The 142,671-nt window shown below is 42.3% G+C and overlaps 3 protein-coding genes across 5 annotated transcripts; 2 read left to right on the forward strand and 1 right to left on the reverse strand.

The window, feature by feature from the left end:
* The first annotated feature begins 2,833 nt into the window (after positions 1 to 2,833).
* Positions 2,834 to 31,616, forward strand: MIA3 (MIA SH3 domain ER export factor 3). Its single transcript, XM_074168327.1, has 29 exons — positions 2,834 to 2,991; positions 3,803 to 3,936; positions 9,596 to 9,682; positions 10,693 to 13,657; positions 14,578 to 14,862; positions 17,022 to 17,107; positions 18,316 to 18,447; positions 19,679 to 19,700; positions 21,169 to 21,257; positions 21,412 to 21,489; positions 21,584 to 21,694; positions 22,586 to 22,657; positions 22,872 to 22,976; positions 24,088 to 24,210; positions 24,324 to 24,447; positions 25,613 to 25,668; positions 25,750 to 25,840; positions 25,979 to 26,117; positions 27,777 to 27,878; positions 27,976 to 28,036; positions 28,160 to 28,195; positions 28,287 to 28,354; positions 28,625 to 28,722; positions 28,838 to 28,969; positions 29,113 to 29,181; positions 29,308 to 29,384; positions 29,529 to 29,600; positions 30,219 to 30,375; positions 30,714 to 31,616. The coding sequence occupies exons 1-29, from the start codon at positions 2,841 to 2,843 to the stop codon at positions 31,040 to 31,042; spliced, it is 6,051 nt and encodes a 2,016-aa protein (XP_074024428.1). The 5' UTR covers positions 2,834 to 2,840; the 3' UTR covers positions 31,043 to 31,616.
* Positions 31,617 to 32,305: 689 nt separating this feature from the next.
* On the reverse strand, positions 32,306 to 59,849 carry AIDA (axin interactor, dorsalization associated). Its single transcript, XM_074168328.1, has 10 exons — positions 59,646 to 59,849; positions 56,488 to 56,557; positions 49,676 to 49,729; positions 48,346 to 48,400; positions 43,071 to 43,134; positions 42,544 to 42,650; positions 38,569 to 38,691; positions 36,292 to 36,414; positions 35,722 to 35,839; positions 32,306 to 34,769 (listed from the first exon to the last, which is right to left on the reverse strand). Exons 1-10 carry the CDS (start codon positions 59,753 to 59,755, stop codon positions 34,673 to 34,675), a joined length of 921 nt encoding a protein of 306 aa, XP_074024429.1. The 5' UTR covers positions 59,756 to 59,849; the 3' UTR covers positions 32,306 to 34,672.
* A 171-nt stretch (positions 59,850 to 60,020) lies between these two features.
* BROX (BRO1 domain and CAAX motif containing) lies at positions 60,021 to 79,757 on the forward strand. 3 transcript variants are annotated; one of them, XM_074168035.1, is made up of 13 exons: positions 60,021 to 60,115; positions 62,300 to 62,430; positions 63,209 to 63,315; positions 66,063 to 66,159; positions 67,512 to 67,607; positions 68,273 to 68,345; positions 68,705 to 68,810; positions 69,361 to 69,450; positions 70,674 to 70,759; positions 72,051 to 72,132; positions 73,218 to 73,368; positions 74,659 to 74,818; positions 75,311 to 76,831. In XM_074168035.1, the coding sequence occupies exons 2-13, from the start codon at positions 62,330 to 62,332 to the stop codon at positions 75,395 to 75,397; spliced, it is 1,236 nt and encodes a 411-aa protein (XP_074024136.1). In that variant the 5' UTR covers positions 60,021 to 60,115; positions 62,300 to 62,329; the 3' UTR covers positions 75,398 to 76,831. The 3 variants fall into 3 exon arrangements, with proteins under 3 accessions (XP_074024136.1, XP_074024137.1, XP_074024138.1); XM_074168036.1 differs by lacking the exon at positions 60,021 to 60,115 and adding an exon at positions 60,436 to 60,537 and having other exon boundaries at positions 75,311 to 79,757; XM_074168037.1 differs by lacking the exons at positions 60,021 to 60,115; positions 67,512 to 67,607 and having other exon boundaries at positions 62,330 to 62,430; positions 75,311 to 75,397.
* Positions 79,758 to 142,671: the final 62,914 nt, after the last annotated feature.

The raw sequence follows: 142,671 nt of genomic DNA on the forward strand, positions 1-142,671 counted from the left end.
CAACATTTCTGACCTTTTGTTACAGCCGTACCCTCATTTCACTATCCAGCTTATCCCACTGTCTTTGTTAAAAGTTCTCACATAACCTTAGAAGCACATTACATTTGGCTTGTTATTTTCATCTTTGCTTATTCTTATGTAAACTTAGCCAACTGATCTTGTTAATGGGCATTAGATACTTTAGTGCAGGAGAGATGGGAGGACTGCTTTGTAACTGGAGACACAGAGAAAATGTTTGATTCCTCACGGAAGGCGGCACTGCTTTCACAGCTGAATACACCTGCTCCCAAGATTGGGGTTGAAGACTGAAGGAAATTTTGTCTGAAATACCTAAATTGAACTAAGTGAAATATTTCTCTTTTATGTCAGACATGGGGAAAGGCTGGGTATGTTGATAGGTGGGTGCATTATTCCTATGAAATACTTGAAATGGTAGGGAATGCTGGACAGTTGCAGTGGTAAATTTGTGTATAATTGAGTATCCACTGTGAGCAACTCATTATTGCACAATAAAGGCAATAACTTATGTAAGAAGTATATGATCTTCTTTCTCCTCACATCTCCTTTTCTTGCCCTTGTCTTTATGACCACAGACACCGTTACCTTTTATCTTGGTCTTTTAAGTAAAGATAAGCTTGGTAACCTTGTACTGATGGGAAGTTACTAAACAGCTCTGTCTTCACAAGCAAGCAGACCTAAAGATCAGGCTGGGAATTATGCCGCAAGAAGTGTTAATGTCAAGGGAAAAATTACTTGTCTTTCATTCATACAGTCATCAAAAAACGTGACTTGAATATATTTACTTCTATATTGTAAGTTGTGATTAAATTCACCTCTAAAATATTAAACTGCTCTAGGTGGGGGCTGAAAATAAAATGTGTACGTATTTTTCAGAGGTTATGTAGCAGTAACTAAGCTTAGATCTCAGGCCCTGTGTGATGAAGCTGTGGAAACGAGCGCCTGTAGAGTAAAATCAATAATAATGAGGATATGATAAGAACATGAGCAGTGCCTCTAATGCAATTAGCAGTGGTGATTGCTAACTCCTGTGATGGGAGCTGGCAATAAGTGGAGCAGTAGGATTAACTGCTTTTATCATCGTTGCAGAACAAACCTCACATAGCCGAAGTTAAGAGTGCTTGCAAATACATAATTTAAAAGGCCTCTTAAAAGAGCCCTCAGCTCTCCGAAGTTGCCCTTTGACATGCACAAAAAAGCAGGATCCTTCACCTTGACCATCAGTTTTGCCAAGTGCCTATTCATTTTGGGAGCAGCTTCAGAGTTTGCCCTTTTGAAAGTGATTTCTTTTTTTTTTTTTTTTTGGCCATTTGATAAACCAGTAAGAAGACTCTATTATGTTACCTATGCCTTCTTGGGTGCATCTTTTATTCCCTTTGTCCAGTCAGGGGCTGTGCTAAACAAATCACACGGGCCTGAAAAAGAGGACAGAGAAGAAGTTTTGTTCAATTTTCTCCTGTTCATGACCATTATGACTTCTGCTGTTATTCTACCATTTTAGATCTCTAAAGCAATATAAATGTAATGTATGTGAAGAAGAGCTAATAAAAAAAGTGAAGGCATACAGGTAAGTAGCACATCTTTTGGTTTGCAAACATTCATAGTTAAAACATAGCAGCAAGTGGAAGCTGGAGCTACAGAAGGGCAAAAAGAGGAGTTTTTCAGCAGGTTTGTTTTGGGGTTTTTTTTTCAGCAGTTGGGTGTGCAGCCCTTCATTTGCTTGCGCTTTCCTGCATGGGGCCACGGGTGAGTGAGCTCCTACGCCCCCGTTACCGCAGGTTTAACCTCAAACTCTTGGGAGGTTGCCAGGGCGGATGCCAGACTTGCTCGGTGGTGACCGCTTCTCCAAAGCGGAGATGTGAACTTCTTGGTGGGGTGGGAGGGAGAGCAGCGAGGTGGATGTTTGGATGTGTGGCATCTTCACCCTTGTGTGGGGGGTGCATGGGGGCTATTACACCTTTTTTTGCACAGCAGCCAGACGCAATGGGCCACTCTTGTTACTTCAGTGATCCTCTGTGTGAGAAAACCTCGAGTACTGTGTCCAGCTTTGGAGTCCTCAGCACAAGAAGGACATGGACCTGTTGGAGCAGGCCCAGAGGAGAGCCACAGAGATGCTGCAGAGAGCCACAGAGCCCCTCTGCTGTGAGGACAGGCTGAGAGAGTTGGGGATGTTCAGCCTGGAGAAGAGAAGGCTCCAGGTAGACCTTAGAGCCCCTTCCAGTCCCTAAAGTGGCTCCAGGAAAGCTGGGGAAGGACTCTTAATCAGGGAGGGGAGTCATAGGATGAGGGGGAATGGTTTTAAACTGAAAGAGGGGAGATTTAGATTAGGTATTGGGAAGAAAGTCTTTGCTGTCAGGGTGGTGAGACGCTGGAACAAGTTACCCGGGAAGCTGTGGCTGCCCCATCCCTGGAGGTGTTCAAGGCCAGGCTGGATGGGGCTTTGAGCAGCCTGGCCTGGTGGGAGGTGTCCCTGCCCATGGCAGGGGGTTGGAACTGGATGGTCTTTAAGGTCCCTTCCAACTCAAACCATCCGGTGATTCTAAAACCGCCGTTAATAACCACGGAAAAGGAGCAGGAGCCCCTCTCTGCCGGGAGGGAGACTGAAAAAGAGCTGGACCCTCGCCCAGGGGTTCCGTCTCGGCGGGATCGGGATTGGGATGGGGATTGGGATCGGGATCCGGATGCGGGAGGGAGGGAGGGTCCAGGCGCTGCCCTTCTCCTCCTCCTTCCCCCCCTCCCCGGTCCCTCCCCCGCCACCTCGCCCTCCCGCCGGCGCTGCTGACGTGTCTCCTCCCTCCCCGCCGCCGCCGGCGCCCGCCAACATGGCCGCAGCCCCGCCGCCGGACCCCCGGCTGCTCCTCGCCCTGCTGCTGCTCCTGCCCCCGCCGCCCTCCCTCCTCTGCGCCGCCACCGGCACCGACCTGGGCCGCCGCTTCGCCGAGCGCAAGCGCTGCGCCGACCCCGAGTGCAGCAGTGAGTTGGGGGGTGCGGGGGGTGGCCCTGGGGAGCGGAGCGGTCGGTCGGTCCCTGCCCCGGTGCCCGGTGTGGCCGGGAGGTCGCCCCCCCCCATCTCACCCCCCGGCCCCGAGAAGTCGTTACCGGGAAATTGTTACCGGGAAAAGACGCGACCGTCGCGTGGCTCGCGGGGGCATTTCCCAAAGCTCCCCCTGGCTCCGGCACGGAAATTAGGGAGAATCGGGAAAACGGCAAGGCTGCGCCGACCCGCGGCGTTCCTCGCCTTCTCACCAAGTTTTCTCATCCCCGTATCTCCTTTTTTTTTTTTTTTTCCTTTTTCTTTTTTTTCCTTTTTTTTTCTTTTTTTTTTTTTTTTTTTTTCCTCCGCAAAACCCTTTAGCCACAATCGCGCTCTCTGGGTGGTGTTTATGCGCCGAATAATTTCGGGGCTGGTTCGCCGGGACGCAGATGTCATCTTTCAGCCCGGCTAATTTAATATTAATAATTAGCTTCATAGCGCACTTCTGAAATGTAATTCTCAAGTGCTTTGTCAAATGCTTGTCTTGGTCAGTGCGCTTGCTTTTTTGCCTTTTTTTTTGGTTTTTTTTTTTTTTAATAATCTCTTATTTTTGTTATACTTTAAGCTCTTATCTTTTGACCCAATGTAGAAAATGGGAAACTGGTGCGTGTGGGGAGGTCTTGTTTTTTGCCAGTTCGCAAAGACCCCTTTATTCAACTGCTTCATTATTATAATTTATTATTTTTTTTTATTATTTATTATTATTGTTATTATTTCTAAGGTAATACTTTTCTTGTTTTCTTTGGACAGTGTTAATGTGCCGAGGGAAGGCCAGGCAGGATTTTAAAGGCCCAGACTGTCGCTTTGTGAATTTTAAGAAGGGAGAAGCGGTGTACGTATATTACAAACTAATAGGAAAATCAACCGAGCTCTGGGCTGGAAGTGTAAGTACTGTAAAGCATTTGTTCTTCTTGGGGCTTTCTGTTTGTAGTCTTTTTTCCTTCTTTTTCCCTCGTAGGAGAACACTTTGTGCTTTGAACACAGCTAAATAACATAACGAATGCCATTTTGTCTTGAGACCGGCGTGAAATGGGATGCGGTTAGATCAAACCTACGGCAATAAGTGCCCTGAAAAGTGGGCAACGCTAATGTGTGCTCAAAACTGTTAGAAAAGTGGCTTTGTGTTGAAAAGCTCCCGTTGCAGCACTGTAGGTGGTGGCCCGTGGGCCTGCCCGTGGAAGCCGAGCCTCCCTTCCCCTCTCGGGAGGCTTAAGCCTGCGCTTGCGTTTACCCCTGACGTGGGCTCATCCTGCGCTCCGTAATCCCACTAAACATTGCTCCATGTACGTGTTTTAATCACGTTTCTCTTTCTAATAGTCAGCTTCCACCTGCCCCTTTTTATCTGAGCTGTGTGCAGAGTTGGAGGGGGGAAAAAAGTAGTAAAAGTAAAAAGAATTAAGGTAAATTTGATTTTTTTACAAAGGTCTGTCTCGGCTTTAATAGTGCCTTGTAGTGGCCTTGTCTGAGTCGCTGTCTTCTGCCAATCTGAGAGGGTGCTGTCGTTGGGAAAAGCAGGTCACTGTAATTCTAGTTATTTCATAGAAAACTGCTCTTGGCTTTCATGATAAGCACCTTATTTGTCTGACAGAAACAGAACTGAGATGCCCCGGGAGGAAAAGCGGGTTTTGTGGCCTTCTCTTGAAAATCCTGGCCATCTGGAGGTGGCTTAGACCTTATCCCTGTTGCCCCCTCCCCGTGCTTCCCTTATCTGCCTTTTTGTGTCCAAATGGTTCTCTTCAACCTCCTTTCTCACTCTGGGCTTCTACAAGGGCTAGGCGGTTGCCTGTAACAGTGGTCTGGTGGGCTGCTGGAAGCGGCGTCTGGGTGTTGACTGTGGGACTGGTGGTTTAGTGGAAAGCAGGATGTATCACTTTCTCTAACCTGTTCAGGCGGGGTGTGGACGGCTGGGCTCTCAGCAAGGAGCTGAATCCAATTAGAACAATACAGAAGAGAGCAGAAAACTGCAGCACGCGGTTAAAGAAGAGTTTATAATTGTATCATGCTGGTAATTCCCTTCTGACACGTACTGTACCATAAATAATCCGGTTAATTAGCCGGTACGGGTTTCCAGGGCTGCCAGTACTTGCAATGCGGAGTAGCGATGTGGGGCCAGTTTTGCGTCTTCTAACGAGGTGTAACGCAGGCTGCAAGATCAGACAGCAGGTTTAAGGTAATTGCTGAGTTAATATTCAGTTTAACTATTCACCGATAGGAAGCTCGTGCAACAGTTAGGTGTGTCTCCAAGTTAATAGGATGTTTGCTTTGAGTTTAACAAGGAAAAGCCGAAGTTGGCAGGCCTAAAAGAATTGCAAAGCTCTGTTTTATTTTGAAAGGAATTGTTGTCATTTTGAAAGGAAAACGGAGTAGTTTTTAGTACATACATACATGTAAAATCCTTATCGTATTTTTAAGAAGGAAAAATTCTCGTATGGGAGCAAAATACTTGCTGGTTTATGTAAGAGTTCAGATTTGGGGGGAAGCTTCTCTACAGGTAGTGCCCTGCAGCTCTGATGGAACTGGGTTCTTGGGAAATAAAATTACTCTTCTTTTAACAGCACTTTTTATTCCCCAGCTGATTCATAGAAATAAGTAGATAGTGGTCTTCAAAACTGGAGGAAATTATCCTACCATAAGAATGCAAAACAATAGTCAAAGGACATGGGCAGTTTCCCTCCTATACGTTTTCATTGCCAAAAGAAACAGCGTGGGATAGATTTAAGCTAGATTTAGCTAAATGTAGTTATTAATGGTAATATCGCAACAACTGGGGTGCAAACGCTGAAATGGGGTTGAGACCCCTTGCTGTCGAGCAGGGCACTGGGGTGGCTGGGCCCATCCCTGGTTCGCGGATAGCGCTGGGGTCCCTCATTCGTCGTGACCTCCCGTGCCAGGTTTGGCCGGGGCAACTTGATTTATGCAGCCCACCCGGGCCTGCTCGGTGCAGTCTTGGAGCGAGGCGGGGAGGCGGTTGCTTGCTAATTAAAACCAGGCTGTGTGGTGAGGTCTGCAATCCAACAGATTCCAGTGGAAGGCACGTTACCTTCTGCCGCAGCCCTTTTGGGATCTCGTGGCGTGACTTTGTGTGCGCTGGTGGGTGTCGTTTGATCCCTTGCATCCACCCTACTGCCTTTTTCCATTCCCCAAAGTTTTGGGCGGAAGTGTTTATTAGGGCATAATGGAAACTCTGAAATCAAGGGATAACTGGTATTCTGATCTTCAGATGGGGCAGAGGTGAGGGGAATGCGTCTATGAGAAACTTCAACTGCTGCAACCTGGGGCTTATTTCACACAAGTTGTAAATGCAGGCTCTGATTCTGAAATCAATTTTGAGGAGCCATGAGAAATACAATGGCACTTCTGACCTGAAGGGAGATGATCTGATAAGAAAGAAGCCTTTCACCAAGGCTGAAAAATCTATAGCAGTTGGGTCTGGGCTTTATTTGCCTTTGCTTTTCTAATTCACTCTGCCCTTTTCAAGTCATTGTTGGTTTTTTGGGTTTTTTTTTTGTTTTTTTTTTTGTTTGTTTGTTTTTTTTTGTTTGTTTTTTTTTTCCCTTGCCAGCAAACATGCTGTATTTTAACAAAATAGATCCTTTATTTTGTGATCCCAGTCTTGTATACTTTATTGCTTGCAGAACTCCCATTGAGCTCTGTGAGTATTTTGCACGTGAAAAAATTCTGGAACCCACTTCTATATTCTATAGCTTATATGGCATGCAGTTTACAGCAGAGCTCTCGAAACCTCATTAACAAAGCAAAGCCAAATGCTTGGACAATATTCCGTGAACGTTATTTAATAGTGATTTTGTTATGAATTTCATGAATATGTCAGTTCCAGGAAAATACTTGATTTTTTTTCCCAAAGCTGACAGGTGAGGCACATCTGGTACACGCGATGTCCAGTGCACCGTGTCCAGCTCTAAAACTACTCTCTTCTTCAGCATCCACCTCACGCTGTTCACACCACCCAGTTGTGTGACACAAACTTTCCTCCTGTGCATTTCTCCTGCCCTCTGCCCTCATCTTTAGCAGGCTCCAGAACTACTTCAGATAATTCCAGGAAAAAAAAATGCTGCTTTTTAACAAAACATTTTAGCAAAGACACTTTAAATTATTGCCGCAGGAGATTATTATCTTATGGCAAACAGCTGAACTTTATTCCTTTGATTCAAGGTTGAGAAAACTATTTCTTGCCTCACGTTACAAGAAACAGGCTGCAGATTTTGGCTTTTTTGGGTGGGTGGGTGGTCGTTGGGGTTTTTTGTTCGTTTTTAAATCTTATACATGGGGTAATAAAAAGGAAGACAGGAGGGGTAAATTTAAGGTAAGATAGGAAGACAGAGTATGTCTGGAGGACCCAGAGGATCAGGGAAATTTTAATATTATTTCTGTGTTTTCATAACAATGCCAGTGCTCAGCAAGGGCAGACCAAAACAACTCTTCTCTGAGCCATGTTCTGCAGTTTTAGGTCCCTCTGATGCCTGTGCTTTAGGGATGTGGGCTTTAAGATTAAAAGCATTTGAATGAAGATTTTTTTTCCCATCTGTCCGTTTTCTGTGGCTGAGGTATGCGGTGTGAGGGTCTGGCTTCTTGGTCGGCGGTGCTGGGTGAATCTGCTGCAGCCAGTTGTGACCCGTGGGCAGTGGTGGAGACAGATGCTGTACACCCAGCTTTGGGTTTCATCTCCCCATGGCATTTTAGCTGGGAAGCGAGTGGAAATGAAGGATGCGCTTTTTTCTCCCTTATTTACTTGGCATTCATAATGCCTTTCCTTTGTCACGTCTGTAGAGAATGAAGAATGTTTCCTTTATGTGCACAATGAGGCGTTTTTTCCCCGTACAAGAGAGGACTTGTAGGGAGAGGAGCAGATGAAATTTTGGGCGTGCGGATCCCATATGGCTCATAAACTACATAAGTGGCAAAGTGGGTAGCTGCAGAGGACTTGTATGGTCAGCAGCTTGGGTTACACTAAATGAGTTTTGAACTGTGATGCCTAATTATAATGGTAGTCACGGAGATTAGTCTGTAAGGAGGCTACTTTGAAGTTTTGGCTTTTGTTTTCAGAAAGACTATTTAAAACTGAAATAGAAGTTTGTAGAGATAAAAAGGCCAGTTTAGAATAAAATTGTAGCCTACTGCACAAGGACAAGCTTTTGATTTGACTTGTCTAGATGGATTTCCCATTCGCAATAATTCCCAATGGTATACCTGCATACATTATCTCTTTTCAGTAAGAGAGTATCTCTATGTGTTTACAAAAGGTGGGGAGGTAATAGATTTATTTTTTTATATATATGTATAACTAACGTCAGAGTTCTCAACTATGGAAGGTAAGATTTGAATAAGAAATAGTTAAAAAGAAGCTCTATAATGTATCAGTGTATACATTGCTTGCATAACAACAACAAAAAAGGTATTAGTACATATTATTTACTGGATATGATTTTCCTGGGTTTTTTATGCCATTGTAAATCCAGAAAACTTCAGGTCACGTGATTCTATTTCAGTGCTATCAATGTAATGATATGTATATGTCCCTAATTATTTTGACGTAACTGGCTTCCTTTTTAATTTGATCTCTGAGTGCTCTTCCCGAATAAAGTTTTCAAGAAAACTGGCAACTGTCATCTTCCTTCTATAACAAAACATTGAGGAAACGACCAACACTTCCCCCCCCCCGGATGTTTTGGTTGTCTAGGAACTCTGTACCTTCCTAGGTGTGTCTACCCGGCTGCAATTGCCTGGATTATCTAATCTGTGGAGTGATAGCACGCTATTAATATTGGCTTCTTGACAGCTGCTGTCAGAAGTCTCAAGTGAGAGCATTACTGTGTAGATCTTATCCAGTGAGTGATAAGAGAGATTCTTGTCGTCCACTGTTTGCCTTGGCTTAGCACGTTGACTGGCTTGAAAATAGCCATCTGCAACTGATCTTTACTTGTATTAGTCACTGAAGAGCAACAGTGCGTTTGCAGAGGGGGTATGTTTTCCACACAGGTTTTAAAATAGATTATTACCTCAGGTACAATTTTGCATTTTCCTAAAATCTGCTTTAAGAATTATTATTTTTTTCCTTAAGCTACAAAGTGAGCATATTTCAGGCTATAATATTGTGCGTGGATGCAAATCTCATTAGTCAAAGATCCTTTTCTGGTTACTACTTGAGAAAATCCTTGAAGCGCATGTGGTTCCAGTGAGAGTGCACAATAGCAGTTAAAGCATGTGATCCAGGGTGCTCGGGATTCACTCCCAGCTCTTCTAGGAATTTGTTATAAGTCAGGCTTTAACACATGAACGCTAAAACTTCCCAGCTTCACAAAGGTGGTGTGAAATCTATCTATAAAACCTCAATGAAAACTCTTGCATAAACAAGGCATTGCTAATCCTTTTATTTTACTCACTATGTTAAACTTCATTTGGAAATACTCGAGAGTGAGTTTGATGTGTTTGTTATTAGTGCCTGTAATTAGGATTTTAACATAGTCACATGATTTTGAAAGCTACTTTACTGCTTTTTGTATGCTTGTGTTTGTTTTCTGGCAGGTTGGAAGTGATTTTGGATATTTTCCAAAGGATTTACTTGAAATAAATCATAATTATTCCAGTGAGGAGCTAGAGTTACCAACAGATGTAAGTCTTATTTGTTATTTTTTAATTGGGCTGTTTGCTGTTTCTTACCTCAGCATTCAATAAAATCCCTGAGGAGGAGAATGGGAACATCAGTGATCCTTAGTTACCTTTTGTTACTAAGCAGCTACAGATGTGCAGAGATGCACACACGTGTGAGGGGGTGGAATGGTTGTACAGCTACGTGTGTGGATGGGTGTGTAAGCATCAACCCAAAATGGGGACAGTGATCTTTCTTGTCTTGAATGCTCTAGTTTTCTTTTAACAAAAAATGTTTGGATTGAGCTCAAGAAATGCTGCTGGCTGGCTCGCACATAGGCTGTTTGGTATGTATTCAGAATTCTTTCTTTTCCCAAACTTGAGAAGTTTAAAGTATTATCAGAAACAAACAAAACCTGATACACTGTTAGCCCTTTGATCTAGAACTGGTCCTTCAACCTTTACACACGTAAGTGGCTTTCAGGCACTAATAGCTGGTAACCCCAGAGTTATGTGAGGAAGGCCTGTGTGTGGTTGCAGCTTCAGACCCATATGAAATTTTATTCAGTGGCTTGCACTGATGTTTAATTTATTTTTCAGACATTGTGTGACAGGCAGCTCCTGCTTGGAGGACGTGGTCATTTGAGGCGAGACCAACTGAAAGAGATTTGGACAAACAGGCTTAGTGATGTTTTTCTTCTCCTAGCTGACATTCAGCAATAGACTTAATTCAGGATATATGTGATGAGTAAAGTATAATACTGTCAACTCCATTGCTGACTTCCAGTTTGTTCCTCACTAGGAGGTCTTTGAAGGGGCTAAGCCATAAGCTTTTTATTTAGGTTTTTAAGAGTCCTTGGGAAAAACTTCCACTGGTTTCAAAGAGACTTTTGGTTAAGGATTCAAGGGGTTAATGCTGCAAGATTAATATAATTTACTTTGCTGCTGCATCTCTCTCTAACCAACCAAATGGATTTGGTCTCATCACTGTAATAAAATAAGATTTGTGACTTCATATTTTTTTTTCATTTCAGGAAACAGACTTCGTTTGCTTTGATGGCGGAAGGGATGATTTTGATAATTATAATGTGGATGAACTTTTGAAGTCATTACAAGAGACGATAGCAAATGAAGGGGAAACTGAGTTGAGTGATCCAGGGACAAAAAGAGCGGAAGGAATTGAAAGGGATGTAGAGATTGAAAAGGTCGATACGGTAAAGTCCCTTGATGCTTTGGAGACAGACAGTATCGAGCCAGGCAAAGCAGAAGACAAGGAAGCCCTCACCACAATGGAGGAAGTCGACAGTTCTCTTACGGAAGGAACTGAAAATACTGGGGGAGACCCCGGTGTCAATAGTCACGAAGAAAACTCTCAGGGAGATCAAATTGCACATGAGCACTTGAAGGGAATGCTACATGGGAAACTACAAGGGCTAGAAAGTGAAAATACCAAAAACACTAGTATTCCTCAGGGTGAAACCAGTCAACTTGACAAAGAGAATGAAGAAGTCAATGCCTATACGCTTTTAAACAGAGAGCTCTCTGTGAACTTGAAAACAAAATTTGGCTCAACTGCTGATGCTGTTGTATCAGATGATGAAGTGACTCGCCTTGTTACATCACTGGAAGATGATTTTAATGAAGATTTGAGCATTAATGCTCATGATGCAGAGGAGGAGCCAGACTTTGCAGATCAATCTGAAGAAATCCCTTTGCTGTCTTTTACAGCGGGGGAAGAAATTGCATCCCCAGCAGATTTAGAAGATGATGAAAACGATGACATTGAGTCACAAAATCATGAACCTGATGAAGATGCAAAGGGTGCTACAGAGCTAAATAACCAAAGACACAATGAGGAAGAACCTGGTTCAGATGCATTAATTCTTAAGGATGCCTTCAGTAAGAGCGAGAAGTTGGGTGACAGTGTTAGTGTGGACAGGTCCGAATCTAAGCAAACAAAAGAGAAACAGGATGAGGTGATGCTAATTAGTAAAAGAGAAGCACCAGCATCAACTCAACCTGAAGATCTCTCCAAAGAACTCCTTAGAAAGGAACCTGCAAGTACAGGTGATCCAGGTTCAAAAGAAAAAATAAACAAAACCGAGCAGTTTGAAGAGCAGCTCACAGTTGATGGAACTGAGCCACATACTGAAGAGCTAAAGAGTACAGCTGTGCCTGATCCACGTGTTTTGTCTAGTCCAGGAGATGATCTAGAGTCCAAATCACTTGTTAAAAGCAAGCAAGATGCTTTAAAACCACCTGTTGGTGATACCAGTAGAAGCCCAGAAAGAGTGCCGCTTGCTCAAATAGAGAAAGATGAGAAAAAGTTTGAGGATGACATCTTGGAAGAGGTCTTGGAAAGTGATTTAAAGCACAGAAATCTATGGGAGAAAACAAAGGAGAAAGTAAGAGCTGAGAACAAGCCTTTTGTTGATGTTCCAGCCAAACCAGTGGAAGAGGTAAAAAATGCATCTCAAAGTGACTTAGGAGATACTGACATCTTGAAAGAGAAACTGGAGCATGGAATGCCCACTGTGGAGAAAGAACTTAAAAGATATGAAGAAGATTTGAAACAAACAGGGGACACCGGTCATGAAAATCAAAAAACCACCTCTGTTAAAGAACCTGAAATAAAAGGGAGAAACATGAAAGAAACCCCTGCAGGGGAGAGCGACCCAAGCCATAGAGGAGCTGTTGAGCAACCTAGGCCATGGGAAAATGAGACTGAGTATTCAGAGGCAGACGTGAAAGAAAAGCTTTCAAGAAATCTTGGCAAGATGACAGTATTTGAAGAAAGCATTGAGAAAAGCTCCCCTGAAGAAAAATCAAAAAGCAGTACACAGAATACTAATACAGATAATCTTACTCAGCGAGGAACTGCTCCTACTGAGGATGCAGATTCAGACGGAAATCCTGGCACAAATTTAGCTAAAGAAAGAACACTAAGACCAGAATTGCAGTCTGAAGAGCCAGATGATGAAGACAGCCCTGACCTGAAACAAGTGGAGGAAGAGCTGCTGGAAGATGAGAACGCTGCAAGTGCAAAGCTGTCGCAAGCAAAGGCTGCAAATGTACAGGGTGATACACTAAATGTTAAAAGTACAAACCCAGGATTAGAAGTACCAAGCGAAGCTGTTTTGGCAACTGCAAATCCTACTTACAAAACAGGAGAGGAAACAAACTTGTTTTCTAAGGAGGCTAGAAGACCAGTCAGCATGCAAGATGCGAGCAAGACTGGGAACAAAGAGGTGGATGTACCAGTGAGTGAAGATGCTAAATTCGATGAGATGGAACACGTCATGGAAGAGGATGATGAGGAGTCTTCTGAAGCTGAGGAACCAGCTGTGGAAGAGGAACCAGCTGTGGAAGAACATAATTTCCAATCTCCTGACACAGAAGATGACAATGACTTTAACCAAAGGAAAGATCATGTCCCAGAGGGCATTTCAGAGAAAGATTCAAAGGAGCTGCAAAATTTAGAGCATACAAGATACGACCACCAGCAATCTGCACATCTCCCCAGCCCTGCTGACAGCTTAGTGGCCACAAATGACACTGTAACAGACTTCAGTGAGTCTGTGAAGCGGCTCACAATAATGAGAGATTTTCTTGATGAAAAGCGTGTAATACGGCTACAAAAGTACCTTGGGCTTCAACACGTGGTTAGGATAGAAGCCATGTTTCACGACATGAAAGTAGAGATGGAGCTTGCTCGGAAGGCAAGCCATAATAATGAAGACATAGAAAAAGCCTTGGACCAGATACTTGAGTTTTCAGAATCGAGCATTATGGATGTGGTGGGAAAAGTTCTGGATTCCAGAGTGGCAGAAAATAAAGAGGAAGTGGTGAAAGAGATGGATTTGTATGATGAGGAGAGCGCACTGATGGATGATATTCAAGAATTAATATATTCTTTAAGGAGTAAATATTCATCTGCTAGTGAGAGTGTCCCACTTGCATCTATTCTGGAACAGGTAGAAGATGAGCTGCATGTTCAAGGTAGGATGTTAAACCATTTAATAAATAGATGAAAGGGAAGTAAAACCCTATCCCAGACAACAATATATGTAACCTAGAGGAGCTTTAAGAAGAGGGTGAGGGAGCAGAATTGAAAGACGCCCTGTGGAATCCACTGGGATTTTGCTTATTTTTAATGCATACTTTTGGCATTGTGATGGGTGTCCCAGGGGCAAGTCCTGAGAGAAAATGTTGAGCTTAGCATGTCTATTTCTATAGGCCAGGTTCTGTGCAAGAAGGTGGGATTTGTGCATGGATGTGACAAGAAGGAGCCATTCAGGTCATGTCTATACCTCCCCCTCTCTCCCACATACACTAATGTGCTGAATTTTCTAGAGGGTTTAGAGCAGTCTTTTTTCCTGAACTACCTAGCACCTAATTATGAGAGATCCAGTGATTAATGCGAAGTTCAGGCACTAAATCCATCCGCCTAAAATCTCAGGTGTCCCCAGCATATTATTTTTGCCCATGTCCATAAAAGAGTGCGTAAGGAGAAATACGAAACAAACAGCTCCTTTGACGGGAAGAACCAGCGGTAGAGCTGCTGCAAACTTGCTGGTTTTTTAATTAATGTGCAAGGTGGTAAGACATGGTCTTAGCAAGGCTTCTGTCACAGTGGTGCATGTTAAGTATGTGATTTCTGATGAAGTCATGAACACTGAAAATAGTTCACCTCGCAATATTTCATTGCGAGGTCAGTGCTTGATACCTTGCATAAATTCCATAGAAACTTTTAATTAGGTGTTACTGAAAGTTGATTGAGAATTTACAGGAAGCAAATACACAAGCTGAAGTGTTTAAAAGTGTCAAGAAAGCTTTGTCAAATGCAGTATTTCACTGGAGACAGCTATGGGTAAGAAATACACAGTAGCTCAGTGCTTAATTGTCCCTGTCTGTCACAGATGGTGCAGAAGAGGCTGAATATGAGAGAGTTCCCATGAGAAACCCAAATGCCATTGATGAGAGCAACCAGAAATTTCAGCAGCTCGAAGAGGAGAGGCCAGAACAGCCTGTTGAGAAAGAGGAGGAGAGGGCTGTTAATATTCCACCTGAGCATGAGGAGGCCAACTTGCCGGATAATAGAGAAGCCGAAGAAGGGTATGACAGTGAAAGAGGATTGCTGCTGGAAGATACTTCCTTTGGGTCAGTTGATTCAGGACAGAGCGCCAGGGAAGATGTTGCTGCAGGTAACCTTTTGGAATTGGATTATTTTTTTCTTTTGCTCTTAAAGAGGAGCACAGTGAAATGGTTTTTAGGCAAATACCAGGGGTTTTTATTAATATTTTCATTGTACATTGCTGTAATCCTAATGGTTTTCACTAATCCCTAACAGTCCCTCTAGTGGCAGATTGCCTTGCTACCACTCATCTCAGCAGAGTTTTGCTACTGCCTTTTTGCACTAAAGAAATAAGAAAAATTCTCCTGTAAGTGTCATAGTTGGAGCTCTGTGCTCGGGCTGGTGGACTGTGTCTCAGGATGGTAGTGGCTAAAGAGCAGAAATCACTGGAAATGTACCATCAGCCCAGCTTTTCTCCTCCTTGCAGGGGGATTGACAGTCTAACCTAAGGCTATTGAATCATGTGTGCTATCTATCTTGCTCTTCTTAACCAGTGACTCTGGGCTATGTTATTTTCCAAGAAAGGTGGAGTGTAGCTTCCCTCACGCAGTTCAGTAATTTCTGGCTAAGGTGTGTGTTGGAGTAGGAAAAATGTTTGCCTTTGTTCCGCTGAGGCCTTTTCCTCTGGAGAAAATGTGTTGACTGGGATCCCATTAGCCTCATCTTCCCCATCTCTGTTTTGCTTTAAACTACCTTTGACTCCACTCTTGATGCTAAGCTCAGCTTTGCTGTTCTGCATTCACCTCTGATTATGCTTAATAAAACAGGTTTCACTGAGCATTTAGACAAAATTCAGGCACATCTTGCTTAGCTTTCGTACGCTACTGAGGTACTGTCCCATCCCTGTAGCTAAGCACTTTTGGGCAGCTTCTAAGTATGGCAGGAAACTTTAGGTTGAATGCAAAAAGATACCTAATGAATTTTAAATAGCCGGTGGATTACTTACGTGGCTAAGCTGTCAGATGTTCAGTTGTATTTTAGACCATCTTCCATTCCTTCCTTAGCAGTGGATAAATGCTGTTTGCCAGGCATTCCTATGAGGACTGCTGGAAGTGCTGGGAAAAAACTGCAGATGCTTGTAGAACTGCTGGTCAGAGAAGCTGTTCCGCAATGTAACATCGGGGTGGACAGGTGGTTATTTGGATTTGCTAACCTGGATGCGTGGCAACAGTAGCAGTGAGAGGAGGAGGCAGGGTTCAGATGAGCATAGGAGTAAAAAGTGGTTGTCGTTTATATGGTGGCATTTATAGGCCAAATATAATTTTCTGATTATTTTTCTTTGCAAGGAAATATGGCTATTCCTAAATTTTATTTTTTTTTTAAATGAAATAATTACTGGTAAAACACAAACGAGTATTTAACAGAGATCAGTATTTAACAGAGATGTTACTCTGTTGCCGTATGCTCTGCTCTGGTATGGATACAATCGCCTCAGCACACTTGTGGTCTTCTGGGGTCCTTAAACAAAGACAGATCTTTCTCTAGCAATTAAGAAAGATTATACTGTACTAACAGTGCTGTAAACTTATTAGAAGACGTCGATTTATTGATTGGGAATTGAAGAGCGTGTGCTTCTTTGTTGCTGTTGCCTTGCTGCTGAAGGAGTTGCATGTGCTCTGTCTGAGGCAGGCTTGGCTCAGTGACCTTGTCTGTGTCCCTCTCTGCACTGCCTTTCCTAAAGCAGCACATGGAATACTGCTGTCCTTTCTAAGGACTTTTGCCTCTTTCTTCAATGCTCTGGAGAACTGGGGGCCGTCATTTGAAATCTTGCAGTGACAGGACAAGGGGTAATGGCTTTAAACTAAAAGTGGGCAGATTTAGATTAAGTATTAGGAAGAAATTCTTCACTGCGAGGGTGGTGAGACACTGGAACAGGTTGCCCAGAGAAGCTGTGGCTGCCCCATCCCTGGAGGTGTTCAAGGCCAGGCTGGATGGGCCTTTGAGCAACCTGGTCTGGTGGGAGGTGTCCCCGGCCGTGGCTGGGGGATGGAACTAGATGATCTTTAAGGTCCTTTCCAACCCGAACCATTCGATGATTCTCTACCGCAGAAGCCGCGGGGACGGGGGGTGGCAGAAGCGGGTTCCCCGCTGCGGTCCCCCCCTCCCGCCCCCCCGTCAGCAGGCCCCGCTGGCGACGGTCGAGGCTGGCGACGGTCGAGGCGGGCGACGGCTGAGACGGGCGCAGGCCGCTCGGCGGGGTAACCCCTCTTTTCCTCTCTCTCCCTCCAGGCCCCGGGGAGGGCACCGGGCGGCCGGAGGCAGACGCCGCCTCACGGGGAGCCCTGGGCCAAGCGGCCCGGCAGCTGTTGCGTCTGGTGAGTGGCGGAGATGGCGGCGGCGGCGCGGGCCGATGACGCAGGCGGGCGCGCGGGGCGGTGCGACGGGCGGGGTGGTGGCGGGGGGGGGGTGTCACTGCGGGCTGACGTGTGCCTGGAAGTTGGCTCGCGCCGCCATGGACCCCGCGGGCGTCGGCGCGCGCTTGGCGCAGCCCCCGGCGCGGCGGCTGCTGCAGGTGCGCGAGGCGAGGGGAGGGGAAGGGGAGCGGGAGCGGGAGGGTGGGGCCGGCGGCCGCCGGGAGCCGTTAACGGCCGGCGGCCCTGACAAGCGGCTGAGGGGCCCCGGCGCCCCAAGAGACCCTCACTTCTCCTGAGACGGACGTGACTCCGTGTCCCTGAGGGGATTCGCCCCGCTGCTGTCGCCGAAGGGCTGTTTTTCTTCACCCCCCGCCCTGCCCAGCGATGTGGGGCAGTCCTGTGGGAGCGGCGGCGGCGGCGGTGTCTGCCGGCCTCAGCACCGGCAGGGATGGCTGCCCGGCCTCTTGCCGCCCCCCGGGAAGAGGGGGCCTGCGGAAACGCCAGCTCGCCCCGAGGTTGGGCTTTGCAGGGGGAAGCGTGTGCCCGCATTTTAATCTCACGCGGCTGCCAGCTGGGGCCTGGGAGAAGGCAGCAGTTTCTGTGTGGCTCCTCCAGCTTATATTCCAAGCACCATGTCTGTATCGGCCCTGTGATTTGTACCAGGTATTTGCACCTTCTTTCAGGCAATTAATGCTATCTGGCCTCCAGAGAGACGTATGAGGAGACACATATGACCCTGTGACCAGGGTGACAGCGGGGAAGAGATCTGAGCCATTTTTACTGGATTGTTACAAAAGTCCAGATGTATAGCTGGTCTGAGATTTTTTTTGCTATATTTTTTCCATCCTTATAGCTTTATTTGGAAACAAATTAAATAACGTAGTGCTGTGTAATGCAGAATGCGTGTATCAGCTTATTTTCGTGCAGCTGTTCTTTGCCAGCAGGTTGTTACTGTCAGGTGGCTTCCCGATACTCAGACTTTTGAGTTGAAATGCAAGCGTTGAGCTGCTTTGTGGTTTCTCTTTATTTTCGGTTTTCAGTTCACAGGAAAACTGCAAGAAAGCTCTAGATGGTTCTCTGGTTTTACGAGAGGCATTTGGCAGACTCTTTATTTTGCCCGAGTATTTAATGAAAACATATTCATAGTTGTCGATGTTGTCGGTTTTCAGTTGGTTGCTATGCTGCCTGAGGAAATTCGTCCTGGACCTGATTTCCATGGACTTCCATGGGAGCCTATTATTATCACTGCCTTAGTGGGAATTGCCACGCTTGCTGTCGTTTTCTGGAGAACTTGCCTTTCAGTGAGTACACTTCATGCTTGTAAGCCTGCTGATATTTCACTTACTGCGCGGTCTTTTGTACGGTTAAACTGTTTCAGCATTACCTGGGTCAAAGCAATAGGTAGTCTTTAATGTTTTTACTTCTAGAGCATTAATGTGAACTAAATGCTGGGCTTAATAGCTACAGTAAGTTGTAATTTTCTTCAAGCTAAGAAGCTTTTCCTTTAAGCCATTCATTGAAGACTTTTTAGTAAGGGTAGGCAAAATAAGGGAGTATGATGTAAATCAAGAAGGCCGAGGAAAGGGTCAGCATATATTTGAAATGAGAAGCCTTCCATGTACTTGCGCTTGTTGCTGACTGTCTCCAAAACAAGCAGTAAATCCCTTCTGCCCCTGTCATATTGCCCAGCTGCTTGTAGGTGCCGTATTTAGGAACCTAAGCACCTGATAATAATTCTCACTGGAGAGCCCCTTCCCCACTCTGCTTCTCACTCTACATTTTCCCCCTGTTTTTTACATAGATGATTTTCTGTGCATGCAAAATACCACCACTAGCTCTCAAGTATAGCCATGCATCTCCTTAGGAACTGATAGATGAAAATCAGAGAGGACAGTTTGTTTTATAGCTGTCCGGTTCAGTGATGATATGTTCTGGAAGTCTGTGGAATACTTTATCTTTGCTTGGCAAAAATGAATTAATACTAAATATTATCTGTGACAACACTAATAGGGTTTAGTTTTTTATTGTTTAGTTTAGATATTGAATATACTAGGTCAGTTTCAAATGCAAAATAGTGTTAATATAACAGCATAAGAAGAAAGCTTCTGAAATTCTTTAACGGTGTTAATTTCAAAATGAGCAACTGTCATATAAATATACAAGGATCAGAACTGGAATACAAGTGGGTTTTATGTTTGAAAGTTCATTACTGTTGTTTGATACAAAATGGCTTCATTTTTGTTGCTGCAAATTGGATGTGGGCAGTTACTGCTATCCTTTTAGTGACTGGGTAAACAGACGTTTACTAAGGCTCTAGGACAGGGCATTAGCCCAGAAGCTTTTATTAGAAAACAGCTTAAGCTTGTTTGTAGTGTTATTCAACACTCTGGTTGGCAGTGTTAGATGTGTTTTCCATGTACTTCTTCAATCAGCATATAAGTGGTGACTTTTTTCTATAGGGAGAATTAATAACATTTTTCACTTGGTGCTGTTTATGGCTAATTCTTTTTTTTTTATTTTTTTTTTCTGTAGGTGAAGAGTAGAATATATCAAGGTAAGTTTCTCTGTGGTTTTCAGTGTACTTGATGCTTAGGCATGTAAAAGTTTTGGAGGTTGTTTCAGAGGACCAACTATTCATCTGCACTCCTTTTGAAGGAGAATGTTAATTGTGGGGTTATAGTGTAAGCTAAGCCAGTAAATGATACTTACTTGAATCTGAGCACTTCAGTTTTGCTTTTGATAATGCTTTGATTAGGAGAAAAAAATGCAACTCGCACCTGCAAATTAAAGGCCAAGGAAAAGCTCCACCTTGTTCAACATAAATGTAATACTGCAATTTCATCATATATAATTAATGCAGAATTAATGAGCTGATATAAATCCCTTAAATTTGTAAAGTGATTTCTATACTGCAAAACAATTACTGTTATCAGAGGGGGGAAAACATTGGTGGTAGTGGTGTAGAAATTACTTAGCAGCCTGCCCCAAAAAATCTGTGACCCAAACAATGATCTAATCCTCTTTTTTTTTTTTTTTTCCCAAAATATTCCAGGGATTCCTGCACCCGTTCTGCTGAGAACTGTCTTGTACCTCAGCAGTTGGTTTCTGGCTCTCCCCTGCCCGGAGCAGGAAGGGCTCTCTGGCCTAGAAGGCCTGGTGTGGGAGTGGAGGGAGGAGTAGCAGTTGCCACTTCGTCCTGTGGCTTGCAGTTGGGACAACCAGTGCTTCCTGTTTGTCCTGCAGGATTTGCTGTGTGGCAAATGGGGCTTGAGGTGTTCAAATACAGGGGTGGTTTAGGATTTGAAAAAGAACAACAATTGGATGTTCTTTAAATTAAATTGCAATCATAATTTAAGTATGTTAATGATTTTTTTTGTTAAATCTTAAGGGTTGGTTGGCAACTTGTTTAGTTTGAGAAACAAATGCATACCTAAAGAACTGTTGCTGGGTCACAGTCCTTTTGAGGCAGTGAAAGAAAGCAGTTCCTTGAGGCTTACTGATGCTGTCTGCTCACTGACAGCCGCTTTGCTGTTCCCAGTAGGTCTTTCAGAGTTTTCATCCTTTTATCTTTGCTAAACAAATGTTCGGTTTCAATACAGCAGGAAGAGGTGCTTGTTAGGGAAGGTGTTACATCTCCCTGAGGGTCACAGCAGCAATCTGAGACTGCTCTGACCTCCTCACTCCCTATTCTTCCCTTGAACATACCTCCTCTGTGTGTAGCCAGGACTTCACTCTGCTCTGTGTTCTCTGACCAGCGCCAGTGAAGTAGATGCAAGAGCTCTGTGCTTTGTGTTGGTGTTCAATGCTTTAGTGTTTTCAATCCTAACTTTAAATGAAAGTGGAGATGCTTAGAGTCCTGCAGAAAGGGCTGGCTGCTGGGGAACTGATAGTGTCCTGATTTATGCTTTTGTCCTTACTTGAAAATGTGCCCAAAAGTGATAGTAACAATAGCTCTGATTTTATTTTATTTTTTCCCCCAGGATACAAAGTACAATTACTGTAAACTTTCTTTTTCTTCCTAGTGACTGAAAAGCAACTTGCTGAAAAGATTAAAAACCTTCTGCAAGAAAAAACAGAAATCTTAGAGAAGATTTCAGAATATGATCAAAAGGTATTGTTCTAGGTTCTTGTCCTTTGCTTCCTAATTTTCTGCTACCAGTTTAATGACACAGTCAGTGCAACAGCTAATATCTTTTTATTTTCTGTTCTTACCAAATAATACGTTGGCAGTTTCCTCAGTTCTGTTTGGTTGTTTCATTGCTTAGATAAAGGAAGCAAAGGAATCCGTGAAAGTGGCCCAAGAACAAAAAGACATTCTCTCCGATGAAACTGCAGGGCTTAAAGTAAGAAACAGTAGTTAACTGTCTCTGTACTGAAAGCAAACCAATCAGTAAAATATAGATGGTCTTTTACTTTCTTTTTTTTATTTTTTTTTAGGACACTCTCAAAGGACTGGAAGAAGAAAATCGTCAGCTAGATAACAAAGTAAAAAATCTGCACACAATGCTGGAAACGGAGAGAAAAAAGAATGAGAAGAAACAGAACAAAGTAAGAGCAATCAGCCTTATGTCTTATATTGTCCTTAACTTAATATGCCCTAAAAGCTTAAAAGCTGGTCACAATCTAATGTGTGAACAGAGGGAGACAGGTAGAGCAAACAAGATGAACTATCTCAAATAAAGAGAACTGAAATGAAATTTCAGGTTCATCCCAAGCTCAAGGGGTTGAATCTATTGATTGTATGTTTTTTTAATAAGATCTTGATGAACTTGTGTGGTTATGTGCTTTCACACACAAATGGGTATGTTCAAGTCATGGGCTAGTCTAATACTTCCTAGGCAGAGCTAGGAACTTGCTTAATGCTCAGGGCTGAAGGTTTTGGTTGATAAGAGATGTTTTCTCTTATCAAAACATCAAAACTTAAAACTGGAAGCATCTAGTTCTATAGTAAGCATGAAAATCTCTAAGCTGCCCCTCATTCTTTTTGTCCAGAAGGGTTTTTTTTGTTGTTTTTTTTTCAGTTTATTTTCTCACCCCTCCTTTTTTTTTTTTTTCCCCTCTAAGCCTGATTTTCTGTAATAATGATAAGCTCTGACAAGTTCTTTGGTCTTGTTTTGATCAAAGGTTGTTGCTAATGACAGCAGCACGTGGTACTTTCACTTTAGACTGTGCAGGTGTACAGGGAAGTTTTCCAACCCTGGACAGGCAGAGTTCAGAGGGGGAAGTTGATTCTAATATGTTGTGTATTACTGTTCCTTGCCTTGCTGATAAGGCACTGCTGTGTTGCTGCTAATCGAATGGCTGCTCTAAGTGGAAATTTGTTGGTGTTTTGACGTTTGTTTCATGCCTCCAAAATATACAGGTAACATAATTACACACTTGGGCTAAGACATGTACCAGGCTAATGCGAAATCATCACTTAACGTTTTTCTTATATAGATCTCTGAAACACAGAAGTCCTTGGAGAAACTTCAAGAGGCTATGAGTGTGCATTCTGTAGAGCTTTCAGAGGTAAAGCATTTTCTACACCCTCCTAACAGCCACAGGTACAGGTTCTTGTACTGGCCAAATTTGTTTCTAGGATGTAATCAAAAATGCTAACTTGGCAGATTCCAAGTTGTTTGTGCATATATACCTTTTTCTTTCCAGTTACCATGTAATATGTAGCTCTTGCTCCATTACAGTTTGACTTTATCTTTTTTGTTCCTTTTTGTTTCATATGTAGGTGCAGATAGCCCTTAATGAAGCTAAATTAAGTGAAGAAAAGGTGAAGTCTGAGCTTCATCATGTGCAGGAAGAGAACGCTAGGCTGAAAAAGAGCAAGGAACAAGTAAGTTACGCTCAGGCCAGGCAACTTTTGTTTCTCTTTTGAATGAAATATTGAGGCTTTACTCCTAGCTTTCTTGAGTATAACTTCAGCATGTCTCTATTTTCTTAATGCGTCAGAATTCAGTATTTCATATTATCAAGATAAAATTTAAACCCTTGTGCCTACCTGCACAGGTTTTTTGTGCAGGTGAGCCACATGTCTTCAGTATGAAAGCTTTGCCAGTTGGAGTGATTCAGTTTTTAGCAGCAGCTTCACAGAAAGCCTGTGCTGATGTGGTGGTCACTTCATGATCAGGAGATCGCTACTTGGACTCAGGACTGAAGGGAGGGTGTAGCAAGGCGAGGTCAGTCTCATCTCCCAAGTAAAGGCGATAGGACAAGAGGAAATGGCCTCAAGTAGCGCCAGGAGAGGTATAGATTGGATATTAGGAAAAAATTCTTCACAGAAGGGGTTATCAAATATTGGAACAGGCTGGCCAGGGAAGTGGTGGAGTCACCATCCCTGGAGGTATTTAAAAGTCGGGCACACGTGGTGCTGAGGGACATGGGGTAGTGGTAACTTGGCATTGTTAGGTTGATGGTTGGGCTTGATGATCTTAAAAGTTCCTTCCAACCTGAACAATTCTATGATTCTAAGTAATGGTAAAGAATTGCCAAAAAGCAGTTCTGAAGCTAAGCTAAATGGGGAGGACCTTTAGCCCTGAAATGTCACGGTAGTTCTTTTATAGATAATTCTAAATATATGGAGAAAGAAAACAGATCTGAAGGATATGCCCTTTTAAGGAATGCGGTTTGATTACCTGTGGACTGCAACTAATTCCTCATGTTTTGAAGTGTGTGAGCAGTTTGGTTCTGATGTTGGGATATTAGCTGGGAAAACGTCAAATTTGTAAAATCACCTAATAATGTAAATTGGGGAAAGATTCCCAGCATCTGGTTCTACCAATGATGAGTTCTACTGTAGCAATGAGTGTGATAACTGTGAAGTTCAACCTTTATCTGTGATCTGTGGTGATCAGTTATCACCAGCTGGCAGTGAAATAGACTTTAATTACATATACCCTGTACTAAAAATAAAACAAGTAATCATCTTGCCTTGGTGGTTCATACAGCTGCTAAAAGAAGCTGAAGGTTGGAGTGAGAGACATAGTGAGCTCAGTGAGCAGATCAGACTGTATCAGAAATCTCACAAGGACATAGAAGAAGCACTTGCCTACAAGGAAAATGAAATCGAAGTAGGTTCTTTGTAACAAGCTTGATTTAAATATTACACATTATAAAATACTTTGAAGTACTTTACAAAATGCAGAGCTGTTCTCCTTCAGTGAGCCTTTGATTTTGTTACTAGGTTTTAACTAACTGCATTATGCAGCTGAAGCAGCTGGACATGGATTCCGTGTCTGAGGCCAAAAAGGATGGTGAGGGGCCTGAGTGGGGCATGGGAGAGGAGCTGGCCAATGGAGAGGTGCCAGGTACAGTATCCCGGCTGGTGGCCTAGCAGCTAAAGCTTGTGGGGGGGTATGGTCATGGCATCTCTCACGGGGAACAAGGGGAATCTGTGCCTGTAGCTGCCTGTGGGGTATGAGACTGCCAGCTTGAATTCTCAAACAAAAATATCTCCTAATTAAGTGAAGGGAGATGTGGTTAAAAAGGCCAGTAATTGCTTTTGGATTACCTTTGAGGTATATCATAAGTGTAATGATAGTTTTAAGGATTACGTATATAGGTTAGTAATTAAGAACATTGTGAAAGATGAGAATCTTGGCTTTGTTGTTACGCTACATTTATTTTTAATATTAATTTTTTTAATGAGTATTGTGCTTACCTCGAGATAGGTAACTGATTTAGGTAATCACATCTTTTAAATCTGAAAGACTGAAACAGATGTTTTCGAAACTACTCAGGAAGATGGTTATTCCTGGTGTTGCACTTGTATTTGCTGCATCTCTGGTTTTGAAGACCTTTTTTTCTTTTTTTCTTTTTTTCTTTTTTTCTTTTTTCCTTTTTCCTTTTTCCTTTTTTTCTTTTTTCTTTTTTCTTTTTTCTTTTTTCTTTTTTCTTTTTTCTTTTTTCTTTTTTTCTTTTTTTCTTTTTTTCTTTTTTCTTTTTTCTTTTTTTCTTTTTTTCTTTTTTTCTTTTTTTCTTTTTTTCTTTTTTTCTTTTTTTCTTTTTTTCTTTTTTTCTTTTTTTCTTTTTTTCTTTTTTTCTTTTTTTCTTTTTTTCTTTTTTTCTTTTTTTCTTTTTTTCTTTTTTTCTTTTTTTCTTTTTTTCTTTTTTTTTTCTTTTTTTCTTTTTTTGTAGGCTCGAAATTCCCATTTTTTGCTTTTCAGATACTATGTCCAGTCACATTAGTATCAGTGTGGTGGCTACAAGAAGTCACAAAAAATTAATCTTCTCGGTGCCTTTTGAAATAAGTTAATAGTTTTGTTGTGCTGGTCATGGAATTGCTATTGTGCTTTGTTCCCCGTATCCCGCTCTTTTTCCTCTTTTTAAAGACTTTTTTTTTTCTTATGTTTTTCAATCACATAAGGAGACTTATCCTAGATTAAAGTGTAGGGAGTGTTATTTTTAACAGCTGTAGAGCCCAGAGAATTTGGGTTAAGAAACAAGTAAAACCGATGTATTTTTCTCTTCTAGATAATGAGAGTGAGAAGATGAAGACTCAGATTAAGCAGATGATGGATGTCTCCAGGGTATGCTGCACAAGATATTTCATAAATGCAGCCACATTACTGCTATGCCTAAGATTGTAAACTTTCTGCTCCTCTTTTCAGGTAAAAACTATGTTATCCATAGTTGAAGAAGACAGAAATCTTCTGCAGTCCAAACTGAGCGATGAAGTAACAGCAAGACATGAGCTGGAAGGTAGGCTTAGCAAAAGAATTGCTTAGGAAGAACTGCTGTTTGTGGCTTAAAGACAAACGGAGGGTTTAAATAGCATAATGGTTTAAATAGCATTGCAACTTCCTTCAACTTCCTCACCTACCTTTGGCTCTTCAACAGAGCAAATAAAAAAATTGGAACATGACTCATGTTCGCTCCAGTCAGCCAAAGCTCAGCTGGAAAATGAATGCAAGACACTGCAGCAGAAAGTGGAGATTCTCGGTGAACTTTACCAGCAGAAGGAGATGGCGCTCCAAAAGTAAGCCTTTTGTTACTCTTCCACAACAGCATATTGTATCGCAGGTACTATCCAAATGCTCTTGGCTCAGAAGGATCAAATAACATGAAATTGTATTTGGAATTAAAAGTGATGACTACTCTTCCAGTAGGTTTGAAGCTAGTACCCCTTTTTTCACTTTTTCCATCATTCCAGAGATTCTCAAAAGACTGTCACTTTGCATATGCAATATTCCCTTCTGCTGCTGAAAAGAACAAACAACAAACCACTTTTGGAGAGGGAAGATGGGTGGCTTGGTCTGCCTTTGTCATATTGCTGTGGTTGTTTTGTCACGTTGTCCAGAAACGTTAAGAAGAATATAGTGGCCATTAAGATTTGTTTCAGTTATTCTGACCTCAGTTCAGTCAGTCTAATTCTCATAATGTAGAAATTTAGTATTTTAGCATTGTGAGCTTTTCTGCATTCTCAAAGGGCTAATTTAAGGCTGAGTTCTTGGTGACAGCTGAGATGAATGATTTGCGAGCTGTGAAGTAGTTGTGTATCTGTGTTCATTCCTCATTTATTTACTTACTGAAATGTTTGTAATACCGTCTCAATTTTGTGGGGAAAATTGAGAGTTAGATTCAGGAACGTTTTCAGCTAAATTCTGTAGGAAAAGTGAAACTGTGGTGCAGTTGAAAGCTCTGAGATTGAAGTGTGTAGGCTGGGGGAAGCAGAGGACTGGAAGAAGGGAAGGGGAGTGAGACTGCCTGACCTCCTAACTTCAGGATCTGGGTGTAGGAAACATATCACGGAGAGGTGAAGGACAGCCCAACTTTCAAGGAAAACTTCCTCTTGACCTCTTGGAAAGATTTCTATTCCTTCCAAAAGTTGTAGGAAGCTACACTGCCTGTTACTACTACTTGATTAGAATGAAGGACTTCCTGCAATTTTTTTTCTGGAAAGCCATTTCCACACTTAACCAAGAAAATAGCTGATATTGACCTGGCTGTTAGCAATAGTTAACTTACTACTAGTTTAATGGGCCAGTTTCGTGGGATAGCTCTTCTGAGTTAGGAACACATTATGGGCATATTAAATACGTCCAGAAAAATGTCAGAAATGAAAAAATTAGTGAACCAGGAGACTGTGTAAATTGGTCATGTAATAAATTGGTATGGAGAATACTTAGAAAAAAGCTGCACAGTTTCCACACAGTTGATGACTGTTGAACGTGTTTGTCGCCTGGGCCCTTAATTCCCTCTTTTCACTAGTCATTTCTCCATTTCCCTGGTTAGATGTCAGGTCTTAATAGTTCCTTGTTTGTACCATGGTAAATCTGGATTAGCATCTGTGGAATTAGTAGGTAAAGTTCAGGATCTGAAGAGATGAACTGTCTGCAATTGTTAGATTGTGATAAATCTTTCCTTTCGATTCTGCAGAACTTTCCAGTCAACTCTGTGTCCTTAGTTGTCAGGTTTTGTACACAAAGGGGTTTTGTCTGTTGGTTTCAAAAGACAGTATTTCTGTCTCTTTGAAAAGATAAAAATCTCCCTATATTCTCTTTCTGTATTCTCATGCATTACTATAGATTCTGATAATCACTATTGTTAGCAGGGGAGTACCTTGATTTTCAATTGTAGTAGATACAGGACGGTGGAATATATGATGCTTTTTTTTTTTTTTTCCTCCTCTATGCAGAAAACTAACCCAGGAGGAGTATGAGCGTCAGGAGAAGGAGCAGAAATTGTCTGCTGCAGATGAAAAAGCTGTGCTGGCCATCGAGGAAGTAAAAGTTTACAAGTAATTTCAGTTTCTGAAGACTTGTTTTCCTTTATTTCAGCTATTAAAGAAAATTAATTTAAACCTCTCTCCTTCCCCTCTTTCTCCTTTTGTACAGGCAAAGGATCCAAGATATGGAAGAAGAATTGCTAAAAACAGAGAGATCTTACAAAAACCAGGTAAACTTCTTGTATGCTGGTTGTTGTGTCACCTTTTACTGCATCTTTCCAATGCTCTATAGTGAGTTATTTGAAATACTCGTAGTTGGACAAAATAAACTAAAATGCTTCTTTGCTTTTCAGATTGCTGCTCATGAGAAAAAGGCACACGACAACTGGGTAAGAACGTTCTTCCTTTTCTGACACAAGGAGTTTGTATTTGACTTCAGGTTGGTGCAGTTAATGCAGTTGGCAAAATTTTCCCTAACAGCTCATTGCCCGCTCTGCCGAGAGAGCTCTGGCTGAAGAGAAAAGAGAAGCAGCCAACCTGAGGCAGAAGTAAGTACAGACCAGACCACTTTTATTGCTCTTTGAACATGCTGCGTGTTGCTTGGGAGAGCAGGAGCTCAAGCGGTGCAAGGTGTCGGTTGTACTGAGTGTGTATTTGAGTTACTAATTTTAAACTACTATTAAAATTCTTTGATGGTTAAAATAAGATTTCTTGGTGAAAGCTGGAACATTTTACAATGCATTTGCCTTGTTATGTTATAACAAATATAACTCATGTATTATTTGAATAAAAAAACCCCCTTTATTTCTTAAAATTAGATTAATAGAAGTAAACCAAAAAATCGTCATGCTTCAAAGACCATTAATTGTAAAGCCAACTCCAGGCAGACCCGATCGCCAAGTCCCACCACGACGAGGTAAATGCTGCTGTTTCTCCCAAAACTTTGGTCTTTGAGTCAGTATATCCTAAAAAAATAAGGCTAGGATAAATTGTAGAAAAGTAAATCCAGTGTTTTTTCTTCTTTGGTGTAGGGCCCTTAAGCAGAGATGGCTCTTTTGGCCCATCACCTGTGAGCGGAGGAAATCCTTCACCCACACAGATGATAGAAGTTCCTGCCCGGCCCCTTTCTGCTCCTCGAAGGGAAGGCCCCAGAGGTGAATTTGGTAAGCAGGGAAGCTTCCCTTCTGTCATAACTATCCTGTGCTACAAAGCCAGGAATGCTAAGGTCTGATCTCGGTGCTAGGGATAGTGTTAGGCATTGATACACATGTTGATTGGGATCTCTGTGGTTCTTGTTTCCCTTCAGGTACAGTGGTGGATGGGCCCCCTGCTCCACGAAGGCCACCGGAGTTGCCTGGAAGGATGTCTGTTCCTGGTAAGTTATGGGCCTGCAACCAACTGCAACTAATTCAGCTATGCTTTCACTTCAGAAATGTTGTTTAAAAACCATGTTCCTTACCTCAAGCACGGTAAGACATAACACTTTTTGCTCTCTTTACAGATCTCGGGCCTGCTGTTGCGTCCCTGATCGGCAGCGGGCCGAGAACCTCCTCCCCTTCCACAGCAATGGATGGAGTGGTAAGTAGAAACCCCCCCGAGCCTTCAGGAAGCGTTTCTAATACATGATTCACTGTACTTCCTGCTGCTTCTTTAACTGTATCATGTTCTGTCTTGTTTATATCCTGTCACTATCCTTATTTGCTGTTCAAAAAACAAAAAAAGCAACCCTCTCCCAAAGAGTCTGAGGCCCCCTGTGTAACTACTGATTCACCCTCACCTGTTGAACCAGCTACAGTGAGTATTCAGAGGCTGAACATGGTGTTACTCTGCTTCCATGGAGAGGAATAACAGGCTTGGTGTTCTGAACTGCTAAATAACAACACGCTCTGCGAAACTAACCACGGGCTTGTACCTCTGTCTCAAAGGGTTTCTCTAACGATGAACAGGTGCTGTCTGCTTTTTATGGAATTGAGGAAATGAGGTTTTTCTTGTTAAGGACTGCAGGCAATCACTTTGGAGTGACTACTACAGTAATTCTAAGCAGGTGACTTACCTGTGATATTTAAACACAGTTCCAAGGTGCCAAAGGGGTGTCCACTGAGGACATTTCAAAAGGGATTGGACTTTTCTCTAGTTCACCTTTAGCTAAAGAAAACGTGTTGTCTCAGAAGGCACACTGAGCACTCACTCCTGGGTAGTGCAGGAAGTGTTCTGTGTGAAGGGACAGTGACGCTGCAGTAACTTGCCCTATTTTCTACATGGTTAATGTGTTTTGGGGTGTTTTTTTTTCTTTTCTTCCCTCCCTTTCTCCTGCCTCTTGGCCTTTGGGCGAGTGGTTGTGGTGTTCAGCAGCATCAGTGCTTCTCTGCTGCAGTGAGTACCACGCTGAAGTACTTACCTCATCCTGCACAGGGTAATGCTGGTCCCAAAGGCCCGCCATCCTTCCCTGGGACGCCTATCATGACCTCCCCAGTGATGGGACCTCCACCTCCGCCGCCTGTTCGCTACGGACCGCCGCCAGCTCCTCTGAGGGGGCACTTTGGGCCTCGACCTCTCCCTGTGCCCTTAGGTACAGTTGCGTTGCCGCGCGCTGGAGCGTAGCTCTTCCCATGGTGCTCATGGGAATCCTGCTGCAGAGCGGAGATGTGTCAGCCATCGGCACTCACTTCCCCGGGCCTGTCGGGAAGCTGGGACAGGTGGGCTGTTCCAAGGCTCCCTAGTGCCACGGGTTTTTTTCCTTGTTTAGTCGAAAATGGAAACCAGCAGCCACAAAGCAGTAGAATGTAGCTTGTGGCCTGTGAGGTCTGCATGTGGCACTGACCCACCTCAAGGAGGAAGAATTCGGGAGCTTCACCATTTTGGTTAAAGCAAAATGTCATTTAACTCAGTGTTTTCCTTTCCTTCCAGTTCGTGGTGCTCCCTTGCCTCCTCCGGCTCCGAGAGACTTCCTGCCTGGCCCACCCTTAGGAATGAGAGACCTTCCTCCTGGCCCGCTGCCGCCTCCAGACCCGCGAGGCTATGGCCGCGGCCACCCTCCTTTCCCACCCCTAGGGCCTCCTGGCCCAAGGGATTATCCTCCAGGCCCACGGCTACCCCCGCCCGGTTCAAGAGACTATACGCCTTCTCCTAACAGAGACTTGCCCCCATCGGGACCTAGAGACTACCCGGCAGGTCCCCCACCGCCCCCCCCGGCGGGCCCAAAGGACTACACACAGCCCCCGGCGCAGAAGCCCTAACTGCAGCCTCTGGTCAGCAGCTCAGCGGAACGGACTCCAGCGCACTTCCTGCAGTCAGGATTTTAGGAAATGGTTCTCTATTTGAAGCCATTTGTCTCATTTCAGTATATTTCAGCTTTTGCGGGATTAATTTTTATCTGATTGCTACAGACATCTTATGTGCATTTATGATCACCTTAAACTCATCCATCCTCTTGGGCTGCAAGAACCTTTTTGTGATGGACTTGAACCTACTCTAAACGTGCAATAGAAAGGAAGTACCTGTGTGGCTAGTTTTAATTAAATGTAGCCTCTGTAACCAGTTGGTGAATGAACTAATTTCGTGAAAAATGTAAATCAAATCATTTCCTGTGGAAATAATTTTTAAGTAAAATGCTATTCTACCTGCCTTCTCCATCACATCATTAAGCTGCAGTTATTGTAGGCCCGGGGTTTACATGAGGACTGTGAGGTGTTCTTTTTTTTTTTTTTTTTTATTTTAAAACAGATGTCTGGTCAGAGATCAGAAGCACAAATGACACTGTATTCAAAGGAGAGTTATAATAAAAAGCAAAATTCCTTTTGCTAAACCCTGAAGGCTTTGTTTCAGTGCCATTTTTTGTTCAGGACGGACGTGGGTTCAGAGGGTGCTACGGCTGTGACAGAGTTCAGGAACTGAATTAAAGCTGAACAACTGCTGCTGCTGCTGCGAGACTAACAACCATGTTGCCCTCCCACTGAACTAGGCCGGTGTGGTATGGACTCGCTTCACCTGATCAGAACAAGAGGGATACAGCCCTCCTCACCTGAGGAACCTTCCTGGGCACTCATGGTTAGTTTGGAACCCCAGGTGAGGGCTGCAGGAGTCCAGAACCGAAGATGTTTCATAATGGCTTTCTGCTTTCAGGACGGGCTTGCAGCGTTAAGCAAGGTTTGAGAGCTGAGGTTTCATCTTACTCCGTATTTAAGACCAATTCTGCTTCTTTGGCAGAGTAGAGCTGTATTTTTTATAGTCTTTTTCACTTACATTAAAAAGAAAAAAAAAGTTTTCCATAAAGCAGAGTGGGTTTGCATAAACCACATGGACCTGTATTGCTTTGGATCAGTTTGCAGGCACAGAACTGCTTTAAAAACACAGCCCGAGTGTAGGTGTTAAGGATGAGTATGCAGTATCTGGCGCAGCAGGGCATGCACTTATCTACACGCTAACGTTCTTCAAAAGTGCTCTGTACAAAAGTAAGCCTTAAGGAGGAAAAAAAGGAAGAGAAAACAACTAATAATAATAAAAAACCCTCCTGGAAGGCCATTAGAGCTTTACTGCTGGAGTACAAGCAGCCATTAAAGGTGCCATCTAGGCGTTACACTCTTACAGTACAAGTATTAAGCTGTAGATTTAAGGTGAAAGACGAGACAGAACATCACTAAGGCATAAAACAATACAGGAGCTTGTGCTGGGGGCAGCAGTCCTGGCAGCCAAAGACAGTTCACAGAAAAAAACGCAAAGGACAGAAGTAACTTTAAAAATGGTATTTCACACTCTACAGACGTTAATTCACAATTAGTTAAATACAAAGCTCTACTTGTGTATTTAACAAAAGAAAATACTTCCAAGTTGACACTGCATATAACTGGAGTTACACAGACATCTACAAGCCGGGGACACGTCAAGGTAAGCAGCTGGAACCACGGGCTGGATTTGCGTAGTGGCTTAATGACACATTGATAAACATCTGCGGTGGGAGTCTCTCCTTCCCCACCACCGAGCTTTATGTCTCCTCCCTTGCCCACCCCAGGGAGCCTTAGCCACCTAAAGCAGGGTGCAGCGGCCCTGTGGGAGCAGCAGGAGCCACCCCAGGGGACGCAGAGCCACGGTGGAGCTGGGACAGAGCCATCCCTCACCAAGCGAGTCTCAGGAGGCGAGACAGAGCCCTGAGCCAGGCAGGGAGCATGGGCAGGTACCAGCTACTGCCCCAGCCCAGCTGCACCTGCAGCCATCCACTGATGCCTCGCTCCAGCCTTTTGCAGAGGTGAGAGGAGGAGTTTTATTTACTTTTTAAGAACACATGTATCCCCCTTTTGTCAGGTACCCAGAATGCTGCATTCGGAGGTACTTTGTAACTTGTAGGGGATATCTTTTCAGGGCTTGATATTAAATGTATCACCATTGGGGTATTGTAAAGACCCGTAAACAGGAAAATTCAATTGCACTTACTTTTTTCACCCCCTCCAACCAGTAGTGGAATTTGAGGAAGTGTTGCTGACCTTTTGTCATAACACCTAAATAATGTCAGCCCCAGTTATACCAGAAAAGAGGGGAGGCAAGAAGATTAGGACATTCAAAAATAGCTTTTTATCCCAAAACAAACAAACATCACAAGGAAAAGTAACTTCCCATTAAAGCATAATATAGCATCTTGGGGTTACATGACAAAGAAGAATTGGTGACGTGTCTGCACCCGGATGGTTTAAAATAAACGTACTATTTGTCACTATTTTGGGAGCTGGGTCTTCCGTGAGCGTAGCAGAGTATTTAGGCACTAGTTAGAGATGCAAGAAGTATATCAAACCTTAAAGTACTGTATTAAATATCCACGCAAATATAGGACAGATTTGACTGGGTTCTACTTCTGTCCCTTTATTAGGTCACAAAGTGAATGCAAGTGTGTCAAAATAAGCCAATGTCCTGCAGCTTATTACACACCAAAAATATAGAAAATAAATGATAATCCTATCTACTTACACAAAAAGGTAATTTTTTTAGAGTAAGTTTCCAGACTCGCACAAAATACGCAGAAAACTGCATACAACCAGTTTCCATAAGAACAGCAGTTTCATGTAAGAAGTGGGTCAACCTGCTACTCAGATCAGCTTCACCTAAAGCTCTGGAACATTGACACTTGGACACTGAGGGGCCTGTCCTGCTGTCACTGAAACGGTGACACAAAGCTCTGGAGAAAGCGCCCCTCTGTCCCTCACCCGCCTCTGCAAATCACTCTGCGACAATAGAGAGAAAAATTAGCTCTATTAGGGAGCGTACTGTATCCAAAACTGGGTAGGAGTGGATCAGGGGAGGCTGATAAAATTCTGTTCAGTGTTCTCATCTGCAGTTGTCCTTCTCCTGCCCCACCAAAGCAGAACACCTGACTAAAGAGCTCTCCTGCGGCCACCCCACTGTCCCCACCACCCTCCTCTCCCTCACTTTAAATCACTTGCAGTACCTCAAGGCTCCTTCCCGCCCCACCTCCTCTGCCGCCCACCCGCTACAGAGGACTGGGAAATGCAGGTGAGAGGAACTCCAGCAGCACAGCGTCTGACCAGTGAGTAGGCTGCCACGTCTTTATTGCTACAGGTTTGGCAAAGGGGCACTCTCCATCCTTGGGTGGAGCTGGAGGCAAAAGGATAACGCTTAAGAGAAAAAGTGATGAACAGCAAAATTAGGAAAAGCAGTCAATGAATCTCAGGGCTCTCGGAAAAACCTGGATCGGGAAGGTACTGAAAGCAGTCTCGCCGTGGAAGGGTAGGCTGGGCTCTGACCCCCAAGTAGCGCTGTGCAGCCTGCGATGGTCCCCTCTGACCCGTCTCCTGCCCCGCCGAGGCCACTACACACAGCTATCGGGACAGCGGTTCAGTTCTCAGGAGTCACAACTGGGGTCAGTCCTTGTGCAATGTCTGATGGAGGTGAAGGTAGAGTGGTTTCTTGGTCAACAGTTGCAGTTTCTTCCTTTTAAAATCAGTGGGTTTTTTGTACCTGGAACCACAAGAAAGTAAGTTAATCCAAAGGCTAATGGCTGGGCAGGAAGGTGAAAGCGTACTAGAAAGCTTGGCCTGTACACATCTTATTACCCTCATCTTTTAAATACACCTGACAAGACTTACTGGAAGCAACAACAGTGAGCAGGTTTTACAGGAAGAAACTCAAACCGATATTTTCTCTGGATTATTATTTTAACAAAAGACGGATTTCAATTTTTAAATGAATGTAAGGTTTTTGTAAGGAGAATTCCCAGTATAATACTCAGGATGGCAGGAGACGCAGTATCAGTGAGTACCTCGGCAGTTCTCCCGCCAGCACAGACAAAGCACTTCCCACAGACACCCAGAATTGTAAGGTGCACCCTCTTGCTGAAAAAAAAAACAAAAAAAAAACCAACCAAACCCTCGAGAACCTCACTCAGGCCCTTCAGGCACACAGCGAGGTCAGGATGCGCATCGTGACGGGCTAATCACTTCTTTGCATGCTTAGAACAGGGCAAAACACACAACCATCCAACAATGCTTTGAAATACTCACAAAATTCAATTGCAAATCAGCATCCCACGGCTCAAATCAGGTTTCCTTTACGTAAGTTCGGTGCCAAAAGATTGTGTGAGCTGATTTTTTTTTTTTCCTTAAATATAGCTGATCTGACACTCAAGCTCAAAATTAAAATCTCCCATACAGAATTTATTAACTTCATACAAAATTTAGTTACAAACACCAGCATTTTATTTGGAAATAGCCTAGTTTTTGAGAAGGGACTCTAGCCATTTTATTTGCCTAAAAGCATTTTATCTTCCCTTCTTTACTAAAAATAGAATATTCCTCATGGAAGTCAATCTAACGAGTCCAAGGAACCTTCCTCGATGCAACAAGCCACATATTGTAACTGAAGTCTCCTTCAGTTCCTCTGCCATTGGCATCTGTTATTGCAAGTCACTTACAGTTCTATAACAATTGCCCCAGGTTTAATTTCATCCATCTCCATGAAAGCGAAGCACTTGGTGCTCGTAAACCTCTTCTTAGGCTTGTAGTGTTTGAATTCAAAGAAAATAGCTGCACCTAGAGTGGAAAATGGTTTAATAGAAAAGTTAGCAATTGCGGCCAATAATTATCTGAAAACGTATCTGCCATCAAGATGCTCTACATACATTGGAGGGAATTATCCCCATCACTTCTGTTAATGACTCAAAAGCTATACTGTGCTCTTTACCATGCCCACCACACTCACAGGAGCTTGTACTCCTCACTCAATCGCTCACAGCCAGGTGACAGCTTGTCCAGTGACCGAGAAGGTGACAAGGCAGCTCAGCACCCGTGTAGTAGAGCCGAGTGCTGCATTTTTATCTCTTTTCGTTCCTCCCTTGTCTGTGAGCCATCACAACGACCGATTGGAAAGAGAGAGGATGCAAAGGTCTATTTTTATCCCCATCTGCAGCAGTGGATCAGGAGCAGCCTGGTGTCCACACCCTCAGAGCCCGCGGAGCCCACTCCGGGTCTCTGACACCACGTACCTTTTGTTAGTTTTTCAATGTGTTTCTGAATCTCGATGTCCACATTAAAATGGACATACGTGTCCTCCTTCCTCAAAGCCACCGGAGTGTCCTGCACAGGAGTCAGATCTATCCCATTCAAATCTGCAGGGAAGAAACAGCATGAGAATGGTAGGAGCTTCTCGGACTTTAAGGTCCTGCTTTAAGAGTTTTATGAATCATCTCTAATACTGCAACAAAAAGGAAATGCAACCTGGATTTTCCCCCTAAACTTAAAAAAAAAAAAAAAAAAAAAAAAAAAAAAAAAAAAAAAAAGGCAACCGTGCCCCTTCAGAGTCAGGGAATTTTTTTCTTTGTGATTGCAACATGAAAGCAAGTAAAGTTCCAACAATATTTAAGGTGAAAATTTGGAATTATCCTTCTTTTTACTTTTAAGAGCTTATTTCTTTCTGCTGCCAGCAAAGGATTCCATTCCCTCTGCAACCAATGTTGCATCAGGAACAAACCTCTCTTCAAACCTGCAGAAGAGCAGCCTGGTATAAAACCAAGGAAAATGGCTACTAAGGGTCTTCAGATTCCTAATAGGGACAAAATGACTTTTCAGAGTTACTTTTCTACACAAAAATCTCGAGAAATAAAGTAGAAAAAGTCACCATTAGCAGACTAGGTGACAGTACTCCCTCCCTCCTTTTTGGTCTTATTTTCTACACCTTTACTTGGCAGCCACTATTTATAGGAGCTTGCAAATAGAGAGCCACATGGTAACAGAAAGACTTGTGGGGAAAGTAAATCTAGCAACGTACAGTCTCCCCTGGCTCCAGAAAGGAACTAAGACCTCGCTCGGAAGGCAAACAAAAGCTTTAACAATATGTAATAAGTTAAGACAGACAAACATTTTGGTGGCAAGGAACAACCGATGTTTGCTTTACAAGGTCTGATAACTTCCAGAATCTGATGTCAGAACCCTGTTAGGGCTGGCATTTTCCTGTTGGCCCAGAGAAACTCGGCATGAAAGAGTGAAACCTGATTAAACCCACAGCCAGCCAGCCCCACCACTGACAGCACCCGTTCCTCAGCTTTCCGGCATACGAGAGGCAAAGAAAGATCCACAAATGGCTAGAGCAGTGGAGCCCAAAGAATAGTTATATGATCTAAAAACAATGATGCAAACCCAAGACGACACCATAAACAAAGAAACCCTGCTCCCACCCCAACCAGGGGAATTCCTCCAAGGTCCAGAGAGAAGTGGAAGGTTTCACCGCCGAAAAAAATCATCACAGGAAGCGCGATAAGCTAAAGCTTTCTGTCTATGTATTTTGGCAGGTAACACTTGAGAACATCACCGGGATTGAAGTGACATTCAATACCATGACCCTTACTTCTGCCAAAGCACCTTCTGGGGGAGGCAGCACCCGATCACACATCACACATCTAACACGTATTTTATCCCCGTGTTTGGTATCCAATAGCACATCTAGAGAGGACACACACAAGGTCGCTATCACAACTGAAAGTAACTACAGGCTGTTGGCTCAGCTACAAATTTTTGTATGATAAACCGGAAAAATCATATACCTCAAAAGACGGTAAAGATAAGCAGAAGTCCTGAGGGCAGATTAAGGGTAAGCAATTCTGACCACAGGGGCCTCCTGCTAAGAAATGCAAAATGGGGAAGAGGCAGATGCTCCCACTAGGAAGAGTCTGAATACGAAAAATCTCAGATTCAACCAAAAGACATCAACCATGTTGTCATCAGAAACAGTAAGAAGTCCTCATGTTGCCTATCTCAGACTGACAGAGAGAGGTTCTTCCAGATTCATGGAGGCTCTCAGAGGGGCAGGCTGATAGCCCCCCAGGCTTTAGCTGAAATATTTCACTGCCAAGGTTAAAACACATTTCATATTTTATTTCACTTGCAAGCTTTGCTTCCCAGCTTCATACCCATTCCTCCAAACCTTAAGCCTTGGTAAGATCTTTGTTTTACTAAAAAATGAGTTTAATAACAGGGCAAGAATGGGGTCAGCGGGCTGTGGTTCACCGTCTCCAGAAAGCCCAGAGACCAATATGTGTTCGGGAGTAGGAGCAGCCCAAACAGATCCATAGTTCAGTGATTCACCTCCCATTCTCTCTCAAATACAGAATTTTCCCACCCTTGATTAAAGCAGAAGCTCTAAGTCCACAACAGAAAATGCAAGTACCAACAAGTATTTTTCCCATCAGGTTGAAAAATCAATAGCGCTTTCAGAAAATGCACTCTCTCCAAACTAGAAATCAGTGTCCAGGAACAGAAATCCTTACCCTTCACACTGACTGTGATGTAAGGATCAATGCACTGCCCAGCATCTTTCAGACCAATTTTCTCTATGTTGATGGTGAGTAATGTCATCCCGGGTTCAGATGGCAATCTGGGTAATAAAGTACCTGGAAAGAGGAAAGCATATGATTAACCCTTTGTGTCATCTTACAGCAGAGGCCTCGCTTATCACATCACCTCTGTTTTCCTTAGGGGGGTTCAAAGCCCAAGAATTCATATCCCAATAGCACGCACACGACATCATTTGCCAGACTTCAAAGCCCACACCAAAAAACCCCAGGACTGCCTCAAATCAAATGAATTAATAAAAAACTCTAATGCCATAAGAATAGAGAGGAGCTTTGTTTAAAGTGTTCTTTCTTGCTCTCCTGCAGAATAACTCATTCATGGAACTCACTTTCTATCATTTTTAAGGATTAAATTTGGGAGGCTGGATCCAGTCTGCAGTTGCAGGAAGTTCAGACGCTTAATCAGGAGTCCCACCCCATTGAACATGACTTGGCTTCAAGCTGAACATTTAGACTGAGAGAATAAGGATGAAAACAGCATTGTTGCAAATCCCACTGGACGTAAAGGAACCAAAAGAGAGATTCTTAATGATCTAAGTTCTGTTTGCCTTTACTTAAAGTAAGAAACCACCAATCAAACCAATAGTATTTGCATTCCCCAAGTTCCCTTCTGCCTTAAGGAAGGAGTTCTCAGCTCTGCATCATGAACGTTTAACATCAAAACTTTGCGGTCAGCAAAAATGAATCCTCACAGTGCTGAGGAAGACAGTGCAGCTGGCAAGAAACCCAAACTCTCCAAACTCACTGAAAGCCACGAGACTCATCAACAACAGAGTAGGTTTCTTCATGCTGATTTTAGCAAAAACCCACAGGCTTCAAGCTTCTCTCCAGTGTTAGATGAATAAGCACCAAGACAGAAAATGCTTAGACTGATGAGCAATTTTGATTTAAAAGTTTTTGTTTTTTAATTAAAAAAAAAGTTATCCCAAGGCTTGAGATCTAAACAAAGTAATAGTTTCCTTTGGCAAGTGCAATACAGGTTTTCCTTGACATGTTTTCCCCCTCTTGATCTGCTCGAGGAGCCAAAGAACCAGGGAGGTTTTGTCCTATTAGAGAGACTGGCTCTGCAAGAGGGGACCATGATTCTGCTCGGAGAATTAGAGTCACAGCTTCAGTGAGATTGCATGAGTACTCCCACACCCAGTCCCTCTCTAAGGATCACCAGCAGGACTGGAATTCACATCTATGATATAGTACATTACATTACGCCCTGCCTTGGCTGCTGGCAGACTCAGGACCTCCAAGGGATCACATCTGCCAACACTTCACAACATACCACAGCAGAATTCCACGCACCATTCTGAGGTAACAGGACAGGCTTCTGACTATAGTATGTTAAATGTTAAAAAAGCAAACTTCTTAGAGAGTACCCACTTCTGCAGAACAGCACACACGCTCTGGTTCATCTTGCTGTCTCTCTTGAACAAACGTTCAAAGACAGAGCTCTTATTTCAGTCTAAATGAGGGCAGAAGCAAACCTTTGCTCTGCCATCTTTCAGTTGTTTCCTAGAAGCAGTATGTCCCCCAAGAGCAACTGTAACCTTCAGTTGTCCTATCCATCACCCAAAAGAATTAAGTGATGGGATATTTGACAGAAAAATCACCAGAAAGATGCACCAGACTGGCATTTATTACAAATAGTGGCTTAAGAACAATTATTCTGTTCTTGTAAAATGCTTTCCAGAATGTGTGAAATTGCAGAGTTGCAATGAACAGAAAAGTCACTTCCAGCAGGTAAGAAAACTGCATGAGAGATGGTGTCCAAGGAACAGGGTCTCCTTTCTGCCTGGGAGCCACAACCACCCAAGCAGGTCTTTCACTGAACTTCTGTAGCCAGAACCTCTCTATGTTACAGCTTTACTAGGGCTGGCATTGTGCTGCCGCTCTGCCAGCACAGCTCGGGGCCATCAGCCTTCATTCAAAGAAAGGGGGAAAAGTGACAAGTCTCCTGCTGGGTTCACAAATGGAAAGGGTTCGTAGAAGAATCCATTCCGAGCACAGCACTGGAATAAAGAAGCATATGACCAGAAGAAAGGCAGGAAAGCTTTGATGTCAGAGGCAGCGAGCGTTGATCAGTTCAGCTCCATACAGCACAGAAGTCTAACTACAGAAGCACTCTTTGTGTAGGATTTCCTATAAAATGTCTTTACTAGCACAGTAGGACATACGGAGAGCTATGTAAGGCATATCACCAAATACAACCGTCCCTTTCCCTAGTACTGAAAGCAAACAAAGATCAACACATAGATGCCTAATACTATGACTGTTACCAAAAATTGTATTTCAATGGTTGGAACTAAGAGCTGAATGAAGAACATCAGAGCTACATGAATATGATCAAAGAAATAAGCGTATATACCAAAAGGTTATCATACCTTCATTGGCTCCTGGGTTAGATGAATGGTGCAATATGATAACGACGAAGCCATGCATGGAGAAGACAAGACCATGGTCAGTTAAACAATACAGTTATGCACTATGGATTAAAGGCATATAGAAGAAAAGAGTGCAACACAGTTGTATCAATTCAATATGGAAAGTCCTTACAAGGCTCACCCCAGAAGGCTGCAAACTGCTTTTGTTTAAGCCTCATCACCCAGAGAAAGACCAACCTCCAATCAGGTATGAAACACGGCATTAATTTGTATTCAATGGGGAAGCAAGATCTGTGTTCAAGCAGTACAAAACCACATCAGTTAGGCGTTTAGATTATTACAGCTATTGCCAAGCTTACTTTAATGCAAAAAAAAAAAAATCAGAAAAGTCAGATATGCAGTTTATTAAGTAGATGACAATGTAAAATATCAGTAAATTCAGGAGTTGCTCTCACCTCCTCTTAAAAGCATAGTCTTACTGAGGAATAATTGTGTAAGAAAGTATATGGCCCAACCCCCTCTTCTCTCCAGTTTAGCTACCCTTCTTCTTTGAAAATGATTTAACTGTAAACTCAATTTGTCTACCATCACCTTAGACTCTTTCTTAAGCACACACACAGCTTCTACGTCCGCTATATGCACACAGCTCCAATGGTTTACACAGAGGTAACTGCTGGCACTACGGCAATGCTCACAGCTTTACTGATTCACCACCAACCCAAGAGCTACTCAAAGTCTCTCTGCTGTGCTTCTCCAGGCATAAGTAATGCAACACCCCAGCTCTTCCGACCATAATTCCAGTACTTGTTTCCCTACTTGTTATCTCCTTCCTGAAATACGAAGTTTGCCAATCTGCTCTGAAACTAAAAACCCATTGCTTCTGAAAAGAAACTACACCAGAAACCAAAAGAACCTCTGTTAGAACATCCTACCTCTTTACCCAGTAAATTGTCAAAAGCTGAAGTTACAGGAAGACCTTCTCTGAAATCTGTAGGGATATCCAGTTCTACAAGTGCTTTCACACGGACAAGGACTTAAGCTATTGAAACCAAAGCTACCCCCTCTTTATCCCATCAGAGCTTGTTTTTAGTCTAAGCCAGTGTCTCACCAGCTGATGCAACACAAAAATAACCAGCAACAACTTCTCATATCTCTAGCAGGAGGTGATGCTCCCTGCAGGAGAAACATTGCCACAATTCACATTTGAAACAGTTCACATGGTAAAGAAAGTGCATGGAATGAAACTACTGAGTTTGAACAAGGAATAAAGGCTAATTATTTGAGATAGATGGTACTACCCTTACAAGTTATCCATAAAACCATTTTGCAATAAGCTAGTTTGCTGAGAAAAAAAATCCACTGGCCACTTTTGTGGTTCTCCAGTACAGCATTAGAGCTCACATTAGCCTGTTGCTCCTCAGCCAAACTTTTCCAATCACAGGTGGAGAAAGGGACTCCTCAGAGACAGAACTTACACATGCTACATAGGCTGGCACAGCAAAGCTACTGCCCCTACCTGGAACTCTAGCAGGAAACGAGTCTGGAGACCCTGCTCCAGCTCCTCCTTCCTCATCATCTTCCTCAAACTCCAAGTGTTCCTCTTCTCCGGGTGCTAAAATCTTCCTGTAAAACATGAGAAAGAAGAACGAGACCAAAGATCATTCATCATCTGGCTTTCAACTCACAAATCAGCATCTGAGCATACAGCAGAGGCAACATGCTTTAATGTCATTTCGTACTTCTTAACAGCCACCTGTACTATAGGCTCTGACAGAGATTACAGGAGCTCAAGTCTGATGGAAAGCAGAGTCTAAAACCAAAAGACAATACTGAGAATTTCAGAGAGATGTAGGGATGTACCAAGTCCTGATCTTACCAAAAGCATGCGATTGATTTTAGTGGTATCTAGACAAACAAAATTCAAAAGTTCTTTTGTTAACAAGTTTACCCACAGCAGGACGGGAGGTAGGTGACTATAGAAATTCTAGTGTTTCAGATATACGCAAGGTCCCAGGCTACGCTCCCTTCCCAGCTCTCTCTTACCTGAGCGGGACAGGCTGAACATCAAAGGGGAACTCCTTATTGTAAGTGAGGATATTCTTTAAGACTGCAGAGAGGGGAAAAAAATAAGAATCCATATCCATAAACATGCATTAATTCTACTACTTTTGCACAGCTATGTCCATTCTCACAGCATCTTCACACATACACATAAAATATTCAAAAAAGAATCAGATCATACAAAAAACCCCACCCCCTTCTCTCATATTTTAAACACCAGGACAGTCCTGATCAGAGCTGCATCACCATAACGTTCAGACAAACGCAACTCCGGTACATAATCACCACCACGCTTAGGGATGATAAAGACGGCAACAACCACAAGCATCATGAGAAAAAGCAACAGGTCCCAGGGTGATGGTAGCAATGGTGGCTGCTGAAAGAAGGGTGCTGCTGTCACTACTACCAGCTCTGAACAGACTGAACTCTCCAGAACTGACACACTTCAGCACACATGTTGGCTGCACCTTCAGCCAGCCACCGTGGGAGTCCAAGCATGCTGGGAAAACACAGCTTAGTTGATATTTCCTACTTCTTCATGCATGCGTTCCGGGTTTTTTTTTGGTGGTGGTGGGAGTTGTTTGTTTGCTTTTTGTTTTCTTTTTCTGCCCTCAGATGTCTGGGCAGACTGGCAAAATTCAGCAGAGATACAGTGGAACATCTGACCATCAAGCCCCAGAGACACTGACTATACTTTCCAGCATTCAACAGAGAATGGCTTTGCCATTTGTATCGGAAACTTACTCAAGTTTTAGTAATCACAACTTTAGCTGTTATTTCCAAAAGCATTGACAAGTAAAAGCAAAACTTCCACAAGCATGTGAAAGAAATAAGCATTTCATGATGGCTAAAGGGCCTAAAAATTTCCAAGAGAAGGCCTGCAGGGAGAGGCACTCTCCTACCAGGCAATGAGTATCCCAGACCGGGCAGGGGGAGAGGAGGTAGAAAAACAGAGTCCTCTCACTGAGCCCCACTTTGCAATAAGCCCTCTCAGAACACAGGAAATTTCCCCTCAGGACCACTGAATGAGAACAAAACTGTTTCTAAATGATGGTAAGATTACACAAATACCCAGAGGTACTTAAATACCAGTTATGTTTAAGGAACCACTGCCAGGCCCCTCTGCAGGCTACGATTCAGTCAGTGTAGGAAAGCTTCCCTGTCTGTCCTCATATCCACATCACTCAGCGTGGGCTCCATCATTAACTTACCAGACACCATCTGAATGCTACAATGAATAAATAATCCCCCAGGGAAACTATACAGAACCCCAGAAGTCTTTCCAGTCTTTGCTCATTCTGATTTTTTTTCTGATTTCCGTACCACCACCTGAGAGGTTAGGTACTGCCTGACTCCAGCTGGACACAATATATAAATATATAGAAAGCTTCGAGCTGCCTTCAGTCAGAGATGTGACAGTCAAAACTGCTGCCAAGTCTCTCTCTCTCCAAAGACTCCTGCTCCAAGGGATCAGTAAAGCAGATTTCAACATGGTGGTAAAGAATCACAGCCACTTCCCAACAGAAAAGCAGCTGATTAATAGCAGACAGTCACCTCCCAGCGCAGCTGAGGTTCAGGAAAAGAAGGGGATTTTTATCCCACTCAGACTTCCCCAGGTCTTAGAGTCTCCCATCATACTGGGGACAGAAAGTGAAACTGCCCCAGGCAGAAAAATCTCAGCAAAGCGAGATCTCTTACAGATCACAGGCGCGTTATACAGAAGCAACAGCAGTTACAGCGGCTCTCCTCCCATCTCCCAAAAGCTGGTAAGCACTAGATTCCTCTCTCTTCCCAGTAACCAATTTCTCTCGCTACATGAATGAACACCCCCTGAAAAAAAACCTTAGCAATACATTTCAGTCATCACTAGAGGGCACAAAATACTCCATCGATATGAGCACAGGAAAGAGGCAAAGGGTTTCACAGCACCTGAAATCCTGAGCCTGCCTGGAGGCAGAGCCACAGCCAGGCACAGGGGCGCTGGTACCAGACCCGTCTGCGGAGTACACTGGGAACACCACCCAGAATCTCTTGCCTTTTGCCAGAGAAAGCTGTAGATCAAGTTCTTTTAAAAGGCCTTCAAACTCTGTCTCATCACCGACAACAAATAATTTTGCAAAGTTGTAATGTGCCGATTTACTAAAGCGCTCCTTTAAACACCATTAGGATAAGATCTACAGTGCTCAGCCTGGTGAAATACTTATTCAAAGTCACTAAGAAAAAGCAAAGTAATAAAACATCCTTTACGCAACATCCTTTGAGGAAAAGGAAAATCCTCTTTACATCTATCATAAGCGCAAGTTGCAGTTGATTTAATTAAAAACAACCAGATCACAGAAAAAACCCACGAGGTTACAATGAACAGGAATCTTCCTTGCAATACTGCATAAAACACCCACACCTTAAGAGGCTGGTTTGGGCCTTTTTGGTTTTAGTTTTGTTTTTAAAAACACACATCGCCTCTGGGAGAGAGAGCACTTCCCCTCTGTAACACGGCTGCTAAGAACACAACTCACAGAAAGCTCTCCATGTGTGTAACTAATGGGCAGATCCCAGCATCGCGGGCTCCACTTATATTGCTTTCCAACAGAAATCTTTTTAAAACACTGTTCTGTAGGCTTTCATGCAGAAACTGCCTTTTCTTTTGTGACATTGGACAATATCACATTGGTTTTATCAGCAGTTGGCTGCCTCTTGAAAGAAAGACATTAACAACACGAACCGAAAGACCAGTACACACTGGCCCAAATACCACTGTCCATTTAGATTTTTATGGACAGCCATGACACCTGTACCAATCTATTTATTTTTTAAATAGATAACATGAAATAAGTCAGATACCAGGCTCCCCAGAACAACCCAGTATCTACTTCTCTTATAATACATATACACTGAGTTTGAAACTAAGTCGCTTGGTGCCTAGAATCATCACAGCCCGACACAGACACACGGGACGTTCCAGCCTACCCTTTTTTAATGTCTATTGTAACACTGGAATAAGCTTCTACAAGAAACGGATCTGTGATATCCAGTGTGTTAGCAATGATTTCACACAGTGTAGTCTCAAAAGAACTATTTGTATGTACGGACCCTCCTGTAGCATTATTCTAGCACAAAAGATTCAGGGGCAAATCCTATAAACAAACAAAACCAGCCAACTGCTTTGCTTTCCAGGCAGTGTGAACTGCAAGCATAAGTAGGAAAAGTTAGAACTTGACAACACAAGATGAAAAAAAAAAACAGTTTCAATCTAAAGGCCCTGGTTGCTATAACAACACCCAAACCAAATTGCTCAGCCACTCTGACAGCTTCAGGCACAAAAGTAATTAAAACAAGCCAAATTGTGTGAATAGCCGTTTTCGTTCCACCCTAACAGAATGGCTTGACCTAACAAAGGAATCACTTATTTGCATTCCCAGCCCAGATTTTTTTAGCTTTTTCTGGTGGAACACAAGAGAAAATTGACAACACAAATTAAAACACTTCACGGTGCATTTTATGAAATGGCTGGTGTTGGCCTGATTGAGATTTACTCTATTCAAGATATACTTATAAGCCACAAAACGAAGACACAATTCAGAGAGGAGGCCAGAACAACCCAAGTCAGACAGCAGCATTAAGAACATCAATGTTCAATTGTTGATGCATCCATCCTCCTCCCAGGAAAACAACTCAGTGTCTTTGAAAACCGATGGCCACACACCCTTCCTCAGTTTTAATATACTTGCTTGTTGTATGGAGTGTGGGCTCAACATGCTTCACACTGTTGAACAGGTTTTTTGACAGCTTAAAAAATTATAAAATCAGTTCTCTGATGGAAGGCAAGATAAACAACAGGACTGTTGCACCAGAATTGAAATTTTGGCTTTTACGAAAAGGAAGCATTTCAAGGATAGCTTTACGCCTGTTGGCAGAACGTAAATTCTGACTGAACCCTTCAATAGTCACTTCCTTTGATTTGTAGAACAGTTTAATCAATCAAAACATGACTCCTCTCCCTCTTGCACCATTCAGTCACTCACAGCATTTGCACAATGGAGTTTAAAATCCACAGTCATTAAGTGATTACAACATTCTAAATACTTTGTGAACAGCCAGCAGGAGTATCTATACAAAATACTCCCAAACCAGAGCATGCAGAGGCCAGACGTGCAATATGCGGGTTGAGAAAGACTTAATATTTCCAACAGGCAGTTAAACCCTGTCCTGAATTACAGTCTTCCCAGCAGTCTTGAAATGTACCTTCACTTTTGATTTTCAGGGAACAGTTGAAAAGCATTTGGACTCTATGTTTTGGTAGAAGCACTAGGAACCTCAGTTCAACACCCTGCTCCTTAACAAGCTTCCCTGTGCAAGCCTGTGCCAGTTACTTAGAGAACAGGAGCACAGAATTGCTCAGTTTACTCACAAAGTGGAGACACTCACCTGCCCATCACACTTACCCCCAACATCCCCCCCAGTGATACAATTGTGACAGGAGCAAAATAAAACCGGCTTTTGCCAGCATGAAAGAAGCTCTTCCACATCTCCTGTTCCCCAAGAATAGCAGAAAGGTTAGCATTCAGGATAACATTGGTTAGATGTGGAAGCTCTGATCCTAAGGATGCTTTAAGAATAAGGCAGCCAGTGTTACAGGAAGGAAAATGCAGCAGATAAATAGGTACTTCCTACATGAAGAAGTTATTTCTGGATTGACACACCAAGAACTGACCCAGGATCAGTTGGGAAAAAACAACATCACACAAAACCCTTCAAAGACTGACTCATATCCTCACTTTGACTCTTAACTTCGTTAGTTTGGTAGCATTACGGCCGTAGGTGACAGATGATTGGCTACCATCAGCACAAGTTAAATATTTTCAGAAGAAAAAATAAATTTCACACTGCAAGGAGGAAGACTACAAAGCACTGAAATTCAGTTCAAATAAGAAATGTGCGGTTAAATTTTCCAGCTGATTATATACTGTACTACTGATAGCTTAAATTACTATTTTGTGCAAAAATTAGCAGCACTTGTTTGAGAATAGAGACAAATACATTACTTGAAACATTAGGGTTACTATATTTTGGAGTTACCTGCATTAGATTCTTTAATACACATCAAGTTTTGTCTACGTGGTAACAGATATTTGGAAGAGCCACCTAAAGCCAGCATTACTGTCAAACCACACTGTGGTCAGTGAGTATTTACGCTGCTGTCATATTTTCCACTGTAACGATAAACGTCACTCACTTAAAATACAAAGATACTACTTACTTGGTTCCAACTTCTTCAGATCCTCAAGCTTAAATTCATCCTGTGATTGGGTGGACTAGGACATTACAAAGAAAGAATTAGAATTTAGTGTGCATCTTCCCCTCAGACAGAGCTACCTTATCTTAGAGCAAGCACACAAGGTGCTTCCTTTGTTCACGCGTACCAGGTATTGTGTCGTGGCACCCCTGGCATCTCTTAAGAGTACCCATCATTTTCAACATTTCTTTAAGGCTCAAGGTTTTTTTTTTTTTTCTTGATTTTGCCCAAGTGTCCACAGGGACCTTCTGCAAGACTACAGAAGGACAGCAAAGCAGCTATCCCCATACTGTTACAGGAATGGGAAAAGACGACCACACTCACTAACTGCTTAAATCTCTGCTAAGAAACCATAACAGAACTGCAGCAAGTAAAATGCTCCCCAAAGTGAAGTGGACGAGAAGTTCTAGTACCCTCACACGAGGTTATAAAATCCTTGAGTTACTGCTGAGGAACCAACAGCGGTTGGCTGTTCTTGCAGGACATCATTTCTTCACTTTGGCAGGTTATGACATTGCTGCACCTCCTGCTGTTGCTCTGAGCCTGACCTGACCCACGAAGCTGTCCTACAACATGCCTGCCCTCACCACAAAGTCACGGGGACTCAGAATAAGTGCAATGCTGTTCAAATGCCCCAGGTTAAGTCAAAATAGAAAGACAGGTAGAGATAACCAAGTAATTCTTCAAAGGCTGCACCGCCTTGAGACTGGCCAGCCTCCTCCTCACTAGTCCAGCTCCATCATGCTGCCTAAATTGTTGCTGTATCCCAGCCTCTCAGACAAGTGAAGGCAGCACCACAGAGCTGCTGCACCTTTCAGTCCAGAAAAATGCCCAAAGAGTAGCTTCTAAATCATTATTTTCACATATTTGCCTGCAGCACCACCAGTTTTCATGACTGCTAAGTCACTTTTATTCTACACATACATTCTTCCTCGTGCTCTGATACAATTTGTGAAGTGGCTGAATTAGTGCAAGGATCACTCTGGGGATGTTTTCACCCTCGTACACAGGTTAGCAAGACAAAGTAATTGGTTCTGAAGGAGGAAAATGAGGCAAAGAAGCACAGGCACAAAACCTGCGGTTAAATTCCTGTACAAACCCCAATCACATGCTCCTATAAGCACTCTAAAGGTTTTTAAGACCGCCACCTGGGCCATCATGTCTAAGTGTTCAAGGATTTGTTCACTCTGTTGTCAGAAGTTTTGGCTATGTCTGAAGACACTAACCTAGCTTTAAAAAGCTCTATAGTTACCTATTACAAAAGCATGAAGTCACATTGGAAAGAAAAGTGTACCTGTAAAGCTGCACTTCTCAGTTCCAAGCATGTTGCAATTTTAGCTATGGTTTTCTGAAAAAAAAAGAAAAAGAATTACTTAATGTAATAGTGAAACTGTATTCTTCCATGTTCACATTTTTTTAAAATATAAGTACAAACAAATGCTTTTTCTTGCAAAGATTTCAGATCTATTATTCAGTACCAGATCATTCAGCATCAAAAGTTTTTTTTACACACATGCAAGATTTTCTGAAAGTGCAATAGATGAAACAGACATCTGCCTCTTAAATCCCCTCCCACAGCTCATTGCCACAGACGGGGGTCATCCACTCACCAGAAACTGTAATAATGCCTACTACAAATCATAAATTGTTTATGAACCCAACTGCTCTGAAGTCGTAAGTGAGAACAAGGGGAAAAAAAAAGCACCCAAACCAACCAGCGTATTCCCTTCAGAGAACTTGAACACTTTGTTCTAATTAGCCCTTTTAGGCATCATGCCCCCAGTTCCCCTATTGGGTTTACATTCTCAGCAGACCAAGGCAGCCCTCCTCAGAAATTACAGAAGCCCACTATCTCAGCACTGAAAAAACACGCTCTGCTTTTGTGGGTTTTGGTGGGAGAGGAAGCATAAAGGCGGATTATTTTTCTAACTTTCTATTTTTGTAATTTTAAAGATATTGAAACTGAGTGAAGCATGAAGTAGATTCTTTGATTCAAACTTGTCAGCTACCTAAAATATCCCTGAGCAGAACTGTGAAGTAATTTCTCGTTCTCATTTAAAAACGTAGAAGAGAAAGAAGGGCTTCAAACTAGCCCATTGCTAGCAGTCTTCCTATGAAGACAGTGCTTTTATGTCTCACAAAATAAGAAGCTCCAGCAACAGTCACATTTGTTTCTGTTACTACCAGCTGAAGGGAAGAGTTAAAGACTTCCATAACTGACATCAAGTGGACATAACTGCACAGTGATATTTCACCTTGCCTGACCATCACGAGTTTGTTCATGAACTAAAAGGTTTTAGTAAAGAAAAACTAAGGCTATCTGCAGAGATAATGGCCAAATATAATTCAAAATGCTCTGTGGAACATTTATAGGGCAAAGAAAAACAGCAGCAATAATGCTACAAAGAAAAGCAGTTTATTTTCAAAGTAAGTTTTCCCCCCAGAAGGAAGATTAAAGTTGAAGTATGCACCTGTAACTCATTCTCTCCTTCTAAATCAGGCAGTATAAAACCAGCTCCCTCCCAGGCTGGATGCAAGGGGAGGAAAAGACTTCCTAGAGCACAACTCCAGCATCAAAGAACTTCAAGAATATGGGCATCTGGCAAGTTATGTGGTATCAGTCGAAAGTCAAAGCTTCCCTTTAAAGGAGGGTTACATTTTAGGGCTCCAGGAGGCTTGTGGAAGCAGGTAAGAACTAGGCATGGTCTCACAGCCACATTCCCCAGCCATCTGCCCTGGCTCTCCTGCACAGGGATGTCACACCTCCTCACCCAGCTCCTGGGCCACTACTAGCTTCAGTAGGCTGGGCCAAAAGCTAAGTGGCTCCAGTTTCAGTTCACCTTACGCCCTACAAAGTTGAAAGAGTTCAGGAGCTGAATCATAAGCAGATCAGACATCGATACCTTAAAGGCAGAGCCAACAGCTGGCATGTGTGAAAGCCTCAAAGACCTGATTATCATCTGCCACCACAGGCTCAAAGCCATTTCTCCCCAAGTGGTACCTCCTCTTGTCTTAAAGACTCTGTTACAACATGGCATTAGCCCAGGCTTTACATCCTCATAGTTTATATTGCTGTCCATTGTATAGAGGACTTATAAAAAATTTAATTATCTTAAGCACCTTCCAGGAAAGCAGCAAGTGATGCATATTAGCAGAGGACACATGTTGTTTTCTCCTCTGCTCCGGGTGCAGCATGGGCAGCGGTGCACTGCTTGGGAATTTTGGTATAGAGCAATGTGACCGTATGCTTGCATGGAACATGGCAGGGTAAAAACATTACACCTCCATTTCTGTGGAGGTTCATTTTGTAGTCTAGGTTCAGTTCACAAATTTCTGCATCCCTGAAATAAATTCTGCTACATAACAGATCCATAGCTGGATTTCCAACATAGCTTGGAAAAACACAGATTTTTGAATAAGAAAGGGATACGTACAGTCCTGGATTAATTTTGACACTTTCAGATCCACACTCCATAATGGGGTGTTGTGGATTTATGTGTACCTTCAGGCTGGATGGAAGGACACCAGGTAGTGCTGCAGAAAGAGATTCTCGGTCCCCAGGGTAAGAATGCACTACATACATCTAATCAGCTGCAGTGTAACAAAAGGAATTCCTTTTTATATTTGAGAACATCTGGAAAGATACATTTGCAAAGGTAGGATCTTAAAAGAGGAAGGTGTGAAGTAATGGGTAAAAGAAAGGAATCCAGAGGTTCCTCAGGGACGGGAGGGGAAATCTCTGAGGTTTGACTGCAGCTCTAACATTTGCAAAAAACCCAGCTGTTCCACTGGTTTGGGTGTTGACTGCTGAGAAAAGAGCATGCCCATTCTGCGTTAGATCAAACCTCCTCCAACCGCCCCACAGAAAGAGGGCTACAAGTTTGCAGGGTGCCAGCACACAGTCTCTGTGCCCCACCACAGAAACAGAACACCTAAACAGATTTTCACATGGATTTTCCCCTCCCGGTCTCACACGCAGAGCATTAAGCCCACACTGTAAACGAGGTCTGAAGAAGCGCTGCTCAACCCCTCTCTCCTTTGTCAACTCACCATCAGGCTCAGCAACACCCACGTTCCCGTGCAGATTCCTAACTGTGGATTCTTAAAACTGCCTGAACTAGGTAGCTCCTAACAGGACACACAGCTATACAAAATGTGCCTCCTCTGGCTCCTGGGGGCTGAAGGGCAATAATGGTTCTAGAAACAGATTAATTGAAGAGAGTTTGGGAGTCTTAAAATAGTAAAGAATAGGTTTTATATGGAATCTATTGAAATATGGCAAGCTCCCAGCAGGCATTATTCATAACTATTTTTTTAAGGGACCACACCCAACCCAAAAGTTAAAAATGCAGCTAAACACTGCTATCATTTTCAGCTGCAACTATCCCATGCAAAGGCTCCTTTTTGCAGCAGGGAAAAAACATTCTGCATCTCATGAGAAAGGCTGAAGCCATAATTAACTTTGCTAGTTTAAAATAGTTAAGATTCAGTTTTATGTAAACTCGTGATTAGACAGGGAAAAAGTCAGTTGATCTCATAGTCAAGGTTTCTTCAGTGCAGTGGTGTGAGTAATGACTGTGCTAACTGTAATGCAGTCAAAGATGTTTGCATAAATACAGAGCCAGAGCAGAGTTTGGCTTTACAGAGAGGTCCAGGCTGTTGGGAGACCAGTAGTTTAATGAATCATGCGAAGGCTGTTCAACAGCGCTCTTATTTCAGCAAGTTACCATCGCATAAAAAAAGCGCATGATTTTCTAATACTGACAAAAACTCAGCCTAGCACAAAAACAGTTACACGAGAAGCAACAACTGCGGTTAGAAGAGGGCTTTAAAGGTCAAATTTATTGCACAGAGAACTGGGTGAGAGTAACTATAGCCGGAGGCAAGCTGACAACCATGGCCAAGCCTAACTGAAACAATCCATGTAGCAAAACACAGCTGTTGATCATGAATGAAGGTGGGATTTTTTAGAGAATGAAGGTAAAATAAGGAACAGAAGGATGCAGACGTTAAGACTGAGGTAAACCCACCAGTAACTGTACCTGTTCACATTCCACACAGGCAGCTTCCAGTGATGAAATTGTTGCACCCCTGTTGTTTCAGGGTGACTAGATTTAAACACAATGATTTGTTGTTTACGGTATCTATCTGCAGAGAAATTCTTCAACAAATCACAATCACTAATGAAGATTCCAGCACTGTCAATTATCCAAGTCAAGACAGAGCCTTCCCTAAGGACTAAAACTCTAGAATTATGTCTAGCAGTAGATGTACAACCCCCCCAGAAGCTGAAAATCCAGGAACAAAGAGCAAGTTCTGGAGACTAGTCTGTTCTGTCAAGTAGCTCACAGTGTTTCAAAACAGACTCTTCAGATCAAGAGCAAAAAGGCAAGATATGAATATTTAGAAGTCTGAATTCTTACCATAAACAATACATTTGTTATAAGATAAATGATAACTGGCTTACAGTATGCCTAGGAAAGAAACTGGTGGTATCTGTCAAGCGTTGTTAGATTAACACATTGTATGATTATATTAGCAAGTAACATACCATCAATTACGGTGTGGCCATATCTGCACTGTAACACCACCTGTGATGCATGAAATAAACCCAAACATGGTAAAAGTTTATACAGAGAGATGGGGCTGAGGATCTGAACCTAGCCTTGTCCTTTCCCTGTAGCTCTAAAGCCAGTAGTCTTCCCTTGGTACACCGGAGTCGCTGCTGAAATCCATCTTCCCCACCAAGTACGTAACAGTGATAACCTCACAGTAATTCTCAGCAGTACGTATGGTCCCTTGGAAAACAGCTACCTGTAAATCTACACAAAGACCGGACAGAGGCTAGATAAAGCAACTGGAAATCACAATTAGCTTCACAGCCTTGCCTTCTCCAATTCTGTGCACAGCCTTGGCCAGTAGTATCAGATAAGCAAACCCTGAAGTTTACACACTCTACATTCAGAAGAATAAAGAGATGGCTCTTATATGACATACAGAACCATAGAAAGACACGTTATTGGGGAAAAAGACTTTCTGGAACCAGGAGGAAATAGCATGCTGGTGGACACATTGGCAGGAACTTTGCTGAGCAGAAGTAGCTTGCTATGTGGATTTTTTTTGAAGGGTGGCGAGAGGGGATACACTACTATTTAATGAAACTGCTTGAAAACCCAAAAGCATGCTGAACTCTACTCCTACACAACAAGTGAATGATACTAGCGATGATAGTAATTGGTCACTATCACTAGATTATACTGAGCTCCTGCAGAAATAGGGAAGACCGGAACAGCGAGGAGCTCAACATCAGACCAAAAGATTTTGCTGTATAGAGCTTTAAGTGCTTCTTTCAAAGCAATAGCAAGACACTTATTTCTGTTGTGACTAGCATTCCTTATGGTAGAGGAGGAAAAGAGAATGTTCTCTCACCAAAATGTTGGGGAATTCAGCTGCGTATGTGGCTAATGAAACAGGCAGCACCATTTGATAACCAGGCTCAAAGTTTCAGTGCATCATCCCCTTATTGATCCACCAAAAAAAGCAAGTGATAGAAATGTCAACCTCTTTTGTAAATTATATCAGCTTTAGAAACAGGTACCACTCAGCAAGGATTCAAAACAGCCACTCCTCGGTTTTTCTTTCTAGAAGACTGTGGCCTTAAGACAATCACAGTCGTGCATCTAACATCTGAGGTCAGCTATTTCTGCTTCCTGAGCCCCCCAGGCCCTTCCTCATGGCTGACCTCACTCACTTCCACAAGCTGGTCCAAGGTCCTTTACACAAGTTTCAGGGAACATCTGGAAGCAAAGCCCTGTGTGGTTCTGGTTCCCATACTCACAGGAGATGATGCCTCCAGAAGGGAGATTAACAGCTTTGCCTTCATGAAGTGACGATATCTTCAAAAGTACCCACAGAGGGGAAACAAGTAGTAAAAATGACTATATAAAATGAATGATGGAGAAAGCTAGCAGTAAGGGACAGAGAGCAGAAGCAATCAAAGAATAAACAACTGTCCAACATTAACAAAGCTCCCAAGCCTTCAGTTCAGGATAGGTGGACCAAATCCTTCTCCAAGATTATGACTCAATTTAAGATAATTATGAGCCTTATCTTCTTTGCAGAAGGTAAAGAGAACATGGAAGGGCTGCTCTTTGCTTTTCCCTATCGGTACACGTCAAGGAAACAGTTGCTTACCTCTGTCAGATTCTATGTAAAGGTACATTTCTTTGTAACGAGTTTCTTTAAACATATGAAGTTCAACTTCTGTAGCCATGACCTGTTTTTAGGACCAACACATCCAAACACAGAACCCATTACTCTAGCACCCTATTACCACAGGTGAGACTCTGGGCTAGCAAAGGTCAATTTTCAGGCAACACCATTGCTCAAACAAGTGATCTTATAACTCGGAAACCCAGAAATACAGAGGTTCTCTAATTTGATATTCCTAGGAAAAACATGCCTTTATATAAGACATGAAAATTTAGCAGGGCCTCATATCTCAAAAAAAATTGTTTTGCTGAAAATGCTTGAGTGTACAAGACCTCAGCTAGCATTTTCCTCTTAAATCCTGTCACAGAACGTCATTAATAAGATGCTGAGACAAGAAACAGCATTTTCAACTGAGGGGAGGGAGGAAGGAGTAAAGTAATTTCAATATTTTAAAAGATTATAAACAAATAACATTGTAAGAGACTACTAGGGAGTATTCTGCCAGGAACCTTCCCAGTCAGGTGTTCCATGTTTAGCTAACATCCTCCTCACACACCGTCCACGTCTGCAGTTCAAGGCATTTTGTATTCAGACTTCACAATGTAAGTTCTGCTAATGTTGTATAAGCAAGTTATCAAAAGGTCACGCCAAAAAAAACCCACCCAGGTTATGAAGGACTCTGGCCAGCACGCATGAAATTCAGTATTACACAGCAGAGCATCTGTCACATTTAATGACAGTGACTGTTTTAGCCATGCTGGGCTCTGTTTCTGTGCATATCTTAAGGGAGGAAAAAGGGTCTCGCATAAGGCTCTGGCCTGCGAAATAAAAAAAAATAATAGACATCAACATCTACGAATCGAGCTCCTTGACTGAGGAAACAGCAATACTCACCTTTTGATCTTCTGTGAATTCCGAGTTGTTATGCTGAGACTGTGCCTCTTTTTGTAGATGCCTTGCTAATCTGGATGAGGGGAAAGAAAATTGTGGAGTGGGAACACAACACAAACACACCCACACCCCTGTCTCCAGAAAACACGCCAGCCAAAAGGTCTGTGAGGCTGCTGCTCCAAATAGTTTTTGTTTTGTTTTAACAAAGATTTCTATAACCATGGTAGGCCATACTTAAAAAAAACCCCAGAAGACGGATAAAGTATGCAACTACATTAGGCAGGAAAGACTACATATATCAGGAAGGGAGAACAGGTAAGAAGGTCCTTCTAGCCAACAGCCCCTTTTCTAAGCACTGACCTTTTTTCCTCTCCCCATCCCCTTATTTTATAACAACAAACCATACCCCCTGTGAAGACCCACTGTGGCCCAAACCCACGTGTGTTCCACGGGGCAAGTTTGAGGCAAGTTGTGTTGCCTAGAGGCATAGGAACAGACACCCCAGGTGATGACCACTGGCTCTCCTGGGGCTGGAAGCCAGGTGCAGGGTGGCCTGGCCCAGGCTGGCTGGAGTCTATCAGCTCACATTTGTGCCTGTCAGCATCACACAGGGAGCAGAGACCCCTGTCCCATGTCACCAGGGAGACAGGAGCACCAAGGGGTTGAGAAAGCAGCAGTAAGCAAACAGCTGCAGAAAGTGAAAGGAAGCTGGAGAGGGAAGCTATGGGAAGAGTTACGGTTTCCGTCCAGGGAGGAAGGAGAACATTAAACAAGCAAAACCTCTGGGCAATTGTTGCCATTCCCTGTAAATAATTAAAAAAAAAAAGCATAGGGGGAGGGGGGACGGGGGGGTTGAGGGGAAACCCAGGGACAGCAGCAGTACTCAGGGCATCACAATACACGTCTGTCTGGAACCTCACAAGTTTGCATTGTTAAAGGGACTCAGCTTCTCACCACCACTGCAGTGCCCATTACCCTGTTTTCTCTGGAGGGGGGTTAAAAGATACACACCAAGATGCATACACCAAAACAGATTACTGTCAAAGCTTGCATCAGAAACAAAAATCAGAACTCAATTATTTCTTTGGTTTTCCTAAAAACAAGCTCTCTTAAGAAGACACAAGGATTGAGGCCTCCATAGCTTTTAACTACACAACCAAAGAGGACACGGTAACTGCACAACATGGTGGCGTTGTCCCCCTTCGTAAATGGGGGAAAGATGGTGGCTGAGAAAAGACAAACAGCACAAACACGCCTGAACCCAAATGTACACTCCTTCCCCGCTGCCCCACCAATATGATACACAGGATATATAGAAAAGGCATTTAAAAGTAATGATTTAAGAAAAAAAATCCACAAAAAAAACCCCCTACTCTATACACTGAAATCCTTATTAATTTTCCTGCTCTATCTACAAGAAGCAGATACGCATACTGAAAAGGGTCTGCTCCTCCCTAGGAAATACCTCCCTGTATTCCTTTGATCTTCTCTCCCCTTTCTTCTCCCTCCTGGAACCACAGATTTCATCTACTGATGACAACTGTATTCCGTAGAAACTCACTGATAAGGCTGGCAAGAGCAGCTTACAATCCTACCCAAGAGGAGCTTTCTTACAAAGAGAGGTATCACACTGTGTCAAAGTCAGAATAAAGCAAGAGGGTGAAGATCACCTCAGTTCTCCTCAGACACAGGTGATTTTGGGAGGAAGGGAACAAAATTTATACTTCGACTCTCAAACTGGACCATCTGCGAATGTTTAGTGACCTTACTCCTCAATGAAGTGAGCCCAGAATGAGAAGCCTGAAGACTTTTCATTCTGAAGAAGTGAATTACATGAAACTGGCTGCTGAGGCTTCCAAGACAGTTTAAAGCATTAGGATCCTACTGGACTCCTCGTAGATGTCCACATAAGGGCAGTTATTAAAAATACCTTCTTTTACTTTCTGATGATTGTTTTTTTCTTCTGAGATACAGGTCTGGAAAAGAACTTCTCATCCCTGTGCCAAGGCTCGTAGTAACAGCTTGCTCTGCTCTAAAGACCATCAGCAAACTGCAAATAACTGAACTGGCATCATCCTGTCTGGTGAGTGAATGAAATGATGCGATTATAGCATCTCATGACTACGCCGAATGCGGCCAGCAGTCTAGTAACTCTGGCAACTGAACTGGTAGCCAGTGTGGTTACAGCCCATAACTCGAATAGTCCTGAAAAGTGCTAGAAGATCTCCCGGAGAGCATCTCTTCAGCTGACTTTCTCTTGGGGAACAAGCGCAAACCATCTGGACTTCTTCCAGAAAACGTACCCTAAGAAACTTAGCCTGCAACACTCGGAACACAGGGAAGCAGCTTTCATCTTCACGGTAGCCAGAGCACTAGGGGAGAGCATTTGACTAAAGCTACCAGGCGTGTTTCTAAGGATACCGTCAACAGTGTCAATACTTGACTGATACCAAGGGATCGTTGGATGGTGCGGTCCCACCCAGTGCAAGCCAATCTGACTGGGGCTGTGCCAGCAGCTGCCCTCCCACCATCGGCTTCCCCACTCTTTTCAGGGGGGAAACACAAGTGTGCGATGGACCAGTTTTCACCCCAATGGGTTATTGGGGTTTTTTTTCGGGGGGGTGGGGGTGGTAAGGCAGCCCATTTGCCTCAGCCGAGTCCCCCCCTTCCCCAAAGGACAGGGCAATGGGATGGGGGTACCCCGGGTGCCTACCGCCGTGGGACTCCACCAGCCAACCGCCTCGACGGCCCACCCGGGGGGGGTGGAGGGGCCCCACGGCCGCCACCCTCGCAGAAGGAGGGGCCGGCTGCCGCCTCACCCCCCGGCCGAACACCCGCCACCCACCGGCGGTCTCCGCGGGGCGGCTCCCGGCGGGTTCGGGCGGCGACCCTCCCCACCCGCCCCACCGCGCCCCTCCTCGCCTGAGGGGACGCCCCGACCCACGGCCCCGCGCTTTATGCGACGGCGGGGGGGGAGACCCACCGGCGGGGCCTGAGGGGTGAGGGGGGCCGCGGCCTAGGCCCGGCGGGCCCCCCCCGCCTTGCCCTGCCCCGCCCTGGTGCCGCTGCCCCCCTCATCCCCCAGCCCTCCGCCCGGGGCTCCGTGGCCGTGCCGGGGCCCGGCGGGTCAGCTTCGGGAGCCGCCCGCCCCCGCAACTCACATCTGGTACTCGTCGATCGCCTCCACCAGTTGCCCCCAGGAGTCGAAGTCGGTGCCTTTCCTGAAGCTGGCGCCCCAGCGCTGCAGGAGGCTCCGGGCCGCCTCCGACATAGCCCCAGCACTAGGGCACCATGCTCACCCCGGGCCGGGGCACCGCGCCGGGCAGCAGCCGCCGCCGCCTCCCGCCAGCGCCAGCCCCGCGCCCGCCGCCGGCCCGGCCCAGCCCAGCCCAGCCGCCGCCGCGACAACCAAACGCGGCCAGCGCCTCCCGCCAGCGCCGCCCAGCGAGGTAGGCTGCGCCGGCCGCGCCCGCCCGCGCCATCGCTACCGAGGCGGCGACGGGGGGAGAGCTGCCGCTTCCGCCTCGGCAGGTGTCATGGCGGCGGTCACGTGGCTCCTGAGCGAGCGCCCGCCCTCCCAGCTGGGTCTCTGCGGCGGCACCCCCCCTCCCGCTCCGCTCCCGGCCCTGCCGCTGCGGGAGGCCTCCCCCCGCCGCTCCGGGTAAGCAGCGGCGCCCCTGTGTAGGTCACCCGTCCCGGAGGGCCGGTGCCGCCGCCATCCCCACCCGCCTCTGTTTGTGGCTCTACTGGGGGAGGGCTGCGGGGCCTGGCCGTGCCTCCGCCGGCTGTCCCGGTCGCAGCCGAGGGGCTGAGGGCGGGATAACGGCGAAGTGGGGGGGCAGGGGAGGCGACGGACGGGATCGATGCGGTCGGCTCGCCGTACCGCGCGGGTCGATGTCATCGTCTCTCCGCTGGCGCTGTCTGCGGCGGCAGGCCGGAAGTGGCGGCGTACGGGCGGCGGTTACCGGGAGGGTCCCTGCGCCTGTGAGGGCCGTCTGGGCCGCGCTCGCTGGCGTCGGCGGGGCTGGGGGAGCCGGGCGGGCGGCACGGCAGGTACCGCTGGGAAAGGGGTCGCACACCGGGGCGGGCGTCGGTCGGTGTGTGCCGCTGGTGGCGCGGGGGGTTTCGGTGAGGCAGGGGCTCGGGCCTGAGGCGGCCGGCGGCGGACAGGGTCCCGGCGAGCTCTGTCGGGTGCAGGGGTAAAGGTGGTCTGGACACGGAAGATCTCTTGTTAAGCACCTGTCGCCTGGCTTGGGTGCGACTGAGGCCTGTGACAGCTCCTCTCCGCTGTGCAGGTGGGTGGCGGTGTCGTGATATGTGCTGACACGATAGGCCTGCAGGGTCAGAGAGACCTGGACGGTGGCAGGGGTCTCTGCTTGGCACGTATCCCTTTTTTTTTTTTTCTTTTTCTTTTTTTTTTTTTTTTTCAGCAAATAGAATCATAGAATCACTATGGCTGGAAAGGGACCTTTAAGATCAAGTCCAACTGTTGACCTGGCACTGCCAAGTTAACACTAACCCATGTCCCTCAGCACCACGTCTACCCATCTTTTAAATCCCTCCAGGGATGGCGACGCAACCACTTCCCTGGGCATCCTGTTCCAATGTTTGATAACCCTTTCTGTGAAGAAATTTTTCCTCATAATCCAATCTAAACCTCCCCTGATGTGACTTGAGGCTGTTTCCTCTTGTCCCATCATCTCTTACTTGGGACAGTCACTTCCCGTTTGCCACACTGTTCCTGATACGGGCCAGGATGCTGACCAACACCCACAGTTCCTTTTCTGCCGGGCAGCTTTTCAGTCACTCTTCCCCCAGCCTGGAGGATTCATGGGGTTGTTGTGGCCCAAGTGCAGGACCCGGTAATTTGCAAAGCTGCAAAGTGTTTTATGATGATGATCTTAAGAGATTCAAAAAGGATTGTGATGGAGGTCTTGGGGGGTCTCTAGTCTGATGTCCTGCTTGAGCAGGGTCAGCTCTGAGGTCAGACCATGTGGCTCTGGGCTTTATCCAGTGAGATCTTAAAAGCCTTTGAGGATGGAGACAGCACGAGCTCTTTGGGCAACTTATTCCTCAGTTCCACCATCCTCACGGTGAAGAGGTTTCTCGTTTTATCCTATACAGGCCTCCCTTTGTTTCAGTGTGTGCCCATTATGTTGCATCCTCCTACCGCTGTTGAAAGGTCATTGGGATGCTTATGTTATATGTGTTTGCTGAAATTGAGGTAAAAGGAAAATGGTGGTCTGTTTTACCTGTAGTCTGCCAAACTTCCAGGTCTGTTACATATGTCTAAATACGGCCATGTTTTCAGCAAGGGTTACGATGTAATTGCAGTTTCATCTATATTGATGGTGCCGCAATAAAAGCTACTTATAGATTGGGCAGACACCATATAATGACCTCAGTGAATTGAGATATACCTGTAAATTACACGGGAAATATTCAGACTTATGCAGGCGGTAACAAATTGGGGGGGGGGGGATGAGTAGGAAAGTATGCACTAATACAGAGCAAAGTAGGTTATAGCTTTTTATCCCACTTAATATAGTTGCCTTAGAAAGCATATGTATTTCTGGAGGTTGAAATTCTCAAATCAAGTACACGGGTGATGAAGACAAGGCATACGGAAGCTTAGTGTTTCAAATGGAAGAAAAGAAGTCTAATTTCTTCTGTGTAATTATATACAGCTTTGCAAATTAATTTCTTTCCTAATTGTTTGCATTTGGAATATATTTTTGTGAGCTGAGGAGCATGGTATATATGGCATCTCAGTTGTACCTGTTCCTTCAGCTGTTCTTTTCTTTCCACACTTTAGATTTGGTGGAAACAACACTACAGAAAGAAAATGACCCACTGGTTTCATCGCAACCCTTTGAAGGCCACAGCTCCCGTTTCATTTAATTATTATGGGGTAGCTACCACTCCAGCTGCAGCAAAGGTTTGCAAGTAAGCGTACTTGTGATTGACTTCACTCTGTCTCTCGCACTTTGGAGGACATCCTTAAAAGTAATGGTTACTCTTCAATTTTTGTTCTGAAGATGACTAGAAACATGTAGGCTGGGAGACAATAAGACACTGATGACACTGAACATTTAGTTACAAAGAGTGAATTATCCAGTTTTCAAGTCTCTGAGTGTATAGCACGGCCTATTATAATGCAGAGGCAAAAGGCTAAACATTTCATTGTCTTTCTGATGACTGTGCATTCTTGTGCAAGAGACTATTTGAAGTAATTTCCATAAGTGAATAAGGCATGAATGTTCTATGGTAGATAAGAATATAATGAAAAGAGATATGAGCTTATTTTGCAGATCTATACTTATCTCTTCATATGCTCGTCCCATTCTAATATTGAAGACTGTTCCTGCTTAGTACTTCCTATCCCTGCCCCTGCACCCAGCCTCTTGGGAGATAAAGGCATAGTTATTTTAGTTTGCGTTAGAACAATAAATTGATAATGAGTACTGATTATCCGTTGCTGTCTGTCCAAAATGGATTATACTTTAAACTAAAGAGTCAATCATATGTATCCAGAGAGAAAGGAAGATTTTTCTGTATTTGTTGGAATAAGTACCATTCCTTAGCTTCAGATAGCTAAGTGCTTAGCTTCATTTGCTTAGTCAAAAGGGTGGTGGCATACATGGGTGGGTACTTTCTTAATAGTACATTTTTGGGTAGAATTTCTTAAGTTTATTTTTCTTTTTTTTTTCCCCTCTCTATACAGTGATTTGAGGTTATCTCGAACACGGCTGTTGGAGCTGTTTACAGACTCGAGTTGTAATCCAGAAATGATGAAGAATGCAACTGACTTGTACTTCTCACTCTTGCAAGGTAGGAACATTTGTTAGCAATACTGCTAATACATCAAGAGGTATATAATTTGAGTTTTAACGACGCTTCTCAGAATGCGTATTGTGCCAGTCTTCTGTAAAGAAGCTTTGCACTTCTCGGGAAGGAGAGTATCTTCACAAAATCACAGAATCTTCTTGGTTGGAAAGGACCTTTGAGATCATCGAGTCCAACCACAAAAAAAACCAAACCAAAACAAAACAAAAAAAACCCCAACAACAACAACAAAAAAACCCACCACCACCCAAACAAACAGACACAACCCAACAATCTCAGGCATTAGAGCATGCCCTGAGGTGCCATGTCTACACGTTCCTTAAATACCTCCAGGGATGGCGACTCCACCACCTCCCTGGGCAGGCTGTTCCAGTGCCTCACCACTCTCTCAGTAAAGTAATTCTTCCTAATATCTAATCTAATCCTCCGCTGCCGCAACTTTAGACCATTTCCTCTGGTCCTGTCATTATTCACTTGGGAGAAGAGGCCTACACCCACCTCTCTACAGCCTCCTTTTAGGTAGTTGTAGAGGGCAATGAGGTCCCCCCTCAGCCTCCTGTTCTCCAAACTAAGCATGTCCAGTTCCCTCAGCCTCTCCTCATATGACTTGTTCTCTAGAACCCTCACCAGCTTGGTGGCTCTCCTCTGGACACGCTTCAGCAGCTCAATGTCCTTCCTGTAGTGAGGGGCCCAGAACTGAACACACAGTCAGTGTCACATGGTCATAGAAAGAGATCAAGTTGGTTAAGCAGGACCTCCCTTTCATAAACCCATGCTGGCTGGCCCTGATCCCTCGGCTGCCCTGCACTTGCCGTGAGAGCTCACTCAAGATGATCCTTTCCATGATCTTTCCCGGTACCAAGGTCAGGCTAACAGGCCTATAGTTTCCCAGATCCTCCTTCCGTCCCTTCTTGTAGATGGGCGTCACATTGGCCACCCTCCAGTCATCTGGTACCTCTCCTGTTGACCAGGATTGTTGATAGATAATGGAGAGAGGCTTGGTGAGCTCTCCCGCCAGCTCTCTGAGTACCCTTGGGTGAATCCCATCCAGCCCCATAGACTTATGCGTGTCCAGGTGCATAAGCAAATCATTAACTACTCCCTCCTGGATTACAGGGGGGGTTGTTCTGCTCTCCATCCTTATCTTCCAGCCCAGGAGGCTGAACACCCTGGGGGTAGTTGGTCTGACTATTGAAGATGGAGGCAAAGAAGGCATTAAGTATCTCAGTCTTCTCCTCGTCCTTAGTTGCACTGTTTCCCCCCGCATGCAGTAGGGGATGGAGATTCTCCCTGACTCTCTTTTTGTTGACGTATTTACAGAAACTTTTTTTGTTGTCCCTTATATTAATGGCCATCTTCATGGGTTCTGTGCTTGATACCAGTCATGGGTACTCGCCAGGCCCTTTCTATAGGTTCCAGTGTTCTTTGTGACCCTGCCAGTACTAGGTGTTGGCAGTCCTGGCCTCTTGCTTTTTACCTCATTCTGCTTCCTGCTCAAGGAGAAAATGTTGATTTGTTGCTTCGATTGTGGTGAATTGCTCCTTAAGTATAAATTGAGTCTATTAATTAGTTGATAGAAATTGTTCTTTGGTGTAAACTTCTGGTTTGTCTAATGCTAGATAATAGACTTGTGGCAAGTTTACACTTCGGCTCCTTATCTTAGGTGTATATATAGGTGCTCATTAGAATAGTATCTACATTTTCAGTAGATGGTCACCTATGATGAGGCCTTCACTTGAAACCTTCCTCCTGCCAATATTTTGATAACTCTCTCTTAGCAGTCAGGTGCTCAGACAAGTTTCTTAGGACTGAGTTTTCAGGAATCATCTGATTCATGGAAACTCTGATCTTTCAGTCTGTCGGAAGTGAAGCAGCTCAAGTTGATTTAGTTCCCTCAGTGCCTGGAATGCTAAAGCAGCATTCTAGGTAAGATAACAGTCCCTGTTGCTGCAGACAAGATTTGGAGAGTTTCTTCAGGAAAACATCATGCTCAGTCTCTAAAATCTTCTGCAAGTGAAAGGAACAAGCATTTTCTTTCTTTATAAACATGTGACAGCACCTAGAGCTGTAGCCGCAATAGCTGCTGTTGCAAATCTTGACATCTTGAAGTCTGTAAGACTTGATCAGACCATGGTCTGTATTACTCCTCCCCTAAAAATTCCTTGGGGCTGCATATGCCAGGATTTGAACATCCCATCATGAGCTTCATTGCTGCTTTCTGGGCTGTGGGACATAAAGAACCAATTTCCTATAGCCCTGGAGGCAAAAGAGATGAGGACTAGGTGAGTCTGTCCTTACAAGCCTTTTTTCCTCTTCCTGTTGACCAGGCAGCTGTTCCTGGAATTTCCTAATCCCTGGTGGCAGAGACAGTCACTCACTCACCTTGAGCAGCCTCAGCCATCCTATTCCTGGGTCAGTCCAGCTCCCATTAATCACCCTATGGGAGACGCAGACCTCTGCAGGGTTTTCCTTCAGCAGTCAAGACTTACAGGGCTGAGTTGGTAACCTGCTGGGCAAGGAGTTTCTTGTAGGAGCCAGTTTGGTTTTTTGCACATCTTGTTCTCAAGATATTGAGGAATAAAAGCCTCAGGAAGCAACACAGGTTTTTGAGTGGTACAAGAAGAAACGTTCTGTTATCTGTATCTGTATTCTCCTTGATTCCCATTCCTTCATTACTTGTTTCTGTTTGTTCCTTTGAGATTGCCTATCGGTGTGTTTTTTTTATTCTATAGGTTTTATCCTTTCACTGGATGACTCTTCCCAAGAATGCAAGTTGAGATATATTCAGAATTTTAAGTGGACAGACACATTACAAGGACAAGTTCCAAGGTACATATGCTTTTATGATTACAGGGTATGCAGCTGTTTTCTTCTGGTCTGTTATGTATGTGCACGTGTGCCAACACAGGTGTGAAGGAAAACTTAGAAGTGTAGCAAAATTTTGAATGCAAAGTAGTTTCCAAAACCTTGTCGCTCTGTGTTTTTGGTAATTGCTGTATTGTATTAGGTGTTCTGAGGCATGTATTGCCTTTATGTAAAGGCGTGACAATTCATGATAATGGTAGAAGGATCTATTGTGCTTTAGTCGATCTACAGACTTTATCTACAATTGGGTAGAGCAGTACAAAGAAGAACCTTGAGGGTATTGGTGAATTAAATATGGTAACATGGATTAGTACAGTTCAAAACTTTTTCATTTGGCACTATTGCCTGTCCAGTATCTTCTGAGTTTTTTGAAGTACAGATGTTGGTGAAGATCTGATTTTGTTCTTGTCCTCTGAAGCTCCTAGTACATGTACTCCTGGTACAAACAAACAAAGCTGCTGTTTTAAGAAGGAATATAGATCTGTGACCTTCTGGATTACTCAGTTGTCTCTCACTATTGTAGGTAATTGTGTTGTATAACCACGCTTACAGATTTGTTAGACTTTATCTAGAAGTGCTTGGCTTCCTCAAAGCTTTTATTCCCTTTGGAAGACAATCTGTTGATTAGGGCTCTCTTCTAATTTTCTCATGGTCATACACACTTGTACTTGTGCCAGCATTATCCTTCCCACTCCTCCATCTTTCCCACTCCTCCACCTTTCTTTTTAAAGTTTACTCGTTCCTAAGCGATACTGAACTTATGATTGCAAGTTTGCTCTTTTCAAAGACCATGTTTTTAGCTTCTGAAATTTCCTGCTATTTGCACATGCTGTTTGAGTGCAGTTACATAAATACTTGCAATAACATTCATTTGAGAGAGATGTAATAGACTCTGACTTATTAACTTAGCAGCTACAACTTTAAAGTAGACATTCCAGAGCAAGGCTTTCCACAAAATGTGCAATTTAAAAAAAAAAAAAAAAAAAAAGGAAAAATGTCAGCCACACCCAAAGCTAAACAAATCTCAAGTTACTGTTTTAAAATAAAAGTTCCCAAGTGGGAAGGGTAGGCATCTGAATGTGGGAAATTATAATTATGAGCTCTTAAAGGAAATAAGTAAAAATTGAAGTCTCTTTTAGGCAGTTCAGCAAGTAGGAGGTTCTGAATTGGAAATTGTTGACTTCTTAAATGAAAAATATTTTATAGAGATAAATGTCAACTTATGCTATGTGAACTATCAGCAGAGAGAGTGCTTGTCAGAACAAAATGGAAAGCATTAAATTGTTTGGGGGGGGGGTTTGTCTGTCTTTCTTTAGTGCCCAGCAGGATGCAGTGTTTGAACTGGTTTCCATGGGATTTAATGTAGCTCTGTGGTACACAAAATATGCATCAAGACTCGCTGGAAAAGAGGAGTAAGTGTTTTTCTTTTCTTAGTAATTCCATTGCAGCAATATTCCACCAAAAAGTGTAGCAGGTTCTGAGTGTTGCCTGCTGTAGTGCCTGTCCAGCTGAGCCAGTGGGAGTTCAGGGAGGCAGTTGGCCTTCGTTCATGTGTGGTGATGTCCAAGTGTACTTCAATCCCTTCTTACCTCCATGAGCAAAGTGTACTAGTTCCGTGGGACTGTGGTATAGAGAAAGTGTCGGTTGTGAATAAACCCTTCATCAGTCCTGCTCTGAATGGCCAGGTACAAAACTGAGATTCTCAAAATCACAGCTCTGCTGACTTGTAGCCCTACAGATTTCTAAAGCTTTGGCTTTTAACACTGAAGTTACCTTTTGCCTGAAAGTCATTACAATGTCTTACGTTTCTTTTCTTCAAGTGAGTTCTATTTAATTATTTAATGATTGGACACTGTAAGAAACTTGTTTACCACGAGGGTAGCACAGCAATGGGACAGGTTACTTGGGCAGATAGTGGACTCTCCGTTCTTGAAGGAATAAAGATTTATCTAAACAAAGCCATAGCTGACCTGATCTATTGTTGTTGGTAGTCCTGCTCCAAGGCAGGAGGTGGGACTAAATGACACCTAGAGGTCCTTTCTAACTAAAATGTCATTGATTCGTTCTATATCCTTAGCATAACAGAAGATGAAGCAAAAGACGTTCACAGAAGCCTGAAGATAGCAGCTGGGATTTTTAAACACTTGAAGGTAGAAAAAACAGCCTTTGCTGTCTGTTCTTTAAGTTTTCTCCAACTACTTGACTTTTTGTCTTAGAAAAGCCTTTGCTTTTCTGTTGAGGTTACAGAGTAAACAAATCCCTCAGACTATGTGAATGATACAGAAAGAAGGGTGTTAGTATGCTGTGCTACAACTTAATCCCTGCTACTCTTCCCTAATGGCAGTGAAAAAGTAATTAGTTTGTCTCCCCAGTAGCAGATGCAGCAGTGCAGGCAGCCCTAGTGGGACCTTCACCCAGTGTCCCATGCATTTAGGAATAAGGGACTTGCTTTGTGTTGGCAGCAGTGGTATTGAGCCTAAACTAACTTTGAGACTTGCTTTGTACTTAGGAAAGTCACATTCCAAAATTGATTACACCTGTAGAAAAGGGAAGAGATTTAGAAGCTCGACTTATAGATTTGTACATCATACAGTGCCAAGCTGAAGCTCAAGAAGGTACCTTCAAACCTGTGTTTGTTGGGGGTGGGAAATGACAGTCTCTGTGGGTTACTTATGTCTCGTGAAGTCTGCGTGGCACCAATGCCATTTGTTTTCTTCTGAAGTACTGTGGCTTAGGGGGGGTGGGTTGCTGTTAAAGAAACTTAAGCTACAATTATAGGAGGAAAATGCCAAAAATCAGTCTGATATTATAAATGTAACCACTTTGGAAGAACTTGTGTGTGACATTTTCCCCGCTCTTCTTTTTTCCTTTCATGTAGTTCTCTTCACCACCATGCTTGCCTAACATAAATTCTCAGTTCCTTTACTTTAAAATATTTGCAGCTTCTGTTTACTAGCTAGTCTTCCAACTAACCTTCCTTCAGCTTTTCTATTAATTTGGAATAATTCTGTCCAAGAAACAATCTGTCTTTATTCTGCAGTTTGCTTGACTGCACAATACTTGTTTTCTGCTCATGTAGGGCTTTTAAAATGCTAAATGCCTCTGCTGGTTTGATGTGACATTTTCAATTAAACTTTAATACTGTGGTGTGGAATTTTTTTTCAGTGACAATTGCTCGGGCTATTGAGCTGAAACACAATCCAGGCCTAATAGCTGCTCTTGCTTATGAAACAGCTAACTTCTACCAAAAAGCTGGTAAGTGTCTTGTTTTGTATCCTTAGTGACCTGGCTTATGCATTCTTGCCAGCAGACGTACTTCACCCACCCATCAATTGCGATATTAATGCTGTTTCTCAGTGGATATACTTTGTATATTTAGCACATTTAAGGCTTCAGTTATCAGCATAACAGATGTATTTTGCTAAGGCTTTTTGTTTTAGTGGGAATCTTTTTCTGTAGTTAATGGTAGGAAATGTGAGTGAAGACAGAAGGCAGAGTAATGTCTTGAGAATATGCAATAGCAGCAAACAAATGGCTTGATGTAAACGGAGTGTGTTTCACCTGCCTTTGGGCAGCAGGTTACGATGCAACCCATAAAGTGTGTAGCAGGTTAATTCTGTACATCCTTCCAGATGAGTAAGCTGATCTGTAGCTTACCGAGGAAAGTGGGAAAAGTGCAAAATATGGGAATCAGTATCATAGAATCACATAATGGTTTGGGTTGGAAGGGACCTTAAAGATCACACAGTTCCCATTCCCTGCCATGAGCAGGGACACCTCCCACTAGACCAGGTTGCTCAAAGCTCCATCCAGCCTGGTCTTGAACACCTCCAGGGATGGGGCATCCACAGCTTCTCTGGGCAACTTGTTCCAGTGTCTCACCACCCTCACAGTAAAGAATTTCTTCCTGAGATGTCATCTAAATCTCCCCTCTTTCAGTTTAAAATGGTTCCCTCTTGTCCTTTCACTCCACTCCCTGATTGAGAGTCCCCCCCCATTTCTCCTGTAGCCCCTTTAGGTATTGGAAGGGGCTCTAAGGTCTTCCTGGAGCCTTCTCTTCTCCAGGCTGAACAACCCCAACTCTCTCAGCCTGTCCTCACAGCAGAGGGGCTCCAGCCCTCAGGTAAGAGATTAAATATTGTAACATAGGTAGGCTTTTATAGGTCACTACTTAAAATTAAACTAGGAACAGGCTTTGAAATGCTGCCTAAAAATACTTAGAAGAATTAGCCTTCTAAACTTAGTGGGCAGCAGTTTCAGAGATTCTCAGGACAATTGCATCATAGCTCAGTAAACAGCATATTTTTGTTTTTTCTCAGTTTCTCTGTGTCTTTGCAGGAGTAATTTATGTCTCTTGTTTCTGGCTACTTTAGCATTAAGATCTATTGCTAAGTTTAAGAACTCTGCTCTTTGGGGGTGTGTGGGATTATTTTTTTTATGAAATGTCTTAAAGAGTAACTTTACATATGTCTCCATAGATCAAACATTATCCAGTTTGGATCCAACCTATGCAGGTAAATGGAGGAAGTACTTAAACTTGAAGACCTGTTTCTATATGGCCTACGTAAGTACTTTGGTTGGCAGCAGTCACAGTTTTTAGTGCTCTCTAAGGTCTGGGTAGGGAACGTGGGCTAAGTGTTGCCTTGACATGCTTTCCATGCTCTGAAGTGGTTGCGCAGTGTCAGTGACATTTGAAGTGGTTTGCTTGAGCCCAGTGAAGTTACTGCAGCGTGGAATTTATTGTAATCACGTATTGTTAAGTGAAGGAATTCAGGTTGAGCATAGTACTTGTCTTCCATTCTCTGCATCACAGTCTGATTCTAGGCATAATTCAGAGCTGATAATCTTTCTGGAGGCCCTGAATTAAACTGCATCAAGCAATGTTAGGTACCGTTCCACGTGCTGTTCCTTCTTGCATGACTTGCCTCTTAGCAAGAGCAGTGGCACTCTTGGGATCATCAGCTGCTCAATTTGCTCTTTATTTCTGGTATCTGCCACAGCCTGTCATCTGGCTCTTTCATGCTGTAAAAAAAGGCCCAAGCTAAGCAGTTAACACAATTGTCTTTCTCTTATGTTAAACCTGTAGCTAAAAGCTGCTTGCCTTATGAGCAATGTGCGAGGTTAGAGAGGGTCAGAGATGGAGTACCTTTTTGAAAAAAAAAAATTGTGTAATAGGGGCAATGGTAGATTTAGGTAACACTGGCTATACTGTGAGAACAGATGTTAAAGGAAGGTATGCAAGGTAGACATTAGTTTGTGGGATTGTTCCATTCCATTTAGTATTTAAACTCAACAACTCCTGATAACAGGAAAGAGGCAATTCAGTTCTCACTGGAATATAGTACTATCTTCAAGCATAAGGAATTCCTGTGAAGGAATGGGACTTTGTGGGGTGGAAAAGTTATTTGGACTATGGCAAGATACCTCAAGCAGCAGAACACCTCATCTCTTCTGGAATCAGTGATGTTTGTTGCAGATTTGGCTTTTGAGTATTCAGGTAGTTTTAGTTTTTAGAGTCTTTGTTTTGTAAACTTCACTGGAGTACATCCTCTTTCAGTAAGAAAGAGAGGTTTGAACTAGACTGTATACCAGTGCTTTTGGTAAAACAGCCTCCATGAAGCTCCAAGCTAATCTTGGCTACACCTGGGACAGCTCACCTCATACCTGCCTGAGGGTGTTTATGTTGAACTGCACTGTTCAGCAAATGCTGCTTTGCCTTGCGTTCCCAAATCCTCAGCTGTCTGCGGGGAGCGGCAGCCTGGAAGAGATGCAGCTGCCATGTAAGGAAGAGCAGAAGTGAATTGGTGCAGGAAGTGCCCAGTGTTGTTGGTAATGATTTTCTCCTCTCCCATTAGGCATACTGTTACCATGGTCAGACTCTACTGGCGAGCGATAAGTGTGGGGAAGCAATCAGATCTCTGCAGGAGTCGGAAAAATGTAAGTGTGATTCAGACTGGATGACAGGGTCTGATGATGACATGACTGGTTTATTTTGCTATATCGTGTTTATTTGGCCCTCAAAGACTTAAGATTTCATCTGTCACCTGATGAAAATCTAGCACGCTTTTGAATAGATACAGTATTTTTTTTTTTTTTTTGTCTTACCAAAGACTGTCTTTCATAACGGTGCTGCATAAAATTTCATCTTCACTTCTCAGCCTGTTAAAGATTGGTTTTGAACTTACTGCAACACAGTGTAAAAATCAATTGGCTGGTCACCATGTTTTCTGGTCTGTATGTTAAGTTACTGCAGCCTTTTCTGCTTTGGAGGATGCTCTGTCTTACATTAAATAGTAAATCTAGACCATGATTGTTTGTTTGTTTGTTTGTTTGTTTTTAAACAGATTTCAGTAACTTATTTCCTTTCTATTCATTGAAAGGTAGATTAAGAGAAGTTTGCAGTAGTTCGGGGTCATCTGCCCATCCTTCTCTCTTCAAAGCTATTGCTATCCCAATGCCTGCACTGCATAACTTTACCACAATATATAAAAAAAGCTCAAATCATCAAATTGGAAACTTTTAATATTAATTTTAAAAATAAATAAAAAGAATTTATGAAGAACAAACTGAATTGGATTACTTGCAGTGAAACACACTGTGTTTTTTACTGTGCCTGCTGTTCAGAGAAGAATGCTTCTTTTCCCACTCCATATTGAGTGGTGTTTATTTTTGAGCATCAACTGTGCACGGACACCTTCATGCCCTCTCTTTTTCCCTCCCACGTGGCATAGTTCTTGGCCTTATTGTTGCTTTTTGCCCCACACTTAAGAATGCTTTCCTGCATCTTCCCGCCCAAAAAGCTGTCTCTTTTTTTTTTTTTTTTTTTTTAATGTTCCTAGTCACTTTTTGGATGTAGTAAATCTTGGCTGGAAGTGCTGCTGTTGAGCTAGTTTATTTTTGTTTCTAAGAAGCAAGAAGCCTGAATGGATTCTGGTATCTCCTAACACTGAAGCACTGTAGATCAGAACTGTGATTTAATAGAGTCACATAAATGATTTTTATTACATTTCTTTCTTGCAAAGTTTTTGCCAAAGCTGAAGCATTGTGCAAAGAATATGGAGAAACCAAAGGGCCCGGGACCACTGCCAAACCTTCTGGACATCTCTTCTTTAGGAAATTAGGAAGTTTGATTAAGAACACACTAGAAAAATGCCAAAGAGAGAATGGATTCATGTAAGTAATTCGTGGCTGGTACATTACTCTATATGAACTGTTAGTACCTCATTTGCCTTCAAGATGGGATGGTAAATTTTACTCTCCAGTTCTTAAGTTCCTTTAGGACATGGCACATAACTTAAAGATACATTTGCAATTCTGTAATTTTCTCTGAGCAGATTTGCTATGGGTCTGTGCTATCACCCTCTCTGTGTTCTGTGCCAGTTCAGACGTCCCAGAGAGGTGAAGCAGTTTTCTTCCTTCATTCCTCAGCCACTGTGTTTCTTTTCCTTCTGCACAAGAAAAAGTCCTGTAGAGGTTGCTGCGTTGCTCTGATGTCCTCTTCCCAGCTGCTGGCATCTAGGAGACAGAAGAAGACAGAGGGGAAGTGGAGAAGACTCGTACTGATTCTGTCTTGGGGAGCTAGCAGGGAAGTCAAGAGACAGTCATGCCTTCAGTGAAGAATATGTTTAGGGTGCCAGGAGCTTTACCAGCCCTAAGTATCGTTAATATTGTGAATAGGGCTTTCTGTTAGTTAATGCCCTTTCCAAAAAGAGTTTGGAAGCAGTTTAAAATAGCAAGATTAGTTTGGCTTTAGAATTCTTTTGCTCATTTCTTTTTCCCCTCCCCTTCTCTTATGATTTAGTATTCCGTAATAGGTTTGTTATTTCCCTTTTTATGATATTTAAAGACCTGCATAATAGGGGCATTGTCTAAACAATCAGGATTGTCAAGTACATCAAGCTGAACTGCAAATAGGAGAAGTTCTCTGCTTTGGTTCTAATAACCATTGCCATCGCTTATGACAGCAGCATACAGGAGATTGCAACAGATCCATGTCCCTCTAGAAACAAACTTTGAAAGAGAAACCAGATAACCAGTGACTGTTCTGGGAGATGTGCCCACCACAAAGCTCTGCTGCAGCACAGAAAGGAAGGCAGTGCATGTCAGGATTTGTCAGTTTTCAGTGTTTTAAATCCTCGTTGGGATTTTGAAGGCCTTTTGGACAAAAGGTGCTCTTCTGACTGAAGCGCTGGCAATAATGTTTCTCAAGTTAGAAAAAACCCACCTAGCTATTAGGGGATGGACAATCACAAGAATGAAAGCAATTCCTTCTTGGTAATCTTGCTCTGTAACAGAGTTACTATTTTGCTAACAGAATGCATGTTGGATGGTGCCTTAATGAAATGGAAGTGAGCAGCAATGATTGCCACTGCAAAAACCCAGATTGTTTTTCTTTAGAATTGCAAACAAGACTTGCAGAGATAGATTTAAAACACAGTGCACTATCGCTGTATTCTCTTACAGCTATTTTCAGAAGGTGCCAGCAGAGGCTCCCCAGCTGGAACTGAAAGCAAACTATGGCTTAGTAGAGCCTGTTCCTTTTGAATTTCCTGCCTTGAACGCACATTGGACTCCTGAAACACTTGCGGCATTTGATCTCACCAAGAGACCAAAAGATGACACTGTAAGATAATCTTACGTACTGTTCTTTCCCGTTAACTTTATTCTGTGTATAACACAGGCTTACTTTTTGTCTCTTCTGTGAAGTTCCCCAACTCAGTGCAGGGTGTAGACACAAGGCTACCACCCGAGCTTACGTTTCCGCTGTACCAGGGGGCAAGGCAGTTCACCTCTCTGCCCCTCTGTCGGCATTTGGAAATTAGGAGTCATTTTTAACTAAGTCCTGAACAGGAGGAAATTCTTTACTGTATATAAGATGCTGAAATGTTACAGAAATGAATGCTACAGATTCTTTTTAGAAAAGGATTCATTTAAGGATGCTGAAATAGGGAATGTTTGGCTTTTCCCCCTTGCTTGAGGCTTGCTCAAAGCCTTCAGCCTTGAAAAGAGAGGGGACTATTAGATTAGAATATGTAAAGTTAGCCTTGCATAAATACTGTGCAGACAGAGTGGTTTCTACTTGTGGTATTTAGTTCGGTTTTTTTCTTGTTTGCAGGCTAAACCAAAACCAGATGAAGAAGTAAAACCTCTGAAGGAACCTGATATAAAGCCTCAAAAAGACACTGGATGCCAGATTTCTTAAGTGCCATAAGTGCTTTTGAGTTCACTTCAAAACTGTATTAATTGGACTCTGGGGCTTTAGTTCTGATCTCCCTTTTTCTGATACTTCTTTTTTAATTTAGAAGACTAATTTAATTCACTTTTGTTATTATGTGTCTGTCTTGCTTGAGAATGTGGTGGATTTCTAGGAGTTTATTTATATCTGACTAATTTTTGGTTTTAGTGGGATATCATAGAATGAGTGGGCTTAAATGTTCCTATTGTGCCTCTGGAGAGTTTCTTTTTGTGGGTTTAGTTTCTACCCACAAATAGCAAAGGAAGTATCATGATTATAACACTTGAGGGTTTTTCCATTAAATTATATGCTATATAATGTCAAATTCAGCAAACAAAAGTTTGCATAAATGGTTATATTTATTCAGGTTTTGTCATTCAGGGTTAACACCCTGTTACATTCCAATTCACTTAACTGTAGTTAGGGAAGAAAATCTGGGTTTGGTTTGTAACACCCCCGTGGTATTTCACAGGACTTTCACAGAACTTGGAAAACCTTAAGTTCTGCGTAGCTGGAGCACAATTTATATTCTTCTGAAATGATTAGTCTCTGTCCTTTCCTCTATAGATCAGGTTTCTTGTATCAGAATTTGTAGGAAGGTACTTTAGCTTGTTGGTCCTTAAATTAAAATCCTTTAGTATCAAAGTGCATGTGAAGGTGATGCAGCAAATAGTATGAAAGTGTTCAAAAGTAATACATAATGGGGTTGTTCATTCAAAGTATTTGAATCTTGATAGATTTGGTAAGTTTGAAAGCTGCAAATAGTTAAAATCTCCTGGCACTAGAAAAGCTCCACTTGAATTCCTAAAGCTGTCATGGAGTTGTAATTGTACAGTAGAATTGTACTGAAGATGTGGTGTTTCTATCTGGTAGTGTCTCTAAGATGCTGTTAGGAGAACAGGGAGGAAAGAGGAGCTGAAGAGCTGGTGGCACAACTGGAAACCCAAGTGCTACACTTCTTTTATTCCATATGTAAACAGTGCTATTTCTCAGCTTTTGCAGTATTGCACTGACATCAACTCCTCATGAAGAGAACTTGCCAAAAGCCAAGCCCAGTCAAGACTGAGAAAGAAAGTATTTTGTAGAACTTGCTTCTTCCATTTTCCTACTGTTGAAAGTGTGGTAACATCTTTAGTGCTGAGCACAGCAAAACACCTGTGTCAACAAAAACAGCTTTCTGATTTTTTGCAAATGCAAAAAAATATGATGCATGCGTTGAAGTGAGGGCCTTGCAGTCTCTGAGTACCAGTTGCTGCACATCACGTTACCTGAGAAGGAAACTGAACGGCCTGAAAACGTTCCCGATTCAACAAAACACGATGGCGTATGCAGTTATTACGACGTGTACTGTAAGCACTCTCCTCACTTTGTACTGTTTGGATCGGTTCATCTTCCGCTCCGGTATGATTCGGTGCTTCTGTTTGAAATCTTTCATGGGACTTAAGTAACTTGGCTTAGAGGGCAGGTCCGTGGCTCCTTGAAGGAGCTAATAGGAATTAATAGGAAACTCCAGATTTCCTGAGTTACCAGACCAAACTACAGAATTCCTTGCTGCAAAAAGCAAAGAGGCTCTTAGTGCTGGCTGTTGGGCATGAATCAAATGCAGAACTCATTGATGGATTTTTCTCTCAGCAGGTTCTGCACACAAAAATAAGTGTAAAATCAGCTGAATTGCTTTTGAAGACATTTCTGTTCTGCAAGGGTTTAGGTGGGTAGAGGATAATGAGGAGCAAGAAGAATTTCTATCCAAAATTGGTCCATTTCTTCTGATGCTGCACAGGGGCCTGGGGTATGTTTTATGAAGAGTTACTCAGATCTGTCCATAACTTGCTCAGCTGAATTTTTAGACTTTTTGCATTGTTAAAGGACCACCTTAAGTTTTGCCAGAATGGAGCGTGGAGCGGCTTTGCTTATACAGATTTTCATTCTAAAAACTTACTGCAGCTGTAGTCATCTACATTTGCTTAGCCTGCCCCCTTTAAGGACCAAGATGCAGTTAACTCAGTTTCATAATCATGATTTTTTTAGTTACCCATTGTTTTTCAGATGCCTGTCTGTGTTAATCCATACACATCTCAACCTAATTGATTTTTTTTCTGTGCAGACTAGATTCCCCTTTCCCTCCTCCCCTCGTTTTCCCTCCCACTGTGGCACAGACTCAGCCTCATTTGCTAATGCCGGTGTGGGTCCTGGGACTCATTTCCAGTGAGGCTTTGGTCTGTGGTATACTTCAATATATGAATATCTTAAAATAAAACAAACAGATCATGACTAAATCATTCCCAAACAACTTCTTAGGAAAGATTATTTTATGGTCTAGCAATTCTTAATTCTTTGGACGCTTTCTTGAACCAAGTAGTTTGTTTGAATCAAGTTGACTGTAAATAGTTTGAGGTATAACCAAGAGGATTGTGTCAGATTATGGCGTTACTTAAGCCTAGCTGTGTAACCTCTTATGCCATAGCTGGTTCAGTAAATATGATGTAGTAGTTTAAAATTAGAGTAATAGAACAAACTAATTCACTTAACATGTATTGCTTTTCAAGATAAACTTTGTTTACTTGTAGCTAAAATCCTATGGCAAACTTCGGATAGTTTTGCCCAAACCCAAGAAATTAGAGACTGTTTAGTTTGCAGAGCGTAGAGAGCTGTGAGTCAACAAACAGGGTTTTTCGGGTTTTGTTGGCTAGTAGCAAGAATTACTGTAAATAGTATGTAGACTAACTGTCCAATATGTTTAAGAATATGGGTTAATTGACGGGGACTTTGAGTTAATCTGGATACTTAGCAGCCACATTCTATCTGTTATGATTCCCTTTAGTAATTTTTAAGAATGAGGTATTTTGAATGGTGACTTTTTAATACTCTAATGCTGCAAGAGCCTGTTTTTGTGATCTCGCTCTGGTTTGAGAGGCTCTCATGGCTAAACCTGCAAATCTTGTTGGTGTAAATAGTCTTTAAAAATTTGTGCCCAGTCCGAACTAGGACAAAACTGCAGCTGAATAAAACATGGAGTGCTGGGCCCTCTACTTTGTGCTTTTAAAATTGCAGTGATTGTGTTTAATCTACTATGAAACAAACCATTAAGCTCTTTGTAAGATTTCTATTTAAATACCTTTCTCCATGTATTTAAATACACTTCCTCCTTGTTTCAAGCTCCCGGGTTTGCAGTAGTTACTCTCCATCCTGCGTGTGACACTCCTAGAACCGAGGGACTAAGTTTGACCCTTGGGTGCTGGTGTCTGCCTCCCGCTGGATTGGGTAGAGGAGTTCTGCCCGTCAGCCTAAGGGAGGACATTTGGTCACTTAAGTGTTCAGCATGGATATCTGGTGCATCTGTGACGATGTTAGCAGTTCATACTGTAAGCAAGAAAACAGATCCCTGTATCTGTGTAGGATATAGCTAACTTTGCACTTTAGAAATGCCCAATTTTGCAATTTCGGTACAATACAATATAGTTGTAAATATTCCTTCCTGTCATTTTAATTTTGTTGCACTGATTTCAGTACTGCGCTACTGGTAAGATTTTTATGGGAAACACTACTAAAATGTATTTTTAATTGTCTGTGTATAAAACAAACTCATGAAGCATATCTCTACCTTTAGTGCTGGGGGAACCTGAGAGGAGACAGTGTTTCATCTGCCTTCCATGTCAATTCAGAGAAATGAAAAGTTTCTGTCTGTTGGCTGAGGGATGACACATTTCATCCCATCCCTACGTCTAGTATCTAAACTGAAGTTTCAGTATTAACAGATACCCTGTTCATGCCTATTAATTATTCCTTTAAAAAAAAATATCTGTCTCTAAAGATCATTGCCAAATTATCTTAGCTCCATAAGCTGGTTGTTTTTTTTTTTTTTTTTCTCTTTTATGTTTTTTTTTTCTGCTGACTAGCCCAGTTGAGTGAGGAATAAAGCTCAGCGAGTATGACTGGCATGGAAAAGCCCCTGCAGCGGGTATCTGTCTCCAGATTTTGAGTGCAGTATAAAGGCCTTTCCACAAGGACCGTTGGTTTCGCTCAGATCTGTCCCCACTGGTGATCTCAAGTCTAACAAATGTCCCCTGGTAACTGAGGGTGTGCTTGAAGGGCTTTTTATGTAGGAAGGCCCACCTCCTTTGGTGTTGGTGCCGTCGTGGATTAAAATCTTCTTGAAGCCATCCTGTACTTTGAATAATCAAACTTCAGTGGAAGCAGCTCTGATAAGATTGCCCGAGCAGCCTTATTTTGTAAAGACGGTCACCATGCCATCTTAAGCTTCATAGTTTGAAAATTTGTATGTAACCACGAGTTTCAGAATACCATTTAAAATAAACAACTTCAATGTATCAGGTTTTGTTTCATTATTTAAAATTTTAAGTATAGTAGCAAGAAGAAGGGTCTATCTTGAATATTCTCCAGTTGAATGCAAATGTAATAATTCTAGAGAATACTTTATCCTTTCAGTATGCCCAAAGGAGGACTGAAATGAGCAAGAGAGTTATGTGAGCTGGGTGCATGTGGAAGTAGTAGCTACAGTGAAGCACTTCAAATCATGGGGCATTGAAGAGAGAAGGTGGAATCTCCAAACTTCTGTTTAAAAAAAAAAAAAAAGGTAATTGGGCATGATTTCATATGGCTATACACAATCCTAGTGCTTGCAAAGGTCTGTGACATTTAGGGTATTCTGTATGCTACATACATGGAGGTGTTATTGCGGGACGGCAGACCGCTGCCCACTTCTGGTTGCCAGCAGGGGGCAAGTAGATCTGTGGGAAACCTGTTTTTTTCATTTTCAGAGGCCTGGTCGGCTCTGTCAGTTTTTAGTGTAAATCCACACTAATGCCCTTCAGCCTCTCAGACCTTAGCACAGTTTCTAGAAGAAAAAAAACAGTCTCTTTTGGACTCTGATGTTTATTTGCTTCTGAAAGAAATCTTTTTCCTTCAACAAGGTACATTGAAAAAACATACAGAAAAGGTGTTTTCATTCATGCATAGTGTGACTTCAGTAAAAGTATCTAGAATTGATTCTGTAATATTTTTTATCCTTCCTAGTGATTTAAAGGTTTTCAATTTCTATGTATTCCTTAGAGAATAAGAATTTTTTTGCTGTCTAGAACTATCTTCTGCTTAATTTTGATAATATCAAATAACGTTATAAGAATATGAAAACTGGACCATTTTGAGTGTAGCATTAGGAATTTGACAATGTCCTGGATGTCAACTTTAAGACAAACCTTCCTCTCCAGTTTCGAAACTAAAATTTTTGTATTTTACAGGTTTTTTTTTGCTCTGACATCAGATTAATCCATTCAGCCAGGGAGGCAGCCAAGCAGGTAGTTACATTCGGAGACTGTTCCCAGAATAGTTGTTGCCAACTCCTGTTTCGCGATCACAATTTCCTTGTCCCGCCCCCATCCCGGTTTCTTCTGTCCAGCCAACTGCTCCCCATCATCAAGGTTTCCGCTGAGGTTATCGGGGATGTCTCAGAACTCTGTCTTCGTATCTCCAATCTTTCTGTCTGTCTGTCCCAAAGAATGACTTGTCTTCGGTTTACAGGGTCAGTTTTGATAGCCCTGAGATGTAAGATTGCATTTGCTCTGCGGAATTGCCATAAAATCTTATGGTCACGTACCTTCTCCCCTGTGATACCCGGATCCTCTTCTCTGCTGGCAGTACTTCCCCAGTTTTTGCCCTCAGCAAGTTAGTCAACACCTTCCCCCCCAAAAAAATAAAACACAGTGCATTAACAACAGCACTCTTGAATTTGTAAAACAATCCCACAGCACTGTAGTGGAGTTATGGCCACTAAGGGTCAGCAGAGCATCTATTTTCCTGCAGTTTTGTGGTTTCTGGTCAACAGCATGAAGTCAGTACAGGCAGCAGGCCTTCTAGATGGCTGCATAACACAAGCAGTACACACGTAGCAGGGGTATTGCAGCTTCAAAATGGGAAGAGGGGTAACAAGTTACGTCTTTTACATCAGGTTACACCAAAAAGGACATCTTTGTAATTACGTGGTGACGTTCAGGAGCCTGTCATGCCCTGTGACCAGGTGAGCAGCTTTTACCCTTCCCATTCTCTCCCATCCCACAGGGCTGGGGATGGGGCGAGCAGCTGCATGGAGTGTAGCTGCCAGCAGGGCTAAACCACAACAGTCCTCTGTAAATCACAACAGAAATGCCCCACAGATGCAGCATCCCAATGATGGGATACAGTCAGCATCCACGGAGTGCCTGCAGGTGAGGAGTGCAGCAGCAAACAGGAAGATCAGCCATGGATGTTTAGAAGAAGTCACAAGTATGACAGCAAATCTCCCTGCAGCAAAATATCAGTATTAAAAATTGAGAAAGTCAAAAATATAAAAGATGTGGTATTTACCAAGACAGCCACGTGAGTCTTCCAATCGCCACGTTAGATACGACACAACTGGAGTTAACGCGAACCTTCTGTCTGGAGACCTCAGGTACAGAGTCAGGAATTCTCGTGAGAAAACATGCGGGTTTGCCCTTTTTGTCTGGTTTGGTTTGACAAAATGGTAAATGGGATACAGGTGATGTCTCTCCAAAACGTGTATCTTCCCAAATTCAGATCCCCGTATAGCTGTTGCATTTGGTATTTATCCTAGCAAAATCTGCTGGTCATGCTGTGATTATTTAAAGCGAAGAATGTATCAGCCAGATTTATGGCCAGGGTAAGGAGATCAATTAAAACAGGCCACAGGCTTTCTTCTTTGTGAACCCACAGATCATTTCATATTGCAGGCTGAATGGTACAGGCCAGTATTTAGGTCAGCTTCATGGATGAGCTTGACTGTATGTTTAAAAGTAAAGCTTTCTTCTTGTTTCTGCTCTATAGTCCACATTTTCCTGGAGGCTGTATCTCAGGGTTTGGGCAGTTTGAATTGAATGAATTGCAACTACTTCATTTCTTAGTAGCTTGAGGTTTCTTTTCTTTTTTTTTGGGTTTTTTTTTTTGTTTTTTTGTTTTTTTTTGTTATTCGATTGATTAGTTTACTTTAAGGATGGATTAACTGGAATGCAATCACTATTGGAGCAACCAAGCTAGTACTCTGCTGTTTTTTTCTCCTCCTTTTAATACTTGATGGCATTGTCTCAAGGGATTATCATCAAGATTTAAAACACTTAAGGGTTTTGGGGGTTTTTTTGGTCAGATGATACAAACAATGAAATAATTCAGACTAGCTTGCCTGGTATCAGTCTATTGATCTTTTCCAAAGGACACATTTTACAATACCCAGAAAGGAGCTCTCTTTGCTTTTCAATATCTAGAAACAGCTTTAGTGAGAGCGAAAGAGGAATTTGAAAATAATAATAGCAAAACCTGGTTATCACGCAGGTAGGTAACAACCAGGGTGCAGTATGTTTGGTATGTTGTGAACTTTGTGCTACTGACACAGTTAGACCAGTGTGGCAGAAAGCACTCGCAGAAGAATCAGAATAGGATGATTCTCATTAAGGATGGACCGTTTTGTCTGGCTTCTTGCCCCAAGAGAGAGCAATTAATTCTAATCGGTCGTAGTGGTTTTGAATCCTTTCACTAATAGAGTTCTCTTCACTTCACATGGATCATGCTGTCTGTGTTTCAAGTTCCTCTCCTGTCCTAGCAACAAACTATCCTTTTGCCTTTCATGATCTTTGCCTGTTACTGTGGCCCCCTTTTCCCTCTGTAGACTAAACACCACCCTCCCTTTGCATCTTTCTGCCTTAGTCTCGGTTCCCGAGATATTTAGTCATTCTTGTTGCTGTCCTCTGGACTTTCTCTAATTTGTCCACATGCTTTTCAAATGTTGTCATGTCCGAAACAGAACAGAAGCCTCCAGCTGGGGCTCACCAAGACAGAGCAGTGCGTATCTGCTACCTAAGCAGCTGTTTCCCGTCTTGTCTAAGTGCAGAACCCTGGAATTATTTCCTTACATCCTGGGTTGTTTTTTTTTTTTGGAATATTTCTCTTATAGACATTCTTTTGAATTCTATTCTTGTTTTCCACGCTACTCTCAGTTGCTTGCAAAAACATATTTCCAGATATATCCATTGCATCAACCCATTCACTAACGAAAATACTGTCCCTCCATGCTGACAGTGAAATATTGATAACTAATCCATATCTACTCTTTCTCAGAAAAGCAGCTTTTCTAAGAAAAATCAGACCCATGGCTGACCTTTTTTATTTGAAGCAACACAAAGCTACTTGCTGCCATTCCATCCTCTCACATTAAATATGCTTTTTGCTGCCAGTGATTTTTTTAAATAAACATCAACTCTTCATATATAGTAGTGTGGCAGATGCTTAAATTAGTATTTATTACTGTATGATGTATTAATTATAAATGAAAATTATTACATTGCAGTTAAACATCAAAAAGCAACTTAAAACAGTGAAATTAGTTATGCAAAAAAGTCTGAATAGCTATATAGGATCTCAGTTCAGTTTTCTGTCCTTATGTAGCACGAGAGCTTTGAATTACAGGGTCATGCACTGTTTTTTCCAGAGGACTTTATGCACAGGAAAGTTACTCATTCAGGAGAGTATGGTCTATTTTCAGTGTATTTCATCTCTCTGTGCAGTGTCCCCTCTTTCATTTGCCGTGCAGCATCGAAATGTAGTACAGAATGGGGGCTTTTCCCTCTGGGTTCTTGACGAGTGGCGTTAGATAAGTACCTAAACGCTCTGCAAACGTAATTCTTTACCATACCAAGACAAGACTCAAGATTGTCAGCAGCCAACTGACGGCGAGTATCCAGCTAGAAACGTCACGGGACATTTCGCATGTTAAGCTGTGGATAGTGTTCCCCTTGTGCACATCTGTAGTGAGGATGAATGGTCATCGCTCCTGCCAAAGGATGGAAACCAGAGCCCAGCAAGCATGATTCACACGGGGATGGTGTGGGAGCTGCAGGGCAGAGGCTGCCGTGGTGTCTGACTCGGTCACCGTTCAGCTGTCCTTGTCATAAAACCAGCTTTTCTTCCTTTGCACCCCTCAGTCTTCTGTTTCATTCATATCTTCCAAGCTCTCCGTAACCATGTCCTACACACAACAGCTTTCCTTGCCCTACAATCCCGACCCGCTCCAAAGTCCCCTCTCTCCAGCTGATAAGGAGGAGTGAGTCACAGGGGGAAAATGATAGATGATCACAGTATATACCGGCCCTTTTCCATTATTCAGCATAAGTAGCAGTTTTAAAGAAAAAATGTAATGAAGAAACCTCCAAAGCATGTGTCCTAATGTTGAACTCTGCCACACAGCGTTCTTGTAACTAAGTTCACTTTGAAGTAGTCTTTTCAAAAAGTCTAAGCGTGCTGGAAAAAAAAGTCATTCTGTGGATTGCCTTATGTCCCTTCCACACATGGATCTTCTCTCCAGCTTGTATATTCAGTTCCTGGGCAAATGTTCAGAGGGAAAGCAACAGCTGAACCAGTGACCGTCTCCGTCAAATCTCAACTCTGAAACGCTCTAGTTCCTCTGTGATTTACAGCAGTGAAGCAAACAAAGAACTATTTTAACAGGGACTAAAGAAAAAACATTGTTTTACTCCTCAATCTATCCCACTCCTACCAGTCTGATGCCAATAATAGATGCCCAGAGCCTGGTGATTCTGCCCTTCTACTCCACTCTGGTGAGACCCCACCTGGAGCACTGCTTCCAGCTCTGGGACCCCCAACATCAGAAGAACATGGACCTGTTGGAGAGAGGCCAGAGGAGGCCATGGAGATGCTGCGAGGGCTGGAGCCCCTCTGCTGTGAAGACAGGCTGAGAGAATTGGGGGTGTTCAGCCTGGAGAAGAGAAGGCTCCGGGGAGACCTTAGAGCCTCTTCCAGTCTGTAAAGGGGCTCCAGGAAAGCTGGGGAGGGAAGCCATAGGATGAGGGGGAATGGTTTTAAACTGAAAGAGGGGAGATTTAGATGACATCTCAGGAAGAAATTTTTTGCTGTGAGGGTGGTGAGGCACTGGAACAAGTTGCCCAGAGAAGCTGTGGCTGCCCCATCCCTGGAGGTGTTCAAGGCCAGGCTGGATAGGGCTTTGAGCAACCTGGTCTAGTGGGAGGTGTCCCTGCCCAGGGCAGGGGGGTTGGAACTGGATGGTCTTTAAGGTCCCTTCCAACCTGAACCATTCCATGATTCTGTGAAATGCTATTCATCTTTCTCTGTAACTGTCTAAATTCTGCTTTTTTGTGACAGTTTCATGGTAGTTGAGAAAAAGCATGTCCAAAATTTGGTTTTGCATGGGCCCATGTGGTTTCTGACTGGCTAAACCGAATAAACAAAATTCTCCAGTCTCTGGGTTGTTAGTTGACAGTGCAAATCAGTGCTGCTCTGTTGCAAAGTGCTAACTATTTTTCCTTTTTAAAAAGAAAAAAAAGGTTAGGCTGATTGCAATGGTTTAGAGCATGAGGAATTTTTTACAAGAGTAATATTCCCCTCCCAAAAGCTGTTTTCTTTCTCAACTAGTGAACCCCAAATTTCAGAAATACAATCACTGAGAGCGGACATTTCATTCATCTACATGCAAATCACTGCTACAAACTCTGCGTGAGTCTCACAGGGGAGACTGGAAGCGACACAACCTCCAAGCAGAACCAGGAGCTCAGTCCGTTTCTGCATAATGAGTGTTGTAAGTGACTGAAAGCTGTGAATTTGCCATGGCTTTCTCACAGGCTGTCAAGTGTCTCATTTCCTTGGCATCTCTGTTTCTTCCTAATTTCAGAATTGGAGAGTTGGATTCTTCACCTTTCAACTCCTGCTGAATAAATCCGTGCTTAGCATCGATAAACGTACCAGCTAAGACGGCACGCTCCTCAGGGCTGTCTGCACTGCTGGATCAAATATTGAAACTCACATTATTTCCATTATACAGGACTGTTGTTTTATGATAATTCTGCTGCATTTTAAGTCCCAGGATTCGATTAACGTAATGCTGTGGTCAAAGCAGTTGGAATTTGGTCCCATTAGTCATTCTCTCATCTCTTTTCTTCATTTGTTTTTGGGGTTTTTTTATTCTGAATTGTCTTCAAAATCATATGCCTGCTGGAGAGACTGCTTATAGCTATGCCGTTCCTTTTTCACATTCTGAATTACGTCATTAAGTGAGGGCTCTGATTTTTTTCTTTCAGCTAGTGCCACTGTCAATAGTGCTGTCATGCGTGTAGCACGATAAACTTTTGGGAAGAAACAAACATTTCCATAATTTTTGATGTTTCACTGCAAGGCAGAAGATGCCCATGCTGTCCTTTTGCTGGTAGAGCTGCTCTTCCTGGCTTTCTCCTGATTTCCTAAGTAAGCAAAGCCCACCAGAGGAGGCTTGTGACCAGCCGTTTCTGTCAGGTGATGCACACCGGTGGCTCCATTCCCACCCTGCTCAGGTGCCAGCAGGTTGCCCCTCTTGGTTGTTGCTTGTTCCTACCTGATGATAGCCGTGTTGGCAAGTTGAGGGTAAAGGTGAGGTCTGGAGGGAATCTTTGGGTGTACAGGACCAGCTGTGAACCTGCTCAGTTGGGTTGCACTTGTTGGAAAATCAAATGGAGTTGTTTGCTTTGCCTCTTTGTGGAAAGCAACCAAAAGGAGCTTTTTCTCTTTCTGTGGCATCGTTTTCTCATATTTTGTCACCCAAGAGCAATCAGGACTACATGCTAACTGCTGCTGATAATTGAAGAAGCCCATGGGGCCACAGCCCAACGGCTTCTGTCACCCCAGGGCTTGAGGGTGCAGTGTAGTGTCATTTCCAGCACTTTTCCCCTCTGCTGAAAGACAGATATTTTCTAGTTGTTGACCAAAAAACAGAAAGAAAAAGAAATTCTGGATCCCAGTCTGTCCTTGCTAAACATTTAAAACATCTCTTCTGTAGAAGAGCTAACTGCTCTTTCATCAAACCTGCAAAGAGTGGTTCTATCGTGATAAGTCTACACTAAATGCTTTGACAAAAACCATGCATGCTCCGAAATGAAATCTTATTTACTGTGGTGTTATTAAAGCATTATAAACAGACAAACTCAGAAGGGCTGGCAGGATGTGGGCGGGTGAATCAATGAGCTTTGATGCTCATGTCAGTCAATGCTAATTCCTATCCTTTGAAGGAAGCGTGATAAACACAGCTGCCAGAAGTGGGATCTGAAATTGCTCTAATTAAATTAAATTTTCACTGGAATGAAAGCAGCTGAGTACCTTGCTTTGTCTCCTTTTTAGATGGACTAATTCAGAAAATAATGACTTTCCAATTCTTTCATGACCAGGTAGGGAGGGTAAGATTTGTTAAATATATATAAGGATCTGAGTATGCACGAAACTGTTGTATGAAATTCTGTGTTCATACTCCTTTTATTGTATTAGCTACTCAGGATTTGTATCTTAATTTAGAATCTGAGATCTTCAAGGGGGAATTATCTGTACTGTCCACTAAACACTTTCTTCATAGAAATATGGGGAGATTTTATAGGTCCCTCATTTGTCTCAAGTAAGTTTTTGCGTTAATAGTAAAAGACAGACAAGGGTGTTTCAATGGTTATGAACTATTTAACTGCTGATCATGGACTATGGATGAGAATAAGAAGTCATTGTAAAGAAAGACCTCAAGGGAGAAAAGATAAGAAACTGAAGACAGATGATCTCTGGATAATCCCTCATTTGTTGTCTCCTCCTTGTTTCAAAAAACACTTCCCTCCTTATTGTAGATGGCTTGAAAGATCTGTCACTCCAAGCTTTTCTATTTGACTCTGCAAGTAAAATTTTGATTGGGTTCTGATCTGGATGGCTGCTCCTTTTTGGGAGAGCTGAAAACAAAGCAGGGTGATAGGTTATTATTTCAGTACTTTTTTTTTTTTTTCCCTTGTCTGCTATTTTCTGAAGCAATCTGACTAGTTACAGAGAACAGCGTAGCCAGAAGCAGATAACTGAGATATATATGTTTGATTTGTGCTATTGATTTTAAAGAGACATCTGTGTCAGAATTTAATGCCATAAAATAAGAATATGAATAGATACATCTCTAAATTTTATATAGAGATGTATTTTATCAATTTACAAAAATACCTTCTGTCAGTGTCATCTATCAATTTCCAAAATGTGTTAATAATGGCAAATTGATCTGATGAGAAATTCCTTCAGTTACAGCCTCTCTTCCACGCGTGAGCACTAGATGGCACTGAAAGACAGGAGCTGCGGCTGGGAAAACAGGTACTTAAATTTCTCGAGGTTGGTGTATTTCAGTGGAGGATCACTGAAGCACAAATTATATCCTGCAGGTATATTTTGTGGAAAAAAAAAAGGGGGGGGAAGGTTTTTGAGGATGTAATTATTTATATATGATATTAGAATGATCTTAGATATTAGATATTAGAATATCTGATTATATTAGACCATATTAATATATGATATTATCAGAATATGATATTAAGCGACCAGGCCTGGTGGCAAGGTCCCTCTGCAGCCGGAGGGGATTGAGCTTTTCCTGTTCCACTTGCTCACGCTGCTTCGCAGAAATCTCCTCTAAAATTCATATTCTCTCTCCCATTCACAGGCGTGCTCCTTGGGAGCAGCTCTAGTGCCAGACTCGACAGAGCTAAAAATATCAAGCCCCACAGCATTTCATGCTCTGATCCTACCTTGACCAAGCACAAACTCTTGGGCTGATAGAGGAGATGCCGCTGGCATTTAGGCAGAGGTCTGAGTCAGAAGTCAAGATTTTAATGAGCTGTTAATAAAAACCATGTTGAGTGAGCGCAGGGGAAGAACACCGAGGGAGGGAGTGGGTGTCTCTGCAAACTCTGACTCTCACCCCTGCCCGACCCTGGGGTGTTCCATGTCCTTCAGAGAGACTTTTAGAGATACTTACCTTCCCAGTGGGATGAGAGCGTAACAGCCTGTCGAGTGTAAGGGATCACTGCAGGTTATCCAGTGTTTTATTCTGGTTTTAAAAATTACAAAGGTGTACTTTTATTTCCACTGCAAAAGCAAGCACCCACAGGTCAGGAAACGCTGCGTCTCTGAGCAACAGCGAAGCTGTATTTCAGCCCGTTCTGTGCACTAAACGAGGCAGAGGCCCTTCGGGACAAAGTGGTATGCGACCACGCAATTAAAAACTAAAACATATGCACAAGATGGCACAGTTATGGCTGTAGCAAGCTTTTACTAGCATTTCAGCATGGGGTCTACCCATTCTTTTCTAAGTATAGTTTTATATTCAATACTAACTTTTTAATTTTTTAAAGGTGAAGGATGGTCCGTTGTGTAGGTGGAGATGCTGTTGGGGGCCAGAGAAGGGATCTGGGATGAAGCCGTGCTGGGGCCACAGTGGCCCGTGCCATGCCCCAGGTGGTCCTGGCTGCTGGAGCCGCAGGTGAGGCTGAGGAAGGAGCCCGGGCCCCTCATCCCACTCCCCTCCTTGCCGCTCTCGCTGGCCTTTCCGCCATCTTTCCATGTGCCTGGGACCCACTGCCACCACCTCCCACCTCACCTCACAGGGCAGCTGCTCTGAGAGACAGGTTTGGTTTATTTAGTTAACTTCTCCAAGGAAAAAAAAAAAAAAAAAAATTGCTAGTGGCATTATGCTTGCTTGCTTTTCCTTATTGTAATGTTCTTAGGCTGAAGAAAATCATTTTGACCCTAGACAGGACTTTCCCTCTGCCTAGATCTGCTTTTAAAACTGTAATAGGCTGTCGTTCTTTGGAAAGTTTTAAGAAAACCTCCATCCGTAGCACCGACCCCACCTAACCCGACAGGCTCTGGGAGCTGGGGCACCGGGGGAGGACGGGGCCGGCGCCTGGGCCAAGCCCGCACCGCCCCGTGGCCGCGCCACACTCAAGATGGCGAAGGGCCGACGCCGGGCCGGGCGCCGCGCTCAAGATGGCGCCTCTCCCCCTCACCACCTCCTCCCTTCCCTTCCCCGCCCTCCCGGTGGTGACTTCCGGAGGGAGAGGGCGTCCGTCCCATGGTAACTGCGCCACGGTGGAGACGCCGCCGCCGCGGGGGCTGCTCGCTTCCTGACGCCACAACAACGGGCAGCCGCCTCCGGGGCTCCGCTGCCGGCAGCCGCCAGGTACGCGCCGCCGGGCGGGCCAGCGGCTTTCCCCCGCCCGCCTCCGGTCGTGAGGTGAGAGGAGCCCGCCGGGTGAGGGCGGGCGGGCCCCGCGGGGCGGTCTCTATGCGCCGCCGCCGCCGCTGAGGTGTGCGGCCCCCGCGGCGGGAGGGCGGTCCCGGCGGCCGCAGCCGGCTCCGGCGGGTACCGGGGCCCCTCAGCGCGGCGCCGGGCGGCAGGCAGCTCGCCCGCCCTCCCGCCTGCCTCTCCTCCGCCGGGCTCGCCGCTGGGACCGGCTCCCCTCCGCCTCAGGGCTTGGGGGCCCCACCCGGGCCCCCCACCCCGGCCCCGTGAGGGAGGCGGCTCCCCGCAGCCTGCGCCCTGGAGTAGGTCGGGCTGGCGGCTCGGGAGAGGCGACGGTGGCCATCCCCGCTCCGGCGGCGGCTGTGGCGGGGAGGGTGAACCTCTGGCCTGGGTGTAGGGCTGCTGAAGGGGGGGGGGGCCGCCGGCGATGGGGCGGCCCCCGGTGTCCTCACCCGCGATGCCCTTACCCCCGACACCGGCGTCCCCTCCGCGGGGCAGGGGGAGCTCCCCTCGGGGCCGAGGTGTGCGGGCAGTGGTGGGTGCCCTCTCAGCCGGCTATGTCCTAGTGTCCTGTGAGCCTTGTTTTAAAACGTTGTGTAAAAATGAATTATTTTTATGTGCGCTTCTGAGTTTTTGTGTTTATTTTAGTGGGAGCTGGGACTTCTTTTTTCTTTTTTTTTTTTAAAAAAGGTGTTAAGGCACCTAACTTTTCGTGTTCGTTATGGACTGAAACGCGACCAGCCTTCTGTGTGCCTTTGGTCTTTGTTCAGAAATAGGCTGCTTGTGGCTGCCTGGCTGGTTTGTTAGGAGCAAAGGCTCTGAGAACATAAGGTCTACAGGCAGCGGTTTATAAAAGGTGCTCATCTGGCAGCCTTGGTCTTGGGGAATTAAGGTGTGATAACTCCCGACCCCTGCTTGCGCAGCTAGTGTCCTGATGAGCTGCTTCAGCGTTGCTTCCAGTGGTGGTGGCAGACGCTGGAGATGTATTGGAGAGGCCGTTCAGGCAGAGGGCTGTCCAGAGATACGCACATCACAAGTTGCCTCTTCAGTTTCTAGATCCAGCGCAAGTAACCGGTTAGTGTGTTATCAGTGGTGGCATCTGCAGCCATTGCAACCGGTTATCACTGTTCACTACAGAACAGGTTATCTCCCACATGAAGAGCAGCTCACCCAGTGCGCTTTCTCCATCTTTCTCCTAGCAGAGGAGGAGATGTTAGAAGTTTAGTCGAAAACATTTCTGTGAAGAAGACGATAGGATACTCTGCCTGCTTTTTCAGTCTCTGGATAAGATTGAAAAATACCATTTTGCTTGATGGTTCACGTATGTCAGCAAACAAAAGTTAGGTTTTTTCAGTAGAGGAATGAAAAGCTGTAGTTCCTCAAAGTGTGTCTGTAGCATGTGTGTATTTTGAATGAACAAAAACTGCCTGGTCAGAATTGCAAGTAGCTTATTAGAGAATGTCTGGCTTAAACAAACCTGTGCAATTGTAACAAACGCTTAGGATAAGGCATCCAAATTGTCAGTGGGCTTATAAATGTGCTCAGGTTTAAAACTAGTGGAATTGCAGGGGAATAAAGGCACAAGAAAGCAGTTGGGGCAGCTAGGGACTGGGAAGAAGGTGGGATTACTTAACTGGGCAAAGGGACGAGAGCGTGAAGCAACAGCCTGCAGTGATGGAGGTGGAGGAGATCCAGTGTGAAACAGCCAAGGAGTGGGGAGGTGTGTAGTAGGAAAATATAAATACTTAAAAACATCAGCATTCATAGATTGTTGTGGCAAATACTTAAGTTTGTAAGCACTGTATTGTTGACTCTTAACAAATAATAATGGTTATAAGCATTTACAGTATGTTACAATGTTTATAACATTCACAAGCTGTATTTATTTTACATATATTTACTCTCAATGTAAAATAAAAAGACTTGTACTTCTTCAATTTTTCAGTAGCTTCCAGAAACTGCAACTAGTACTGGGATGCTGCTGTGCTGATTGCTAAATATACAAGCAAACTGAGATGCAAATTAAAGAGCCAAACAAACATCCAGGGGCTTTTTTTGCTTAAGTAATTATCTTTTAAGTGTTAAGCTGAAAGTAACAAAACACAACAGCTTTTGACATTGGTATTCTATTTAGGAATAGAATGGTTGAACTATACCATGATTGTAATACAAGATATTTTGGAAGTCATTAAAAAGAAAGGAAAATCAAGTTCTGCAGAAAGATTTATTTCCTCCTTTACAGCAAAGTGAGTAATATCCTGTAGTAATATAATAGCCTGGTTTGAGGACACAGTTGTTTTGAGATTAGAAGCTTAAATGTGTCCGTCAGTTAAAAGCAGATGGATGATGAAATCATCCTGATACTAGAGTGGAGCAAAATCTGGAAGACTGAGTTAGGATTTGAGTCTTCGTAGTGTAACTCAAGAGGATTGGGGTGGGTTTCATGCCCCCCCCCCCCTTTCAGGTGTCATTGTCTATATGTACGGAATAAAATGCAAGGATTGGATTTTCCATTTTTTTAACCTGCTTTTGAACTCATTGTAGTGGAGTTAAGGTTGTTTGCTGATTGTTTAATGCGATAAATGAGGATGGAGTGGTGAATTTGGCTTTGTGGAGCCTGGGAGAGAGCAGTTTTGGTGGCTGGGCTTCCCCGTGTATAGAGCAGTACCTTTGCTTCAGGTTGATTGCCTTCTTTTGCTCAGACATCTGAGACACAGGACTTCAGGACGAAGCATGCTCTCTATTTTTCAGCAGGCAGGCTTACAGCATTGCTGAGAAAGTTGGGTTTTTCCCTTCAAATGATTTTTTTCTTAGTCCTTCTTTCCAAATCTGCTACCATTGCAGATTCCTGACTCTCCTGGAGAATGCCACATGCAGTTATTTTTGACTGATCAGAGAATTTCTGTAGCAGGACTAAAAGACACTGATGGGGGAGAGCGGTCCCGAGGGGTCTCAAAGAAAGAGATGGAATTCAGATTAGTAGCCTCCAAAAAAAATCTTGCCATAGAAGAGGTGAAAAATAAGACTATAAAAGAACAAAGGTAAAAAGAACATGTGAAAACACTTAGTTCTCATAATGTTACCCTTTCCCATGAGGAGGCTTTTTGAATGGCTTTCAGAGTAATGTGTCTCATATGTCGACCGTGGATTTGAGCTTTGCTTTTCCTCTAAGCCTTTAACAGAGATGATTGATTTATTAGCTTTGATAGAAGTATAGAATTACTTTCAAACTTTGAAATACATAATAAGCACCTCGGATAATTAGCAAGCCTACAACTATCTCTCTTTAAAGTGATCAATGGCATTAATTTGGTTTGGTAACCATGGCTATTTTCTTGTTCAACGGCCAGATGGTATTTCTGAGTTTAGTGTGACTTCCTGTGAGCAGTTTTTACAAAGTCAGCTGGGTTTTGGTGTGAAGCGCAGCAAAAATTAAACACTACGGGGAGGTGTGAAAATGTTCTTATATTAAAAAAAAAAAAAAAAAGAAAGCTGGTTGCTTTTCTGCTCTAAGAAAGGAGGTTGCTTTCACTTTGGTGTGAGAGTAGACTGTAGCCTCTAAATCATATGTTCAGTGAGACTGTAATGCTACAATAGTCAAAACTTGTAACTGTTGCTTGTTTGACACTGAAGTTTTTAATACAAATAATTATTAACAGATCAATGTTTTGTTGTAAATGAAATACTTTCTAACTCTACTGTAAAAAATGAGCCCCCTGTTACAGTAACTTACGCTTTTAAGGGGATCTCTTCTTGAGGGGTGATGCACTAATGCTGCTGTTGCATGTGTTTTGACAATAATGGAACAGCCACGTGAAATTTTCATCTGAATTCTGATTTTTGAGGCTTGAAGTAGTCAAAGTGTGAATTTTATCTGTCATGTACTTTTTGGAACACCAAATCCAACAAGTCAGGAGTTTTTGAGAAATGTTCTGGGCATCAAAGAGCCCAGTCCAGCTGAGTTGGTGAAAGCTAGAATAACAGAGAAGTTTCCTTGGGTGGGAAGCCCTGAGCTGTGTATGAAGCAATTGCATAAAGGTGAAGGGTGGTTGGGTTTTTGTTTTGTTGTTTTTTTAAGCTGACCTTTACTCTCTGCTTATTAATAGCAGTTTAAATTGGTCTGCAGGAGATTCTCCAGCATGCAATATTAACAGAAATAAATCTGGCTGGGAGAGTTATGGGGAAGGAGAACTGGTGCCGAACGGTGAACCGGCAATGAAAAGATCTAAAAGTGGAAGCAATCGGGCCAGGTGAGTGTGGCAGAGAAGAGCAGAGACCTTGCGAGAATAAAGTTTTCTGGGGAGGGAAGGCGGCATTGGGGAGAGACAGAGGGAGGAACTAGTTGGTGTACAGGCAGGAAAGTGACTCTTGAAATTAAGTAGAAATACATCTGAAAGGGGCGACAGGCACCAGAAGGAGAACTGGTGATTGTAAGGTGCGTGGTCTCGGAGTGTGTGGATGGAGATGAGAACAGGGGCATGTGGAGCCCATCCCTGTGAGGGGAAACCTAAGTGTTGATGTGGGCAACTGAAGGACTTGTGGTACGGAGTGTGTACAGGTACACACTCCGTACCACAGTTCGAGGAGCTGTACAGGTATCCTTGAGAGGGACACAGCAAGGTGCCATGCTAGGTGCGCTCCATGGTGCAGAGCCCAGAGAGGTGGTCCCAGCGTGCTCACTGTACGGAAGCTGGGAATGAAACGCTCTTTTTGCCCTCCCTATTATTCCCCCTCTCATCTTTATCCTCTGTGGAAGAGGTGAAAAACTTGCTTTCTAGCGGATTGGTGTAGTCAACCTGTGACTGGAAATAATGTTAGCTTTCTACATTTGAGTCTCTGAAGAAGGGTCTTGCTGTGCATCTTGATCTATAGCATTGTTGTTTTTGTAGGAAACAGGCAAACGCAGCATGATAAAATCATTCTTGTGCTGTCTATAGTACAACATAACTCTTGTGCTGTGTAGCACAAATTAATAAAAATTACTAAATTAAGCCATAACTATTAGCAGATGGATACTGTGTTTATTTATATAGTCTCTCACAGCTAATGAACTTGACACATAGATAAAATGGGAAGGAGATAGCTCTGGCTTTACTGGGAGGAAATGTTTCCCTTGTCATCTGAAAACACTTAGGTTCCTGGGTGAAGCGTGCATGCTCAGCAATAGTGCTTTCTTCTGCAGAGCCACGGCCTTTAGAAATTAAACTATTGTTGTTCCTGGATTGTCAAGAATCTCTTTATCTTCTGTCTTTATATAACCCAGGTTGGTCAAGAGCTGCAAACAGCCTTGTAGGCATCCTGGTATTTCTCTCTGCTATTGCCATCCTTGCATGCGATAAGACATGCCTGCTGGAGCTGTACCAAGGAGTAAATCTCCAAGGCAGTAGGGTTTATCACCGCAGCTAATACTGTGCTTGTGGCTTGCCCTTCAAAGGTATAGCATCGGCTGTTTTGCTGGGTGTTTGAAGAGAGTATGGATGAGCATTGTTTCAGGTTTGAATCTTTTAAGTACAGCAGCAGCATCTTCCTGTGACTTGTTCCTGCCTGATCAATGAGTGTGCTTTAAAAATACTTTAGATATAAAATTACTAACTTAAGAAATTGATTCTTTCAATGCGCATCTCCTTAAAGCTTCTTTACCAATGTCATATTTAATTGTATGTGTAACAAGAATTTTTCTATGTTTTAGCTTAGGGAAGACACATTTGGCACTGATATGTGCTCAGGCTGCCTCTTGTGAAGTGCTTGTCTGTGATTAAATACTTATACACAGGACGGAGCATCAGCAGTGAGGTTTGAGAAAGCACATTTTGTAAATAAAAAATCCATTCTACCTGGAATGTGAGTGGAATGATACAGCTCAGATTACGCTTGTGCTTCGGGGTAGTGCTGGAATTAAAGCTGGGGTTTTCAGGGTTTGTTTGGGGTTTTTAGCAAGACCTTATCTGTGGTCTTCCAAGTTTTGGATTTTCCTATTAATTGTAAGACATGGTGAGTGCTTGATACCTATAGACTTGGACTGAAGATGCTTCTGGACTTGATGTGAACTTAAAGGACTTTCTTAACCATTTTCTCCCCTTTCTGTTTTCTGAAAGTAATTGCTATGCTCAGCAATACAGCTGGTAGGATCCATTCTGAAATATTTAATATTAAACACCTTTGTTGGGCAGCAGTTCTTGCAGTTGCATTAAAAACTGGGTGATGTAGGAGTGTCTTTGGGTGGGAGAAGGAAGAGGGGGATTTTGAGAACTAAGTCATTAATTAAAGATTGCTGCAGTTACAATGTTTTGGTCTTAGAAAATTACAGAGTACTATGCCACATAGTTTGAATATGTAAGTAAGTTAAAATATTTTCTTTAATACGTATGCTGTTCAAAATAATTATATAAAGCTGAAGGGAATTTTTGCCTCTTGGAATAAACTTTACCCTAGTCTGAAACATATGTTCTCACTTATTGTTGATAGCTTCTTTAATACCATAAAAAACTGCAGCAGGTATTGCAAGAATTCAGTAACTTAATCTTAACCCTTTGAAGTTAAATCATGTGAAATGTGCGTCATGCTGATACCTTTATAAAAACATAATAGAATTAAAACCAAAATCATTACTAAAATGAAAAATAAGATCCTTAATATAGTTTAGAACTCACTTCTGTGACAATTCTGAACAATCCTAGAATTTTTTTGGGCCTGAATTAGTCATCATGTATTTTCTTTGACAGTGAAACTTTATGAAATGAAAAAGCAAGATTTGTATCAAGGGTTATCGAGTATAGTATTTGTAAATGTATCACTGTGTAATACTGTTTATACATTAAGACAGCTGAAGAAAGTGGTGTTATGGTTGACTGAACTCTAACTGGATTTTTTATGTGTAACTGCTTAACTGTTGCATCAGTAAACTGTTTTTCTCTGCTTGATCTGCTTGCAAGCAAAGCCCTTTTAAGATCCGCTGCAAACGCAGTACTTTGGCAACTTGTTCTCTGTTAAAAAATGGTAGAGATGGTTATTAGTGGGAAAACAATTACTTGCTTTGTAAGTGGTGCTGTTGAGTTATGACTAAGTATATTGATTTGCCTGGCCAACACAAACTCCAGACAGATTTTATTCTTTTTTTTTTTTTTCCTGTGGCCTTTCCACGAGAGGGTCACATGGCTGTTATTGCCTTAGATATAGTTGAGTACTACAAACCAAGTGCTTTCTGGGGAAATTGAGAGGTTTTTAAATTACATTTTTGCAAATAGATTTTGATCACTGATGTGAGATGGTGGGTGGACTGGGAGGAGCTTGTCTCTCTTCTTCTTAGCTTTTCAAAATCCGTTACTTTGCAAAGCTCTTTAACTTCTCTTTGTCACGGCCTTACCAATAACATATACAATAAACAAGTTATTGACTTTCAGAAATATATGAATTTCTAATCTTTTTATACTATGTAGGCAGGAGAAACTAGCATCTGTTTTCTTGTGCCAAACATATTTTTGGCATCTTTTAAATTGGCATCTTTTCCTCTAACCCCCAGTGGTGATTTGAATATACTCTTCAGAGTTCCTTGCTGCATTTAGAACCTGGGCTGCTAAATCTGTAAAACCCCCAAACTGAAGCTGTAATAATGGGATTATGAGACATTGAGGCTTCTTCCTACTTTTGAGGTCCAAGAGTAATTAACAGAGCTCCTCCTTGTCTACCCTACCTTCCAGTATTGCCCTCTCTGGTGGTTATAGCCTTAGTGTCAGAGGTTCCAAGTTCAAAGTTAGTAAACTGGTAATAGTAGGTCTGAATGATATCCCAAAATTGCTGTACTGCTTTGCTCTTCAAGGCTTAATGCCAACTCTTTTGTCAGCCCTGCTAAGAGGATGTTCTCTGGTATCTTGTTTGCCCTTGCTGGAAACTTATATTCATGTTTTTGTTACGAATTTTCTCCATTGTATTACAGCTCTAAGCAGGGTGACTGGGGCAGAGCAGAAAACATAAATAGAGTAAGCAAAAAGACTGAACAAAGTAGTTCTTAATAAGATGTAGCTCTCTCTTACGTGTGAGCTGCTTCTGGGTAGTCTTCTGTGATTTACTGTTTAGTGTAATCAAATATGAGCAAAAACAAGCACTCGTGGTTATTGCATGAAGAAGGGCAGGTGGTGGGAACTGATGCAGCAATTCTGTTCCACTGCGTAAACTTTTCTTTCTCACAGTTACCTTCACTCAGTGAATTTGGACTTGTACAGACTAGCTTCCTGAGAGTCTCTCTGTAGTTAACAGTATCAAGTAGTTTTAGTTATAGACATGGCTGCCACGTGCAGCAGCTGTGTTCTCACTGTGGGTAATAGGTTGGGATGACAACAGTTTTGGGAAATAAGAATCAGAATGTCCTATGACAGCGTGTGAGCCCCGTGATGGGATCTCGCTTTCTGTTTCTGTGTCCATGGCCCGAGACTATCCAATTTGCTCAGCCAGCAGAAAGCCACTGGCTCGGGTTAGCTTTCTGGTTATCAAGCTGAATGAGCTTAGCACGTGGTCAGATGGACACCAGGACAATTGGTGCAGCTCAACCAGAACAGGAGGCAAGAGACCTCATTTAGCACTAACGAGGTATTTGGTGATCAGTTAAAGTTTTAAGTTACAGATGGAAATGATCTGTTTTCCCAGTTTGTCAAACTCGACCATTGATAACTTGAATGTGAGATGCTCCTGGTTGTTTGGTAAATGAGGGTACAAACAACCAGTAAGAGAGCTGAGTGCTGAAAATATTTTAGGAATCAATTGGTTGCAACCTTTTTGGAAAAGGTTGGATAAACCCTTAAAATTTCTGATTTCATACTTTAATGAAAGTATGTATTTCTCTCTCTAAATTTTCTTAAGAGTACATATTGCCTGAGAGGTCTCGCACTGAGAAAAAGCTACCTTAAACAGTTTTAGAATTAAGATTAAAAGGTAGATATGGTTAAACTGTAGAAATGCATGACACAAAGGCGTTCCACTGTATGACGTGTATAAATAAGCTGTTTACATTAGTGTGTTCGTGTCTCCAGAGAGGTTTTTCTCCAGGGCTGGTTCTTCCTCTGTATCTGTTCAGGCACGAGTGATACTAAGAGCATCCTCTTATGTTTACTACAATTAAGATAGTTCACTTCTAGCATAGTTTATATGATGATAAGAAGAATAAGAAGTTGGCCTGCAACTGAGTAAAGAACTGTAACATGATGCTGAGAAAACTGTATGTTTAGTGCACTTGTTGCTTCAGATTTATCTTTATTGCAGGATAAGCTGCAATTATACCTGACCCCAGAAACAGAAGTGTAGGAACTTTCCTTAGATGAGGAAAAGAATGCTCACAAAAGTGCTAATTTGAAAAACAGGTGAAATTCAAGCAAGGTTACTTTACTTCACCTGATTCCTTGTCTCAGAACCATTGTCAGTTTCCATGTAGACAGATAAGGCTCTTTAAAGAGGGAGAGAAGCCAGGCCAGTACCTGTATCTAAGAGGGGCAGGTGGAAAAGCACCGCTAGAGAACCAGACACCACTTGCAAAAACATTGCAACAGACATGAACTGTTTGGTAAGCGCTTCAAGGAAAAAGTACAAAGGTGTTAAATAATCATGAATTTGGATTTTCTCAAAATTCACAAGCAGTATACCCAGTCTTGTTTGGGAGGAACAAATATGTTCTTAGTTTAATGAGCTATTCCAATGATTTTGTCTCTATGAAAAGCAAGGAAGTGTTTATCTAAGTACCGTAAAGTTGGTGAAAATCCTTAAATAGTTTCATGGATCACTGTCAGACCAGAGGATGTCTAGACTGAGTGGTCTCTGCAGGGTTCTGCCACTAATTTCAACTTAAGTGAAACGTTAAGGCTATACAATATTAGCAGCAGATGGTCCCAGGCTAGGAATTGCTGCAAGTGTGTTGGAAAATGTGGTCAGGGTTCAGAATGACTTGAAGAAAGCAGAGAAGCATCTGGGGAATAATACGCCTTTTGGATAAGGACAAGACTCAAGATCCTCCATTTATTGATCATCTCTGTACAGATAGGGGAGTAGAATGAGGTTTATGCAGAGGATGTGGGAATGTTGCAGTTAAACTGGATGTAGTTCTGTTAAGATGGGTGTTGCAGACAAGTCAGATGGGCTGTGATACGTCAGCAGGATAACTTTCCATCAGTCGTGTCAGAGTCCTTCCTTCTAGGCTTAGGCATTTCACCTCAGGAAAAGCTCGAGTACTTTGAGAGAGTGTAGAGGAAAGTAAAGAGAACAAAGTCTTGAAATAGTAATTGTTTTACTCACAGATTTAGATTTGTTTCCCTCAAACAACAAGAGACTACAGGGAGAAGGAAGAGTTGTCTTCAGGTGAGAGATAAAGAAGAAGAGAGGAGAGCGTTTTTCGCTCGAGCCACTCTGACAACAGACTCGTTGGTAATGGGCTTAAACTGCAACAAAGATGGCGTAAGTGGACACTAGAAAAAAAATTATGACCCACTGGAACAGTTTGCTTGGGAAGGCTGTGGTATGTGCATTTTTAGAGGACCCTGTAAGGCATAGATTAACTATGTCTAGACTGTGCTTTTCTCCTCCAGTGCTGAGAGGGTGTGTTAGCTGATTTATTGAGCGCCTTTCCAACCATTATTTTATAGTATTAGAAAATCCTAGAAGGGTTTCTAGAAAGCAGGGGCACACAAATTAAAAAGGTATCAATGTGTTTAATAGCATTGGGCCCATGTTAATCACTTTTTCATTTTGTGCTAATGGGTCTTACTATCAAAATCGCACATCTGTACTCCCTCATTTCCACTCCCTGCTCTTCAAAGAGAAATAATATTGCATTGGGGGAGAGGAGGGAAATACTTTTAGAAATCTTCTGGCTCACTTCCATTTCATGACTGTAAATATCTTCCAGTTGATACACTAAGTGTATACCGGTGGCTACAAACTTCCAGAATCATCTTTCTTCCCTGGCTTCATATAAAATTGCTTTGGGCACAAGGGAGAAATTAGAATCTTCAAACCTTATGGTAAGCTTGATATCAGATTCTGAGATTTCAGACTGCTTTGCTCATTACTCTGAGTTAGAATTAAGATATAAAATAAAACATTCCCTCATTAGCAGATACCAGCTTTATCTTGCATGCCCTTTTTCCCAAAACTGGCAATTAAAATGTGTGAATAAGAGGCAGTGTAGTCTGGTAGCAGGAACTTGGGCCTGGAAGACAGAACTGTCAGCATCTTAATCTTAGATATGGTGTTGAATTATGATTTGCTGAAGGGCATGTTTAATTCCTGGCCCTGTTTTCCACACACAGAACGTAATGCTTTAAGGATTATTTTTTGTCTGTAGCTACAGAGATGAAAACTCTCCAACACATACCTCTTTCTGCATTAAAAATTGGTGTGCAAGCTGAAGGCTTTCATTCATGGATTCTCAGGTTGTGTTTGACTTCTGCTACAGTATCTTCAGGTTAAAGAACAATCATTTAAAACTTTGGTAGGTTGAAAATCCCTATCACAGTAGAATTTACTGTGGTGTTTTCCCTATTCTTTGGATATGGAAAATGCAGCCTTTTGTTTTCTTCCTTTGCTTTATTTCTTCCCTACTGCTGTTGAAGATGGCTCCTTTCTCAAAGACGTCAGGTGTGTGGTATAGTTGTTTGGCTCCATTTATGGTTTATAAGGGTAGAGAAAGCTTGCAGAATTTAAATTTTATTGGCATCCCAGTTCTGTTTACTACCTAGCTTTTCTTAGTTAGGAGGCTGCAGCAGTATAAACTAACTTGACTTTTAGCATTGTTATAGCAATACTATAGCAATTCTATGGATTTCTCTTTTAATTTAAATTCCTTAAGAGGCTGGGGGCCACACTGGTATGATGTCATTCTGTTAGACAGACCTGCAGTGTTGAAGAGCGAGAGGGTGTGGGGGGTCTTTAGGGCAATGAAATACCTTTTTTTTTAAAACTGGTAGCATCAGACTGAAATCCCTGCAGGCTTCTTTCTGCAGGTGTGGGTTTTAAGCTAGGCCTCCACTGACGTTTACATTTAAATTTATTATTACAGTATCACCCTACAGCGTTTATAGTTCCTTCAGTGAATTCTTTGTGAAAGAACTGGCATAATTTTCTAAAAGGTTATTTTGAATTCTGGTTTCCACAGCACAAGTTGCCATGGATATGTCAGGTTCTTAATATTTGTTTACAGAGGAATGAGGTAGAGAAGGTTCATGCTAGCTATTTTCAAATGAATGTTCTGTGTCCAAATGATGCTGTTCTTACTGGGAGTTAACTGGCCAGTGAACGTAAATTGTACTGTCTGCTTTGAAAATGGATTAAGTTCACTTTGGAATGAGTTGATGCAGAAACGTTCATGTGTATATCTTTACTTTGCTCTGCCTTGTCAGTTGTTCAGGTTCCTTTTTTTCCTTCTGCAGTAAAATAAGCCTGCTGATTTTGTGTGCCATGCAGTGTTCTGGAGTCCTGTCCATCAGCATTTAAATAGGCAGACAATGTACATACATTATTCCAGTGCCCAGGAACTGAGGGAAGCAGCATTGCCACTGCAAAACCTGCTATATTTTGTGCACCTTCGTGGAGCAAAGAAGGTCCTGGACTTCTTGTGATCTGGGAGAATGGGGATGGTGAATTTTGTCTGGCTAAGAGCTAGCATAATGAGGAAACTAAACCATAAATCTCCTGCCTGCATAAATCAATGGCACAGGAGAGACTACTTACATACTACAACGCACACTTCAAGTACGTTTCTGGTCAGTTCTCTGCCTTCTAAACCATCTGTCTGCTTTGCTCCTTCCTAACGATTCATTTACTTTTCTCCCCTTCCAAAATAAAGATCACAAAGATCAATGTGTATGTTACTGCTTGACTCTTGATGCAGAAATATGGACTGCTGATTTTCAAGCCCATGCAAACTACCTGCACAGCACACCAGACTCTGCTGTTAAGTCACCACTAGAAAAGGTGTGCAATAAAAACAGAAGTCAAACATTAACTAGCTCCTTTCCCTGGTCACACCGGAAGAGGCAGGGGCAGGCGTGTTTGAAAGCTGAAGAAAATGAACTCTGGCTTTGTTACAGGGAAGAAACAAAAAGAGTAAATACTGCTTGTCTCTCATTCTAAGCCATGCAGCCATTAAGGACAAGGCAGACAACTGCTGCAGAACACATGGTTAGTTTTTGGTCAAATAAGCCAGAAGAGAAGCTAAAAGTCAAGAGGCAACATAGTGGAAAAGAGTGAAAAGGTGAGTGTCCTCATGTGGAAAGTGAAGAAAAACACCTGGTGAAGAAGCAGCTCTGTAAAGGATAGGTGACCACTTCTAACAGTGCAAAAGAAACAATCAGCAGCAGTTTTCTTGGTAAAATTGAGCCTTGTCTACATGCTGAGATAAACTTAATTCTGGAACTGCACACCCACAATGGCTCTATCCCCTTCCACTTCATAACCAAAGGCGGATTTCTTGAGCAGGGGAGAAGCCTGGGCATGATCTTCTATCTGCAGATCTTCTGTCTGCAGCAGTCGGTTCCCATACTAGCCCTGCTGTCAGCCGTGTTTTAAAGTTCTCTCACACGTAAAGCTTATTAAAGGTATTTTGACAAAGTGTGATAGCCTTATACCTTTGTGTGTTTCACAAACCTGAAATGTCTCTACAAAAGATTGTTTTGTGTACTTTAAAATGTGTAAATAAAATACCCTCAAGTGTGCTAATTTTAGTGCAGTATGTCTGAGCTGAGTTTCCAGACAGAGGTAACGAGATGTTCTGTGGGTTTGGTATCCATAGCAATAGCCAGAGAGGTGTCTTTGTGAAGCGATAGGTACAGAGGTAGAAGTGTTATAAACTGTGCCTGTGTAATAGAAGAGCTGTTTTCATTGCTTTAGAGATGTAGCGCAGAATATCTCAAGTGATTCATGCAAGACAAATACAAAAAGACAAATACCAATACCACTTAGCAACCACCCCCATTAAACATCTTCATTTTCCATTTGGAATCTGAAAGCCACATTCTGTGCTTTCTGCCCCCGTTTGGAGATACAGTTTGGTTGGGTCCTTCCTCGTAGCCAACCATCCAGTCACGAGTGTGTGCCAGGGAGGGAACCTTTGTCTTGCAGAACAGCGGGGCAAGCTGCAGTCTAGTGTTCTTTGACATAAGTTCAACTTTTTTGGGAAGAAGGTGGGCATGGGTTTGAAGAGTCTAGTATCGTGTGTCTAGCATTAAATGAAGTTGTGAGAATAGTCACTGGAATCACTGGGAAACACAGATTTCTAGCTTTGGGTTTTGAGGCTTGATACACAGTATGGCTCCCCTCGCTGGCTCCGTTATAGCCCATATACCACAAATGTGCAAATGCAGCAGGATGTTATAAAATGACAGTGTTTGGGGATGAATGTCTTTTGTAGTCTATGCTTATTTTATTATATAAGGTGGTGTCTCAATAACACCAAACTGTGTCTCTGCTGGTAATCACTAGTGACTAAAGGCTCTTGGCTTAGTCTGCTTTTATGGCAGTTCAAGCCTACTTTCCAAGTAAATTTCTAGGTAAAAGCCACCTCATATTTTTTTCTAATCATCCCATATGTCTATTTTCCATGCTTGGAAATTGTGCTGTAGGCAGAAAGGCCACTTGGGCTGGCAACAGGGGGAGAAAACCCAAAGTGCTATATACATCTGTTGGATTACCTCATTTTCCATCAGTCCTGACCCAACAGCTTCCAATGCTGACGATACCAGCCAGCAAGATCCTGAATATTCACAGAACAATCTCTGTGAAATGGTTTTGGGTTAACCCTTAATGCACAGTGAGAAAATGTGTCAGATACAGATTGTCAGGGTTAAAAAAAAAAAAAAAAAAGAAGCAGCTAACTCAGAATATTGTTCTCTTATTCCAAAAGGGGTGACTGCTCCTGGGAGTGTGTGGGTACAAAGGAAGTTGAGCAGCCACCTTGTTCTTAAGCTATACTTGCTTCCATATTACTGCTTTGGAACAGCTCATGTGGTGATGTGGTACGTTTTGAACTAGGTCATCAAGTAGATGAGGCATTAGAGTGAGAACGCTCAGTCTGTGGTAGAGTGTTCGGTTCTGCTTCACTGGGGAAGACTTAATATTTATCCATTTTTTCCTCAGAGTGTGTTCACGTGAAAGATTGCCTATCTCATGTGAGAAATTGAAGCTTTTTCTGTGAGCCATAAAAATCAGTCTTAGAATTCTGAATTTATGGGACCTAATTGTTCAGTATTGTTTTTTTTCTCTGAAATTGGCTTTTGATGTGATTATTCTCCTTTGAGAGAGGAGTAAATATGTATTGCTGTTTAGTAGACTTGCTTTTGAGAAGTTGTTTGTAAGCCATAGGTTAGGCTTAAAATTAGAAGTTCCCCTTGTGTGCAGATGGGACGTGAGAGTCTCCCGAGAGCTCCTGGTTTGCGCTTATGTGCTGCTTCCTGTAAACGTAGTCGATCGCAGGAACTTCTCTCCAGCCATGTTGTTGCAGAGATTTGTTGTTCTTGATCTCTGAAGGTATCGCGTGTTTGATCCACATGCTTTTTACTAATCTTCTGTGCCGACTGCCTGAGATAAATTAAGATAGGTGTGCTCAGCTTAAAAAATGAAGGCATTCTGGTATCTATTTAAAATTTCAGAAGAGGACCTCTTTGCTGGCTAGAGCTGTGTATGTGACTGTTCTGTAAGGCTGCCAGCTTTTGAGAAAATTCATGCTGAGAAATGGTATTTTTATAGCTCGTTTCTTGAAGGGTGTGGTTGAATTTATACTGCTCGGTCTTTTCTCTTACATAGTTATTTCTCTTACGCAGGTTAACGTTATGTCTTGATTTCTGCTTCAAAGTGGTGAAGAACAGGTGTGGGGATTTATAAATGAAATAGGAATAAGAAATTATTCTTAACATACTTTTTCATTCAGATTTAAGTAGCTAAACTATTTAATCATGTTGGCTGTTGCTTTTAGAGATAGTTTAGCTGAAACCTGGAGCAAGAATTCTTTGCTTCTGGTGCTCTTGGTGTGATGTCCGTCATCTGTAAACCTCAAAGTCGTGACCGAGGCAGAGACCTAAGGTCTTGGATGTCTTTTATGTTCTGGTTATTTTTGTGAAACGTTAGTGTAGTAGTCTAAAGTATCCCTTTTTGCTGTATTATTCTCTTCTCCTTTTGGGATTCACAGAAAAGCATTTATCAGCTATTTAGTACTAGAATTTTATCTTCTAATTTCTGTAAAAGGAATCTCTTAAATACACAGAAGTAACTGAATTACTTGTATGTGAATTACTTGTATGCCTGTGATGTTTGGGGAAACTCTCAAATAAGCATATAAAAGGTTACTCTTGTTAATGTATTGTGTGCTAGAAAGAAGGGTCTTTTACACAGGGAGAGTCCTCCATACTTTGGAAAGCATGGCAAGAACCTCAGTGTTCGTAAGTAAACTTCACACGTTCCAGTCAAGTAGCAATGTGTGTAGAATGGATGTTATATAAAGCCTACTTGCTGGGTGATCAATGATCTATAACCTTTAATTCCTTGCGATATATCAGGTTTTACATGTTTTAGGGAATAAACAATTGATTTTTAAACGACTGAATCCCAGCCTTGCTTTTTTGGGTTGGCATTTGTGCACGAGGTATCGCCTCTCGAACAGGTTATTTGCTCCATTTCATACATGCCTGGCTCGATAGTGTGGATGTACGTTTTTGGGATGAACACCAGGGATATCCTCAGTCTGTCCAGCTCTGGAAGCTCACAGAGGGTTGGCTCTCCTGTCCTGGGAACAGTTGGTACACCCAGACCCTGCCAGTCTTGCAGACAGAAACTTGACTTTTGAGTTACAATAGTCTTGAAGAGAATACTGTGAAGTGCAAGTATGCATTGTTAGAGTACTGTATGTTTTATAATGACTGATATTTAGCAAAAGACTCTGGCTTGCCTCAGTCCTACATAGCTGATGTTAAACTTTTATTTCTTTTCCCTGATATTTTAGACTTTTTAGCAGCTGTCACTAATGGTGTGGTTGAAGAGTTTGAATGCTGACTGGAAACAGGTGGTGCATGCTCCAAATATCTTGAGATACAGATGATGGTCAACAATGTTGTCACTGAAAATGTAGATATTTGTGTAAGCCTGTGCTGATTTTGTTTTAGCAGAACTTTGATATTCTTCGCTGTGGACAAGTAAGTACAAAGCGTTCTAAAATGAATTTAGGGGCGAAATGTTGCTGAAACATCAATTCATTGTAGATTGCTAAGCCTGTACAAAACCAGCATTGAATTTGCTGGCTTAATTGTAGCGGGTATGGATTAAACCGGCAGCAGAAAGTCAAGACTCAAAGCTGAAAGACAGCTTTGTATGAAGCATTTCATTCAGAATTCTACCATTCCCACCCAGAATATTCCTGCATTTGCTGAATGTGGCGTGTGTATTAACTGGGAGATACTTCTCTAACACACTAAAAGCTTTTACCAGCAGACACTTTGGGAAGGCTTAAACTTCAGGCAGGATCTGTTATTTTGTGTCTTATTTGGGTAGTAGAAACATCCAGTTTGCTGTAGCTTATCCTGTAGCGTGGCATTATTTTTGGGTCTTAAATCTGTTTGCAAATTGAACCTTTTAAATTTGGCAGCAAAAAGCGCATAGTTTCGGGTACACTGTAACCAAAGACTTTAGAGAAGAAAGAATCAAATTGAGGCAATTAATTGGGCCTCCTTAATTAAATTTGTGGCTGAAACTCTTATAATTAAATTTTTTTACAGTATTATCCCTATCTCTGTACAATGTTGTACTGCTGAGCTAGTCAGTTGGGTAAATGGGGGTTGATTCAGACCTTTCTCTTACGCGAAGTCCCTAGACCATTGAGCGAGCTAAAATAAATGCAGACATTTGGTTTTCATTAGTGTTGTAACTGAAACAAAAACATTTTAATGACTGATCCCAGAGTATTTTGAAGTTTGTGCAACTTTGCTGGGAAGGTATTTAAACTGTAGTATCAGTTGCAAGTTGGCCATAGGCCAGGTTTTCGAAGCTGTTTCAAAGCAAGATGTTGGGTTTGCAGAGTGTTACGAAACAAGAAAACGTTGAGAGGGATGAAGCAGTGGAAGGTGGTTACGGTAAAATTTGCACTGGTGAAATGAAATTGTCTGCTAAAAGGAGCCAGTGGCAGTACTCATGCTGTACTACAGTTTGCTGCTTTGTTAAAGAGCTCTTTCAGTTTCTTGAGAAGAGATACAATTTTGAACTTTAATGCCTATATGAGTAAAGAATCAACTACCCAGGGAATCAGTGTGCTTTTTAGATGGATTTTTAGTATCTCAAACTTGCACAAAATGGGATCCTGCTTCTAAGGGAAAGAAGTTATATGTTTCTTACAAGACCTAATTTTAAAAATGCTTTTTGGGGAAAATTGGGGAAATTGGGGAAAATATTTGAGTTGGTCTTGGGAGAAGATAGTGAAATCTGATAAAAAACTAGCATGTGGACTTGGTCTTTGACAAATAAAATATTAATCCGTAGCTTTATGTTTATGGGAGGAGCTAGAGACTGTTGAAGTGCTGTAAGATGAGGATTGCTTATTCTGTATCGTGCTGTAGCCACAATAACGTTTCATGGGAAACCTACTGAAGTTGTTGAAACATTCTGGGTGATCAAGGGTCAGTCAGGGAGCCAGGGACTGGACATCCAGGGCTTCACCGTGTCCAAACGGAATTCTTGTGGTTACTGCTTGGCCTGGGGACACAGAGTGCCAATAGTGGTGTTTACCAGAGTAATCTTGGGTTTTGTTGTTTGCTTTTTTTTTTTTTTCCCCCGTATAGATGATTTGGGGTTAAGTGGCAATTAGAAAAAGAGAAAAAAAATGAATACTGCTGAGCTGGAATTACTGAATTGTCTGTCTGAACAGGTGTGGATTTCAATGAGTTCATCTGCACAGCGTAACCTTAGTGAAGTGATTTAGCTGTGATTGACAAAAACAAAGTGTTCCTACAGAAATCCATCTGTCATGAGCAAGAAGCAGCAATCTGAAAGTGGCTGGAAGTCTGGGTAGCTCCTCAGAGTTTCATCCCTGTTTTGCAATTGGTATGATTATACTTCATTTTATATACTCACCTTTTAGGAATAATGTTCTTATGTAGAATGCGTATAGCCAAGCTGAACTTAAGTAAATTATTGTTGTATCTTTTGCAAGTATTATGTGTTGCCTGTCTGGTGTGTTATTTCAGTTTACAGTATCTTATGGACAATATAGATTTTTTTTTTTTCGCTGGCTTTCTAAGAATTCTGTAACTTCCTTTAGTAAGTTTTTAACAGAGCATTTTACAACATAAATTTTACCCTTAGTAGTAAAGTGGTCCTCTGTCTTTTCAGGAGAGTGTGTTCAGTGTATGTCATGGAAGTTTTACTTGAATGCATGAATGAAAGGTTTTTACAAATGTGAAATAAGGCAAAGTTGCTGCTCTTTTGGGTAGAGTCTGAAAGGCAGAGTTACCTGTTCTCCCTTATTCCGTCTCTGGGATGTACCTTTTCTGGTCTCGCTATTGGGATGTTCTAGCTGAATTGTGCTTATTAAATTTTATAGGGAATATTAAAGCTATATTAAAGCTATATAGGGAATATATAGCTTTATTTATTATTCCCTGTTAAAGCTTATAGGGAATAGCTGCAGTTCTGAGACTGAATGAAAGGAACAGCCCATTTTTCATGTGTCTGCATTGCTGAAAACATCGTGTACTTACTCCTTCATGTTCTGCATGTGGAAATACTGGAACAGACACAAATGCATGTGTACTTTGGTACCTTTAGCTAGAGGTTAGAAATCCAATGCAGGATCATAATAGAGATAAAGATTTTTTTACTACATCTTGTGATTAAACTGAAGCTACCTGGCCTGAGCTGAAAGTTTTTGGTAGTACTAGTTGTGTGGTGTTCAGCACATGAGAAGAATGTGGATACTGAAGGACCACATAGTTTGTCATAATTCAGTGTAAGGAAGGTAACCTCATGAAATGCTAGAAACTAAAATGTTTAACTGATACTGTGCTTTGAAACTAGTTCAGCCAGATTTCATTTTTTTTTAATATCTTCTCCCATTCTAATAGTTATTAGAGGTTTTTAAAAATTATTATTTTGCAAGCATTAATTTTAGAACTTAATTTCTTGAGAATATTTAATTGAAACTTACTACTGCTTGGTAGTACAATAATCTTGATACTGAAAGTAAATATTAACTTGAGGATGGTACTAACATGAAAAGAAACATCAGATACACCCTAGGGCATGAAAAGCCTTATTAATAAGGGGAGACCTGTCCAGTGTTCCTTTGCTGTACCAATTTATTCACTACTTTGTTTTAATGTTCTGGTAGTTTGAGTAGAGGTGAAATAGAGGTGGTGGAGGAGTGAGCATTAATAGTAGTGAGCAGGCTGAAGGGAGTTAAGTCCTTATTTAAACAAGGCTGTCAGAACACTGGGTACATATAGGGGGAAACGATGGAGCAGAATAAGGAGGAAGACAGCACACCATTAACAAGCTGGAGGAAAGGCAAGTTTAGGAAGACTGAAGAAAGTATATGGGAAGTCTGGGGAGAAGTAGCAGCACAAAATAGGATCTGCCCTTGATAAAGGTGTTTAAAGAACATAGAAATGGCTGTGTTGAATGTGACTTGTGATCTGGCCACTTATGGCATTGTTCCTGGTGTCAGGTCCTTCCAGAAGGTTCAGGGTCTGTGGGAGGTGCTGTGGTAGGTAGTTGGGAGAATCTGCCTGCTGGGGCGGTCTCTCACTTAGTGGTTTAGGAGAGAGCTCATCATGGGTAAGGTTAGCTGTTGAAATGGTTAAGGACCTAGTCAGTGCTAGTCATCTGGGCTCCCTTTAGAACAAAGGAAGAGAGACTTGAGCCTTTAAAATGTGTTTGTGACCTTGGAGTTAGCTTGGCTTGCCAGCCAGGGGGGAATATAACCTGGTGTGAGGGATCCATGGGAAGAGTGGTTTTCCCTGATCTTTGCCACTAGAAGCAGCTCAGTTCAGGGGCTAAAGAGCACCAGGGCTGGTGGGGCAGAGGTGGGACTGGAATCTTATCATAAGGAATCTTACCACCATAAAGAGGGTGAAGTTACTTGCTATGGTTTGAGCCAGAGACATGAAAAGCTTAACATGTTAAACATCAGATTTTTATCTCTCTTCCAATAGTCTTTCCATTGGCATTAATAGTATGAGTAGCTAAATGTTCTTGTCGATCGTAAAAATTTGCAGTGCACTAAATCTTGCTGTATTCCATGTTTAGCATCCGATGGCAGTGAATTCTAAAGGGTGATTGAATAAATTTACATTTATTGAATGTTCTCTTGTCATGAGCAGGCAACTTGCATTACTTGTGTTGTATTTTTCTCCACTGTTAGGCTGCAACTGGGAACAATATTCTTCCTAATGAGACACCTGAGCATGGAGCTCCAATAAGAGCAACAACATCTGGCTGTAATAAGGCTTTGCTCTCTTTCTCCTGCTTTGTGATTTCCACGTCAAATGCTTGGTGGCTTCATCCAACTGCATCTTGCTCACAGGACGTGAGGTGTGGGGAAGAAAAGGAAGGTTCTGTATGCAAACGCGTGAGATGCAGGCGGCTGAGGAGAAAACAATATAAGGTGGGAATATAACAGGCAAGTCTCATGAATGTGTGAGACTTCTTAACTCTTTGAGACAATGAGGACAGAAATTCCCAATTCTGGCGAACTTCTTTGTACACTTATTCTGCCTAGAGTTTTTAGTGTGGTGCACTTCTTTGCAAGGTAAATAATTTCCGTAACTTCAGTGTCTTTTGGTATATGTATATGGGTTTTTTCCACCTCAACTTCTGGAAAAGTATGATAGTCAGAATGGCAAGAGTGTTGTTTAACTAGGGAGAGTTAGGATGGAGGTTAGATGGAAATTCTGTGGTGGGGAATCAGTTTCTTGATGCTGGCAGAGAAGAATAAAAGCAGTGTTTTGGAGAAAGGCGCTGCAACGCTGACAAGAACTTTGCTTTGAGAGAAGGACCTGAGGAATCCAATCAAGAATCACGATGAGATCTCAGGTGGCATTTGCATTAAAGATGCATTTTACCAGTACAGTAATTGTCTCCCCTAAGTAGGAGCTGATCAAACGAGCCATTAGTATCTCTAAAGAACTAGAAGCAGAAAAGTTGAATGAATTAGGTTTAAAAGGCAATTAAGTAAATGCGGATTCTTTTTACTGACTCTTCATTATTTTCATTATTTTTCTCTTAGTGATTGTCATATCTGATCAGGTAATGACCCTGTTACAAAGCAGGTAGAACAATTAAATTATTTAAAATATAGTGCAAACATAAGTGCATCCTACTGCAAAGGTGAAAACTTAATTAATTTCCTTGAACTTTGGTGGGTGGGATGGAAGTTGAGTAGAAGGTGTGGAGGGTGAGGTGCTGCAGTAGGGGAGGATGCGCCTTTAAGATTGTATTGATGCCGAACTTAAACATCGATCATGTCCTTGGAAGCAAAATAATTTCCATGTGATTCGTGGATTTGTTGACTTGGGTTTTTTTCCTTCTTCTGTTTGCTTTGTTGCCTGGATAAGTAATGGAGCAAAGTCTGGAGGTCACTGTAGGAACATTTACTTGAAATTTAGAACTAAACCTTTTTCATTTGATGAAAGGAAAAATACAGCTGTCTGGGTGAGGATACTGGCATGCTTTCTCTATAGAGATGGAAAACGTATGGGGTTTTTAGGTGACAGAACACGGAGTAAAACTTGCAAATAAACCTTGCATGTATGTGCTTTCCTGCCTCCCATGCTCACATTGCCCAGGTAACGTATTTAAAGGGCCAGTGACCCAATAGCAGGCTAGAAATATTTACCTTCTCCATTTCCAAGCAAAACAATACAGTAGTACCTAAAGATGAGAGAAGTCTTTTCTCTCCCTGGTCTGAGAGTTTTCTGATCTTGGCAGCTCTTGCTGAGGAGCAGTTTTCATTTGGGTCTCTCTTGCTGTTTGCATCCAAGTCCAGTGAAAGGGCAAGAGGCAATGGGCACCAATTAAAATACAGTAAATTCCACTTAAACGTAAGAAAAAACAAACCCAAACTTCTTTTACTGTGAGGATGATCGAATAGAGGAACAGGTTACCCAGAGAGATTGTAGCCATCTGTGTTGATACACTGAGTTCTTTGTGTATGCCGTGGCGGTTTTAATCAGTTAATTGCAAAGCAGTACTTTGATGGGGAAAACAGTGCATGACACCAAGTCTGCAAATTTCCTCACTTTCTAGTAATGCAAAAATTGCAGTTCTTGGAAGTTTGGAAATGAGAAATTTGGCTCTATGGTTGCAGAATTGATGTTGTTGAAGGTAGGGCCTCTGCCATATCTGAAACTTACCTTAAAACCACATCATCAACTACAAATGTGGAACTTTACTCAGCAAAAAAACCCCACCTTTCATCATTATGAACTTATGGCTCAAATAACTTCTAGGGAAAATGTTCCCCATAGAGTTGTCCGTATTGTGGCAGTCATATACTTTTCTCTGAAGAATCGGGTATTTTGTCATTTTTGAAGACCAAGAGGTCCATTTTGTTGTGGATTGATTCAGTACAGTCATTGCTAAATTTCAGTCACAGAAATGTAAATACCTACAGTTGTATATACAGCAGTGTATAATATTGTAGCGAGTTTCTACAAGAGAGGTGACTTCATGAGCTACAGAAAGCAGTAATGCCTTCTCTAATCCATAAATAATTATACTTTAGTAACATTGCTCATGGTTTTCTCATAACTTGATAAATGTTGGAGAGAAGTGTGTAATTTCTGTACTGATTTACATGTAATTTCTCTTACTGTAGGTGCACACCTGTCTAAAAACATGCAAATCAAACTAACCTGTCTCTCAAACCCTCAAGAAAAAGGACTTCTGGCTCATCTTCTGGAGCAAGGAGATTTAGTTTTCTTTTTCCTACTGAACGTCCAGTTTCAATGGTCCACTACTGCCATTGATGACATTAAAGAATCCAGAAGCAAAATTTCAACGTGATTAACCTGAGACATGAAGCAGAGATTAAGTTAAAATTTCTTAAGCATGCCTGGTTCCTGGAAAGTAGAGGGAATCATCAGACTCTGAAATAGCAAATCTCTCTGCCTTGAAGTTGGAAGCTGGGAGTGGGAGTGCTGGAATGCCAGACTCCTGCCTCCGCCCTGACTTTTCTGTTACTTTTTGAGACTTTGTACTGCACTTTTTCAGAGAAAGGTCATGAGTAGGAACATAGTCCATGGCTGTTCCTGAGTGCTCGGTCCTCTGCAAGGGGAGAGTGAGTGGAGTGATAAACTGCTTTCCCTCTTTCCATTACCTCATCCTTCCCCCTCCTTGTTTTTTCAGTATCAGCCAGTGTTGCAGACACTACTTTTTTTGCCTACTCTTGCAGTGACCTGATGGGCAAATTGCAGGTTTTAATGGTTTAGTGCAAGAAAGTTAGTTTTTGCTCATGCTGTGCTGTAAAATTAAAGTGTGCACTTAGAATATTGCTGCTTAGCTTAACAATTACAGGGGAAAGTGATATTTGTAGTAGTCTTTTAATTTCTCAAAACTGCGTGAGTGTCTTTTCATAGTGTATTACAGGGTGGGGGAGAATGCCAAACCACCTTACTATTTGCGTTTACTTTCTACCCCATCCAGCTTTGCCGCAATCCATAAGAGCACGTCCTGCCTGGGGGATGGAGGAGAGTTTCTTAAATGCATTTCACCCCCTTGAGGGGTTTAGTGGCAGCAGCTGCTTCCATCTGTGTACATGTGCAGGAAGAGACGCTCAGCTGAACAGGCGACACGCTCTTTTTATTGTGGTATGCATAATGCTAGCATATGTTCTCCGTTTGCAAATCTGCAGAATACGGCGTGGTTTTTTTCTGAAGCTTATTGAATAAAACATGACTGAACGAGAGTGTATGTATTTGTATCTTAAAAACAAACAAAACCAAAAAAGCCACCCTGAATCTTCTTGTGGTAATTTGAAGGCGTGACCCGTTTGGTCATCTATCAAAATTACTTTCTGTTCTAAAAGACAGGTATATTATTTTTCTTTGTGTATTCCATCATACAAGAGAAATACTGTCTTCTGTCTGGGTCTCCCGAAGAGCTGGAGCTTTTGGCATGTACTCCCAGTTCTGACAGTGCAACCAGAATCTATTTGCAACTGGCTGATGTCATCTCAGGCAAAGTTTCAATTCGCTAAGTCCATCCACCTCAGTCCACAAAATGTATTTTCAATGCAAATATATCTTTTGGAGCACTGGGATATACTCATTATAAATTCACAGTTGCAGATTCGTTTATAAAAACCCTCAAAATCAACAAACTGAAAAGTAGGAATTGTATTTTAGGATAAAGACGTGAATTTCCCCTTTTCCTTCTAAGAAATCTGGATCTTATAGAATAGCTGCAATTCCCTCTTTCCAGGAGAGTGGGCAGTGGCCCAACTGCTTGTGTGAGCTGCTGTTCTGCAACATCAGCTCTCTTGAAGCCCCACAGCCAATTCTTTTCTCTGATACTGTGGTTAAGCACTTGTTTCACTTGTGCTTGCAGACTGAAGGGAAGGAATGGCGTAAGTCCCACTTCTGCACCAGACAAACTGGATAAAAATTAGTATATTGACAGCTTAGCTTTTGTGGAGAGGAGTTTAAACTTTGAAATCTTTTGAGCATGTGAGCATGAAGGAAGAGTTTATTAGGAATAATCAATGTTTGGGGCAATCCAGACTATGTAATATATATATATATATGTATGGCACAGAGCAGCGTTTTCTCTTAATTGTCGGCAAAAGCTTGGAGTTTGAAAGCAGAAAATTAGCAGACAGAAGGAAGAAGCTGAGATGTTGGCACACATCGTATATCAACAACAGCAGTATCATGTCTGATGTGAGCTGAAGGAGAGACACACGCTTCTGAACTGGAACAGGCCGGGTTCAGGTGCGGTACTACCTAAGGTCACCTGGAGAAGACAAACTGGATTTGCTGTGCCCTGCAGTCTGTAGAGAAAGATTAGGAACCGTGGCATAACTGATGTTTAAAACCATTCTAATTATGTTAAGGTATTTGGAGCCAACAGCTAAGTTCTGCTGCTTGCAAAGAAATATTTGTATGTGGGCATGAATAATGTTAACTGAAAAAAATGAAAAGCAGGCCTGCTCAAATATTCCGTCAGTCTGTTGTGTTTCTTGTACAGTACAGGTTTTTTAAAAATCTGTATTTTATTCAAATGCTGTTTGAAGTACTGGCTTTCCCCTTCTGCAATACTGTATGTTTCAGTGATCAGTATAGACATGTCCCACTTTGAAGTGGTCTATACTTAATTACTTTGCTGAAATTCCAAGCAGAGCTCCACTTAGAAATTTACACTGAGATTCCTTCCTGCCCTGGTGAGGCTAATTGGTTCAGACTCTGTTTATTTTCAATCCAGGTACAAATACTGCTTTTTAAATCTCTTCCAAACTTTAAGAAAAATGGGTTTTCTTAGAAAAAAACAATTTAGAAAGTGTTAAGTGGCATGATATTCTGATACTGCTAATGAGAAACTTTGTTCTGATCTCTGTCTCTTGAGTATCGTTTGCAGAGATGTGATCTTGGCAGGTAAGCACAAATAGTTTGTACTAGTTAATATTCCACCTCAAGTAAAAAACATACAAATGTGAGATCATATTCCTGACATAAATCAGATTTTAAGAGTATTAGAAATCTGCCACCAGCTCACACACAAATATTTACTTTTTGAATATTTAAATTATATGGATTTGATTACATTTTGGTTACCGAGTAAGGTAGTTTATATTCATGTCGTAGGCAAGCTCAGTGTGACATAGTGGGGGCCTTGCTTGGTGTGTGCCTGGGAGTCTTCTGACCAGGTGGTAATCTTTAAGGTACACTGTGGGTACACTGTGATAACTTCAGGCCACTCTTGAAGGCGAGTCTGCTCCCTTCCCATCACTTTTGAGGCTTGTGCTGAGTAAAAGCTTTTTACTGTGAAAAAATGAGATTTCTGTTTTTTAAAAAAAAAAAAAAGTCATCTTGCTGGCTGACTGCAATGGAGACGGGCTCCTGTGTGCCTACGAAGTCTGGACTCGTTGAGACCATCAGTTCTGAAATTCAGCCATCCGTTCAATTTACATGAGCAGTGAAAAAATTCTAATAACCGTTTTAAAATCAATACTGCTTGAAGCTGGCTATCAACTAGCATGTTAGAGAACTTCATTTCTTACTCCTAATCTCCAAACTCTATAGGTACTTTCTGAACCATTCCGCGTGCAGTATGTTTAGTGTTTTGGGATCTTACAAGGTCTTGATCCTTATTTTCAGGGAAAAAGCCATTTAAATTTCTCCTTATATTTAATACTCAGAATTACAAATATTTCAGTAGCTACTTGTTGATAATTGCTCTGTTTTGCTGGTAATGTCTAAACTTAAATACCGAGGGTAGATGCTGTCCACTTCACTTTGGTTTTTATGAGACTTGAACATTTTTGCTTGAACATATCTCTAGATTAAATACTAAATCTGTACCAGTTAGACTTTGAAGAGAATGGGAATGTGATGATAATTCCTATTGATCTTGTATAATTGCATCTTGGTCTAAAAGTCCCAAGTTAAACATAGTTCTGACAAGAAGATATCATCCAGGAATCATAGAAGCTAGATTTTCATTGTATTAGACAAACTAAGAGAGGGTTACCGGTGAAGGAAAAAATAGTGTTAACCTGTTCAATAGAGGGATTTGCAGGGAAATTTTAAGGACTCATACAGATGTTGGGCTGGGAGTACTTGGAATCCCTGGAGAAAAGTAGGGTGAAGTTACGCTTGTAGCTCTACGGTTGGCTCAAAAATAGCAAAAGAGTATGGGGCTCTTCTGTTGAAACTCCATTGGTATGAGTGGTTTGGGTGAACAATCACCAGAGTACGTGAAGGGAATGACTACAACCCTAAATTCTCCTCCATTCGGAGAGTAGTTATGCCGTTTCTAGTCAACCAGGTAGTTACTGCTCAAAAACAATTCAAGTCCACAGAAAACTCCTGTAAGAAAGCTAATGGGTGCCTCCAGATGCTGCCAGCCATAAGGCTTTTGGGAAAGGAAAATGACCGTTTCTACTTTGCGCTTCTGTGATGCCAGTCCCAGCCTCTTTTGGGCTTTTCCTTTTAAGGAGGGAAGTAAGTTTGGAGTTTCTTATCATTATTGTTCCCAGCCCATATCGTGGCCGGATCCTTGGGTTCCAACCTGATGATGACATTCATTCTGTCTGCACTCTCTCTGGTTCGTGGCCTGATTCACCCTCTCTAAGTGCTTTCATTTTCTTCTCAAAACATTTGTCCAAGAGGCCGAAAGAAAGGATTTACTTCCAAATGCACAACGCCTTCAAATGCACACCACTTCCAGCAACGCTTGGGTGTTAAGGGCAAGTTGAGGTCCTGCTTTGTCATGTATATTTTCATTTTTATTTGTCTGATCTCTCCCTGGTTCCTTCTTAACTCTTGTGGCCTTACCAGAGGCTGTCCTGTGGATGGCAGACCAGTTCTGGTTCTGCTCCCGCTTACCTCCCATCACGAATTCACAGCGGATGGCAGAGCTTCTGGCTGGCAAGCCATGGTTTGGATGCTGAAAGGGGATATCCAGCTTGATGTTTGGGTTTTTTTCTGCATAATGTGGGGAACTTCATCAAACCAGGTGCTCAGAATATGAGATACTTGAGAATATACAGAATATACAAATAGTGGCAGTGGATGGGCTAAAACCTTCCGAGTGCCTAAACGTAATGCACTGAACACATTGCCTGTAGCTAAACCCCCATGATTCCTTCCTTGACCAGAACCTGTTTGCAGCACAGCCTCCATTAAATTCCGTTGATATTTAGGATTTTCCCTGTGTTGAAACAGCAGTGCTCAGTGCAACTGTGGAACTCTTACTGTTTAGATTGTTTCTACTTGCCTGAAACTATTGCTTTAAAAAATATTTTTTAAAGAGGGACACTTTCTATGGTGTTTTAAGGCAATGTTCTGCTTGATTATATCATGAATAATTAAGATAATTTGCTTATATTATCAGTAATAATATCAGTATTTAAGTTTTTATATTTATTTCTTCAGTGGTGAGTGCATTTTTACAAAGATATTTTAGAACTGTGTACTGAAAAACTGCTTAAGGCTTATCTCCTTAATTTTTTCCTAACTTGGCTATTGGAAAGGCAAAATATGTAGATATTGCATTCCAGCAGGACCTAGGAGCATGCGAGGGGATTTCCGCCTCAGTGCTGCAGTTCATTAAAGAGCTGTAAACAGAAATACTGCAAAAGCGTACTGTGGGCCTGCGATGAGAGATCTCTGATAACCTCAAGGCTGGCTCCCAAATGATCTTATTAATTCTGTGAGTAATCCGGTGAAAATCAGTAGGGTTTCTTTGACTTTTGCCCTCCGAGGTTGCAGTTTTTACAGCTTGGAGCAGCTATTAGTAACAATAGCTCTTGAAGTGTAATTTAAAAAACCCCAGGAAACATGTTCCTGTTTTTCTTTCTGATGCAGTTACAGCTGACAACTCCTCTTCCTTTAGCCCCCAGTTCAGTGTGTCGCCGGTCCTGGAAACCTGCTTGGAATGTTATAATGAAGTTTTTCACTGGCCTGAAGTACATCAAACGTAGCATGTGAGCCTGGTTCCCAGCGGAGACTTCGTTCCGGGTGCAGTCAGCTGTTCCTCAGGCTGGGTAAGGAGGGAAAGGGCTGCTTTGGGCAGGCTCTGGGAACTTCAGGATTTTCATTCTTCAGTACTGGGAAGGGTTCTGTTACAGTTATCAGCTCATTTGCGTTCAAGGTAGCTAGTCCAGCACCAGAAAGCAACATCTTTTTTAGCTGTTAGTGACAAGTAAAGAATCAGTTAAAATAGGGACTGTAGGAAATCTGGACATCAAGTGTCGTGTTTTGTGGTGATGGATGGAAGAAAAGTTCAATAAGTATTTGCGTCTTCTCTTGTGAACATATTCTCTTTTTTTATCTAGTTTGAAGTTTATTTTTTCTTCAGTTTCCCTTTGAGAATTATTTTCAGTATCATTAAAATCTTATCTTGAAGAGGAACACGAAGGGCTATTTCAAATTGTTTTTCTCCTGCGTGCAGCGCCTTTCAGAGTGGCCTCATCCTGCCCAGAATTGGGCTCCCTCTTTCCAGGTGCCTTTTCTGCTCCTGTCCCCTTTTGCCTCCGCTCTCCAGAGTTGACATCATACCGTCTGCGTTAGAGAGGGCAAGATTTCTGAGAATATCAGACGTGAACTGTTTTGAAAGGCTTGTATGTATGGCCTGTTTTCTGGATGTTACTTACAATATATACAGTCACTATTACAGTTTTTCAGTTTAGCTACCTGCCTTATCTCTCTGCTTTTAAGTGAGATTCGGTTAAAGTATACCCTTTCAAACCAGATAAATGGGAAAGCACATCATTTGATACAACAAAGAGTTATAAAAAGTTTGATCCCGTCCATATTCAGTAGTATTAAACTTCTGGTTACTGCAGTTGGACTATGAAAAGTTCAGATTTCTTTTCAGCTTATTAAAATTTTCTGATAATTACTAGTTTTGAAGCCAGCAGCTGTGTTACATGATGCATCAAACAGGTAGATAATATTATTTGGATTAAACTTATCTTTGGAAATCTTTTCCATTCTTCTTCTCCTTTCTTCTCTGGACTGCTGCTTCTAGAAATTAATCCTCCAAGTTTCTGGTTCTGCTGATTTAGAAGATTTTTTAATTAGAAAATTCAGGAACAGAGGAGATAAATATAAAAATAGAAGCAGGAGGTGAGAAAGCAGCAAAGGTCCGTATGAAAAAAAAGGAGAAACGGTGCTGTACGTGGAGCACAAGGAGAGGTGGTTACTGATAGATTGGTAGAGCTGTGCAAAATGGGTTTGGTAGTAACAACCATACTTTGAAGTATTTTCTTCTGATTTTATAGAAATTATGACTTGTTCATAATGTTTTTGCTGCCTTAGACTGAAAAGCAGACTTTGGCAGCCTCTGCTTTCTTTCCTCCTTTCTGATGTGCCTGTGTAGTGTTCTGAGTTGGATATTGAGGAACTGTAGCTCCCCGCTGTGCAGAAAACTGATTTTAAGTTTCATTATTTTCCTCTGTCAGCTGCTACATACACTTGTACAGATTCTTAAGGAATTCTGGCATATATGGGGATGATGATCTTATTTAGATTCTTATCCTCTACGTTTTCAGCAGCCATAAGGGGGGGAATCCAACTTTATCAGATGGAATATACATACAAAGAAATGTTTGCTTTGATAACAAAAGAGGCTCAGTGCTCAAAAAGATTTTTCTGGAAGGATTTCCTTCTAATTAGAGTGCATAATTTGACAACTTTAAAATAAAGAATGCTATAATATATTGATACTTTGATTCACAGCTTCAGCTAAGATGACGTGATCAATGGAGTTAGCAGGTTTTAATCAGCCTTCTGTCTGTTCTCCTGTTGCAACAGGAGGAATAAATGCCTTAGCAATAGAATTGTGTTAAGTAGGAGAATTTAACTCACTATGTGCTTACAAAAAGAGGAAAAGGAAAACTGCTCTTGTCTGGGATTACTCCACAGTATCTTCTGTCTTTACATCTCCTTTAGATCTACTGTAGCTTAACTTGTTAGACTATGAGTTTGATTTAATAAATAAATAGGATGTGGAGTGTTTCTCCTTTAGATCCTTTTGCTGAATGCATGTGATGCCAACAGAGACCAAGCTGGCTTCCCCCTTTGGTGGCAGTGGCTGAGCCGTCCCTGTGGAGACTCCAAAACATTTGCTAGCCATAAAACTGCTACTTATTTTCCTTTTTCATGTTGTTTAATGCTGGCATTTTGTTTGTCTTCCCTTAGGTTTTTAGATTAAGTTTTTACTTTTACTAAATCCTTATCTATAATGACAGTTTAATTTTTTGGAAGATAAATTGAAGCAGCGTATACAGTAAAATAACTTTTCAACAGCTTAGTGCTAAATGTTTCCAGATATAGATGCAACTTAATCACATCTACGCTTTCTGAAAAATGTAAATCTGCAGTTCTCTAAGGAATGTTTATTAATACCTTTAGTGTTTATCATTGTATATGAGGAAGGTATACATAATCCCTTTGTGTTAGAAAGACCCTTCAGTTTAAATTTATTAAAGATTACTTTACCCTGTCATGAACAAAGTGTCCCCTAAATCCAGTTTCCCTCCCATGAAAGCGTGAGAATTTCTCCACTACTTGGGGTCTGTGCAAATCATCTGCACTACAAAAGAGCCCCAGCTCCTTCCATTTTAGGAATCTGGGAAGGGTAAATATTTAGAAGTGCTGGCATAACAATGGCAGAAGGAGAAGGAAATTAAAGTTTGGGATCCAGTGCTGAGACACATTTGGCTTAAACTGGAGGGGGGGGGGAAGAAAAGTTTTTTAGTAAATTGGTGAAAGGTTACAATTTTCATTTTTGGATTAAGGAATAAGCGGAACTGTTCTATGTAGAATAAACTACCCAGTTTCACAGAGAAGTCTTGGTTTTGAGAAGGTAGCCTTTTTTGTTCTTTCTTAGGTTTTTTTTTGCTTTTTGTGTTGTACCCAAGTGTGGTGTTGTTCAGCTACTTTCTGACAGGTCCCAGAAACTAATATTTCACTGAGCAAAGACCAGCACTGTTAAGCGAGCAAATCTTTTTATGGAAGACTTGTGTGAGAACTTCTTGAATGTAAAGCTTAGAGGCTATAGGTTGAATGAATATATGAAGTAGATTGAAATTAAGACCGTGGCATAGAAATTGATTTCATTATGGAAACTCTGGTGTTCAGATTGCAAAGGATTTTGCTTTATAAAAGATTTTTTTGTAGAATCTCTTAGAGAATTTCCAGCATCTGTTGTTTGCAACAGCTGTTAGATATTGAGCAGAAAGATTCGTCTGTCCTCAGAACAGCGAGAAAAATGTATTCTTTATCTTGATAAATTCAGTTCAGGTTGAGTAACTCTACGGATATTAAAACCAGTTTTCCTGGTGTATTTCACTTATCTTTGGGAGATTTTTGGCACTATGTTCAAATACCTAAACGTGTTCTAAAGACTGAAGTCTGTTTCTGCCAAAATTTGCCATGTGACTTATGAGCCTATATAAAGACCATTATAGTAACTTAAGCTAATACTTGGCTAGTGTTTATGCAAGAAACTCCAAATAATCCTTTAACTTAATTTTGAACAGTGCTATGTTTTTCAGAAAGAGACCATATAGAGTTAGCTGGAGAGAGGGAACTGTACTTTTGTAAAGAATTTCAATGTTTTGAAATTTGATTTTTTTGGATCCAATTTAAAAGTTAAAACAAAAAATTCTGCGTTTCTTTATAGAGGAAATAGAGTTTCTCCAGGGCATTTATCTCCACAGGTAGGAGACCCTGCTGGGCAGCCTTATCTGATGCCTCAGGGCTCTCAGCTCTCACTCCACTTGCTTCAAGTTGCGTGGATCATCAGAAGAGGCAAGTTTCCAGTTAGTTCTGTTGGAAAGTTGTCAAACTTCACCATCGCCATCATGTTTTAATAGTATTTTTTTGTTACCCTTCATATAATTTTGATTTTGATGGTTGTCAGATGGCACATAATTCAGTGCAGCCCCTGAGAGAGTTTGTTGAATTTCAGATCGCCTCTTGAAGGCCAGCAGAAGTCACTCTTCAGATTTAGGTGCCAGTTGCTGCCAGGGGAGCTAGACCCACAGAACTTCGGACCTATAGTGAAATAGATTAGTGTTAGTGAAATATAGGGTAAAAGTATTTGGAGAGTCATTTAGACCACTCCAGGATTTCAACGCCTGAGTTCTCTTGTGAATTTCTCAGCATTTTGGTTGCCTACTTCTGTGGATATTTGTTGTCTTGAAGTTTGGTTTGTAGGATGACAAACACTTCGGTATTGAAGTGCCTGTCCCCTTTTGGCTTAATCTTACTGAGAGTACTCTGCAAATCCTGCAAAGTGGAGGAATTCAAAGAAATTCTTATTTCACTAAAGTCACTTCTTCAACCTAGACATCTGAAAAAAGAAATTTCAAAACGAACTACATTTATAGAAAACTGAATTTCAACCATGAAATCTGCACCCTATGGTTGTTTAGTCTCTTAGTTGCAAATTAATACCAATGTACTTCAGATTCAGGGTCTATGTGACAACTCTTGAATTTTGGTCATAGTTCCTGGGAACTTGTGACCAGTGTCAGTGGGATTCAAGTATCTTTGCATAATAGCTTTCTACTGGTAAAATAAATTATAACAGAGCACGTTTTAAATCTATTTAATCTCCTGTAGCTGTGCAGTCCAGGCAACGAGCAGTACTGGTGTGGTGTGGAGCAGAGGCTTTGCCCAGTGCTGCTTCCACCAGTGCCCAGGTTCCACCCCAACAGCAGTCAAAACACCTCTCCAAATGCTTTACAATGCCTTGATGCAATTGCTGGGCAACTGCATGATAACTTCAAGAAAAGGAAAACTTGGATTTTATGCCGAAATCCATCTGAAGGATTTCAGGCTCAGGTTTCTCACCAAGGAGTGGTGTAAAACTACTCAGCTGTATGCTAGATTGGGATCAAGGGCATCCTTTGTACCACAAGAAATGCAAAATTCACAGGAGCACAGTGAGAGGAGAGCACAAGCAAGAGAAACAGGACTTTGTAATCCAGTGATGAGGTCACTTACCCAGGAGGGGGAAACACAGGCTGCACTTCGAGGACTGTATATGTATTTTACATGAAACACTACACAGAGTTTATTAGCAGTCTTGGAAGCTTAAACAGAACTAAGCACAGCCTATAAAGTGGTGGATTGAACAATTTCTGTCTAAGGTCCTTTGTAAATAATTGAGCAAAGCTTTAAAATGGCAGTAATACACACAGAATGAAAGTAAGATTTTTGTACATGTGGTTTCTTGTTTGGGTTTGGTTTTTTTTCCAGATTCTTGATATTTGCAAAATCGATTCATTTCATAACAGAATTGTGCATGGTGAAAGCTTCTGTTTAGTCCTGTTCTAAGCCTCTGTTTACTCTTATTTTAAATGTACTGATCAAGATTTGGTTTGTGTACTTGCTAGAGAAATTATTCTTGATTTGTGTTACAGTTTTAAGAGAAATGAGCATATTGAAAATCAATAGAAAATCTACATGCACATCTGTGGATATAAAATGTTGATGTAATAGTCGTGCATGCCAGCACTCATGTATTTCTCAGTTTATAACTTCGAAGTGAAGAAAATGCAAATGTATTGTACTTTAGTGCATGACTAAATTAGGGTATTAAAAAGGTTCTTTATTATGTTTACCTCTAATTTTGATGGTTTAAAAAACTCACTTGTTATTACCTAAATTTACAATGGCAGTTTTAGGTTTCTAGGAAGCTCTAGTGACCTCTGTAAAGAGGTAATTCAGTGAACCTGTCACTAATAATTTCTTTCTGCAGCTAATAGTAATGGGTTTAATCCAGAAATTATGAGCTGGGCCCCCCTTCCCTGAGGGAAGTATTTCTTTCCATCTTTAAATGCAAGGTGGGGTGAGCATAGTAAATTTAACAGGACCTGGCTGTTCTTTTATTTTTGAAGTCATGAGGTTTTTGCTGAGTGCTGGGCAGAATTCAGTAATGCGCAGCACAATTTTTCTTCAGTTGCCTCCATCTGAAGGCAGAGCCGTGTGTTTCACCTGTGCCGGTTTAATGGAACACAGCTTTGTTTTAGGTGTCTTCTAGAGGTGTTCTGGGCACGAGGAGTCTGACCATTTCAGTCATTCTCTGACCAAAAACCTGAAGAGCGTGGCTGCTTCTGCTCAGCGTTTCCCGTAGCTGTGCAGGTGGGGTAGCAATGAAGCACTTGGGAAGAAAGTCGTAGGAGATAATGTCGTTTTTGAACTGTTGATTTGTTTAGCTCTGAAAGGCAAAGTGTGGTCATTCAACAACAAAGCAAGAAACCTGGGAAAATCTCTTCAGTGTCTTCACCAATTGTACCCGGCTATGTTTTAGTATTGAATTAGAATGCTAATCACTGCGTTCTTCTCCATCTTGTCCTAATGAAAGAAATTCCTGTGTGTAGGGGACTGGAATTTCAGTTTGTGGGCATTTCAGATACAGCCCTTTGTTTCTGCTTTGTTATTTTGTGAGAATTTGAAACTAGTTCAGCAATAACTTGTTTTATAGAAAACTTACAACCAGAAATTAAGCACTGTGCTTACGCTTTTCCCTTCAATTTTCAGTTCTGCTTTTTGGTTATACTGTCCTACATGCTTTTTCTTAAGCAAAATTTTTAAAAGTCTTTCTTTAGTGTGAACTATAAACTCTAAAGCTATTTCTTTTATAGTGTATACTACAATATACACATTATATGCATACATACTTCTAAGTGGACCGAAATCATTAAAGTCACTGAAAGAAACACTTCTCCCTTCTCTTGCTGGTCATTCTTGCCTGTTACGGTTGCCGTCCTTAGGCCAGCAAATATGGTCGTGCAGGTATGTGGGAGCTGAATTTAGAAACTTTATTAGGATTAAAACTAATCTATAAGGAGGGAGTGTGTGAGGAAGCGTCTTAGCACATGTTTGCATGATGGGCATTTGCCTCTTAAAATTATCACCAAGCTGTGAAATTCCTTGTCCTCTGACCTCAGGCCGAGCATTCCGGGGTCCCTCCTCTCCCTTCCCCTTGGAACGCCCAGCTTCCTCTCACCCTGGCGTATAACATACCAGTAACCAAGGAGCCTCAGGGTCACCCGTTTCCCCTCTCCATGCACAACCGCTGCTGGTCCTGCCTAGCATCTCCCGCTTGGCTGTACCGGGGAGGCAGGAAGAGCACTGGTGGCTGTTACAGGCATTTCTAGTGACTACTGATAACTTTGTATGCGTTTGGCTTTGAGTACTGTGATCACATCTATGTGATACCTTTTTGTTCACTGTGAGAGCGGGGAAAAAAAAAGTAGTGGGTATGTTATGCAAGCATGAAGAACCACTCATCCAAAATTGACTGGGATGCTTTCCTCAAGGTTAGATTATTTTTTTTTCATATCTTTGTCTCTAAAGCAAACTCTAAGAAAGATTTATATTTTTTTTGCTGGTAGATTTGTACATAAGTTGTTTTGGGAAGGGTATATGCGAAGAACATCTGACAAATGGAGCAATCTTTCTGTGGCTGTTCTTACGCTTTTAGTAGCTGACTGGGCTGTGAGTTCTCGCTGAGAAGGTCAGTATCTTATGCATGCGTTGCTCATATTAAAATAGTATCTGGGTGATGACTGTTAAATACTGTAGACTAAACATGGCTGTTCTGCTAAATAAGATTTAAAATTGTAAAAAGAATATTCAGGTTTTAATGTCTGAACGCTTCTATAAAGGTTCAATGGCTTGGTAGTAAACTGATTTCTCAGCTTTATTAAAATTAGCAGTGCCCGTGCCCTGGAACAGGTCCACGGCCCAATTAAGCGAGCTGAAAGTTGTAATGGGACGGCTGTGGTGCCGCAGGGCTCCAGAAGCCTTGGGCAGCGGCTCTCTGCCTGTCCCCGTGTCTGACACAGCGGTGCTTTACTGGTGCTGACTCTGTACAGCTGTGGTGCTGCTGGCAGACACCCAGTCACTCTGCTCTGCCAGGATATACAAAAAAAATCTCTCCATGGTTGTGCTCTGTAATGACCAGAGGCAACTGGTGTTCTCTCAATTCCCAAACCCTGTGTTCCTGTACGGAAGACTGGGATCAGTCCTGCTGCTTCAGAGTCCTGGAGTGCTTCATGATCCCCAGTTGCTGGGCATGGGAAGAAACTTTTCCCATGAAAAAGAAATACTTTTCAGCACCTCATCCTCTTCAGATTCCTCAATTTTCATGTGAAGAGAGTTACCTGATACTGCAATTCACGTAACCGGTAGAGAACCAAACCATATTCCGATGAATCTCCTAGGAACAGAGCGTGTATAGTACATGTAAAATGGGTAGCCTGTAGTAATTGAAAAAAGCAATATTATCTAACTGAATTGGCTACATACATCACAGAGGCTGTAGCAGAAGTAATCTAATTGAAGTCTTATCCTGAATTCGATCTTTAAATAGCTATCCAACTGTATGTATTGAATGTAAATCTCCAGAGGTACTATCAAGTTTGAAAAGCCTTCAAGTACATTATCTTAGACGTTTGGTCAATACTGGACATATTCAGCATAAAAAATTTGGTTTGTTAAATGGACCTCATGCAGAGAAATTATATATCTGGGTTTGTGATAAAACTGTAATGCAATTTCTGTACACCTGTGCTTTTCCAGAGGGTTTTTTAATTTGATGAGGAAGGTGTACAGTTTCACTTTTGTACTGACCATACAGGTCAGAAATGTGTGTCTCCAGGGAACCTGTGTTTGAGAAGATACACCTCAGTATCCCTCAGTATAATATAAAAGGAATAGAAGAAGCATTAAAAAAAACCCAAACCCACCAAGTAGGGGAATGTTGCATAGGTGTTTCAGAGTTTAGACTCATCTCAAGGTTTTTGACTTAGAGTAGCAGGTAAAACAGACATATATCAAACCAACTTTAGTGAAGAGCTCTGGAAATGATGTGACGTGCATGTGATAGGCGGTAACCGCTGTTTAGTCTAAACAGTGTGAAATCACAGGGTCCCAGAGAAATCTGACGTCTCCTTCTAAAGCTATGGAGGTTGGTCTGGTTCTTGATTTATCTGCATGTATGAGAAATTCCCAGGGTCGCGGCTGTTTGCTGAGAGAGTGCTGGAAAAGGCTGGCGTCCCATCACGGGAGCTGTGTTTGGGTAACCCTCTGGCAGGCCAGCAGCCTAGTGAGCAAACATCGAGTTTGGGCTCAAATAGCCTTTTCTCCTGCCTTGTCTGTTAGTAAAGCTCACATCAAATAAAGGCTCCTCTCTAGGCTCTGGCGATGCTTGTTTGCCCCAAACACTTTCTTTCCTGCTTATTTCACTCCCCTATCGAGGAAATGGGAAGGTGTGATGTGGATTGTGCACAAGAGCCGGGGAGCTCTTTCATGCTTTATTTGAAGGTTTAGACAGTTAATTTTGAAAATCCTTTAGAAAAATGAATAATGAAGAAGCCGGTAGGGGTTTTCTCTCCTGTTACTTGTACTAAGCCAAGGTAAACGCATGCAGGGTTGAAGGTTGAACTTGCAATAGGTAGAACAACTACAGTCATCGCCTCATTTGCTCTGAAACGAATGAGAACCTTCTACTTTCTTTTGCTGTGAATGAAGTGAACAACAAAATGCTAGTTTTCTGAGATCTGCAACATAAACGTTTATCTTGCACATGTGTTTATATTGCACACACATCATATGGCAATACCTCTGCAGCTGCAATAAATATTGATGTTGCGTTTTTAGTTTCCCTGAAATTAAGTGCAAACCAATGGTCCCTATCTTTAAAGTAATCGATACCTTAGTGTTTTAAAAGAATTCCTTACATTTCAGGACTTTGCTGTTTCCTGAACTAAGAATATGAATCTGAAAAGGTGACTTCTCCTTTGCCTCTGTAGCTGAGATAGATAGTGGCCGTTGTGCAGAAATGCAGTTCTTCGTTATTTCTTTGATTATAGACAAGTTAATCTTAGAATGGAAGTTACTGTAACAATATTGGTAAAGTTCATTTCTCCTGTCATTTGGAAAAAAATGAAGTGCAATAGTCGCTTTCACCGTGACATCAGGGTGGTGGCTGTAGTTTAAATACTGGTGTCGTACAAGTGATGGAATTACTGCTTTTTATGTCACTTGTTTATTTTACGTTCAGTTAAAGCATTCTGTTAGTTTTTCCCTCTGGTCAGTCTGGACTATTTTACAAGTGACATTATACATGTGTGCACTTACATAAGATACACTTAAGAGTGCTTAGTTCAGAGTGGAAAAGGTGCACCTGTGAGAAAGGAATGTGAGTGAGAAAGTGTAACTGTGTGTAAACATGTTTATGCAGCTGCATTTTAATGTAACATTATTGGAGCACTCTGTCTAGAGAATAAAACTGTTATAACCGAAGACAAGCTATTAAAAATTCCTTCAAAAACTTGGGAGCTGTAGATAAATCAAAAGTATAGAACTTCAGTTCTGCTTCCAGATTTATTTGTACTTTAAACAAGTTTTCTTCATATTAGTATCTGAAAATTGAGATGCTAATAAAACTGCCTTACAAACTTTCCATATTTTTGCATAGTCTTAAATCTGATTTTTTTTTTTTGTTCTATTCACAATTAATAAACAACCTTGTTTTTTATTTTAGTAATGTAAATAACTGCTTCCAAGGTAAGGAATCTTTTTAATTTACTAGCTTTTCAAGATTTTTACGTGATGTGGGACTTGAGTTCCTGTGGGGCCTCAGATATGCATTTCAATTCAGGGTACATGTGATTTGGAAACATACGAAATAAAAGATTTATCTTTATTAGATCTTCACTGAAAAATCATTAAACTGATGTTAGTATTTCTGTTATGTAAGTAGATAAAACAAGACAGTCTTACATTTCATAAAACTCAGCCTTCACGTGACCTGGTTTAAAACCTTAGGATCTCAGTGAATAAAGTTAGAGAAATGCTGCTGGAGTGTCTTGTTTCAGTTGGGGGGAAAAAAAAAGACTGGAAAATGTCACTGTGCTACCTCGAGAGCTTTTTAAAAAAATCAATAGAGGAAATAGCTTAGAATCCTGCTTTATTTGTTTGCAATATCATACTGAACTGACTCTTTAATTACACTAGGGACTGAGAGCGCATTGTTCTAGGCACTTTGTGGACAATGAAAGACCTTCTTTGCCCTGAGAAATTTGTTTCTGTGCTTTGACTTCGTGTTATTTAAGATGATGTGACCTTAAATGTCCAGCTTCCAGAATATTAAAAGAATGTGTTGGTATCTGTTTTATTGAATGTAGCGTGTAGGGTTTGAATTTCCTGCTTACAAGCCAGAAGTCCTTTGTTTATCTGAAAAAAAAACAAATAGAGCATGATCAGCAATTACATCTAACATTTCCCCTGTCACTAGTGCTGAAGAAGACTGCTTTGCAAGGCTTAAAGATTTTTCAGTCTCTGTACTCAATCCTCAGCCTTTCCTGAGGATATCAATTATGAAAGATTTTGCAATGAAGTCTGGATGAGTGGAAACTGGGGAAGGACATCCAATTTACGTCATGTCATCTATTGATCAGACAGTGTTTCATCCTCATGGAGCTCATGGAAGGCTCAATACTTAGGGCTTAAGCCATAGGTATATAATGATACTAAATCTTTTTTTTTTTTTCTTATATTATGGCTATATTTATATGAAAGTCTGTCTCCTCCACCCCTGGGCAGGGGGAGAGTGTACAGAAGAATGCCAGTGTAAGAGGATGCAAGTTTTTATGTTTAATACCTTTTATTTCATTTACTTCCTTTTCTTTGTCCTGTACGTCAAAGAAATAAACCCACAGATCTAAGTCCAGAGTTTTTTCATTGCTGGGTGCTTTTTTCTCTCTTACGATATTCGTTTTCATCTCTGGATGGGTAACACAGGTTGTGAATCAACTCCCGTGTCTGTTCGGGGGCTTCCAACTGCCAATTCTGAGAGTTTCCATCTCAAGGGTGATGCCTTATGAACGCAGCCCTTTTGTTTTCATGCTCTTTAGGTCTAGGAGCAGGTGACTCGCATTTGTGGGGGCTGCAGTCTCAGATAAGTCACTCTTTGCCTTTTCCTCATATTTCTGGACCCCTGGGGTGTGCTCCTGGCGCGTCCCGTGTACTGCTAGAATCTGTAAGTTCCCAATATGTGTCCTATGTGCCTTGCAATAATTAAAGTAGCTCCTGCTGTCTCGGCATTACCTCAGGTGTTGCATGAAAATTTCCTTTAGTGTGAAAAATAGGAAATAAATGGTTGGTTCTCTACCATATTTCTCCCACTGCATTGTGTTTTCAGTGACATTTGGTGAATTGCCTGCTGCAGGAACTGTGCTATAGCATCTGAGGTGCAATAGAGAATACTGTGTCCAAGAAAAAAAACACCAGTCAGGAAATTCTGTAGTTGGATAGGAATTGTAATAAAATTTCAATGTAGCTATAATAAAATACTTGCAGAGTACATGTGCCATGTACAGAACTCATTCTGTCATTTTAACCTCTAATTAGCTCTTTACTTCTATTCCATATTCCCTTATTCTCCCCAGTTCATTAGAAATTCAGCAGAATTTCTACAGCACCTGGGGTACCTTCTGTCTGGCCTTCAAGGATTTCCAAAGCCTCTTGGATGTTTATCTGGTCCTTCAGCATCAGTTTGTCCCCAGAGCACCCAAAAAGGCCACCAGCTTTCTTATTAATGTCCAATGTTGTCAAAGTCCTTCAGCTTCTTCGGAATCTCTCTCTCTTTAAAAGACGCTGCTGTGAAAAGAGGAATCTGTGTTAACGTCCTGTTAAGCTCGTAGAGGCGTATGGAGGCACTCGTAGAGGCGTATGAAGGCATCCAGGCAAGAGAAGGGGCAGGGAATAGCTGTGGCTACGATGTGGGAACTAGCTGGGTAGCAGCTCTTGGCCATGGCTAGCCAAAGCTAGAAGACGTGGCCAGCACTATCATGATGTTGTAAGAGATTGTTTGCCCATTTTTCTAAGTTTAAATGACTTTTCTTTGATCAGATCATGCAAAGTGCTTTTGCCCAGAGCAGCATGTCTGTCTTGAAGAGCTTGAAGTTCAAATCACAAATTTTAAGTAATTTGTGGAATCTAAAAATAATAATCTTCAAGATGGCGTAATAGTTAAATTTTATTCTGCTCATTTTGTCTTTAATGCCTAGTGAAGCTTTGAGAGTTCATTTTATTTATGGTAGAAATTGTATCGCTTGTAAAATGTATTGATAGATCCATAGGTAAGTGGAACTTCCTGGTGGATCAAGGATGGTATTGACTTAAAGCAAGGCTGAATGAGTAGTGCAGATGTCCTGCAGATCCTCGGTATGTGTGCATTTCCAGCTGGCGGATAGAGCAGAGCGTTACTCATTTATCTTCTTGAGGCTTCCACAGATCACGTTTGACAGCCCTGATCTGCCTTGAATCCGTCTAAATTCCTCCATCCTTGTCTGCCTTCCCCCATATCTTTCCTGTACCTGCATTCCACGTGCTGCAGAGCTCGCTTGTGTTTCCTAATCGCTTACAAATGAAAAATTAGCATCTGCCTGGTACCGCTGGAGATGAGCGTGGGATAAGCAGCAGCACGAAAAACTGAATGTAGTGCAGAAGAGGGTGTTAAAAGGAGATGCCAAAACCAGGAGTGTGCTGGGGGGACGTTGGACAATTAAGGCTCTGCGGGGACAGAGCGTAGCGTGGGAGAAAGGTTTCTCAGTGCTGAGTTTGCTTATCAGAGACTGTGAAGGCCGTAATTGACTACAAGGCTGTAATTCAAATCTGTGATACAGTATTTAAATCCAATTTGCACAGGAATCATTTTATTAAGCGTAACCTCTGAACACACATGATACAGTCATTTTCCTATCGTCCTTGGGAACAAAGTGTCTGCAGTAAGTTGGTGCACTAAGATAGAATAACACTATTTTGCACAGTTCATATAATCTAACAGCTTTAATAGATTGTAGTCCTTTAGATTTTTATACTACTTTTTCCTAGATATCAAAGCAATGAGTAAATATTCTGTACCTTTTGTCACTTCTTTGAGGTGGTTAGCAAGTACAAGTGACACGGTATCTGCAGTGAACTGATATACAGTAATATTTGCATATTTAAGAAATACTTTTATTAGTAAATAGCTTTTTCAAAAATGCTTAGAGTTTGGTAGCTTTGGAAAAGTGGCTTTGAGATTATTCTTGTGATGCTTCTGGGCATATATTACGTGTTTCAGATATTCAGAAAGTGAATACCATCTTGTAGTCCTACTTCTATTCTGAATTATGGTTTGAAGCTATCTGGTCTGTAATACTGCTGTTCTGCTCAATAAATATATCTTGAGTTTCTTGTATAAGAACTGTCCTGGACCATTAGCACTGGATGGAAAGGAAGTTTTCTGTTAGAAATCCATTAATGTTACAGACCTAATGTTCTCGATAGGACGCTGATGGTGTGTGGGAGGTAGAGACACGGCAGCTGATGCCAGTGAGATTTTCCAGTCGAAGCTAAGTGAGAAAGGCAAGGAACACTGGTTTTAAAATTAAAAAAAACCAACGTTTCCCCTTAGAAGTAGGGAAGCAGCAGAGTCTCTCACTGGCTGTTAAAGACCAGATCCAATGAGCGGGAAGAGCTGCCTTGCATAAAATCGTGGACCAGAGTTAGGATGCATAATTCTAAGATCACACGGAGGGAAACTGAGCCCCAGTGTTTCCTCTTGGTAAGATTTTTTTTTTTTGCTTTACAAAGAGTAAAGATGCTTGTGGATGAGAAATTCCTTTTGCTACCATCAGCTCAACTTGACCCTGAAATTGGAGCTCCAGTATTTCAGTGGAGGGGAAAGAGCTCTTCTAAAAAGCTGGTCCTGGGTGGATTGTGACCTGCTTTGGAGTGGCAGGGGACTTAGTTGGTAAGATCTGCCCCAGGAGGATGCTGAGTTCTGAGGTTTGCATCTGAGATACCCAGCGGAGGGAAAAAACAGGAGTCACCTCCTAAAACTCAGTAGTTAGTTTGAGCAGGCTGAGACCCGCTTATGGCATCTCCCATAGCGGTGTTTTAAAGAGCTCCTCATAACACAGCTCTGCAAATTGAGTACAGAGTTCCCCACCTTAATACTGAGCTCTTCCTAGACATGACCTGCTGCTTTAGTCTTGAGGTCCTAGAATCGAGGCTTTAAATATCCCCAGAAATTGGCAGTCTCTGATTTTTGCATTTTGACTTGTAAGCGACCAGACTGTCTTCTCTGCTCCTGGAGTTTTTAGCTTTTTGCATTAATAGTCTGTAATAATTCAGTTTGTATTTATGAAGTCTTCTAAAAGAAAATGTATCTGAGGAGTACGTGGAGGTGTTTACTTTTGGACTCCCAGGTTCTGAAGTGCTCAGGAGTGACTGAAGCTCAAGAAAAGGCATTTTAGGTACAAATATTTTACAATCCGGTGGGGGGAAAAGCCTTGTTTTTTCCAAGTGGTTTTTTTGGGGGGTTGCTGAAGTGTCGGAGATTTGTAGCTACAAAGAGATATTTTGTAAGAAATGCCTGACAGCCAAGGGATGAAGTAAGAGTTTGAGGCTGGGGGACAGGACACGCTGCCAGGATCTAATGAGGGCTGAAGTGAGTTCGGAAAAACACTCCCGATGACACTCGGTTTCTATTTTCAGCGTCCTGCCTCCCTCAGCTCTTTCCGTTTCAATAACGCTGGTGGCAGAGGTGATGCCGCTTGTCCTTCCCACGTCTCCACGCGTGTTGGAGCTGGAAGAGGAGCCCGGCGGCTCCGCGGCTGCAGGTCCCGGGGGCGAAGCCTCAAGAGCGCGGCTCTTCGCCTCTGTGCGCACCAGCCTTAACGGAGCGGGATCCAAAAAGGGGCTGGAACCGAGGGCGGGGAGCGGCCCCGGGGCTCCCGCGGCAGCGGGAGGGAGGAGCCGGCGGGTCGTTGCCGGGTCCCTGCCCTGCCGCCGGGAGGGGCTGCCCCGGCCCCGCACGGCGGCAGGGCTCGGTGCGTTGTTCCCCGCTGCGGGACGGTGTCGGAGCGAGCGGCGGAGCGGGACCGGCTCCTGGGGCGGGGGGGCTACCTGGATCGGGAGGGGGCTGGCGTCTCCATCCTGCTGCTCCGGCTCGGCTCTGGTAAGCGTTAAGGAGTGCGTTGTGTTGGATTTCCCCAAATCTGACCGTGGCGTTCCTGGAGTGTATCTTGGGTTGCAGCTGGAACAACTCGGGCTTTCAGAAAGCATTAGGGTATGGGCTTAACTAAGACTATTGTGTACCTTCTGTTTATTTACACTTAAATGCTGCTTTGTAATGCAAGTAGGCTCCTGGGCTTGTAAAAGCCTACAGCTGGGAAGAGGTGCCGGAGAGCTTAGACCAGGAGCCTGCCAGCGCTAAAGGGCTGCTGAGAAAGGAAAACGCCTCTCCCCGGCTCCAGATCAGGCTACTTCAGCAGATGCGCTATTATAAAAGTGGTATATGAGGCTTATCGTTTGGCTCGGCAAAATAGGAGACTTAAAGCCAACATACACTTCGGAAAGCGGAGAGGGGGGGGAGGTTGGGGCGGAATCCGTTCTCGCCTGTTTAGCTTTCGAAGAAAATGATTGTTGGACTGCTAGTGTAAAACCGCTTTGCTGTGTTCTCTGGAGCTAAACACAAAGTGTGTTTATCAAATAGGCGTGTTTGCTGGCGTATACCTGCTTGATGTGCCGTGGCATTCTCACTTGCTTGGTTAATATACAGTAGTTGTAAAATTATGTTAGTGCTTCTATTAAAATATGAAGAAAAAACCGCTATTGTTAGTAACAGATTCCTTAAAGATGTTCAAACATAGCTTTTAAATTTGGACAGAAAACAAAAAATCTGCTTCTAAACAGCTGGTCGAGAGGTTTCTTAACTTCTTGGGTAATGCTGATATAGTCAGGGTGACGGTAGGTATTGCTGGAGCTGTGTGCTCAAGAGTAGTGCTTTTGTGTCCCTTCACAGCTGTAATAATTTGAATGTTAATCCCCCAGCACGATGAAGTAAAAACCTGTGGAACTTTCAATGCAAGTAACTCCTTTTACATCTAGAAAGAGACATATTTTGGTTTCCGCCGCTCTGTGTAAGCAGGATTAGAGCTATTTTGGATCAGAATATTTCCAACTACAAAACTTAAATGTCTTTCATATGGTCACGGAAAGTCAGTAAGTTGTGTAAATAAGATTTAGTGTGATGACAGTGTTGCAGTTGTAAGCAGCGTTTGGGTTTGGGATTTTTTTTTTAGCAGCTTTCCATGCCTTTAAACTGTGCTGGTGTATACCCGCTTTCCAGAACTATGCACACTTTTTTTCTCAAAGTAGTATTTTTTCTTGCAGTCATTTCTGTTTGTAGCTGTATCTCTTTCCAAAACTCAGAGTATTTTAAGCTTTTTCAGATTTTTATAATACATTTTTTTTACCATTTCCCCTGCATATATATGCTTTATTGTTTCTTTTAATAAAACTTTAGAGGAATAACAAAATTTGTGGAAGAATTTTCAGATCTCCTTGTTGGTGCTGCTTCTATCTATAGTTTAATTATTTATTGTGAATTCTGACTTTAAAAAGACTTTGTAGTTAAAGCACTGCAATTGATTTCTGTAAGTGGTCTGCTGTCGTTTTACTGTTTGTGCCAGGAGAAGTAACTTTAGCTTAAAAGCAAAGCACAATCTATTTCTGAAGTTCTGGAGGACACTCTTTTTCCCACTCTTTGCAGTCTTTCCCTGCTCCCTCACCCCATGGCTGCTGCTGGTGGGCCGGTTTGTCTGCCAGTTTGGCAACACTGGTTCTCCAGTGCTCATCTGGAGCATGAGCTGTGGTCCTGGCACGGTGACATCTGGAAACTCCCTGTCACAGCAATTGCCATTCCCGGGCCAGCCTGAGATGCGGGAAATTAACTCAGGTTGTCTCAGATTTGGGACGGGACAGCTTCTGAACCTCTTGGGCTGCAGAGAGGGATGGAAGGGCTGGCTGGCTCTAGAAACACTTGCCACGGAGAGGGATGGAAGGGCTGGCTGGCTCTCCAAGCACTTGCTACCAAATGGAAGAGGGGAAACTTCCCTTCTGAAAGTCTCCTCTGCTTTGTAATTGTCTTCTAACTACTGCTGCGTGGGGAAAAACACTTAGATTGCTGAAAATCTGCTCGTTAGCAATCCTCAAAGTGAAGCGGTTGCATTAATAAGTGTGTCACCTAAACTGGTGTGCTGATAAAATGAATTCTTTTTTTCTTACGTAGAGAATCTTCTTGAAGACAAAATATATACTTTTAAAATATACTTTAAATATTTGAAAAAGTGGTGGAAAGGACAGGGAAGGCTTGTTCTAGTAAGCGCCTATCTTTTGTATAGTGAAAGCTTTTCCAGGAAGACTAGTGGTTAAGAGCTGAAATGGCAAAGCAAGAATCAGGGTATTGAGAGAAACCAAGCACCACATCTGAACACATAGGAGTAAGAGCTAGAGAATTTGAAAAATGCCTAGCTGAGAGCCAAAATGGAGATCAACAACCATAAAACATTAAAAAGCTGTTTGACTTGCTAAAGACCATTGCAGTGATAGATAACTAGATGTCTCCCATAAAATCCAGTATCAAAACACCAGGCACCACCTGTTACTCCTGCAAGCACTGAGAAAAAGAAAAGATGCCAAGAATTTTGGGGATGGGGATGAGGAGAAAACCTGCCTTGAAGAGTGGCTGTGCACTGACTGGCACAGAAAACAGAGTCTGGGAGGGGATTGAACCGGGTTTACAGATTGAGACCAGGTAACCCATTTGCCACATTGAAAAACTTCAGTGTCTTAAGGGACTACAAGGCCATTATATGGTTAAAACAACCCTCAACGTTTAGCTGTACTCTGTCATCTTCTGAAGATCTATAAATTATTTGTACTAATATACGAGGTTGTACTAAATTTCCACTACATCATTCCCTCTTGAATGTGCACTTCTGTCATTCTCAATTGCAGGCATTATGAGTCCAGATGGGATTTGTTGAACCAATGTTTTTTTAAGTCTGTTTTTTTGGTTGGTGTTTTTTTTAAAGAAACTTTAAAGCAAAGAAAAATTCTTTCAGTTGCAGCCAAAGGAACAGGTGAACTTAATCCAGCCCTAAAAAGACCACGCTAGTTAGGCAACACCAAATCCTACATAGTTTCAGCGTGGTACAGCATTACTTTATTTCCTGAAGGGCTTGCGGTGCAGATGGCTGATGTCTGCGGGGTAAGCTGGGTTCATTGTTAGCTCCACAAATAATAGAGGGATTACTCTATAAAACTGTCACCAAGTAACCTTGCCTCTGCGGGCTGTGGTACTTCCCAGATACGACACTCTTCCAAGCTGGTGTGCTGAACTGCATGGCTGAAGTGCTTTCTTAGCAGTTACTGTTACCAAGCCTGCAGTAATTAAAGATAAATTCTGGTTTTCTTTCCTTAGCGGTCCAGCTGGCATAATTTCTAAATAGATGTTAACATTTAAAATACCTTGTGTCCAGCTAGAGAGGTGGAAACCTAAGTGTGATGGATTAAACATGTAAGTTAGCACTTTTTCTAATTGTATTTAATCTTCTGTTAAGTAGAGCTGCCTATATGAAAACCTATATTATGTGCAACCTTATTATTCAGAATACCCGTCCACTGCTTCAAAGCCTTCAGGTGTAAATTGGTGTAAGTCTGAAAACCCTACTCTGTTGAAGAACACCAAATCCTAAACAATTCTGGGGAATGCAGCAAAAATAAACTTCAGCATTGAAAGAATTCAGAATTCTCAAAGATTGTGTTTTCAAAGATTCCTAGTTTTAGATTTTTTTTTTCATGATGAACAGGTTCTTTGATTTCTCAGATCCATGTGTTATTAAAATCTTACTGTGCTTTTATTTGTTGCATTTAAACTGGCTTATTTGTGCATTCTCTAAAACAGAGATTCTCAGTTAACTGTTTCCTTGGGGCATTATTGCTTCTCTCAGTAAGTTCCCAGTCACTGCAGCTGTGGCAGAGGAGATGAAATACAGCAGAAAGAGAAGAATATAATCTAATACTATATTTTGGTGCGACAGCTGCAGGTGAAGTTTTGCTGTCTGTGGAGTTTCAGTCGCTGGTACAGAGCGTGACACAAATGAAGTATCATAGTACATAGTTTTTAATACTCTTAAACATGAGTGAAGCAGAACTCGGATAACATTAGACTTGTCAAGTGACATCAACGATATCACATTTGTTTAAGAAAAAGCTACTAAACCAAATTAAAATGCTGGAGAATTGGTTTGAGTCCCAGTGCTTAACTGTGATTGAATAAAATACTGAATCAGACAGTTACCTTCAGCATGCGGAGTGCTCTGGCTTACCTTAATATGGCTCTGAAAGAGCTTCAAGGTAAGCAGGTGCTTCCATTGCCTTTCTCAAAGACTCCATGAAAATGGACAGAACTTAGTAGTTTCTCAAGTCTTAGGAAGAAAGAAAGAATCAGCGTGATCTGTTAAAATTTTTCTAGCTTGTTCAAAAGGAGAATAAAGGCAGAATTATATGTTGTGGTGCTGATGATGGTGATCTTTGGCTTTTCCTTGAATTTACTAATTTCTAAAGAGTCTTTCTGAAGACTGTTTAAATTGAAAGGCATACAGGTAGATATTATATCTGTTGAAAATAAAGCATTTAACCTTTGATCGTGTTAAACGGGCTTGGGCTTTATGCAACAAAAGCTGTAATTCCCATGTCAGCGTTTATGAGGGGCAGGGATGCGCTGGAGGTCCCCAGCCTGGGTGCCTGTGTTGGCACTGCCCAGCTCCCATCTCCGTTTGGCACATGCGTGCCTTGCCCATAAATGTGTGATTTTCCTTTATAAAGTGATTTGAAACAGCTGCTGAAAATGACGTCCTGTTATCTCAGTTGCTGCACGCTGCGGGTCGCTCTGGGCTTAAAGCAAGAGGATGGTGCATCTGTCTTCTGGAAGGGCCTAGGTATTTGCAGTGTCTCCATACCTTATCTTCAGTTATAATAGCCTGTGGGACGGTAACTGTGATCAGTGTACAGCAGTTTCAAGTGACGATACGGATGCGTCAAACTAACTTAGAAACAGAGCTGTAAGATCATCACTGCACAAACCTGTCTCTGATGTGAGGAAACGTGAAAATAAGCAACCAGCAATTCCCAAAAATGCTGCTAGGCGCCTTGAGAGGAGCTCTCTCTGCCTCGATGTCCAGCTCTCACTCTGTCCGCTCCAGTGGGCTTTGAGGCTGCCCTGCGGTGGGAGGGAAAGCCAGGCTGTTCAAACACGGTGGCGTTTCACATGGCTGCTGTGTCTCTTCAGACCGAGACGCGGTTCAGCCAGCCACTTGAATTTACTCCCCTCCATGGGCTCGGCTTGCCTGGGCCAGGGGAGGGGGCACCCGGCAGGAATGTGTGGAATTGGGGGCTGGAAAAAATATGCAGCGTATTCTGCTGTTCTGAGGGGCTATCTAAATAGAAGTGATTTCCCAGGGCATCTGGCTCTGCACATGATCTAGAACAAATAGCAGAGGATTAATTTTGGTTTCAGAAGTGAAGGATTTAGCTATGTCTAGGGGAGGCGCTGCACGGGGGGGCTTCCAGGGGGGAGCATTCCACTCTGCAAAGCACTTTCTGCTCAGAATTAGCATTCAGGCAATTAAATAGCTCAGCTGGCTGGGCAGGCTTAGCTCTCTGAGTGCTCGGGGAAGGTATTGGGGAAGAAAAAGAGTCAGAAACTTCCTTGCTTATCTGTCTTAATCTGCATGTTGTGTCTTTCTGCAGAGTTCAGTGTCCGTAATGCAAGCCTTGCCATCTAGACTTGGCTTTATGTTGATTAAATTCAGTATCAAAAAGGTAACACTAAATTAGCCAAAGCAGTTGTAATTAACTGATTCTGTTCTTTAAGCATGTGTTGTTTTATTCTTCTAAATAGTATGTAATTAGTGTTCTTTCTTCCTCGTTCTCCTTTCTCCTCCTCCCTCCTCCCCATGGAACTTGGGAAACAAATTCTTATTTAAGTGTGATGTTTTACCTTTTGAGTTATTTATCAAAATAATAATCTCCAACTTATTTTCAAAGCTTATTAAAGCACAATTATACTTAACATGGAGGAAATTGGCTGCTGCGAACACCTCAAACAAGTTTTGATTTTGAGCCAAGCTCCTCACCATTCCTCACTCCTCACTCTATCAACACCTTTCCAGTGTTAATAGTTTTCACTTATTTACATTTTGCTTGAAAAAGACAAGACTTCAGGAGAAAATCTCTAATACCCTTTATTTACAGCTCAGTCCATTTCTTACCTGCCTTTGGAATGCACGTCACTTGGAAGCATGAGCTTCTCGATCAGTAGTAATTGAATCCTGGGATTGTTTGTTTTTTTTTAAACTTGGGAAAAACATGTTGTTGTATTCTATCTTTTTAGTATTCGTAACAGTTCATTTTGGGATGCTGCTAAAGACCTAGTCTCCGATCCGGACATTTGGGCAGATGTCTACTGAAGTGGCTTGATTTATTTAAATAAGACATTTTAAAATAATTTCTTAAAAAATACAAATATGCCTCATTTTCAGTAGAAATTAGGCATAGGA

This window comes from Numenius arquata, chromosome 2, assembly GCF_964106895.1.
Source record: "Numenius arquata chromosome 2, bNumArq3.hap1.1, whole genome shotgun sequence".
NCBI lineage: Eukaryota > Metazoa > Chordata > Aves > Charadriiformes > Scolopacidae > Numenius > Numenius arquata.

What these genes read in the sequence shown, in the direction of transcription:
- BROX (XM_074168035.1), top strand. Translation starts at nt 62,330, where the DNA reads ATGACCCACTGGTTTCATCGCAACCCTTTGAAGGCCACAGCTCCCGTT. An exon ending in GGATTTTTAAACACTTGAAG is followed by an intron (nt 68,346 to 68,704) that starts GTAGAAAAAACA and finishes CTTTGTACTTAG; the next exon opens with GAAAGTCACATTCCAAAATT. An exon ending in TAACTTCTACCAAAAAGCTG is followed by an intron (nt 69,451 to 70,673) that starts GTAAGTGTCTTG and finishes ATGTCTCCATAG; the next exon opens with ATCAAACATTATCCAGTTTG.
- AIDA (XM_074168328.1), bottom strand. Translation starts at nt 59,755, where the DNA reads ATGTCGGAGGCGGCCCGGAGCCTCCTGCAGCGCTGGGGCGCCAGCTTC. An exon ending in GTTTCCTGCTAGAGTTCCAG is followed by an intron (nt 38,692 to 42,543) that starts GTAGGGGCAGTA and finishes TCCTCTTTCCAG; the next exon opens with GTACTTTATTACCCAGATTG. An exon ending in GGGGCAATTGTTATAGAACT is followed by an intron (nt 34,770 to 35,721) that starts GTAAGTGACTTG and finishes TTGTGGTTCCAG; the next exon opens with GTACAAAAAACCCACTGATT.
- MIA3 (XM_074168327.1), top strand. Translation starts at nt 2,841, where the DNA reads ATGGCCGCAGCCCCGCCGCCGGACCCCCGGCTGCTCCTCGCCCTGCTG. An exon ending in AGATGATGGATGTCTCCAGG is followed by an intron (nt 25,669 to 25,749) that starts GTATGCTGCACA and finishes TCCTCTTTTCAG; the next exon opens with GTAAAAACTATGTTATCCAT. An exon ending in AAAAGGCACACGACAACTGG is followed by an intron (nt 28,196 to 28,286) that starts GTAAGAACGTTC and finishes TTTCCCTAACAG; the next exon opens with CTCATTGCCCGCTCTGCCGA.